General features: G+C 43.2%; 3 protein-coding genes across 5 annotated transcripts; 1 reads left to right on the top strand and 2 right to left on the bottom strand.

The window, feature by feature from the left end:
• Positions 1–5,518: 5,518 nt before the first annotated feature.
• On the bottom strand, positions 5,519–29,702 carry LOC144258271 (fibrinogen-like protein 1). Its single transcript, XM_077806717.1, has 8 exons — positions 29,639–29,702; positions 18,932–19,016; positions 14,943–15,153; positions 13,855–14,014; positions 10,698–10,795; positions 10,523–10,611; positions 6,291–6,481; positions 5,519–5,699 (listed from the first exon to the last, which is right to left on the bottom strand). The coding sequence occupies exons 1-8, from the start codon at positions 29,662–29,664 to the stop codon at positions 5,519–5,521; spliced, it is 1,041 nt and encodes a 346-aa protein (XP_077662843.1). The 5' UTR covers positions 29,665–29,702.
• A 7,076-nt stretch (positions 29,703–36,778) lies between these two features.
• On the top strand, positions 36,779–75,099 carry LOC144258262 (phosphatidylinositol 3,4,5-trisphosphate 3-phosphatase TPTE2-like). Of its 2 annotated transcripts, none has more exons than XM_077806696.1 (18): positions 36,779–36,836; positions 51,590–51,667; positions 53,155–53,202; positions 54,240–54,401; positions 55,368–55,487; positions 60,936–61,035; positions 63,047–63,110; positions 64,105–64,169; positions 64,841–64,901; positions 65,828–65,909; positions 66,005–66,093; positions 67,785–67,846; positions 69,083–69,163; positions 70,131–70,236; positions 71,131–71,228; positions 71,715–71,810; positions 72,444–72,514; positions 74,896–75,099. In XM_077806696.1, exons 1-18 carry the CDS (start codon positions 36,787–36,789, stop codon positions 74,996–74,998), a joined length of 1,536 nt encoding a protein of 511 aa, XP_077662822.1. In that variant the 5' UTR covers positions 36,779–36,786; the 3' UTR covers positions 74,999–75,099. The 2 variants fall into 2 exon arrangements, with proteins under 2 accessions (XP_077662822.1, XP_077662832.1); XM_077806706.1 differs by lacking the exon at positions 36,779–36,836 and adding an exon at positions 44,659–44,846.
• Positions 75,100–81,500: 6,401 nt separating this feature from the next.
• Positions 81,501–100,344, bottom strand: SLC25A15 (solute carrier family 25 member 15). Of its 2 annotated transcripts, none has more exons than XM_077806729.1 (7): positions 100,200–100,344; positions 97,795–97,923; positions 93,582–93,840; positions 87,605–87,742; positions 86,525–86,694; positions 84,707–84,865; positions 81,501–83,752 (listed from the first exon to the last, which is right to left on the bottom strand). In XM_077806729.1, exons 2-7 carry the CDS (start codon positions 97,847–97,849, stop codon positions 83,628–83,630), a joined length of 906 nt encoding a protein of 301 aa, XP_077662855.1. In that variant the 5' UTR covers positions 97,850–97,923; positions 100,200–100,344; the 3' UTR covers positions 81,501–83,627. The 2 variants fall into 2 exon arrangements, with proteins under 2 accessions (XP_077662855.1, XP_077662865.1); XM_077806739.1 differs by lacking the exon at positions 100,200–100,344 and adding an exon at positions 99,979–100,067.
• Positions 100,345–107,134: the final 6,790 nt, after the last annotated feature.

Genomic DNA, 107,134 nt, shown 5'->3' with positions numbered 1-107,134 from the left:
CTGTAATGCTCTTTCCCTTTAATAAATGTTGTCTTTTTATTTTTGCTTAAACAAGTTGACAGATACTACAGCAAGATACAAATAAATTAAGAACAAAACCTATGGAACAAAATGGCTATTTAATTAAGATATACTTTGCAAACAAAAGGAAAAAGGAAATTAACTTGTCCATGTCTGTTGATTCCTGGAGAACCTTCTCCATAGGTGTGTTTGTTTCACCAGAGGATATTAAACAAATGGGATTGGACACTGCTGCACTTGTTCAACACTTTTAGCGAAGTCACTGCACACACTGGAGATGCAAACAGTGGCAGGCAAGCCAGTTTGACTCAGGTTCTTTACTCCAGCCATTTATTGGAATAACAGACTCTTCAGACCTATAGAGAAAACAGGTGGAAGGAATACATTAATGGAGGAAACAAAGAAAATAAAAGAAGCCTCAGATGGGGGCTGAAAAGGGAGGGTTTGGGGTAGGGGAGTGAGACCTGACAATTTTAAACTACCCTGTCCTCATAGTACCAGGCTTCCCTTTCAGCAGCTCATCCCCTGGTAACCTGTAATCCACATTCCAGTGAAAAGCTAAATTTGGAAATGCTCAATATTCCAAATATAGGCTCAGATCCTGCAATTCACAATGTGCAGGCAGATCCCTACACCTTCATAGAGCCCCACTGACTTCAGTGGGGCCCTGCACAGGCACATGGGATTGTCCAGGCTTTGTGCATTGCAGAATCAGGACCACCATTTGTACACTAAAATATGAGTTATAAAGGGATTGTGTGGCAACAAATTGCTGAGGAAGTGTCAGCCAGGATCCGGAGAATGGGGGGCAGGAGGAGGGACAAGGGTCCAAAGAGTTCAGAGAGTCTTCTCTGAACTAGGGCTAGAGAGAGAGAGAATGAGAGAGTGAGAGAAAATGAACTCACAATCAGTATGTTCCGATTAGAAGGGAGAAATTATATTTATATCCTTCTCCAGCCTAGTTTGGCGGAGCCTTTTACTAGGAGCTACTTTTCAGCATGCAAGGAGACATAATGTTTTAAGGCATTGGTATTTTTTTTTAAAGAAAACAATTTGAAAGGATAGCGCAATAATGTCATCAGATGTGCATTAGTAGGGCAGTGGGTTGCCGAAGGCATGAGACGGACACACCCATGGCATGCACGGATAGCCTGCTAACGGACAGCCTGGTGTGGCTCATTGCTATAGTATAGTGAGTGAGTTGTTCAGGATTTAGTTGTAGGTGGTTAAACTTTCCCTGCTTACTCAAATAGCATCATTTGGCTGTGTTACCTCTGCCCAGCTGCTGCAGTGAGGGCAGGTCTGACTTATGTGAGGTGAGTCACTGTTTGCTCAGAGCCTGCTCCAGCATGCTGTGTTGGGAATGTTCGGCCCGTTTCAGGAGTGGGCTTTGGTGAGTCAATCTGTGTAGCAGAGCGTCAGGACCAGTTTTTATATTAACTAGCCCAGGGGCGGCGAGTTGTATCTCCACGTGGTGCCTTGGCACCAGCAATATTCACAGCCCAGGGGCCCAGCTCCACCAATATTTGGGGCCGGGTGTCCCCCACACGCGGCACCTCTGCCGGCCCCTGCTTGCTACCCCCACGCACCTACCCGGGCCCCGCAGCAGAACATCCCTGCCTCGGCCTCCTCCGAGCAGCTCCATGCTGCCTCCAGGTCCTAGTGCCCCCCCTCCCCACTTCATTGTCAGGGCAGACTGACTGACCCTGCCTTTCCACCTCAGACCCTTCCCTTTTCCGGCGGGACCCTCCACCAGCACAGGACCCCCATCTCTCACCCCCAGTGAGGCTACAGTGAGGCGCAGCAGGGGAGGAGGAGGCGCACGCAGCACCCCCTGGCCCCCACCACGGGGGAGGCAAGAGAGATTCCTGGACCTGAGAGGGGCCCTAGGAGCACATGCAGTGACAGTGGTGGGGGTGAGTGTGCTGCTCACGGGGCGGGAAAGGGGGGCTCCTCCCCCAGCGCTCGCTGCTGCTGGCAGGGAAAGGGCTGGGGGGAGTCCTCGTCTCTGGCCCCTGTCCCGGAGCAGCCTGCCTGCACCCCATACTCATCCCCAGCCCTGCCCCACCCCAGAGCCCACACCCCCAGCCAGAGCTTTCACCCCCCACACACATCCTCAACCCTCTACCCTAGCCCTGAGCCCCTCCAGCACCCCAAACACCTTATCCCCAGTCTCATTCAGAGCCCTCATCCCCCTGCACTCCAACCCTCTGTCCCAGCTCTGAGCCTCTCTAACACCCCAAACCCCCCAGTCCCAGAGCCCTCACCCCCCACACTCCTACTCTCACCCTGAGCCCCCCTCCCACACCCCAAACCCCTCATCTGCAGCCACACCCCACACCCCTGCACCTCCTCCCACTGCACCCACTCCCATCCCCAACCTCCCTCCCAGAACCTGCACCTTGCACCCCAATCCCCTGCCCCAGCCTAGGGCCTGCACCCCAGACCTCCCCCACCCAAACTCCCTCCCAGAGCCTTGGGCGGGGGGGCGGAGTTTGGGGGAGGCAGAGTTTGGGCAGGAGTGGGTTCTGGGCACCACCAAAAATTATACAAACCTGCCACCTTTGAACTAGCCACTGTAAACGGCCAGCCTAGATTTTTAAAACACACCCAATATTCGGGCCCAATCCAAAGCTCATTAACATTAATAATGAAAGGCTTTCTACAGACTTCACTGGGCTCGAGATCAGGCTTTTAGAGTGTTTACTGCTTCAGCTATTTACCAGTTGTGTGTCAATGTAAATCATTGTCCCTGCAGTGGTGCGATCTGTGGATTTTAGAACTTGCAGTGCTGAAATAGCTATTCGAAGGCCTGCATTTGGCTCATTGAGCCTCCCAAAGCAGGTGCTCCTGTGGCACCAGAGAAAATGCTGCAGGTCATGCAACAAAGCTCCACTGTGAACAGCAGTCTGACACCCTGTGGCAACAATTTGCATAACTTACCCTGGGAAGTGCCTGAATCCAGCTGTCTAGCTCAGAGCAAATAGGTACCTGGCCAGTGGGACTTTTCAACTTGTATTAAGAAAAATGTGTCTATACTGAGGGTATGGCTACACTGCAAAAAAAGACCCACAGCAGCGAGTTGCAGAGGCTAGGTCAACTGACTCAGACTTACCCTGCGGGGCTAAAAACTAGCAGTGTAGCTGTTCATGGTGGGTTGGGCTGGAGCCTTGGCTCTGAAACCCAGTAAGGGCGGGAGGGTGTCAGAGCTTGGGCTGCAGCCTGAGCGGGAAAGTCTACACTGTGATTTTTAGCCCTGCCGTGCAAGCCCTGCAAGCCCAAGTCAGTTGACCTGGGCTCTGAAATGTGCTGCCCTGGGTTTGTTTTTTTTATTGCTGTGTAGACATATTCTGAAACCCTTTCTGGGACTTGTACAAGATTTTGCAGGGCCCTCCACCAAGTACTACAGGCTTCCATCTAGCGCCCTCTCTCTCTGTGATCAGGTACATCTTCCCGCATCCCCTCCTGTGCAAGGTCATCTTCTAAAGCAAATATCTGGTTTATACTATTTGATTACATTATTTTAAACCCTTATTTAAATGTTCTAGTGTCAGAGAGTGGCTGTTGGGTGTTCTGTGACTTTCTGGGCCAGGATAGCACTGGCTTTTTGGCACTGAAATTGATTTTCAGCTTCTTGATGTGTGCAAGCACCTGCTGGTAGCTTTGTCCTGGAGCATGTCCCCAGCAGGATGTTGCCAAAGCAATAATGTTTATAAGAAGTGCCAGCATCAGCCTGAGTAGATTGGAAGCAATTGTTCCACCTTAACTAGTCTCCATGCCTATACATTGACCAAAGTTTCCTTATTGCTACTGGATTTTGTGCCAAGGGCTACACTGTTATAGGGTTGTACTATATGGTAAATCAGGGTTGGTAGGTGCCACCAGGTTAGCACTGATTTCTTCTGGTAACTTTTCATTTAATAAAATGCTCTAGATACATAATTATGGCCCCCGCGGTAAGGCTTACTGGTTGTGTAGTACAAATAAAGTGAGTTAGATGAAAGGAAGTTCTGGTGTTGGACTCCACTCCACTCCCTTTGGTGACAAGCATGACTCTCGTTCCAAAGACATAGGTGTAGTTCTCATTTCTCGTGGGCACGTGTTACCTCTTGGACTGAGGGCATCCATGCATTCTTCCTGGGCTGCAGCCCTTGAGGCTGTGTCTCACTGGTGCACTAGCACAGTGGGAGCAAAAGCGGACATCGGTCAGCATTTTAACTGACGTGTTGTCTACACTCAAAAGAGGTGTAATGGAGAGCAGGATTTGATCCTTGTGTCTCTAGGCAGATGAGCCATCAGGAAGCAGAGCATGTAAAATTTAACACTGAACATCCAGCTTCCCCAGTGTTGCTTGATTCAAGAAAATTAAGCTTGCCTTACAGGCCGTGAAAATGTGACTAGAACCAGTGATAAAAGTGTGAGTGAAATGTCTTGGAGCATCTTCTCTCGCAAACCATTTCTGATTTTCCAACCAAATCTTTGTCCATCTCCCAGTATTGTTTAAGAACAAAAACAATGTAAATTTCCATTCAAATGATTTTTAATTCACATGTGTACGAATATATAATACAAATTACAATGTGTATTTATGTAAAGGAAAAGTAAAATAAATTGAAAAGAACGACTAATTTAAAAGAGCATATTTATAATACACAAAGTGTAGACTCATTTTGCAGCATGGAGGTTAAAGGATTTATGTCAAGCCCAAGTCTTTTGTTACTAACAACTTAAGAGAATTAATTGTTGGCATTACATTTCTTGTTGTTATTCTATACTCATTCATTTGTGCTGTATACTTTTCTCATTTCACTTGGCTAATATAATGAAGTGGAAGTGAACAGTGAACTAGAAGAGAACTTTCTAGTTCTCATTCACTAGCAAAAAGTTGTCTGTTGCAGAACACTGACAAGAACATATAAATAAACAAATAGCAACTGAAATAAAGAATTCTCCAGAATATTGAACCTTCATATTAGGCTTTGCAAAGTACACTTCAAAACAAAATCTAAATCTGAGACCTAGATCTAGCTGACAGCTTTAAGGGCCAAATCCTTATTCCCCTGTTTGTTCTATTTCTGTGTTCTTACATTGCTTACCACATTCACTGACCATTGAAATCAAAGTGAGAAGAATTTGGCCATTATAAGGTACAAATGGCTAAGAGGAGTAAGGGCCTGATTTTGTAAGGTGCAGAGAGTTTCCTGTGAACTGCTCAGTACTCTCCTCTCCACTAAAGATAATTGGAAAACAAACTTGTGGCGTTTCCATTGGTTTTAGCAAGAATGAGAGACCCTTACATCCTCCATTAGACCATACGATAGGAGTATTCTAGTACTCTACCCTGGGGATGGATCCTCAACTAATATAAACTGATCAAATGCCAATTACTACAGTGCAACTGTGCTGATTTACACCAGCTGAGGGTTTGGCCCTTGATTTCTAAAATCCTTTCTATCCTGTACTCTCTCTGTCTCCAATGATGCGGATTCTAGCTGTCCTAGCTGCTTTCACCATGACCACTCCCTACGTCGACAAAAGATGGAAGCCTGATTTTCATGGCTGTGTATTTCAGGGAGTACCACAACCCACGCCATGTTGACCAAACCACTCCATTGTCATGGCGTCCTGTGTAGTTTCCTGTTTTATAATATTGTCCATTGAGATTTGCTGCGTGGCATCTTGTAGGGACAAAAGGGGGTGGAAAAAAGGAGACTCAGTTTAACGTGAGACGGCATTGCATCATTACAGCAAAATACAAAGTATTTTTATTGATACACAATTGAATTCAATGGATCTATGCCAGTTTACACCTGATGAGGACCTGGCTTATAAAGGCTTAATATGAAACAAAGGGCTTAGTCTTACAAACTGTCCACATGCAGAACTATTGACTTCAGTGTGCATTCCCTGCACAGAGGGCCTGTGAGACCAGACCCAGTAATTGCTAACATACCGGTAATACCCACCAATGAAATATAACATCAGTGAAATATAATTATGGCCAACTGTGATAGAAAGATCAAAAATTAATCACCCCAAACTAGAGAAATGCCCTTAACATACACTCTAACTGCCAAGCTAGAGCCTCAGGCCCTTGGTACACAGGACACTTCTCTTATGCTTTTATTCTGAAAGTCATCATGAAAGCTATTTAAACTTCTCTGTCTTGAATGGTAATGAAAAAACACTGTTGCTGCACACCCACCCACAGCCCTAGTCCCATGTGCGTCACTCTTTGTGTAATGGATACAGTCAACTTCTTCCCATACCTGTTAAACCACCAGCCACACTTGTTCTCTTGTGCACAGTTGCCTGCTAGGAATCTATCATGATCCTTGTCTGATGTGGAGAATGGCATTCCACTGAGAGATGCTGACCACTGCTCTTCAAAGTTACTCCCGCCAGACAGAGCATCACCAGCATTACCAGAATAGGTGCCAACCCATAACCTGTAATTGTCCTGCAAGAGTTAAATGTAAACATTTCTCTGTTATCAGCAGCCTTTTATTTCTTTTTGAAAGCTCATAATTGTTTTCTGCAATATACTGTGGGCCAAATTAATCCCTGGTATAATTCCACTGAAGTCAAAGATGATTTTGGCCTTATGCTTTTTGATATTAGCCCTGGGCCAAAACCCCATCTAATATACCAAATATACTGCCAAGTTGTTCTCCTGCTACTAAAGGCTACAAGTATTATTCTCTTTCAACACCCACATGATACAAATTGGCTGATCCTGGCAGGAATGCCTAGACATTAGAAGAGTGGCTCCAGGGGCAATGATTGTGAAATACCCCAGATTTCTCATCTTGGAAGATTTCAACATACACACTGACAAAGGTTGCAGATGCAAAAGTCTAAAAATTCATTTCCTCTCTTCCTTCCCTAGGACTTTCACAGATCATCTCTGGTCCAACCTCACAGCCAGTCACGCTCTGGACCTGATTTGCAGCCTAGATGTCAAGATAGAGGACATCACAACCCAGCCACTGTTTTGGACAACCCATCACCTCATTAGGGCAGTGGCCAGAGAACCTTCCAGCATCTAGGCAACAAGAAAGACCAGTGAGTCTGATTTGACCATAAAAAATCATGGACTCCAACAAATTGCAGAGTTTGCTGAAGGACAACAGCACCTCACGCACAGCATGAGGCGTCAAGGACCTGGTGAACCATTACCATTCTACACTGGCCTTGGCCACTGTTATGCTGGCTTCTATGCAGCACCTTCCTTCCCATTGCCCACACAGATCTCCTTAATTTTCTGATACCTTGCAGTGGTTGAAGAGGGGCAGAAACTTGAGTGCCAGTGATGGAAAACAAAGGCTGATTCAGACAGGATGAAATAACAAATTCCTCAAAGCCTGTACTAAGACATGTTGTGCTCCCCATCAGTACCCGGTCCAAGGAAGCTAATGATCCAACCAGCAGACCAAATTCGGTGATGAATCCTGATGACGTGCCACCCGAGGCATGTTGCGCATATGCTAAGAAGAAGAACAGGTCAAGAGAATCTTCCTATCAGTCTCTATTGAGTCTGCCAAATCCTGCCCCAAGGAGTCATCCAGGGTGATAAACCTCTTGGTCAGTCCTGAGTGCCTATAGCCTGCATCAAAACAGAGCACCAAGTATAGCAAAAATCTATCATCCTATTTCTCTGAAAAGATCATACACATTCAGGAAGGCTTCTTAAACAGTATGGATCTACTCTGCCTATACCACTAACCAACAGCCCTCCTGCATTCCCAGAGTTCAGTACATTCACTCCTGAAGAAGTTATGGACACCTAAAGTAGTCTTGACCCATGCCCCTTTTGGCTTGTGAAAGAAAATCATGAACAATTGGTGCCACTCCTGAACGAAATAGTCAATGTATCATTTAGAGAAAGAATCTTCTCTTCCTCCTTCAAACACACAATAGTCTAACCAACACTGAAGAAACTCACCCCAGATACTTCAGTCAAATGTGTCAAAGCTCCCATTCCTGAGCAAGCTCACAGAGAAGGGTTCAAAAAAGAATTAGATAATTTCATGGAGCATAGGTCCATCAATGACTATTAGCCAAGATGGTCAGAGGTGCTCAGAGTGTCCTAAACCACTGACTGACAGAAACTGGGACTGGAAGACAGGGGATTGATGCACTCAATAATTGCCATGTTCTGATCATTCCCTCTGAAGCATCTGTCACTGGCCACTGTCAGAAGATAGGATAGATGGACCACTGGTCTGATCCTGTATGGCCATTCTTATTCTCTTAAACTAGCAAAAGGCCAACTACAAGCTCATCTAACGGAAGCTAACATTCTACATCCAGCACAATCTGAATTCAGGCCAGGACCTGGAACCAAAACCGTCTTAGTGGCACAGATGGATAATCTCCTGCTGTCGATTGATAGAAGATATATCCATTCCCATCCTTCTGGACCTGTGCGCAGCATTCAACACATGAGATTCTGCTGACTTGCCTGCGAGAGGTGGCCGGGGTCCAGGGTAATGTGCTAAAATGGTTTGAGTCTTTCCTGAGAGGACACACCAAAGAGTAGTGATGGGAAACTGCACTTTATTGATTTGTGTTATGCTGATAGTATGCTCAACATTTTACTGCACCTCCATCACTAGACCACTCACTTGTAGAATCCCACAAGGATCAGTTCTCTCTCCAGTCGTATTCAACATCTATATGCAGTCATACGCTATGGACTCAAGTGCCAGCAATATGCATATGACACACAGCTCTATCTTTCACCACAAACGACCACACCACCAAGATGCCCCAGTGGTTGGATGAGATCAGCTCTTGGATGAAAAACAGTTGGCTGAAGCTGAACCCATGCAAGACAGAGGTGATGCTGGTGGGCAGAATAAAGCATTCTGAAGAGTTTTGAGCCTTGATGCAATCTCCACTGGTCGAAGATAGACACCCACAACTGTTCAATTCAGTCTATAGTCTAGGAGTTTAGCAAAATCCATTAATAATGCTTTCTACCATCTCCACTTGGGTAGAAACTCCATCCCGTCCTGGCAGATAAAGACCTGGCCTCAGTTGTTCATACCTTCACCACCTCTTGGCTGGATTACAGCAATGCAATATACTTGTTCATGAAGACTTCAGCATTTGGAAACTTCAATTAATTCAGAACACTGCAGTGCATCTCCTCGGCACACCAACTACCAAGATCATAGCAAACCTGTCCTCCATTCTCTACCCTGGCTGCTAACAGGAGTTCAAATTAAGTTGAAGGTCTTGATCCTTATGTTCAAAGTGCTCCAAGGTGTGGGCCCAGTATACTTAAAAGATCATATAATGCTCCAGGACAAAAACTGTAGTCTGCAGCTATGCTCCTTTGGCACAACAGAACTCTCAATAATAAGAGTAAATCTTGTCTGTGTGGGAGACAGAGCCTTCTCCATGGGCCAGTCCAAGACTGTGGAATGAACTCCCCTAGGAACTATGGAGCATCACAAACTCACCACCATTCATTCCAACTGCCAGGCACATCTCTTTGATCTTGCCTTCTCTAACATAACGCACAAAACCAGGTATATTTATGTAAAAAAATAAACAGAACCCAAAAATACTCAACAACCACATCCCACTAAAACAAATCACTCCACTGAACATGCTTCTCCCTCTAGGGAGAGGATGGGAAAACAAACAACCCATGATATATGTGTGGCCACGTCGCTTAATGTACCACTGGAAAGTGCTCAGATACTACAGTGATGAACACAGTAGATCCGGAACGAGACTGATAATAGATGTGTAATAATTGTAGGTTCTCTCTTTCATAACATTTGCTTTTTTCACTGATTGAAATGGAGTTGTCCAAAACTTTCATAACAAAACTTGAAATGTGGACAGGTTCTCCAGAATGTCTAGTGAGACTGGCAAAACTTTTGGTGAACTTGGGCCAAGTTACAAGCAAACCTATATCAAACTCCAACAAAACTGAACCAAATTTGGAGTGAACGTTGGCCTATTTCAGGTTTTCAGATGTGAACCATGTGAAATGTTATGTTTTCATATTGTGACCCCAAACCAGACAAAACTTGGCAGTTTTGGTTGAATTTTGCTTTGAGTTTCTGCAATCATTCAAATCTGAAGCCCAAACAAAACTCACAGGGTACAAACCTATATGAAATTAATCTTAAAGAAAGATGCACAGTTGAGATGAATCAATGCCCCACATCTGAATACCTCCAAGCTTTGGAAAATTTCAGCTTCTGATCTGCTATCAAGCTTCTCTGCCATCCCTTCTCTCTATAATGGGCCAAACCAAAATACCGAATCTAACTGCAACTGAACTTTTCAAAAGTTCTCATTTAGGCTCTTTGTGGCTTGGTCCTGTCTCTAGTTGATATGGATCCCGGTGAACAAAATGGATGAGTTTTTCAGAACTTTATTATTAAGATCTCAGCAGGACTCAAGCAGAAGTACTAAAAGTCAAAGAGAACCCTCTCCCTGCAATAACAAACAAATCACTACTGTCTTCATTTCTTACCTGCTCATTCTTGATCTGGAAGTTTTCATAGATTGCATATCGTCTTTCTCCTTGCCAGTCCATCAGGTCAATTTTTAGTGAGTTTTTCTCTGGATTATAATGCAGTATCTTGTTAGATTAGTACTTCATACAATGCAACTAGTAAGAAATTGTGCAGATGAAATAATACCCTTACCTCTAACCAGCAGATCATAAATGTGGTCATTGCCCAGCCAGTATTCATCATTCTTGCCCTGGAACTGTCCAAATCCTTGTTTGTAATCAGCCCATTTCCTGAAGCGAGATTGCTGAAATTACGGAGTTTGTATCTGACAATCTCAGTCGCCCTATTATTGTGAAATCTCTTGACAAGTAAATCTTTGGCTTTATCTAAAGAAACATTTTTTCTACGTATCCTATTCAAAGCATAAGAGACGACAGATTTATAGCAGCTCATTACAAATAAATACTAAACAATGTTGACTGCTTTACATATTACTCTCTCTCACTCGCTCGCAGTGGGTTCAATCCTGCTAACACTGCCAGGTGTAGTACTTGCAGAATCAGGACAAACGGTACTGGACAAATGGAATGTAGTAGATATCCTAGATTAGTCTTTTAGTAAAGCAGCTGACACTGAGCCTCGCAAAATCTTAATTAAGTAATTAATTCAAATTGTCTCCTTACAAGTTACAAGAATTCTGCCTTGCACTCTCAAGCACCCTGCAAACTCAGGGCTACTATGTAATATAATAATGAATTGAAAACTGGCAAAAAGCTGCAAACAAAAGGTAGTGATGTCTCAAGTTATGAATCAATCACATTTATTATGGCAGTGCCTCAGGGCCAATCAAAATTGGGTCCCCATTGTGCTAGGCACCATACAAAGAAAGTAGTAGACAGGCCCTTCCCTGAAGAGTTTATAATCTAAATAGACAAGACAGACACAGGGTAGGGGAAGAAGTAGAACACACAAATGGGGTGATCAGTGTGAAGGTGGCAAATGGCATGTTAATCCCACTTTTGGCGGAGGGGTGAGTGGGCTGAGTTAGGAGTGGATCACCTAAGTGGAAAGAAAAAGGGCAGGGGAGAAGAGGGTAAGAGAGGCAGGTGAGGAGACTGAGGGGGAAGGGGGAATGTTGGAGCCAACAGCCAATCAGCACAGGGCAGAGAAAGTTGGCGTACATTCCAGTTTTGAATGGAGTGTCCAAAGGTCCCAGCTTTGGCTGCTTCTGGTCCCACCAGCGAGAGTCTCTGGCCACTTGACAAGGAGGAGGGGAAGCACTGCCTGGACCCTAGTACCCCAAGGTGTGTATATGTGGGGGTGTATCCCTGCACAGTTCTTGCTCTGGAGGGGGAACTGGCTGGGGGGGAAAGGTGGCCGTGTCTGGGCCTCATTTTACCCCCCTCCCCCAAAGTGCATTCTCTGCTTTGGTGGAGGTATGGGTGGAATACATTGGCCTGTTTTGTATCCATATCCGATTTCAAACCCATATGTAATTTTCTGTCCACTGTCACCCCTATATGTCTTGCAGCATCACTGCTTGCCTGTCCTGTCCCTCCCTTCAAATATATGTGTTTTAATTACTTTTCATCAGATTATGTAGACTGCATTTTTTCAAGATGAATCTCTTTCTGTGACTTTCTGCCCCTGTTTTTTCTCCCTCTAGACTCCTCTGTGTTGTTTCTATATCCCCATTCGTATTCAAAGATCTTTCCAATTTAGTATTCCTTGCAGATTTCATTAATATACTGTTAAGTAGAGCTGGGCAATTTTTTTTCAGACAATAATTTATTCTCTGAAAAATGCAGTTTTTGGGTCGAATTTGGTGAATAATTTCAGCAGAATAAAAATGGAGGGGAAAAAATTCTGAAAAAGTCAAAGTTTCATTTCTACATTATCAATGTGAAACATTCTGACTTTTCATTTTGAAATGACATTTAATTGAAATTTAACTAGATTTATCTTAAAAGGGGATGGGTAAAAAAAATCCCAAACCTAAACAAAATATTTTGTTTTAGGACAAAATAACCATTCATTCATGCCCCTCTCTCCTCCCCCCCGAAAATTAGTTTTTCGTTTGTCAAGAAAAAAACAAAGAATTGTGATTTGGGTCAACCCGGAATGAAAATATTTTCAGATATTTTGGTTCAGGCATTGAACCAAAACCTCAGTTACCCCTCTAGCTCTAGTGTTTATTTCCTCTTCCACATCATGAATGAGGACGTTAAAGAAGACTGATCAAAACACCAATCAATGGACCAGTTTGCCAGGTTGAAAGTGGCAGGAGGAAGCTTTTTGGGTAGAAATCTCCATGTAAAAGCCACCTTCCCATGGCTTTAAGCCAAGACAATCTGGACCAGTCTTATTTTGCATCTTCATTAACATTCTGGAAGAGGGAGTAAATTGTACACTGTAATAGTTTTCATGATATGAGAGAGGATATATCATTTAGTTGGTTGATAGCAGATGGTGGCAGAATCAAAATCATTACCAGATAATGAAATGTCTCCTATCATAATAACCAAAAAGACTTAAACAGACAAAGACCAACCAATGAAAAAGTATCACAAGTTCATTCTAACTTCATTCTAAACTATTAAAAAGGGCCCGATCCTGCCAGCCCTTACTCCCATGAGTTGTCCTTATTTGTGCAAATAGTTCTAATCAGTAAGGACTAGAACTGAACGAATTTTTTTCAACAAATTGTTTTTCTATTGAAAAGTGAAATTTTTGGTCCCTGAAACTATTAATTGAATTTGGGTTGAATTCGACAAATAGATTTGGTTGAAAACACCTTTTTTTAATGAGTTGAAATGTTCTGTTTTAACTTTTAGAGTCCAAACAGCATTTTGATTTCAAATTTGGCCAATTTCAAAAACAAAATATAACACAATAAAAAGGGTGAAGTACACCGGAAACAGCAGAATCAAAACAAAAACTAGGAAAAAAATTCACGTGGAGACAGCCCCAATGTTTCGATTGACTCAAAACAAATTGAAAAATTGGAAAACATTAATTCTGAGTTGAGTTGAAATGTTTATCAATTCAAAATCATATTTTTTGTGTTCTTCAATTGGATGAAAAAATTTGAAAAATTTTTTTTTTTGGTTTGAATTGAACCAGAATTTTTTTTTCCAGATTTTTCGGTTCAGCCCCGGAACAGAAAAACTCATTGTTCCCTCATCTCTACGAATGACTAAACACATGAGTGCACATTTGTACGACTGTAGCCTAAAATAGCAGCCTTTGATAGTAAGGTGCCATCAGAGATTGGATGGAATTTAAAAATCACAGCAATCCTTAAAGGAATAGTTTAAATCCCCACTGAAATATTAACCACAGCACATACCTGTCAAAATTTTCTTTGCCATTACTGCGTCGCTGTATTACAGTCCATCCCCCTCCATCAGACATGTCACAGTACACCAGGAAAGGTTCTCGGTCTGCTCTGGGCCTGATTCGGTAGTATCCATTTTCAATTTTTCTGCTGTTAAACACTGCAGAGCAATCTGAGCAGAATAGTATTGCTTCATAAAACAGTGCTCATGGAAGAGCAAATAACTGACTGTACTCAAGAGAAAACATCCATAGAAGTTTGTCTTAGGACAATGATTTCTGGCTCTTCTGTATGGTCCCACCCTGGCTGAGCTGGAGGTTGTATTTGTAAAACAATGTTTAAATATGGTTCTAGCAAAAATTGTAACACAGTTTGGCCAGCCAGGATGCATCTAGATGAGCAAATTCGGGACCCATCTTTTGCAACCCCACCAATGGTAACAGCAGTAGAAGCTGTAGTGCAGAAAGGACTCAGAAGAATTTACCACCGTCATCTCAACCTAAGACAGCATTAACTTAGATTCTTCCCACTGAAGACCCTGAAATCAGGCCACTGATTTAAGAATTGAAATCAGGATTTCAGACTCTAATTTAAGGCCCCCTAGTTTTGAAAATTTTAGTGTAGGGTGAAAAGATTTGATGTTGTGACAATTGCAAAGCAATATCATTCTGTCATAGCGTGCTTCTGCACTATTGAACTGTTGCACAACAGGAACCATGCCCATGGACCATTGTGCCAGGTGCTGTACAAAAACATAGTGAAAGACAGTCCTTGCCCCAAAGAGCTAAGTGGATGAGATGGGACGAGTGTAGGTGAGGAAGAGAGGTGCAGGGAAATAAAGTGACTTGCCTGAGATGACGCACTAGGTCAGTGGCCTTGGGCCATGGATCTACCCTTAACCCTCCTATGCATATAATAAATAGTACATATTCTAGATTAAGCATTTTTAAAGATATAAACTTCCTGTGTTGATTTTGTTAAGGTAATTGGATAAGATATAAATATGCCTATCTGTTTATAAATGGAATGTTGCAGCAAGAAATAAATATTTTGATATGCTGAAGTGACAGTGTCTATTATATCCTTCTGCAACATCCTACCTTGATCGTAGACTATCAAGTTTCCACTAGTTGTGGGTAAAAGTATTTCAGGCTGTATGCTCCTCCTGCCTGAGAAGAACTTGCTCTTTGCTCCATGATAGTTGTTCCCTAAGATGTCCTTCAGCTGTAATTCACACAACTGAAGCAAGTCTTGGAGCAGTTTTAGCCTCTGTTGTAATTTAGTGTTGTCTAACAGGCAGATGTCCTTATCCTAAGGGGGAAAAAAGAGGTATGATGTAATTAAAGTGGTAACAACAGGGAGAACGTCTGTAGCTCTTAATGATCCAAACACATACATCTATGTTGAGGAGGCAAGGGGATTCAAATTTAAAACATCTAACTGGGTAAAGAGAGCTATTATTTTTTGTCTCTAAATCATTACAGCACAGTCTACAGATGGTCTACAGTCTACAGCACAGTCTGGCAGATGAATTGAGGCCAATGGGAAGAGTTTTTTGTGCTGATTTTGGCAAAGAGATTCTAGCAGTGCAGCATTAACTTTTTAACTGGCCCATCAGAAAGTGACTTTGGACGACTTGTGCTCAACTCTGCTATCTTTTGATGAAATCAGTGGACTTATTTGCAGAGGAAGGTACTGAGTGGCAAAATCTGGATCTTACAAAGGTCCTGTAAGGATGCAGAATTCTCAGATCTCTTATTGTAAAAGTGAAAGATAAAGGGAAAGAGTCCACTCACAGTTACTCCAGTGTAAATCTGCAGTTGCGCCATTGAAATCAGTAGTTCCACAGATATCAGTGGAGTTACTCCAGATTTACACTGGCATCCCCGAAAGCAGAAACTCACTAGGAAAAACATTTTTGGTCAGAATCAAACCAGAAGCTCATATTGCTATATTCCTTAAGAAGAAGTCTTAGCCAACTAAAGTGGCAACGGAGTCTTATTACCTGGATTGGTATAGCCTGAAGTTCGTGTGGAGTAGTGGGCTTGAATGACTTGAAAAATACCAAGTGAAACTGAGTCTAGTTTTGTTTCAAAGCTATGCCAAGTCTTTAGATTTCACCTGAAACAATACATTGATTTAGGTGGGCTAAAAACTTGACACAGACTCATGTCACAGAAACCACCAGAGAAACCTGTTGATATTGTTGATGACAGAACTACCTTCCTACCACTACCAAAAATGGTTGCTTCAAGTCAGGGCTGAGGCAGAGTGGGGAAGTTTATCCTACCCACTGGGTGCACAAACAGAGGGTTTAAGCCTCCAGTGACATGAATACCCTCTAAGTTCTTGATGTGCCTTCTAGATATCACAAAAGTTTATGAAAAAAACAAATGGTCTAAAGAAGGTAGATCTGGAGCTTCTGCTTTCTTTGTCCCATAACACAAGAACAAGGGGACCTTCAATGAAATTAAAAGATGACGAATTCAGAACTGATAAAAGGAAATTCTTTTTCTCCTGTAATTAGATTACAGAACTCACTGCCACAGGAAGTCATTGGGCCCAAGAATTTAACAAGATTCAAAAAGGGACTGGACATTGATATGAGTGTTAAGACTATTCAGTGTTAGTGCTAACAACATTATGGAAGGGATATTAAACCTCACGCTTCAGGGCGTAAACCAATCTCTAACAATTTGAGATCAGGATAAGACCTAGTGTGTGTGTGGGCGGGCAGATCACCCCACATCTGCCTGCTGCAGGGTTCTTACACTTTCCTCTGAAGCATCTGCACTGGTTACTATCTGAGACAGGGTCCTGATCCAGTCTGGCTATTCCTGTTTCCTGTGTAAATTCTCACTCCTGCCACTGGAGGAGCCAGTGGCCAGTCAAGAGGGAATAACCGACAGTTGCTGGCCAACTGTCCTTTCAGAGAATTCCAGGCATGTGAATTTGGACTATGGGCTGGACGACAGAGTAATATGCACCCCCTGTTGACGTTGCCTTGAGTAAGAGACAGCAAATTGTTCCGGGACCGTCTGTGAGGTGACATTTACTATTTTGTAAGGAAAATTTACTGTACACAAAGGTCAAATGTAGAGGCTGGCTACACTCAGGTCCTTTCTTGTTTTCCTTATTATTCACATTGCAGTTGCACCCACCAGGGGAGAGGTGCCATCCAAACACAGAAGCAGGCAAAGGGCCTGGCCCAAACCGTGAACAGTCTAGGAAGATAAAGGACACAAGCAGTTTTTAATTTGCCAGCTAATAGTTTATTTGTGCCAGTCTTAAGTATGTAATGCAGGCGGCGTCATGTGTTTAGTGCTAGTCTAGGACAGCCTTTCTGTGGTTTATTGAAAGCAGGTTGTGAATACTTAAGGTTCCCATGCCACATTTGGAAGGAAAGCCCTTGGGTTATTTCCACAATACAGTCATTCCTTACTGTGGTCTGTAGGAACGTAACTTGCCGCTTACACTTACCCAGAGACTGCCTGGGCTACCTGTAACTATGTTTCCTCCTGCTGCCTTTTTACCCCCACTGGGGAAAAAAAAGAAGTAATCAGTTTGTTCCAGTTGGTTTTCTGTTTCTTCCCTGACCACAGAGCTGTTGTTTATTCTTCAAAAGGCTATTTTCACAGTATCCTCAGGAACATCAAGTCAACTTAGTTTATGAAAACAAGCTGTGGTTACTTGTGACTATTCCAACAGGCCTCCGTTCCAAAACAGGGATTTAAGGATGAGTTAGAGCCAATAGAGTACACATGGAAAGGCAGCATGACAGAGACACAATGTGTTACTTATTTAGATTTTTCTCTCATATTATCATAAAAATGGCAATTTTGACAGTTATTATTTTAAATGCATTTGTTTTCCCTATGTGTGTAAAGACTACTCAAGCGAGTAAGGGCATGCAGGACTAGGCCTGATGTTTTTCTGGAGCTACGATTCATACCACCTTCCAGGATCAATTCTGATAGCTTTAGTCAGGTTGAATAGTATTTGTCTCCAGACGCAGGGCCATTGAGACTGCCCATGTAATGCAATATCATTCTGCCCGAGTAAGGGATTCTGAATCTGACCCTAAATGTTATGGAAAGTTAGAGGAGCCTTTCTTGAGCTAAGAAAACACATTTAAAATATTAATGGCCAAACATTCGTATAATAACAAACTAGGTGAGAAAGTACATTCTATGTAAATAACATGCATTCGTCTTTATTGTGGAAAAATCAAAGTCAATGGGAGTTATGGCAACTCATAGGACTGAGCACTTTGTTAGCGGAAATGCTCTGGTATCAGATAATGCTTCCCATTCAAAGCACCTTCCATCTCAAAGCAGTTTCCAAAGAGTTAGCTTCACTCGCCCTCTATCTGTGAGGTAAGGGGATATTGTTATCCCAATTTTACACTCCGTGAAATTGAGCCACAAAGAGGTGAAGTGATTTGCCTGAGGTCACACGGAGAATACAGGCATAAAGAAAATGCAGATCTGGCAATGCTTTTCTGTAACCTTATGGCCATCCTTCCTCTCCAGCTACCTTTATGGAATTTGAATGCTTGGCACTCTGAGAAAAACACTACAAATACATCACTAAATGGGAGTTGCAGGTGCTTTGCACCTCTCACGACTGGGCCCCAAAAGAGCTATTTGTGGATCTCATCTACAAAACTATTCCTCCCTCTGCTTTCAAATACATCCTGAAGACCATCTTCCACTAATGATGCCTGCAAGAAACTAACTGACTGATTTCTGGCACAGTTGTGGGCATAGTCTATAAATCTTACAATATAATGTCCCCGCACACACCAACCGACCACAATGAAACCCAACCCCCTATATTATGTAAACACTCTATTATCCGAATGCAGCCAATTCTCACCTGACTGTTTTGCCTGCATGCTGTAATACCTCCTCCTCCACTCCTATATCCCTCTGTCTGATTTAGCTTTTTAGGGAGTGAGTTATTTAGGAGAGAGGCCATGTCTTTTTTTGTGTATTTGCCATACCTAGCACACTGTGGATGCTCCTGGAAACAATCAGTAGTAATCAGCTAACAGGGATGATACAAACTACAGTCAAGTGATACGTACCGAAAGTCGAGGTGCAGGTGAACACAAGTTCACAAGCAGAAGTAGCAACAGCAACCAGGATCTCATTGTATTCATTTCATGTAGCCTGGGGAGAATAATGAATTTACTGTACTACGTGCTTTTTTAACTCCACCAAAAACACAACCACAATTAAGTCCTCATATAAGTGTGACAGGACTTATTAAAGAAGGTATATGAAATGACATGGAGTACAAAATGAAAAGAAGATGCATCTTAGAAAGAGTTGGGACTCACTGGTACAGACGCAGTGCCATGGGGAGACCTAAGTTTGGGTTCCAAGCTCAGTACTTCCCTGATGGGATGAGTGACATGCTAGCAAGCCCCTCTGGCTCCCACAGACAGGCACATGCACCATTTACAGTACACGTCATTTTACTGGTAACAACTCTTTATAGAGTTCCTTACAAACTAGTTGGCTGAAATCTTGTAGTCAGGCAAAACTTTCATTAACTTCACTGGGTTTTGTTGGAGTAAAGATGGCAAGATTTGGCCTTATATTCCGTATACACTTCACCCACCACTGAAATGCAGTTCAGCTCTGAGGTGGGGGACAGCAGTCAGACAAGCAACTGGTGCACCTTCCTGCCAAAGGGTTCAGGGAGGGATACATTTGGGCAGGGCCCCAGGGTGAAGCCTCAGCTCTGACAAATTGTGCCAAGGCTGTTCAGTTACCGCACTGAGCAGACAAGACAGTGCGGTAACTAAAGTCTCATCTGAAATAAATGAGATTAAAGTCAAGCACATGGAAATGAACATGAGTCAAATGGCAAAACTGTCCACAATGTTTTGCATCACAACATTTTGTATAAATAAAAAAGCAAATATGCAAAAACAACAAAGAACCCAACCCCTCCCCCAACATCTTAAACCCCATAGTTTTCCACAACTGTGGAAATTTAAATTGATAAAAATTGGGGGGGTGGGGTGGAATGCTTAACACCCATAATTTTGCACAATTGTGAAAAGTTAAATAAATAAAATAAATGCTTAAAAATAAACATCAATATTATTCATTGAAATTATAAAAACATAACAATAAAATTCTGCCAAACCTAAAAATATATCCAATGAAGTGAGCTGTAGCTCACGAAAGCTTATGCTCAAATACATTTGTTAGTCTCTAAGGTGCCACAAGTCCTCCTTTTCTTTTTGTGGATACAGACTAACACGGCTGCTACTCTGAAACTTGCATTAAACAGTTGCTCAAATCCTAATAATTTTGCTTGATTGTTACCTAATGTTAATCCTACTTGTTCTGAGTATGAGGAGACTAAAATCATGTTTATATCAGTGATGTTCCTTAAAAAGGAAAGGTTCCATTTCCATGCATCATTATTCACATTATTTAACTATGAAATGCAATAAAGAATGATTTGTTTAAGCATTTAAATGAATCACTGAAGCTAACTTTCCCCATGGGTGTTCCCCTACAACAGCGTTTCCCAAACTTGTGTTCCGTGGAACACTGGTGTTCTACACGATGTGAATAGGTGTTCCGCGAAAGAATCTAGAATTTAATTTTAACTCTTGCACTTGATTTTTGTACTACTTTATATGCGCTTTCCAGTTAGAAATTGTTAGTTCAAGTTATTTTAAATTTGTATTTTTGCTTTGTTTTATAAAATAAAATATATTTGAGCATAAATAACGCAATTTTTTATTTGAAAACCAAACAACTACAAAATAATATTACTGAGTGTTCCGTAATAGGCTAAAAAGTGTTCCGTGGCCAAAAAAGTTTGGAAAACACTGCCCTACAAATTTAATACAGCCATGTTAATTACAATAAATTCCATAAGATAGTATGAAGACAGACTTTTGGACTCAGTGTTTATTTGCATTGTTGTTTAATTTGGTTTATGTCTAAAAAAATAGAAAACAGAAATTCGAATGCCAAAGGACAGGAAATCTGAACTGGAGAGTAGAAAATGAGGATATTAAGCAAGACTCTATTACACTGAAGCCTCAGAAGGGTTGTGGTTGTGTAACTAACCTCAAAATGGGAAGATCGGGTTTCTAGTTAACAAAAACAAGAAGGTTTGTGATGAATGGAGCAAAAAATAATAGAGACAGGCCACTCCCTCTGCATTATGGCCAAATGATTAATATTTATTTTCAGGAGAATAGGAGGAATTCTCCATTTTACAAGGCAATTGTTTGGTCACTCGAGAGGATAGCTAATGAGGCCAAATGACAAGTCATTCAGTCTCTGCATAGCCCCCATATTATTACTGAAAAAAATTCTGTTACAAAAGTGCAATAATACCATATTATTAATAAAAATAGCGTTCCCCTTTCTCCTCTAACAGATCAGCACTCTGTACCCATTTCTCAGCCACAAATATTATTTATTATCAAATTAATGCTTTTCCTTCCGCTTTGGAGGTAGCCCTGTTTTAATAGCCAGTTTTTTAAACTTTGAAATTAAATGAACGAAACTTCTTCTCCTCCTCTCTTTTCGCGTTCGGGGTTCTACCCTGCAGAGTGCTTCACTTCCTTCCCCAGCCCTCACTGACTTCAAAAAGCCTAGCTCTTCAAAGGTATTTAGACTCCTAACTTCCATTGAAATCAGTGGAAGTTAAGTGCCTAAATACCTTTGTGAATCTGGCCAAAGAGGCTAAGCTAATGGTTCCCAGATGTTGAATTATTAGCATTCCTGACTTTTCATCTGTTAACAATCTCTCTTTTTAGTTAGATCTAGTCAGCCAATACTTACAATTGCTGTTCTCGCCTATCGCTTGTTGATGTCAATGGGGCTGCCTGGGTGTAACCGAGAGCACAATCTTAAGAGTCACACATGACCCAACTCCTTTTAAAAACATACACACAAATAAAGGCCACCATCTTGCAGGTACGTAAGCACATGCTTAACTTTACATGTGTGAATAGGGCCTTTGGAGCCAATGAAACTATTCCTGTGTATAAAGTTCAGTATGTGCATAAGTGCTTGCAGGATCAGGGTTTAATATCCTATCCCTTCCTGAAGGACACTCCAAACCCTTCACAGAACCCAAAAGTCTCTGATCTTTGTACTTTCTCCCCTTCTCTACTCCCCTGTCTGCACAGGGCTCCCACCTCTGCTAGCCTGACAATTGGCTTGAGACCCACAATCAGATGCTCCCACAGAGGATCTTAGTGTGCTTCCACCAGACTCTTGGTTTGGTCTCTAAAGTAGGTTTTTAAAAGCTGCCATTTATTAGCCCTGGGACAAATCGTGACCTCCTTGTTGACTTTTAACCCCCTCCTTATTGAGGCAAAACTCATGGGGAAGTGTGAGACTAGTCTAGACTGGGTAGATAAGTCATGTTTGAAAACATGTTAACTCTTCCCTATGCAGGAGTCTAGGGTTGATCATGACCAGCTAATAGGCTTTTAAACATGACCTGCTCTGTCTACACTAGGTTCCAAGGCTCAGAATCTCAAAGGGGTTTATGAATCTCTCTCTCATTGAAATCAGTGGGAGTTAAGCACCTAAGTACCATCTGGGCCCAAGTCATGTTTATAATCATATTAGTTAAAAGATATTTGTTTAGACATTTTCAGACATGACTTATTTTCCCAGTTTAGACAAAACCATAGGGATAGCAGTGTAGGATAGGGACCTAGGGATAGGACCTGGTGTGGAGATCATGTGAAGCAGATGTACCAGAAGAGTGTGTCTGTGTACAGCTCCATTTGGCTTCTACTTAAAAATAATTGAGTCATCTTAAGCAAATATGAACATTGCGTTTTCTCTAATGATACCTTCTCACAGATGTTGAAATCCCTTGACAGCACGTTAGCAAAAGCATTTTCTTTTCCAGGAATATGTATGGCAGATACATGAACTGCAATATTAATTCCCATTCAGCTTTTTAGAACGAGGTCAGATTCACTCTTTGTAAAATGTTCGGCCCTACAGTCATATTGTCTGCAAATATTAACTGTTTTACACATTGCCCCCATTTTTACATCACTTCCAGGGGGACTCAGAATAACCAGGTGTTCCTACCTCTGCCACTCATGTTCTGGGTGACCATGGATAAGTCACTTCACCTCTCTAGGCCTCAGTTTCACCCTCTGTGAAATGGGGATAATGATATTGCCCTCTTTAGTAAAGTGCTTTGTGATCTACACCTGAAAAGTGCTGCGTAAAGCACTGCACACTTTTTTTTGGAGGTATGTATTATTATTGGTACTTGTAAATATATGCACAGTATCTTGCATGCTTGATTTGTTGCTAGTAAACTGGATTTTCATGAACTGCATGTGACTGGTTCCCCCTGCAGGGTGCCCCCTGGAAGTGAGGTACAGCTGAGCCCTCTGTCTCACTCTGGTTCCCTCTTGCACTGTGATGTTGTGACAAGCTGCGAAGCCCTCCAGGCTTACACTGACATCAACATCCACTGGCAGGGACCACACCCAGCTGTGTTCATGAATGCTCTGGCCAGCCACTCATGAGACCATAATAGAGAAGCTACAGCCAAAATACTCCCAGCTCCCAGGGCTGGCTCTAGGCCCCAGCAAAACAAGCAGGTGCTTGGAGCGGCACATTTCTAGGGGCAGCATTCGGGCGCTGGCCATACCGCCCCTAGAAATGTGCCCCAGCCGCCCCAGCTCGCCTCTGCTCTGCCTCTGCCTGCTCCCCTGAGCGTGCTACCGCCACTCCGCTTCTCCCCCCTCCCTCCCAGGCTTGCCGCACACAAAACAGCTGTTAAGCCAGGGAGGGAGGGAGGAGAAGCCACACAGTGGCGCCCTTGGGGGAGGTGGTGGTGGTGGAGCAGAGGCGAGCTGGGGTGGGGAGCAGTTCCTCTACCCCCCTCCGTTACTTCCTGCGCTCCCCCGACCCCCTTGCTCACCTCCGCTCCGTCTGCTCCCCTGAACGCGCTGCCTCTCCCTCGCCTGAGAGGGAGGGGGGAGAAGTGGAGCAGTGATGAGCTAGGGCGGGGAGCCGCAGGAAGCAGTGCAGAGGTGGGGGGGGAATGCAGCACGCCCGGGGGAGGAGGTGGGGCCGGGGATTTGGGGAAGGGGCAGAGTTGGGGCGGCCAAAATTTTTTTTGCTTGGGGCGGCAAAAATCCTAGAGACAGGCCTGCCAGCTCCCCAGCCTAAGACCCCAGAGCTGTACCACCCTGCCCTGGTCAAAACCCAAACAGTATGAATTTATTACCCAGTCCGCCACTTCTACAAAGGAAAGTGGACGAGCACCAACTCTTGCTCATGAGCGTAGATTTATCCCCTTTGCACTGCATGCAATACACAGTGTTTTAGGTAAAATATTAAATAGATTTATTAGCTACAGAAGGATAGCTTTTAAGTGATTATAAGTGATAGCAAACAGATCAAAGTAGATTACTGAAAGAAATAAAACAAAACGCAAACTAAGCCTATAATATTAGATAGGATGAATCATGGTCTCTCACCCTGACTGATCATACAAGCAGTCCACCAAGTTTCCATGCACAGGCTAGAAATCCCTTTAGCCTGGGACCAGCACTTCATTTCCCCCCCAGTTCAGTCCTTTTCCTCTAGTGTGTCATTGTAGAGAGAGTGAGGTCCCCTCATGATGTCATTTCTCCCTTTTATATCTTCTTCTTCCAACTTGCTGGAAAGTTCTTTTGCTGTGACCTGGGTCAAGCAGCCTCCATTGTGTAGTGCTATCTCTGAGTGGTTTCTATTGTACACTGTTCCTGGGGTAATCCTTATGCTTGTGTGCATTTCCTCAACAAGCCATTAACATTGTTTGGCCTTTCTATTGTTGTACCTGAACGGCGGCTTGTGATTGTTCTCAACCTCACAACATGTTTCAGTAGCACATACACAGCCAAACCTCATAGCTTCACCTACAATGGTAGCACATACAATGCAACGAGATATTAATATCTAGCTGATCAAGATTTTTACAGTGATACCTCACAAGCTACACTTCCTACAAAACATATCCTAATTACGTGACAGTAATGAATAAGGGGGTGCCAGGGGGTCACACTGCAATTAGGACCGATTCACTTCAAATGGTCCCTGAATTTGCAGAGGAGTATATAGCCAAGGCTTCACAAAGCACTTTGAGGCATATACTGGAGAACCTCATTTGAGGCTTCAGAGGAATTAGCTTCAGCAGCAAGTCCTGCTGAACCCATTTTTAATTCTGCCCTTGATTTAAAAAAAAAATGATAAAAATCAGGTAAAATTGGAAACTGTGATTTTAAGCATTAAAAACCAAAATGTATGCATTAGAGGCCCACAGTTTGCTAAAAAGGAATAGCCAGAATAATTTAGGCACAAAGGAAAAGCAGTGGTAGCAGAAAGGTGCTAGGTTACAATATTTCAATAATGTTCAAAAGAGTAAACTCAGGTCACTCTGACAGTTTAGGAACTGTGTATGTAGCATATGGGACTCTAATGGGTTGTTGTCACAAATTTAATTACGGTGTAAGTATCTCAGGGCAAGGATCATGGACCTGGTTCAGATCTCACTTACATCAGGGAAAATCAGGAGTAGCTGCATTGAAATAATAGATTCATAGCTTATAAGGGACCATTGTGTTCATATAGTCTAACCTCCAGGCCATAGGACTTGGAACTAGAGCATATATTTTAGAAAAACATCCAATCTTGATTTAAAAATTCCCAGTGATGTAGAATCCACCAAAACCCTTGGTAAGTTGTTCCTATGGTTAACGACCTTCACTGTTAAAAATGTACACCTTATTTAGAGTCTGAATTTGCCTACCTTCAACTTCCAGCAATTGGGTTGTATTATACCTTTGTGTCTACATTGAAGAGTTCCCAATTATCAAATTTCTGCTCCCTATTTACCACTCCCCCCAACTTTGTATCATCTGCAAACTTGATCAGTGCTGATTTTATGTTTTACTCCAGGCCACTGATAAAAAATGTTAAACAGTGTAGGGCTAAGAACTGATCCCTGTGGGACCCCACTGGAAACACACCTGCTTGATGATGATTTGCTACTTACAGTTTCATTTTGAGATCTATCCAGTGATGTAACAAGGCCATAGAGGGCCTTGGTGCAAGAATAGGTTAAGGGCCCCTTTCTAATCCCAGAACCTAAAATTTTGCTTATGTCCAACATGCTAGCTCCAACCTACCCTCCCCCCGCAATATTCCCCATTCCCTCATAAACCCCACAACTCACCCCACCAGCCTCAAAATCCCCCACTTACCCCAACTGCTTACCCCCACAGTCCCCCCAACACTCCCTACTCACCCCATAGCCCACCAACAACTTGCTCCCAGCCCCTCACCCACTGACCTCCAGACCTTCCTGGCCACTCACTGGAGCCCCCTGGCTAACTGCTCCACTCCCATCCCCAGCTAGGATGGCTCTGCCTGATCCTCACTGCTCAGAGGCTCCGCTCGCTCCCATCGCCCATCCTGTGTGCACAAGGAGTGGGCCAAATTCAAGTGGAGAATGGTATTGCAACCTGGCACATGGGGTTATAGCACTGCTCAGGTTTGGCTCAGCCCCCCTCCATCTGGCAGAGAGGTGGGAGGGCCAAATAGGAGTGAGTCGCACTGAATGAGTGGTATCACAGCAGGTAAAGAGTACCCCCACAGTCCTGTGGGCCATGGCACAACGGTGCCACTTGCACCATTAGAGCTAAACACTGCACTTATCCGTTAGCCAGCTTCTAATCTATTTATTGCGTGCCAGCCTTGCTAGTTTCTTAGTTGTGTGGTACCAAGACAAATGCCTTACAGATGTCTAAATATATCACATCAACATATTGCCTTTATCAACCAAACTTGTAATCTCAGGAAAAAAAGATACTGAATTAGTTTGACAAAATCTGTTTTCCACAAATCCATGTTGATTAGCATTAATTATATTAATTTAATTATTTAATAATAAAGTTATTGTATCAACTATTCCACTATTCTGCTTGAGATCAACATCAGGATGACATGCCTATAATTACCCAGGTCATCCCATTTACCCTTTTTATATATTGGCACATTAGCTTTCTTCCAGTCCTGTGGAACTTCCCCACTGTTTCAAAACATTGAAAATTAACAATAATGATACAGTGAGGTCCTTGGCCAGTTTTTTTAAAACTCTCAGATACAAATTATCCTGACCTGATGATTTTAAAATGTAGACTATTCATAGCTGTTTTTTAACAGTCACCTGAGTTACTGTTGGAATCATGTGTGTAAATCTGGGGAACAGGGAGCATTGTCCCCCCAAACTGCAAGCCTCAGGTAGGCTGCTCCCCCCCCGCCCCCCAATTCCATTGGGCTGATTGAAACTGCCTTCCCAAATATAGAAGTGAAACTACACCTATGGAAAGTGTTTTATCATCATCATCTAATATGAATACACCATCCCACTTTTTCCCAAGTACAGAACAGAAATATTTCTTGAATGTTTCTGCCTTTTCTGCATGATCATTTCTGTCTAGTAATATACCACTGTCAATTCACACTGCTGAAAACAGCTTTGAGATCAGAACTACACTCATGTCTTTTTAAATGTCTGTAAAACAGTACTGCCAACCTCAGGATGAATTGGACTTCCAAAAATTATAAGATCAGCATAAAAATCTCATTTAGAACCCTCAAAGTTAAGCATTTATGGTTCTATTTATTTGCCTTCTACGTTCTGACACTTTAGGATACGCTTGGGTCATGGTTTCAAGCCTTCCTCCACAAACGTGAAGATTAGATACGTACTTTTATTTAAAAAATGAAAGCTAAGATTCTAATATAATCACTTGCCTTCAGGAGCTGAGGCTTGTCAAGGCTCCTTCCCCACTCTGAACTCTAGGGTACAGATATGGGGACCTGCGTGAAAAAACCCCTAAGCTTATTTTTACCAGCTTAGGTTAAAACTTCCCCAAGGTACAAACTATTTTATCTTTTGTCCCTGGACTTTATTGCTGCCACCACCAAGCGTTGAACAAATATAACAGGGAAAAAGCCCACTTGGAAATGTCTTTCCCCAAAAATCTCCCCAAGCCCTACACCCCCTTTCCTGGGGAAGGCTTGATTAAAAATCCTCACCAATTTGCATAGGTGAATACAGACCCAAACCCTTGGATCTTAAGAACAATGAAAAAGCAATCAGGTTCTTAGAAGAATAATTTTAATTGAAGAAAAAGTAAAAGAATCACCTCTGTAAAATCAGGGTGGTAAATACCTTACAGGGTAATCAGATTTAAAACATAGAGAATCCCTCTAGGCGAAACCTTAAGTCACAAAAAGACACAAAAACAGGAATATACATTTCATCCAGCACAACTTATTTTATCAGCCATTTAAACAAAACAGAATCTAACACATATCTAACTAGATTGCTTATTAACCCTTTACAGGAGTTCTGATCTGCATTCCTGCTCTGGTCCCGGAAAAAGAAAAAAAAAAAAAACAGACTGAGAGAGAGAATCCTTTGTTCCCCCCCTCAGCTTTGAAAGTATCTTGTCTCCTCATTGGTCATTTTGGTCAGGTGCCAGCGACGTTGTCTCAGCTTCTTAACCCTTTACAGGTGAAAGGGTTTTTCCTCTGGCCAGGAGGGATTTAAAGGTGTTTACCCTTCCCTTTATTTTTATGACAGGGCTTTAAGAAAATACACCAAGTCTCTTGAGTCTCATGATAAACCATGAGAGCTGGCAACACTGGTAAAGCATAGACAGTGCTGTACAGTTAATAATAATAAAAGTACTAGTAATTAGAATTAGGCCCAAGGCACAAAAGTCAGCCCTGGATACATATTTTGAACAATGAAAGGTCAGAGGTGTTCTGATCTCAGATTTTGGTTCAAGTCCACTTCTATTATGTAAGAAGCATATCTGGTTGGTTTACGGCTCCTTTATGCCTGCAGAACTGGTGTAAAAGACAACAGAGAATCAGATCCACAGGCCTTTCAAGTTGTTCCCTCACCCTTGCTACTTGTATATTCTGAGCACAATGATTCGTGGGAAAAGTCAGCATCTCAATTGAACCATGCATCGCAAAATATCACATTCCTACTTTGTTACACAAGGAATACAGAACGGGAAATCAAGCTACTGCATTTACACACTCTCCTCTAAATAGTTTCATTCTGATCCTGAATATATTCCACACACATAATCCCCTGCTGAAATGAATCCATATTGTGTGTCCCACAAGGACTGCAGGATTCATTTCAGGAAAAAAAACCCTAGCACATGTAAAAGCGTTTATCATCAAAAGGGTAAATGTAAAAGCTCATCCTCATCTTCTCATCCTCATCTTGCTAGTTTCCAAAAATGTCTAGCTGTTTCTTAAACACATTTACTTATTTATTTAATTCATTTGTTTTATTGACCTTACATAAGTTACAATTTACTACTTATTGATCTTAATTGTGGCTTATTCCATACGTTCATTACACTTAGCCTGGATGTGGTCTGTTTTCCTCCCCAATGCAGTCTCATAGGTACCTCTCTGCTTTAACTCTTGGCTGCAGTAATCCTAATCCAGTGTAGCAAACCAAATGAAACCCAACAGAACCACGGTTTTGTTGTTTGGTTAGTACTGGAATTTATTAAAAGTTTAAGGAATTTATGTTATCTGGTATAAATATAGTAACTATAATGCAGAGAGCCAGCTTTCATTGGAAGATCATTTACTAGGACTAAGCAAAAGGAAAACTGACTGAGAAAGGGGGAAAAACACATTTTAAAAGATACCATTATGGGTTATAGGTGTAAAATATACCTTACCTTCCATTTGTTTCAGTTTCATGCATAAAAGTGCTCCAAATTCTGAGTATTCATCAAAGGGGTTTTGTTTCGTTTTTAGAAAACAATGATTCCTGCCATTTCATCACTGAGAAATTTACAACTAAACAAACAAACTCAAACACTGTGACCACCTCTTGGACAAGACCTACTAAAGAACACTTGGAGCTCCCTCTGCTGGGCCATGCAGCTGCAGTGAACACTGCTTTGGGAGTTGTGCTGAAATCATGATGTTGAGACACAAAAGGAAGGCTATTTTTTAATGACAAATCATTGCAAAAGTTACAGTTGTGGAAAAAACCCACACAGTGTTGCTAATTTCAGCTCTCTTTGTAATAAAGACATTTTCAAATGACAGTTGGGTGCCAAACTCCTTCTTTGAAAATCTCCCTCTAAAAACAAGGCAGAAGTTGCCCAGTGGAAAAGGGCTGAATCAGTAGAGAAAACATTTCAAGTGTCAGAGGCCCAGATCCCTAAATACCTTTGGGGATCTGAGCCAGATACCCTTACAGTCTGTGGAAAACAAGAACAAAATCTACAAAAATATAATCAAGGGTGTTCTTATAGTGAAAGGTACCAACTAAAATAAGCAGTGACAAATTAACAAGGCTAATCACCCAGGCCCATCTGATTAAAAATGCTAAGGCTTTGTCTACACAGATATATTTTTCAGTATAATCTAAGATGTGAATTTAAACCAGAATAGTTATACCTGTATAAGATCCATGTGAACAGTCCTATTCTGGTATAAGATTGCCCTTTTTTTGTTTGTTTATTTTATGTCACTTGGGAAGGGATTTAAGATAAACTGAAAAAAGGCAATCCTATACTGGAGCAAGAGTGTCCACATGGGAGTTTTACCAGTATAACTGGTAAAGCTTTCCCATATAGATAAGACCTTAAGATCATCAAAAAAGTAGTTGTTTTTCTTAACTAGGAGGTAAATATTGAACTACTCAAATTAGAATATTGTTAATTAAGCTTAATCTTAAATGGTGATATTGTGCTTGGTACTGTTGAGGCACAAAATAACCCAAAACACCTTACCTCAGAGTTTACAATCAAAGGCCCAACGCCTGCAAAGATGTATGTGTGTGCTTAACCTTACACACTATGTGTTATATATTGTGAGCAGTCAGTCCCATGTACACACTGCGAGTCATTGCATTGGCTTCAGTGGGATGACTCACACTCACAGTACAGAAAGTTAAGGGTATGTCTACACTTAAAACATTATAGCGGCACAACAGCACACTGTAGCTCTTCAGTGTGTAGACACTCGCTATAGCAACAGGTGGGGTTCCTCCATCCCTATAGTTAGTCCCCCTCACCAAGCGGCGGTAAGGTCAATGGATGAATTCCATTGTGTGGATTTTTCACACCCCTGATATAGCTGTGTCAATGCCACCCCTAAGTATCTGCATAAGGCTTTTCAGGATCGAGGCCTATATAGACAAACACCACAAACTGGACAGAAAGTGCACTGGGATGGCCAAAGAGCAGATATATACAGCGCATAGATTTACAGAAACAAATTAGAGAGAGAATGACAGCATTTTTACAGATGTGTATTAGCAGTGAAGGGCTTACATAATGATAGCTTGTAATAATGCATCCAAAGCGATTCAAAATCATCTTAGATGGCAAGGTGACAGGAACCATAAAAGAAGATAGGTCCTTGGCACGTGGACCCTTATTTTGCACAGTTATGCATGTGGATGGACCCCTGTGTGCCCACAAGCCCCATTGACTTCAATAGGGCTTCACGCAGGTGGAGGGGTTTGCCTGCATGCATCACATTACAGGACTGGGGCCTTATAGAGCACTTCACATTTTCAAACTGCTGTGCCATATTAATTAACGAATCCTATAATAAGCCAATAGTTTAGAAGAAGGCCGCAACCTGAATGTGATAGGTATGAATTTATCGCAATCATTATTGACTTAGGACAAGATCCTGGAAGTACCCATGTGCTTAGTTTTCCTGACATGTTCACCCTCATTAAAGCCAGTGGCAGCTGGATCAGGTCCTTAAGCAATAGTGATTTCCAGGCTGGGCATTTGCTGGCCCTTACTGTCCAACTGGAGTAGCTGAGGGGTGAAAACTGCTAGCCCTTTACCTAGGCCCTCATGCTGCAAAGATTTATGCATGTACACAGTTTTATCCAGGTGACTATAATCCCTCCAAAGGAGCCTTTACATTGAAAAGACTTCGAAGGGCTAGTTGTGTAAATAAGGTTTCATGAGTGTTTGCGGGAGCAGGGTCCTGCTAGAGCCTGGAGTTGTTGTTATAAATGAACTGTGACACAATTAAGATGGAAAGGGACACAGCACTCATTGGCACTGTACTAAGCACGCTGAGATCCAAGCATGACGAATGCGATGCAGGAACTACTCATTGTTCTGCTAAAAGAAAAGGAGGACTTGTGGCACCTTAGAGACTAACCAATTTATTTGAGCATAAGCTTTGGTGAGCTACAGCTCACTTCATCGGATGCATACTGTGGAAAGTATAGAAGATCTTTTATACACGCAAAGCATGAAAAAATACCTCCCCCCACCCCACTCTCCTGCTGGCAATAGCTTATCTAAAGAGATCACTCTCCTTACAATGTGTATGATAATCAAGTTGGGCCATTTCCAGCACAAATGCAGGTTTTCTCATCCAGTATGCATCCGATGAGGTGAGCTGTAGCTCACGAATGCTTATGCTCAACTAAACTGGTTAGTCTCTAAGGTGCCAGAGGTCCTCCTTTTCTTTTTGCGAATACAGACTAACACGGCTGTTCCTCTGAAACCAGTCTTTCTTCTGCTCTGAGGGGTGAGGGACCTGCCTGTTGCCACGCGGCCATGGCGCTCCCCTCAAGGAGACTTCTGTGCTGCCCCAGTGGCCGCTCAGCTCCTGCCTGGGCTTGCAACCGGCCAGCAGTTCGCCGACCTCCCCTGAGCCGCCGGCAGGGCGTGAGCAGCAATGATGGGGATCAGGTGTGGAGCTGGAGCGGGTGGCTTTGCCCCCCCGCAGCACAAGGATCAATCAGCGCCGCCTGCTCCCCGCGGTAATGCCATAAAGCCGCGAGGGCGAAGCTGCTGCTGCTGAGCTGCACTAAAGGGACAGAGCTGGAGCGACAGCCGGGAGGGACTTTTTTTTTCTTTCTTCTGTTGGGGAAAGCGTAGGAAGTTTAAACACAAACCCACCCTGCTGAGTCTGCAAAGCGCGGAGAGGGCCAGGGAGGGGAGCCTGTGCCTGAGCTAAACTTTGAGCCAGTCACAAGACTTCCCAGCTCTCTGGCCGCGGGAAAGGGGGGGTCGGGTTCCTCGCCTGAGTCGCCCCGGGAGCCAGCCGCACAGAGCCCCGCCTGCAGAGGACCGGTAAGGGGGACACGTGCGGGAGAGGGGCTTCCCCAGAGCCAGAGTCCCTGGCCCCCAGCGGCCTTGGGGGGAGGTGAGACGCCGTCTGATGGGGAAAGTCAAAGCGATTTCCTCTTGGGTTGTTCCTGACCCAGCCTGCCGCTGCGGGAGTTAATGATCTGCAGCCGCTGCAGATGTGCCTGCCGCGGGATCTGCTTGTGTGGCGAAAGCCGCATTCCTCCCCTTGCTACGTGCATCACTTCCTCCGTTCTCTGCTCTCGTGGCTTGTCTAGTGTCCCAGGCACACAGCTGTGGCCTTACAGACACAAACTGCTGCCTGCCTGCTCTGGGGGTGCAGGATGTCGATGAGCTGTGCAGGACAGCCCTGGGGCTCCTTTCATTCCCGCTGGGGATGGAGTAGGCCCCTGGCATAGTGAGAATTTGGGGAATATGCTGATTGATTTAAAATCTCCTTTGACATCTTTCTTCCCTCGTTCTTGACCGGGAGGAATGGAGAACTAACCCCTAAATCTCTTCCAGAGCGCTTGTCTTACCTGCGCTTCTGTTGATGCATCGCCCAAGCATTAAACTCTCCTGGTTAGGCCAGCTTCTGTGAGGTAACACACACTGCTCACGTCAATGAATCGCTGATGTGCTGGACTCTGGGCTTCCAGTAACCAAATCCAAATGCCATTTGCAAGTGAGGGAAGAGACCGCTAGGCTCTCTCACGTGGACAGGACATTTCCCTTGCATTAGTATGTCAGACACAAGGCACAGCATTGTTAGCCCACACAAATGTCATGATCTTTCATTGCAGTCTAGGAAAGAGACTACATTGCATCGGGGGAGGGATAGCTCAGTGGTTTGAGCATTGGCCTGCTTGGGGCAAAATTTGGGGATTGGCCCTGCTTTGAGCAGGGGGTTGGACTAGATGACCTCCTGAGGTCCCTTCCAACCCTGATATTCTGTGAAGGGAGGGTTGAGAGGAGACATGCACTTGCTTAAGAAGCTAAACAGAGCTGTAGTTCAAGCAGACTAAAACCATCCCACCAACGTTGCCTGGTGCTGCTTAAACTTTCTAAAATGGACTCTTCCATCTATACCGAAATCTCACCGACCTTGATTTGCTTTACACCCCTTTTGCACTGGGCACCTCTGACTGCCCAATAGTTTGCTCAGTCAAGCGGGGGAAAGTGCTCCAGTTGTGTTGAAGTAGCTATTAATCTTCCTATGCCCTCATTAACGCCTGGATCTGTCTCCTTTTCTCTTTCTTCCAAGGCCAGCTTGCCTGTCCCCATCCATTCTCATTTGCCAAAGTTGTGCTGTGTGGTCTGAAGTAGTGACAAAGGGTGCAATCCAGGAAGGGGCTTAGGAGCCTGTCCCATTTTTAGGCCCCACTGTGATCCACAAAACTTCTGCTTATGTAGGTGCCTATATTTTTACCTCTCGCTAGGTGCACTGCAGTCTCTCTTTAGGCACCTGTCTCCTGCCTGATCATGCCTGAGCGATCTGCAAACTGGAGAAGGCAGATGTACAGCCACCTAGGTTGTGTCTGGGGCCTGATCTAGTAGGTGTGCTCAGAGGCCACCTACCAGATCAGACCCCTCAGAAAAGTTCATACAAAACAGCTGGTGGTGGGAAGGAAGAGGAGGCAGAGGAGAAGAACCTTCTTTTTTAACTTTTGACATAGGATACTCCCCTAGGCTATGGGAGATTCTGATGTGGGGCTCTCGCTATCTGTCCTACTGAAGGTGTTCCACTGTAATTAAATAATTAATATTTCATTATTCAATTAGGCCAGTGAAAGTGAGTGACTGTGTCCCAGAGGTTGAGGCAGTGACCTGAAAGGTGGCAGGTGCCTGGTCTAATCTCTTCCCCCTCAGGAGGAGAGGGGACTTAAGCGGGGATCTCCCAAATCGTGGGTGAGTCCCCCTCTGCACTAGGCTCAAGGTTATAAGGGAGGCCTCCCACTGCTGTTGCTGTTTCAGGCTCCGCATGCATATCTTCCCCTGGTGCCTGTCTCTGTGAGAGGCGTGTGACTTAACGCATTGGCTAGCTTAGGTGGCTCCCTACCTAGCATGCTGGTTTTGTGGATCACAGTCTCTGGTACCAATCTCTCCCCATTTGTTGTATAGGAATTTAAGTGCCTAACTCAGGCTTTATGGATTAGTGTTGTTCTTGTGATTGGTGGCTTTTTTTTTTTCTTTTCCCCCTAGGCACCTAAAAGCTAGGGGCCATGATGCTCAGCATCACAATGGCTAAGTCCCTTTGTGGATCTGAGCCAAAGTCCTCACAGTGGTCGACTTTGAAACTACATCTCCATTCCCTTGAAATACAAATGCTCAATTTAATATTGCTTTAAACATGCTCTGAAGTAGCTCCACGCTTCATAGATATTAACATCATTAATGGGAAACATGGTCTCTAGTTTTCTTAGGTTGTACTTGGGCAGTAGTCCATGATGGATTTAAGGAGTGAACCAGAAATTCTAATATAAATTGGGTGCTTTTGGAATATATTTGACCTTTATTTTTAGGATTTCTGGGTCACTTTGAGATGAGAAACACTTAAATCTGTACTAGCTTTTTCCATGCACTATATCTGGGACAGTCAACCTGTGGCTCTGGAGCCACATGCGGCTCTTCAGAAGTTAACATGCGGCTCCTTGTAGAGGCACCAACTCTGGGGCTGGAGCGACAGGCACCAACTTTCCAGTGTGCTGGGGGGTGCTCACTGCTCAACCCCTGGCTCTGCCACAGGCCCTGCCCCCACTCCACCCCTTCCTGCCCCCTCCCCTGAGCCTGCCATGTCCTCACTCCTTGCCCAGAGCCTCCTGAACGCCACAAAACAGCTGATCAGGAGGTGCGGGAGGGAGAGGAACGATTGGCAGGGCTGCTGGTGGGGTGGGAGAAGCTGGAAGCGGGTGGTGGGAGCTGCTGGGGGGCTGCTTGGCAATGTATATTGGTAAATTCTGGCTCCTTCTCAGGCTCAGGTTGGCCACCCCTGCACTATATGGTTTAAAGGAAAAGATGGATAAAACATCTGCCATTTGGGGTAGATATAAGCCCGATGGAATGCTTTAAAATTACTTAACTTTGGTATACAGCAGAACCTCAGTTACAAACATCAGAATTATGAACTGATTAGCTAACCACATCTCATTTGGAACATGAAGTACAGTACACAATCAGGCAGCACAGACAACAAAAAGCAAGCACAGTACTGTGTTAAAAAAATCTTTAAAGTTTAGATTTAAAGTGACAAGGCAAGGAAACTTTCTGTGCTTGTTTCACTTAAATTAAGATGGCTAAAAGCAGCATTTTTCTTCTGCATAGTAAAGTTTCGAAGCTGTATTAAGTCAATGTTCACTTGTGAACTTTTAAAAGAAAAACCATAATGTTTTGTTCAGGGTTATGAACAACCTCCATTCCCGAGGTCCTCGTAACGCTGAGGTTCTACTGTATTAGACCCCGGTTCAGCAAGGTACTTGTGCGTGTGGGTAACTCTAAGCACATCAGGGGAGGTACTCATGCTTAGTTAGGCAGGCGCTGAGTACTTTCTGAATTAGGGGTGTAAACCTATGTAAATTCAGGAATGAAGTAGGAGCTTTTTCTGAATGTTTAGATTAATTAACCTTGTATGTGAAACTCCTCTAATGGATAGTAGTGCATATCTATTGTACTACTTCAAATGTCTTAATCTAAAACATTTTGAAGAAATAACCTGTTTTCCTTTTACTAGATGCATTCTCTTTAAGAGCAACAGAACTAGAAAGAGCAAAATGACAACTGTGAGATATGAACAGGGGTCGGAACTGCCAGAAGCTGATGGGTGAGTAGTCCACCAGAAACGTAACCAGTAGTAATTACAGAACTTAATAACAGTATATAACCTCTTGTCTCTCCATTTTAGGGTTTTCTTAATGCTCATCAATATGGTATGTAAGCACTTCCAAGTGGAAATAAGTTTGTATTTGAAATCTCTGAATTTAAGGGGAGGCTGCTGCAGTTATATGTACAGTATATAATTTTACTATACAAAGTGTGTGTTTTCATGAGGAGTAGAGTGGAAAGTTTAGGGAAAACATACTTAAAATTGCCAATTTACATAACACATAGAACCATAGAACTGGAAGGGACCTCAAGAGGTCATCTAGTCCAGTCTCCTGCACTCGTGGCAGGACTAAGTATTATAAGAAGTATAGAAGTACATAAAGATTTAAGAATCAGAACTGAAAGGTATTCATATGAGTATAAGAAGAGATTCTGTTGGGAAGGATATAGTATAGCAAGATCCCCATGCCTGCCACAGACTAATTCCATCTTAGGTGGCTTTCTTGCATTTGTCTAGCTACTGAACTAAAAAACTACGGAGAAATTAAGTCTATTAGATGTGAAAAGACTAAACTCTCATCCAGTAACACTGATGCCATTTACTAAAGCTATGATAGCAGTTGATCTGGAATTTCTACTTTACTGCATAGTCAATTAGGACGGGCAGCCAGCTTAACTCTGAACTTCCATGCTTCACTACATTGGAGATGGTCTTGCTCTTTACCCTTCCATTCCCAAAGATGTTCCTGTCCCTGATGGAGTTTAAACAAAACTGTAAAGGGAGCTTTTCAGAAGCAGCCAGTTCTCCTTCAACTTTTAAGAGTTGCTCTGTAGGCTAAAACAAGGCCCATTGTGGGACCAGTGGAAAGGTTGCTTCCACTACACTTGTAAATACATGGGAAGACTCTATGCTCTCTTGCATACCTGTGGCCCTATAGCCCTGATTTTAGCAAAGCATTAAACCTTGGAGGGGATCCACAAAAAGACTTGGGTGTTGCAACTTCTAGGTACCTAGAAAATCACAAGAACAGCACTGCAATCCACAAAGCTGAGTTAGGCACCTAGGCTCTCTATACAATGTGGTAGAGATGATCCACAACAGCCAGCATGCTAGGCATGGAGCTTCCTAAGCTAGCCAATGGGGAAATGCGGCTGAAGGGTGTGTGAAGCCTTGCCTTTCTTGAGATAGATACCTATCTCTGCTTAGGTTTCAGAGTGGTAGCTGTGTTCGTCTGTATCAGCAAAAACAACAAGGAGTCCTTGTGGCACCTTAGAGACTAACACCATTTATTTGGGCATAAGCTTTCGTTGGCTAAAACCCACTTCATCAGATGCATCTGATGAAATGGGTTATATCCCACAAAAGCTTATGCCCAAATAAATGGTGTTAGTCTCTAAGGTGCCACAAGGACTCCTCGTTCCATCTCTGCTTAGTGATGGATGAATGGGAACCAGCCACCTGAAGAGCATTTCTTTTGGGAATGAGTTAGGTGCTTGCCTGGCTCCGCACAGAACAGTGGATTTGGAGCAGGGAGGAGGTGGTGCAGATGCCACTCTCCATTATAATGTTTAGCCCAGTGGTTAGGGCACCCACCTGGGATGTGGGAGACCCTGGTTCGGTCCCACCTCTCTGCCAGAAAGGGAGAGGACTTGCATGGTGTTTCCCACCTCTCAGGACTGTGCTCTAACCACTAATCAGTCTCTCCTGTTGAAGGGGTTCCAGTGTGTGGAAATAGTCACTGGGCAAGAGGGTGTGGCAATGACTCCACAATCCAGTGGTTGGGGCATCTGTCTGGTATGTAGGAGACCCTGGGTCCAGGCCCCCTACTCAGTCACTTTAATTATTTATCCATTATTGAAGAGCTTCAACAGGAGAGATGCAAGAGCTCCACATCAGAATATCCCATGGTTCAGAGGTTAGAGCACTTTGACCCTTTTGGGGTTACCCAGAGGAGCCTTGTCTGTGCCCTCGGTGGGGGGAAGGGGGGAGAAACTTGCTCAACGCTACCAGCAACACCAATGCCCCACTCTGGGCTCTGCAAGGCCTGCTGTTTCCATCTACAAGCTAGCAACTTGCATGCCCCAGCACTTAAGCTCCGTCTGTGAGCCCTTTGGGGCCTAGCCAAGAGACCCTAAAGCTAAAAATCCAGTCCCTGGAAAAATCATGGAGCAGGTCCTCAAGGAATCAATTCTGAAGCACTTGGAGAGGAAAGTAATAAGGAGCAGTCAGCATGGATTCATCAAGGGCAAGTCATGCCTGACTAATCTAATTGCCTTCTATGACGGGATAACTGGCTCTGTGGATGAGGGGAAAGCGGTGGACATGTTGTTCCTTGACTTTAGCAAAGCTTTTGACGGTCTCCCACAGTATTCTTGCCAGCAAGTTAAAGAAGTATGGGCTGGATGAATTGACTATAAGGTGGATAGAAAGTTGGCTAGATTGTCAGGCTCAACGGGTAGTGATCAATGGCTCCATGTCCAGTTGGCAACTGGTATCAAGTGGAGTGCCCCAAGGCTCGGTCCTGGGGCCGGTTTTGTTCAATATCTTCATAAATGATCTGGAGGATGGTGTGGATTGCACTCTCTGCAAGTTTGCAGATGACCCTAAACTGGGAGAGGTAGATACGCTGGAGGGTAGGAATAGGATTGGGCCAAAAGAAATCTGAAGTTCAACAAGGACAAGTGTAGAGTCCTGCACTTAGGACGGAAGAATCCCATGCACCGCTACAGACTAGGGACCAAATGGCTAGGCAGCAGTTCTGCAGAAAAGGACCTAGGGGTTACAGTGGTCGAGAAGCTAGATATGAGTCAACAGTGGGCCCTTGTTGCCAAGAAGGCTAATGGCATTTTGGGATGTATAAGTAGGGGCATTGCCGGCAGATCGAGGGATGTGATCGTTCCCCTCTATTTGACATTGGTGAGGTCTCCTCTGGAGTACTGTGTCCAGTTTTGGGCCCCACACTACAAGAAGGATGTGGAAAAATTGGAGAGAGTCCAGCGGAGGGCAACAAAAATGATTAGGGGACTGGAACACATGACTTATGAGGAGAGGCTGAGGGAACTGGGATTGTTTAGTCTGTGGAAGAGAAGAATGAGGGGGGATTTGATAGCTGCTTTCAACTACCTGAAAGGGGGTTCCAAAGAGGATGGATCTAGACTCACCTCCGTGGTAGCAGATGACAGAACAAGGAGTAATGGTCTTAGGTTGCAGTGGGGGAGGTTTAGGTTGGATATTAGGAAAAACTTTTTCACTAGGAGGGTGGTGAAACACTGGAATACGTTACCTAGGGAGGTGGTGGAATCTCCTTCCTTAGATATTTTTAAGGTCAGGCTTGACAAAGCCCTGGCTGGGATGATTTAGTTGGGGATTGGACTAGATGACCTCCTGAGGTCCCTTCCAACCCTGATATTCTATGATTCTAAATCTATGGCAATAGTTAACTCCCAGTGTTCTGCTTTGGCTCCAGGGACAGATCCCTCCAACCTGTCTCTACATCCCACTCAAGTGCCCAGTCCCTCAACTTCTGGACCCTCACAATGCACACAGATTGGCTGCCTCTGTGGAAGCAGTGCCCCTCGTTCACTAGCTTCACCTCCGTTCAATGCTGTCCTTAGCACGCAGCACTTAGATGTGTTTTATAATAAAACTAAATAGAAGTTTATTTGACAAAGCTTAAGATAAAAGATTCAAATAGAAGCAAGTGTAAGGACTGGAAACATATGGTTACAGATAAGGCAAATATGAAATGCACTCTAGAGCCTATACTAACCAATTAATAAGGTATTTCTCACCCAGCGTCAATCCATACAGCACTTCTCCAGTCGAGAGAGCTGGGATACATCTTCATGTGTAGGGTGACCAGACATCCCGATATTAAGTTTTTTTTGTCTTATATAAGCAACTATATTTCCTCCCTACATCCCCTTTTCTCCTCCTCCCCCCCCCCCATATGCCCTTTTCTCCAATTTTGCAGTTCCAGACTGTTTCATTTAATAACCAGGGTGTTTTGTTACCTTCAGTTCACCCCAATGGTTCCCTCCTTCAGGGTCTTTCTCTTGCCTTCTTTTGTGCTGTGTGAAGGCCAACGCCCGCACCTTGTCTAGACATCCGACAATAACCATGACAACCTGTGTTAATAGCTTTTGGCAGAGACCCCATGTAGCCTCCCTCTCACTTCGTTGAAATATTGCGAAGATGGCGATCACAGGGGAAACATACCAGTCTAGGCAAGTCCCTGAGCACACCTACCAGATTGGGCCCCGCACATGAGTTGGGTAGGTAAATGCCTGTATTCTCTGGTTTGGTTTGTAAGTTGCTCTGTGGTTTAGGCAGGAGGTAGGCACCTGGACGCCTGGAGTGAGGCAGCTGGGCACATGCTCAGAGGCAGAAACACAGGTTCCTGAGGGACTTTTACTGCAAAACTTTAGGTGCTGAGCAAGTTTATGCATCTATAGGGTTCAGCAGGAGTTTTGTGGATCCAAAACTGGGATTTAGGTGCCTACATCTGGAGCTTAGGCACCTAAGTGCCTTTGTGGACCTTGAGCTATGCATATGCTTAAGTAGGGTGATCAGGTGTCCAGTTTTGGACCAGGACACCTGGTGGAAAAGAAATTCTGACAGCTCCAGTCCGCACCGCTAACCAGGCTTTGAATGTCCAGTTTGCAGCACCACAGCAGGGCTGGCAGGCTCACTGCTAGTGCCATGCAGCTCCTGAATCCAGAAGCAGCTGGTATGTTCAGCTCCTAGCTTTAGGGGCTGCTGGGGGGTGGAGGGGGTCTGTGTGCTGCCCTGCCTGTGGGCGCAGCTCCCATTGGCTGGGTCAGGGCAGGGGAGGAACTAGTGCTGTGAGAGCTCAGCAGGCAGCTGTTGAGGGCTTGTGTGGCCTGCACCTCTCCTGCTGCTGCCCAGTCCTCTTCTCCTTGTGCTTCTCGTGTGGCTGGGCTTGAGCTGTGGCATGTGTCCTACTGCGAACCGTGGGCTGTTGCCCTATTGCTGGCACCCAGGAGTTGGAGGTATGTGTATCCCCATCTCAGATTGCTGGGAACGGGGCTGCACCCGCATCATTGCATCCCTCCATGTCCCAATCACCCTGCACCCCATCCTTGCATCCCTCCCCATCCCATCTTGCCCCCCACATCTACTCATCCCAGCCCTGTACTCCTTACAGCACTCTCCCACCCTTCCTCTTCTCCTCCCAGAGCTGCTACCCCCACCCCCTGTACCCCATTCACCTCCATACACTGCTGCACTTCCATTATGTCCCTATACACCCCTGTGTCCCCTACATCTCATGCACTTGTAGCCTTCTGCATCCCCATCTGCCTCACATACCTCCTAACCCCCACCCTGCTCTTGTCCTTGGCCTTTTTCCCTCCCCATCCTCTCTCCTCCACCCCATCCCCCATCTGTCCCCTCCAGCCCATCCAGGAAGGGAGGATTTAGGCAGCCCCTGGAAAAATGTATGAAAGCCTCTGCATAGGCAAGTGTGCGTGTGTGCATTGTATGTGTGTAAGAGACTGTGCCTTTGTGTAGGAAGGTGGGTGTATTGCTGCATGGTGTATACCTTTGTGTGAATAAAATTTGCAGCCTAACTCTGACTTGTATTCCTTTTGCTGGCTTGCATGCACACAAATTGAGGACATGAAATGTATGTATTCATTTCATAAGCCTTTAAAAGAAAAGGGAACTGGGAGCTGCGGGGGGCCGTGCTTGCGGACGGTCAACATAAACAAAATGCCTCGCAGCCTGCCAGTGGATTACCCTGATGGGCTGCATGATAAAGGTTGCCAGCCCCTGTTCTACAGATTATTTTTATAGGTATCTGGATGGGTGTGCATTTCTGCAGTTGTGCTCTGGATTTGAATTTGGGCTTTGGGAGTGGGCCTTTAATGGACCCATTGCAGCTGTGATAATGTAATGGTGTGTGGAATTAGGACCACACAATAACTTCAGTGAGCAAAAACCACGGAGCTGATTAAGAAAAATGGGAAGAGGGAAGGGAAAGAATCATGAAAACCTTTGTGAATTTTTTAAAAAATTTTTAAAATTACCCTTGACTATTTTGCTGCCAGCTCTAGCGTCCTATAACCAATAAAACCTGAACATAGCAGAATACATCTGTCAAAGCAATAAATATGCCTGCTTGGGCCTTGCAGTGAAAATGAGCGTGTGAGAGAGGGTGGGGGAGAGTAAGCAACGGGGGGGGGGCCTTGGGGAAAGGGTGGGGCAAGGGTGTTCAGTTTTCTGGGGTTAGAAAGTTGGCAACTATGCTTAATCAACTTGATTTGGGACCTACCTAAATAAGGCATGTAGCAAGATTAATGGCCTACCAGAGGTATCTTGTCACAGTATTAGACGATATTTTTTAAAACTTTGTCCATCCTTTGCTGTGATATTTAAGCATATGGCATATATGTAAATGTATAGGCACAAGACATGCATCGCACTTTCCACAATGGGGTACAAACAGCCCCTATACCAACTTTAAATGAACAGCACAAATGCTCATAAATGGAAAACTCTAAACAATTTTAAACCCCCGCAAATAAAACTAAATTACCTATTCCTGACTGGATACTAAATTGTATGATAGCCAAAGACATTTTTGACTGTAGTTGAATGTGTTCTGATTGTCAGCTCTTTCATGTCTATTTTACTACCATTTTATTAATAGGAAAATGGCAGTAACTTAAACAGTATTGCTAACCCCTTAGATCTTAGTCCATCCTGTGCTTTGCTCCACATTGGGCTACCCACATTTGCCATCCTTGCCTATCAACTGCTTGTCTCTCCAAATCTTCCCATTTCATACTGAGGTGCTAGGAGTCCAGAAATCATGACCCTGAAGAAGAGCTCGGTGTAAGCTCAAAAGCTCTCTATCACCAACAGAAGTTGGTGAGAAAATATCTTTTATTGGACCCACCTTGTCTCTTAAATCAAACTTTTAAATAAATTGGAGGGTTTTTTGCCTTTGTCTTTTGATCACTGAGGTTCACATCTTCAGTCTTCACAACTGTGAGGGGTACAAAGTACTTAAAATAAATGCTGAGGCTGTTTAATGACATGATGCAGGAACTGGGGCTTTGAGAACGGTGCCAGAAACAGCTAGACTTGTAATAAAATCATAGGCGTTGGAAAAACTGCTTAAACAAAACAGATACTTGGATCTGGGTCTAGCCAGAAAGGATTAAGTCAGTTTAAGGTAGTGCACTAACTCCAATGAATTAACAACAAACAATCCAAAAATACGTTTGCCGCAACACATTGTGTGTTTATACACTACAAACGTAAACTTGATTGGTGGCTGGTTTTTTAAAATGCTGCATTCCAGGCAATGCTGCTGCAAAGCACCCTGGTCTGACAACTTACTATACAAAGATGTAGAGTTAAGCGGAGATTGAAAATTGCATGGCTGTATTATACAATGGCAAAACTGGGTTCTGCATAAAGTTATGCATTTCTTAACCTTTGAAATTCCTGACTTGAGCCTTAAATGTTAAGGCTATTCTGTCTTTGTCTGTTTTATTAAAGTTTCTGTTCAGAAGGAAGTAATAAAATGGACCATTCAGAAAAGATCTTTAGGGAGGTTAAAAAGTGCTACTCTAGCACTAGTTTGATTAGTGTTCTTCCTGTCTTTCCCTTTCCTGTTTGGTATCCTGTTCTGCACAGAAACGTTCCTGTGCTACAATTTTTCTGATCAAGCGCTCATGCACTCTCCACAGTTCCTTCCTGTAACAAGAACTAGGCATTTTGACTGGACGAAATAGTTCTGCATCTAGGCAATGCCAGTGCTTTCTGAGCATGTACTCTGTACTAAAATGGTTCTAAACTGGTTCCTGGATTGCTTGCAAATGCATATTCTCCAGTAAGCTAAAAACATTAATTTGAATTCACTTTATGGAGTCTGTTTGGAATGCTCCTTCTGAAGATTAATAGTGGCTTCCCTTTTCTGTGAGGCATTAATAATCAAGTGTTAGAAGTAAAATGAGCAGCTGCAACAATGTATAGGTGAGTTATCACTTAATATCTCCATAACACTAATTACTATGTAAAGTGTTAAAATAGTGATGCATTAGAAAACTGTGTGGATGTTGTAGTGCCCTTTCTGGAACTGGCTGAAAACGTTATCAATTTTTTTGGTGAAATTTCACAACCATTTATTTTCTTACCAGGTCTGGCCATCCCTTTAATATGCTTAGTTCCAAAATTACTTGTAGACACTTACTATTGTCTAAACACAAAATATGTGGCTGAAATTTTAGTAAATGATCTGATCTTAATTCTCATTTCTTCTAAACACTCTTGATTCTAAGCTTTTCAGAGCAGCCTGTTCCTTAGGCATTGGGGCAGCAATTAAATGTGTAGTCTTTGCAGTAAATTACTACTTCAACTCTTGTCCTAGTAGCTGCCCCTCTTGTGGGGCCTGGGAGTGCACTCTGATGTGAATCCCTTTTTAAAAGAAATAAAATTGTGCCAAATAGTGTCTCTTACCTGCATTTCAGGTAAGAAATTGCAGAGACCTAGTATAAATAAACATAAAACAGATCTATGCATGTAGTGGTTCTTATCCCCTCTCCAGCTCCGCTTGTGGGGACCACTGAAGGGGGGGACAGGGTCGATCAAGATAAAGCAACCTAAAGTAAGAATAAGCCATCTGCTTTCCACTCCGCCTAACTCCTGTTTTGGGCCTTTTGGAACAACTCTGTGATTAGTAGGCAAGTGAACCAAAGCGTGAGCTGGCATTATTGGGCAGCATATCCTTTTCTTAGCGGTGGGCTGTGAAGGAAAAGTACCAGGATAAAATAACTTGAATTCAACAAACTAACTCCCCAGATTCTTTTGTAGTCAATGGAGTGATTGATTTACAAGGCCCTTAGTCCCTGACATGTACTGATATACAAGAACTTATTTTGCTAACTTTGAGTGGTTTCATGGCTGCTGGACACTTGAAATCTTTACTGCAAACAATGCTGACCCAGTAAAATGGTAATGGCTACGTTATTGTATCTTATACACAAGTGGTTCCTTCAGTATTGCAGATGCTTTTTCCTTTGCCAATGGAAATATCTATCTTCACCCTTCTTCTCACAATGGTTCTCTTGGGGTGGCATCCCCAAAGGCACTTAAGTGTCATGACACTCAGTATTGCAATGCCTACGTTTTAGGCACCTAGAAAATCACAAGAACAACATTGTGATCCACAAAGCTTGAGTTAGCCACCTAAGCTCCTGTATGCAGCACTGCAGGGGAGAGAGAGGCACCTGAGAATGCAGTCCACAAAGCCAGCATGCTGGATGGGGAGCCACCTAAGCTATCCAGTGGGAGATGAGACAGGCCAACTCATGGAAAATTATCAGGAGAGACAGTTACTAAGTAAAATTAAGCCTCACTCATGACCTTGCAATAGAACTCTCAAGCATCAGGACTTTTTCCCTAGCCATGGTGTTTGAGAGCTCTATCCTGAGATCATGAGTGAGGCTTAATTTTACATAGTACTCACTGTCCGTCCGGTGTCAGGCTGACAGCCAGAGCCCTAAGAGCAGCCGAGGTGAGGCTGGGAGGGCTGTACTCTGGCCTGGACGCTGCTGGGGGGCTGAAGTGAGGATGGGGAGGGTTGATGGGGTGGAGGGGCTGTATTGATGGTGGATTCTGAGCAGATGGGGTGAATGCTGGGAGGGTAAACTGAGTGCAGTAGGGGAATATAGGGCTGGGGGACTGAACTGGCAGGGGCTGAATTGAGGGGGATCTGGGTGAGAGCTCCTGCAGCAGGGGCCAAAATCACCTTATCCAATACATGTTGGAGAGTGGGTACCACTAATTGTCACATGCCCACACCCTGGGGATGGGCTGAGGAAGTTAAAAAATCAAAAGACTGATCTAAAAAAGATTAGTGGTTGTTTTTTTTTAGATCTCCTGATTCTGGGGAGGGGTCTGACTCATGACATTTGATCTCATGGTGGTACTGTGACAGGTTGTGTCCTAAGTCCTGCCCCTCTCACACAGGGGCCTCCCTGCAGCTCAGACTTGTCTCTGCTTGTGATTCACAAACCCAGGGTACATAGGTGTTGGGATACCTAAGCTGTGTGTAGGCAGTGTATTCAGAGACCACCTAATGGATCTGGCGCCTCAGGTGAATTCATGTAAAACGGCCAGGCTGGGGCAGAGTGGGGAAGGGAAGGAGGAATCAGCCCTTTTAACCTGTAGTGCAGTGGTTAGGGCACTCACCAGAATCTGGGAGACCCTAGTTCAAGTCCCAGCCCCCTAAGGAGAGGGAGGGATTGGAACAGGGACCAGCCACCTCTCAGGTGAGTGCCCTACCTAATAAGCTATAGACTGTTCTGATGTGGGTCTCAATCTCTCCTGTTGAAGCTGTTCTACTTTAAATATTAATTGGGCCACAAAAGCTAGAATTACTCTGACTTAGTGGTTACGGCACTCACCTGCAAGGTGGCAGATCCTGTTCTGATCCCTTCTCCCCTTCAGGTGGCAGGAGGACAGCTTGAACTGGGGGACTCCCACCCGAGTACCTTATCTCCTAGGCTTCTCATCTCACCCCCAGGTGTTTTGTGTGAAGTTTCCTGAGGGGACTGATCCAGCAGGCAGCCTCTGAGCACAGCTACTGAATTGGGCTCCGCATGCAAACAGTCAAACACCTATTTTCTCTAGTTCATTATTTGCCCTTTGGCATCCAGGCGCCTAGCAGGAGGCAGCAGTTCAGCCACCCAGCAGCAGGAACAGATGCCTAGGGAACTTCTACTGTAAAAAATTTAGGCACTAATTGAATTTAGGTGCCTAAGGATTGCAATGACACCTGGACAAATGGACTTAGGTGCCTAACTATGTTCATGGATTGTACCCTAGAATTCTCTGTCATCCTTAAGTAACTCCATACACTCTCTTGAGGCTTAGCATCATGGTCACCATTTTCTGCTGATGTCGGGAAATCTTCTTAGTACTGCTCCTTTTAGGGTACTTCTCAGTGAACGTATGAACGTGTACCTCTACAGGTTGAGTAGATTGCTTCTGTAATACTCCTGGGCTGAGGATCTAACCTGCTTTGTGCACATAAAATAAAAAGCAACTCAAATTGTACATAAGGGCCAACCTTAAACTGGCAGGAACTTGGAAATTCAGGGTTAAGGCTTTGCCTGCCTGAGTCTCACTGGTTTAACATCAGTTCTTAAATTGGTTTGGTTATATTAAACCAGTAAGTTTCTCCTGCAAACATGGCCAGAGTCTATGCTATGCATGTGACTTGTAGAGGTATGTAGGCTTGTCCTATTAATATGTAGGCACAGCTGAATGAGTTTGGATGGAGTAATTTCCTGCACTCTTTAGCTGAAGCTGCTTTTACAGTAGTTGACCTAATATAATAGTGCAAGATTCCTCAGATATCAAAACAGAAGCAGTAGACCTCACTTCTAGGGTTCAGAAGTTAGCTTGGTCTGCACAGCCATTTAGTACTTGTTCCCTGTGATACATATATGCTAGGGCAGGGGTCAGCAACTTATGGCACGCGTGCCAAAGATGGCATGCGAGCTGATTTTAATGGCACGCTGCTGCCTGCTGGGTCCCAGCCCTGCTCAGCCCACTGCCGAACCCAGGCCAGGATCCCGGCAGGCAGCAGCGTGCCATTAAAAATCGTTCCTGCCCTCGCCCACTCTTCACCCTGCCCCTGCGGCAGCAGTGGGGAGAGAAGAAGCTTGGTCCTGCCTGCTGCCGCTGCAGGGCAGGCAAGCTTCCCCCTCCCATGCCTCTTCCCCCAGCATGCTGGGTTCCTGCCCCTCCTCCTCTCCCTCCCTGCCGCTGATGGCCCTTGAGCAGGAGGGGGAGAAGCAGAGGGGCAGCATGCTCTCTGCTCTGGGGAGGAGGCGGAGAAGAGGTGGGCAAGGGCAGGTGGAATCAGGGCATATTCCCTCCAGCCCCCTGCCGTGAGCTGCTCAGGGCAGGAAGCTGGGAGCATGCCCACAACCCCAGCCCTCTGCCCTGTCTCTGGCACCCCCCTCACACCATCCCCAGCCTTGATGCCAGCACCCCCACACGTACCCAGCCCCCCTGCCTTGACTCCTGCACCTCCACACATACCTCACCCCCACCCTGAGCACCAAATGGGAACTCCTGCACCCCCCCCACATTCCTACCTGCACCCCTCACACCAAATGGGAGCTGCTCAGGTAAGTACTTGTCAAGGTTCCTTCCCCACTCTGAACGCTAGGGTACAGATGTGGGGACCTGCATGAAAACCTCTTAAGCTTATCTTTACCAGCTTAGGTCAAAAACTCCCCCAAGGTACAAAATATTCCACCCTTTTTCCTTGAATTGGCCGCTACCACCACCAAACAAATACTGGTTACTGGGGAAGAGCTGTTTGGAAACGTCTTTCCCCCCAAAATACTTCCCAAAACCTTGTACCCCACTTCCTGGACAGGGTTTGGTAAAAAGCCTCACCAATTTGCCTAGGTGACTATAGACCCAAACCCTTGGATCTGAGAACAATGAAAAAGCATTCAGTTTTCTTACAAGAAGACTTTTAATAGAAATAGAAGTAAAGAAATCCCCTCTGTAAAATCAGGATGGTAGATACTTTACAGGGTAACTAAATTCAAAACATAGAAAATCCCTCTAGGCATAACCTTAAGTTACAAAAAGATACACAGACAGAAATAGTTATTCTATTCAGCACAATTCTTTTCTCAGCCATTTAAAGAAATCCTAATCTAACACATACCTAGCTAGATTACTTACTAAAAGTTCTAAGACTCCATTCCTGGTCTATCCCTGGCAAAGACCAGCATATAGACAGACATACAGACCCTTTGTTTCTCTCTCTCCTCCCAGCTTTTGAAAGTATCTTGTCTCCTCATTGGTCATTTTGGTCAGGTGCCAGCGAGGTTACCTTTAGTTTCTTAACGCTTTACAGGTGAGAGGAGTTTTCCTCTGGCCAGGAGGGATTTTAAAGGGGTTTACCCTTCCCTTTATATTTATGATAGTACTCCACACCCAAACCTCGTGCCCCAACCCTGAGCCCCCTCCCTCATTCTAGCTCCTGGCCACACCCTACACCCCAGCCCCCAGCCTGCTCCTTCACCCCCAGCACTGTGCTCCATGCATTCCCACTCGTAGCTAAGTGCAGACAGAGAGGAAGAGAATGGGCTAGAACCAGGGAGAAGGTAGGTACCCACTCTATGTGGGCAGGGCCAGGATCCCAGACCGGCAGCGGGCTGAGCAGAGCCAGCAGCTGGGACCCTGGCTGGCAGGAGCCAGTGGACAGAACCCCAGACCAGCAGCGGGCTGAGCCGCTCAGCCCACTGCTGGTCTGGGGTCCCGGCCACCGGCCCCACTCAGCCTGCTGCTGGTCTGAGGTTCTGGCTGCTAGCCCCTTGCCAGCCGGGGTCCCGGGCACAGGCCCTGCTCAGCCTGCTGCCGGCCTAGGTGAACGGAACCCCAGGCTGGCAGCGGACTGAGCGGGCCAGGGTGTAAGATCAGCATATTAATTTAATTTTTTTAAATGAAGCTTCTTAAACATTTTGAAAACCTTGTTTACTTTACATACAACAATAGTTTAGTTATATAATAATAGACTTATAGAGAGAGACTGTCTAAAAATGTTAACATGTATTACTGGCACGCAAAACCTTAAATTAAAGTGAATAAATGAAGACTCAGCGCACACTTCTGAAAGGTTGCTGACTCCTGTTCTAGGGAATAGATTTTGAAAGCTGCTCACTTGAAATACTAGCAAGTGATCACCATCTAGCAGTATTATCTCAGTCTTTAGTGACCTTCCCTGAGACTCTGTATCATCAAACTAGATTAAAATAAAATTGAAGTATGCAGTGGGGAGGAGGGAGACTATTTTGATCTCTTAATGCATGTTTTATAGGATCCTTCACTATTTTTCAATTCTGAAATAGTGAAGGATCCTATGGAACAACTCTGCCTCTAATGTTGTCTTAGCCACATGTGCTAAACTGCTAACTTAGCCTAGTAAAGTCCCTTTGGCTGAAGTGATGCTCAGTGAAGAGGTAAGATCTCACCAAATGCCAATGCCAGCCCCTCTCATTTTGTCTTTTGCTGTGAGCAGCACTCAAGCAGGTGTAGTCCTAATATCCTTGTTTGGGGGGAAAAGTGTGTGTGAGGTGCTGGCTGGTTCCAGCACACAAGACTGACTGCCACACTTAAGACTACCCTTAAAAAAAAGACCATTTTAAAAACCATTTTAAAGACCACCCTGGCCTACAGATCCCAGGAGATTTCCCCTTTGCCTTTCTCAGTTGTTCCTGCTTCAGGACTTATGGCAGGATTCTTTTGTGCTCTGAGCACTACTTTTCAGGGCTGCCTTTCCCAGGAAATCTCCTGCTTCTGGAGCATTGCCCCTTCCTTACTGAGTTTTGCGCACACTCTAACCCAGTGATTCTTAAACTTTTGTATTGGTGACCTCTTACACTCAAACTTGCTGTGTGAAACCCCCTCCTAAACACATTTTTAAAATATATTTTACGCTATTATAAATGCTGGCAGCAAAGCAGGGCTTGGGGTAGAGGCTGACAGCTCATAGACCCCCTCTCCTCCCCGTAATAACCTCATAACCCCCTGAGGGGTCACAACCTCCAGTTTAAGAACCCCTGCTCTAGCCCCTGGTGGTGTCCCAGCTCTTACTTGACCTGAGTGGAGCATCCCTTTTAGTGCACAGGAGCTGAACGTGCAGGGCAGCCATCTATGACCTAGTCTGATTTGTCATTTTTTGGCAGCTTTCAAAAGACAGGGGAGCCAAGCATAAAGATTGATGATGGCTGCATTGAGGATAATGAACCAGACACTTGCTCCCGGTAAGTTAAAGTTGTTCTAATCTTTGCTGGGCAAAATAAACTGTCTAGTGCAGTTTCCCAAGCCAAAATTGAGAAGGAAGCATGGCTTGCTGAAATGTCAAAAAGGAGCTCAGTAGGTCATTGCTTAGTAAGGAAACCTAATGTCATAGATTCAGAAGACTTTGCTATGTATTTGCTTTTAATCTTATTTGTTTTTATAAAGCATGTAGCTTGTCTGGCTCAGAGTCCACTTGATAGAGAGAAATCAAAAATATTCCTTCTGGCAAGCTAATTGGTCTGAAATACATAAAGTACAAATACCTACTGACAAACCATGTCTGAGATTTACAATATTATCAATGACTCTAGAGTTTCAAAAATGTGCGTTGCGAACATAAAATACTCTGATCTGGACAGATTCTGCATTCAGTCTTGGAGAATGTACAGTAGAAAGAACAAAGCAAAGCTTATTCAGCTAGGAGCTTTGTCCAATGTGGCAATTCAGAAAAGTGAAAAATCTATTAAGTATGACAGTGGATCCTGAATTCATTTAAACTCCTTGATCACTTTAATGGCTTTTAATAGCAGAAGTATGCATTGCAAGTCTGATGCTTCCAATGTAACTCCATTCATAACACCAGAGTAATGCAACAGAATCGGGACCTTACAGTTGTAGTGAGTTATGGGGGAAGGAAAACTAAAATTTGCTTACTAATTTTTCCACTTTTAGTCAAAGATTAAAAATTACTTGTACCATTTAAATACATGAACTTTTGTTTGGAGAGGAACAAGTTGAGCTGACTGCAATGTTGATATCTTTGTACAATGGCACTAAAGGTAGAAGGCCCTTCTTTCAGGCTGAGGTTTGGCTAGATTCAAATATCAGTTGCTGTCACTTTGGCTCAATGTGTACATGGGATGGCCTTAGTAGCATCTTCAGCTCAATTACAATTTACTATCTGTAATAACTTTACAATCTGCAATTAAAGGCTTCTGACAATTTTTGTACCAACTGTTAATCTCAATCACTAGTGTGTGTGTATACATCTTTCAAAACCTAGCATGAAAGGAAAGTGTATAGAACATTCAAGCAAAATAGAAGGGGATAAAGCTGCATTTCTGAGTGTGTTCACACACTTAGGTTTTATGGTCCAAGAGGTGTCATCCTCTTTGACACCTTTGTTACTTGTCACCAGTTGACAGAAAGATTACATAAAAACAAGGAGTCTGGTGGCGCCTTAAAGACTAACAGATGTGTTTTGGGCATAAGCTTTTGTGCATTTAAAAAAAAACCACTTCAGATGCAAAGATTACATGTTTATCTAGGACTCTATGCTATCATATTTTCATACCCATTCTCCAAGTGAATCTGTAAGTATCTCTTAAAATTCAGCAAAGGTGCAGGCAAGTTTGCAATAACAAATCTTAAATGTAATTTTTAATCAATGCTTAAGTCTACCATTGCATCTGGTAGTCACTGACTTTAGACTCTATTCCTCTTTTAACAGTACTATTAAGAAAAAGATTTCTCCATTTGTGATGTCATTTGGATTCAGGTATGTGTGGATATATACATAACCTGTATGCAGCCACGGGTTTTGATAGGAGATATAAATAAAGTAGAAAGTTTAGTTAAATATGTTCTAGTCAGTTTGCTACAAAGTAGTAACTTCCAAACTATCTTTTTTTGGTTTTGTTCCTTTGAAAAGCATTTGGCTCTACAGAATACATTGAGGAGCTTTTATAAAGCAAACTCCCTTTGCATTGTGAAGGGAAATCTAATGCACAGCAACTTCAGATCTCTTTAGGATTTATAGGGACAATTCTAGGTATTGTAGATGACTGAAATGTAAGCAAAATATAACGTTCTATTGCTTTGTTGTTGGTATGGTGCAGAGGCTCCTAATTCATCACCTGGACTAGAGGTGGTCCTTGGAGAGCTAGCTGGTCACATGGTAGTGGCTCTGCTTGTTTCTAACAGCTAAACTGTATTGATATAGCAAAAATATACTATGTTAGAGCAACTGCTGTAGTTACTACAAGGACATTACTCGGCCTGATTGGGAGGGAAGGTGGTGCATGCTGTGACAGTTTAAGCAGTCTTTACAGAATACATGTTTAAAGCTGGCATGTTGACAGAATATGAAGCAGCTTTGAGGTTGCTGGACACAAACTTGTGTTTCTCTTAGCTCTTAGCCTAACACCACCCGCTAGTATGGTCCCACAGGTTATCCTTGCATCCTGGCATGGGTTAAATTGCCACAGCATGGTTGGCCATGCTCCCTTGGCAGCTACAGTGTGAATGAAGGCTTGTGCAGCCTTCAGAGGGTGCTGCATTTCCCAACAGGCTTAGCAAATATGTCTCCCTCTCTTTTTGAGGAAAAGTAGTTACTAAAACATATATCTGGGGAACATAAAGAATTCAGAACAGGCATAAAATAAGGGAATACTAGACTTCTTTACAAAAGTGGCTTTCATTTTGAAAATTGTGAGCAACTGACTGCGCACATCAAGCAATGAGAAGTGTAATACTTTCGTACTTTCCCTCTTGAGAGATGCCTTCTTTGTTTTTTTGTTTTTTTTTGTTTCGTAGAGTATTTGGTGTTGTACTCATCTTTGTGGACATTGCTCTTGTGATTGTGGACCTAGCTATTAGTGACAAGGAAAAGAGCATAAGAGAGACCCTGGAAGGCGTTTCCTTGGCAATAGCGCTCTTCTTTCTCGTGGATGTTCTCCTGCGAGTGTTTGTTGAGGGGTAAGGTTAATGCCCAAGGGCCTGAAAATTCAGCAAGACATCTTTGTATAGGGACACCTTAAAAATGTACACTGACTTCTAAAGAATCTGCACAGTGGATACGTGGTGGCTGATTCTGAATTCACTTACGCTGGGGTAACCACCAGTGCAGTTACTCCTGACTCACCAGTGTGAGGCCAGAATCAGTCCTGTGAAGTTCCCAGTGCTGGTCCCTAACACTGGCAAGTCATTCATTATCTGCAGTGACTAGCACTCTTATTCATTGGTTTGTTCAGGTAACTGGGAAGCACGGTTCATGAATACTCTTAGCATGACTTGAAGCTCTCTGGGGCTGGGACTGTCTTTGTTCCGTTTGAACAGTTAATAGCACAGTGGAGCATAGCACAACGACTAGGGCTTCTAGGTGCTACTGCAGTAAAATAATTGCAGTCTGTGTAGAGAGCAAAATGCGGTAGTACCAGAGTTCTTATATAGGCCCATTAATTCTAAAGGCATTACTCTGGTACTCCTCTGCACGAGGATAACGGAAGATAGTCCTAAATGGTCAGAAATAGTACAAATACAAACTGCGCTGGCTGTCCAGAAGAGATTTAAAGCATTGCAATTGTAGCATACCGAGTGGTACAGCAGCATGGTATGTGGGCTGGCTAGTTTTGGTAGGCTTCATAGGAAGAGTGTTTAAGTGGGGATTTGAATGAAGAGGGTAGGAGGGAATTCTTTTCAATTTTCCTTTTAAACTGGTATATGTGACTTGGTGTTAAGTGGAGTCAGCGGTTTGTAAAGGATTGATTAAAAAAAAACCTGTTTTACTCCTATTGAAGTAACAAACAGGCTATTGAGGACCAATTCATCCATGAGCAATGTTTTGTAGCAATATGGAATATACACTCTAATACACTTCTCATAGTACTTTTAGATATTCCTCCCCCCTAATTTTGTCTCTGCTTCCCTTCTTTTGTATTTCAGCTTCAACAATTATTTCAAGTCCAAACTGAATGTTTTAGATGCGGTGATTGTCGTGGGCACCCTGTTGATTAATATGGTGTATTCTTTCTCCGACTTCAGTGGTGCAGACAAAATCCCAAGGTAAGAAGTGTGTGATCTAATTGCTTAGAAATGTTATCTCTTATTATCATCTCTTTATAAATCCTTCTAAAACTTGCTAGTGTCTGGCACGTCTGGTTTTTGAAGGGAGTATAGGGAAGAACCCCGAACACCTGAATGTTTGTTTATAAAATGTTATACCCAAATTACCCACCTAAGCTGTGTCTGTCTACACTGCTGTACACACACATGCTAGCAGTGGCATGTGGAGTAGTATGTACTCCACATGCCACTGTAAATGAAAGTAGTGTGTGTTAAAAATGATTTCTCTCTGGTGTTATGCAACACCTGTGATTTCCAAAGCACTCTGGCTCCCAGCAAAGAAAGCTTTACGGGGTCCACTCACAGAGTTTTCCAACACTGCAAAAAACCTGTTAGAGATGAGGTAGAGTGCCGTGTATACCTGAACCCTCAGGATATATACCCTATGATGGTGCACTCTATATGCTTTTATGAAAATATGCTAATGAGTGTGAATGTAATGTATCTGGAAAATGCTTCATGCAAAAGGTCTCTTGTAAGGAATCATTACAAAGCTTATAATTTACGGAGTGTGTTCATCCTATTTGTATAAATGTATCCGAAACTAGAAATATGAAATATAACTCTGAGGTCCTATTGTAATTTATGCAAAGTGTGAGCCATTAATGGTGGCTTGGATTCTTGATGGTTCCCATTAACCAGGACACTTGGTTGTAAATGGTTCTGTTTACTTGTAAGTCTTCCTGTATAAGTGTGTGCTGGCAAGGTGGGTAATGAACTCTTACAGTGACAGGTGATCATGTAGTCTGAACTGGAATCCATCTTTAACCTGGTGCTTTTCCATTGAGAAGGAGGGGTGGGAACCCAGAGAGGGACAAAGGATTCCTGCCCTGTGCAGAAGATATATAAGGGGGTGGAACAGAACAAAGGGGGCTGCAGTCATGAGAAATCCCCTAGCTACCACCTGAGCTGGAGCAAGGACTGTACCAGGGGAAAGGATTGGGCCCAGACTAGGGAGGTGTCTAGTAGGTGAAAGAAGCTTATTGAAACATCTGAGAGTGAGATTTTATCTGTATTCAGCTCCTCACTGTATTAGGCTTACATTTGCATGTGGGTTTTTTGGCTTGGTAATTTGTTCTGTCTGTCATTACTTAGAATCACTTAAATCCTACTTTTTGTATTTAAAAGCACTTTTTACTTACTCTGAGTTAATTAATAATACCTTGGGGCAGCAAACAGCTGTGCATATCTCTATCCATGTTAGAGAGGGCAAACAATTTGAGTTTACCCTATATAAGCTTTATACAGTGTAAAACAGATTTTATTTGGGGTTTAGACCCCTTTGGGAGCTGCGTGTCTGAGTGCTGGAGACAGGAACACTTCTTAAGCTTTTTTTTTCCCCACTTAAGCCTGCAGCTTGTGATGGTTTAGACTTGGATCTGTGTTTGCAGCAGGCAAGTGTCTGGCTCAAACAAGGCAAGATACTGAAGTCCCAAGCTGACAGGGAAAACTGGCTCAGAGGTAGTCTAGGCACATCAGGTGGCATTCCCAAAGGAGTTTCTGTGACCCAACCCATCACACCCTTATGGCTCTCTACACCAGTGGTCTCCAAAGTGGGGTTCACACACCCCAGGGGGTATGCAAGACCCTCCCTGGGGGTGCACAGCAGGAGTGCCACTGAAGGCTCTCCCTGCTCCATCTTCGGCAGCAGCTCGGCTCTCCTTGCTCTGTCTTCGGCGGCAGCTCTTCTTCATTTTTGCTTCCCTAGAGCTGGCCCTGGGGGTACGCGATCCAAAAAGTTTGGAGACCACTGCTCTACACAACCAAGCAGTGCCTTCCAGGTCTACATTGCCATTTTTTTTTTTTTTTTGAAATGCTCAGTAGTGGTGAAAGGCTCTGGTAGTGGCAAGGCAGTGGAGCCTTTCACCATGGCTTGTGGCTACACATACAGTGCTGTACTTGACACACTGTAAGTGTAGACATAGCCTTACTCGGCAAAACTTGTCTTAAAAGTAAACAGAAATCAGAGCTAGTAGTAAACAAGAAACCTTACTTACAACTGATCAGTTTACAACTGATTGGAGGAAGGATTAACTCCTGCTTCTTTAAAAACTAAAGCAAGTTAAAAGTGTTAGAATAATGTGTGTGATATCATACTTGGCAGATTTGAAAACTTCAGCATCAAAAAAGGAGCACTTCCAGCTACAGCTGGCAAGGGATTTTTGTTGAACAATTGTCAAACTAACAATTTGTAGAAATCAAATTTGTGGGAAAGGGGTCTGTTTCAATGAACCATTTGTTGAGAAGGTTTCTCAAGTTCAGTGGGAAAGGGGAAGAAAATGATTGTTACTCTCCTGTTGGAGCTGTTCTACTTTGTATACAATAAATACTCACTTGGCCAGAGAAATTGACTTGGTAGCCTGGTAATTTAAGGATTTGCCTCTGATGTGGGAAATTCAGGTTCGAGTCTTGTTCACCTCAGGCAGAGCAGGGACTTGAACATGGATCCCACACATCTCAGATGAGTGCCCTAACTATTGGGCTATTGGCTAGCGTAGGCTCTGTAGTGTAGACATAGCCTATGTGAAGTTTTTTCCCTGTCCCCTGGGGGCTATACCAGCATAGTTATGCCAACATGGGCTCTGTGCTGTAGACAACCCAAGACCAGGATCTTGGGTTGTAGACCCCTATGTACTAACAGTGATTACTTCAGCAGGCCCAACATAAGTTCATTATCTGCAGTTCTGACCTTCGGGAGCTGTGACCAGTGGTATATACAGAATGACCATGCAGCCTTTTCTAAAACCAGGTATTGTTTTAACAGTAGGAACACTGCATAGTGTAAGAATAAGGATTTTAAAACTATCTATAAGCTCTAGGGAGACAGCTACTATTTCTCTCCCCCAACCCAACATGTTAGCCAGGTAGGCCCATCTTCAGTCTCTTTGCAGAACCTTTCTGTCAACCTGTTTTTCCCATCAGTCCTGGACAACTGACCCTCCCACTTCCAGAAAGACTCTTTACCTAAAACTTACACTACATATAGCTATGTCAGTTAGCTATAGCTGTGTTGGTCCCAGGATCTGAGCAAGACAAGGTGGGTGAGGTAATATCTTTTATTGGACCACCTTCTGGTGGTGAGAGCTCTGGTGTTGAGAGCTCTGTGTGGCTCAAAAGCTTCTCTCGCTACCAGAAGGTGGTCCAATAAAAGATATTACCTCACCCACCTTGTCTTGCTCAGATCCTAGGACCAACACAGCTATAGCTCTCACCAACAGAAGATGGTCCAATAAAAGATATTACCTCACCCACCTTGTGTCTCTGACATATCTGTCAGTTAAGAGTATGGGTTTGTTTGTTTTTGTGTTTTTTTTTAAATGGACATAACTGTCAACATAAGCTATATCTACACTAGGGCTTATAGTGGCATAAAGACCTTTTGCTGGTATAGTTTGTCTCTTGGGGAAATAGTAGTATAAGCTATTCCAGCAAAAGCAGTTGTATACTGATATAAACTGCATCTGCACTAGAGGGTTTGCTGACATAGCTATCCCAGCAAAACTTTTCTCCTGTAGACAAGGCCTCAGGATGTCCTTCTGATTTTTAGGCTCCCATCCCTGGCCAAAAAGTCTTATGACTATGCTGGAGCCAAGGGAGGTAGACTCTTCCAGTTGATAGTCCTTCTCTTAATTACCCTGCAATGTTCTGTCTCCTTTCCCACTCCTCCAGGTGCCTTATCTCTAGTCACTGTTTTATTTTCTGCTTGTTTTTCCTAACAGCGCCTCTTGACTTAACTGCACATGGTCAAATAGAGAACATCCCTTACCGTAACTGGACAATCATAAATTAATACAGAGCAGTCCCATGTCCTTCACACAACTGAGTACTTTGGTTATGCTCTAGGTAATCTCATCCCGTATAGGACAAGGCATTTTCTGGGATGGCGTTTCGGGTATGTCTACCCAGCACTCGGGAGGTGTGAGTGCAGCACATGTGGGCATACCTGAGTTAGCCTTGACTGAACTCGCTCACTAAAAATGGCAGTGTAGCCCATGCCACTGCCTGTGCTAAGGGTCTGGCTACAATCCTGTCTGGGACCCCAGGTACATACCCAGGCAGCTAGCCTATGCTACCTTGGCTACACTGCTGTTTTTAGCAAGCTAGCTCAAGGAAGGCTAGCTTGGGTACAGCTACATGGGCTAGAATGATTGGAGAATAGGCATACCTTAAGGCAGGGGTTCCCAAAACTTGGTTCGCAGCTTGTTCAGGGTAAGCTCCTGGCAGCCCATGAGACACTTAGTTTACCTGAGCGTCCGCAGGTACGACCGCTCGCAGCTCCCACTGGCCGTGGTTCGCCGTTCCTGGCCAATGGGAGCTGCGGGAAGAGGTGGCCTGGCCCACACCACTTCCCCACAACTCCCAGTGGCTGGGAACAGCAAACCGTGGCCAGTGGGAGCTGCGAGCGGTCATACCTGCGGACACTCAGGTAAACGAAGTGTCTCATGGGCTGCCAGGAGCTTACCCTGAACAAGCTGCGAACCAAGTTTTGGGAAGCCTTCTAAACAGTAATATGCTTCCCTAAACCACTAAAGTCAGCAGAAAATTCTCTTTCCACTTCAAAACTTTTAACTTCTAAGAATGTCCATTATCATCTCTCTAACTGAAATGGATGAGTGATTATGTTTGGGACTCTAGAACTGCTCAGTTTTCCTGAACCTCTTGCATAAAACGCTACACATCCATGGAGTAAGGAGCCAAAGGTGCACATTTGATGATCTTGATGTCTTCTCAATACCAAGAGCCATTAACATACTCAAATGAGTACAGTGACCTTGTATACCATGGATCTAAACTGGGAAACTGGAAGATCCGCAGTGTTATGGCTTGGCTAATATTGTGGAGCTCTTACTATCGCTAAGGGGGATAGGTAGGGTGAGACTATACTTGCTGGCATCACTATGCACAGCGGTGAAGCAATGAAAACTCTTTATCTCTGTAGGTGAATTCCTGGCTGCTTTCATTGTAAGGCCAGTTAGAAAACTTGCAGTTAAACAGTTTGCCATCAGAAAAATGCAATTTTGTTGTAACCACATGATTTTGCAACATTTTGTACTTCGACATAATTTCACAGGGTGGGGGCACAGAAAAGCATTTTGACTATTTAAAAATCCTGTTTTGACACTTTCTGGAATAGAAAATTCCAACTTTTTGTTTGAATTAAAAAACGACTCTAAATGGAAGGTTGAAATCAAAATAAAATACCTTGAAGTTATGAAATCAAAATGTGTTGACCCAAAACAATTTTAACTTTGTTTTTTCAAAAACAGTTATGTTGGCTTTTTATCCTCATTTGGAACAAAACAAATTTCAATCTTTCTGGCAAAACATAATTTACATCTTCTGCCCAGCTCTATTCCATTGCAAAGCTAACTTTTTCCTCTTTGCTAGAATGGTTATCATCCTTCGAGCTTTGAGAATTATCATTCTGATAAGAATATTTCGCCTGGCCTCGCAAAAGAAACAACTAGAAAAGGTGACCAGGAGGATGGTAAGTTAGCTTCATAACTGTTTGTCTGAATGTGCTATTATGGTTTTCAAACTCTCCTCATATTCTTAAAGCAATAACAGACTTCTTCAGCAGAGAAGGGTAGTAATAAGAACTTTCATTTTTGTTCCCATCTCCGCCTGCTTCCCTCCCCTCCATTTATTTCTGTCTTATTCTGCACTCTGGTTTCCCTCCCCTCATACCTAACACTGCACAGTTCTCATTCTAAAACAGTCAGAATTGCAGGCCAGCAGACTAGTAACAGGATTCTGCCTCATCCACTAAAGCAATTTGTCCTAGTGATAGGAGCAGGTATTGAATTACAGCATTAGGTAGTTGAGAACCATTTTTGCACTCCGGCAGTGTTTCCACTCTCAATATAGGGTCACACCTTCAAAACACCATTGTCCCACTACAGCAGTGTGGTGGCACTGATGTGATGCCATGACCTACCTGATGCAAATAGCCAATTCTGTCTTGACTTTTTTATATTGAACACACTTGCATGGCAGGGCAGAGAGAAGAAAATCTGCTGTATCCCATGAATATAGGAATGAGTGGTTACAATTAAAATCAGAGGCAAAAGCTTTTATTATAGTGCATCTTCTGCAGGTATAAACAGAATAGAAACTGTACCTTAAGTTTTAGCTTCCTGGTAGCATCTGATATTAAAACTCCATTTCAAAATGTTTAGACATAGCTTTGAATAAAAAGTATTCCTTTTCTTCTCTTCTCCCCTCCCACAGGACTCTTAATGTAGTGTCAATTTTAACCCAACTTCCATGTGCATTTTTCAGGGAACAAAATCAATACTCCATCAGCATCTTGCTTGTCAAATGTAGACTGAGAAATTTCCAAGATATTTAGATAGCTAGAGTTTACCCTGAGGCATCAAAACTTTTTCTGGAAAAAAAAATCTCCAAGACTTTTTTGTGTGTGTGAGAGAGATGCTGTCCCTTACAGCTCAACTTCACTTTAACATCTTAAGTGAGGTATTGCATCCTACTAGGAGTTCAAAGGATTCCCTGGCATCCTTTCATAAAATAAGAGTAACCCTTGTGATCTGCCTAGTGCTTCTCCCTCTAAGGCCTCACTTGCACATGGGAGTGTAGCCCTGATTAAGCAATTGGTGAAGATGCAACAAAGCTGATCTTCATCCCCCCTGTTCCCCCCCTCCCAGTAGAGAATTGAATCATAGGTTAAATGCTACTTTTTTTAACAAATCAGTAATATGATGCAGCATACAACAGTGTGATCCATGTAGACAGTCTCATCGTGCATTGTCCCACTAACTAGAATAAGGCCTTGATAAGGTCAGCAGCCCCAGTACAGCTATTGGCTACTGATTACTGGATTGAAATAATTCCTGAGCACAAAGCCTGACTAAAATGCAGTTTCTTTTCTGAATTTGTGTGAATGCTGCCGCTGAGTTATTAATGTGAGCCACTTGCTAGTCTTAAGCTTGATCTACACTTAAAACTTATACTAGTGTAGTTATGTTGATCAGGGGCTGGGGGTGGGGGGACACCCTTGTGACATAGATATGCTGACAAGGCCCCCAGTGTAGACACAACTATGCCAACAGAAATGTGTGTTTGGTGGCATAGCTAATGGCCTTTGGGGGGGGGGTGTTCCTACACCAGCAGAAACAAGGAGGCTGATGGCACCTTAAAGACTAACAGATTTATTTGGGCATAAGCTTTCATAGGCTAGAACCCACTTCATCAGATGCACCAGCAGAAAAACTCCTCCTGTTGATGTATGCTGCTTCTACAAGAGGGAGTTATGCTGGCTATGTCAACACAAGTTCTACAGTGTGTACGTGGCCTAACTATGTACACTTCCACCTGGAGTGGATAGGGAAAGATTGAGGCTCTGCCACTCGTGCTTTGTTACAAGGAGAAACAGTAACCATCTGGACTACTTCACTATTCACCCTTCTAGACACTCCCTAATCTTTATGGTTCCCTTGACTCTCCTTTCTAACTCCTTCATTTGTCTTTTTGACTGACAGGTCTCGGAAAACAAAAGGCGCTATACAAAAGATGGCTTTGACCTGGACCTTACCTATGTTACTGGTTTGTACAATTTAGGGAACTATTGGTTACTCCAAAGTTAGAGCTGGCTGAAATTTTTCAGCTGAGACTTTTCACCAAAATGCATATTTGGGTCAACACAGTTCATAAGTTTGTCTGTTGGCAAATGTTTTGGTTGAAAGGAAGAAAATGGAAATTTCAGGTCTTATGGGTAAAGGCACAACAGATTTGGGTGCTGGTCTTACAAAAAGACTGAAGAGGAGGTTGTTGTGTTGCCCCTCCCTTACACCTATTGTATAGTTAGTTAGGGTGCTCTCCTGGGATGTGGGAGACCTGCTGTGGAGCAAGGACTTGAACCTGGGTCACCCACATCCGAGGAAAGTGCCCTGACCACAAGCCGTAGTCGTCACCCTGCCCCCACCACAGTTCTTGTGAATCTATCCCTTAACTTGTTGCTTTCGTTTTAAAAATGCCCAAACCATTCTGTTTCAGCTCAAACAATTCTTTCCAATTTCTTTGATTTGCTGAAATGTCCTCACTTGGTTGACTTGAACCAAAATTAAAAAAAAATTTTTTTTTTTCAATAACTTATTTGCAGACATTCTATAAGTGCCGGTTTGGGGGTGAGGGGAAGGTGCAAAACTAATCCATTGTCTTAAGCAGGTCTTGTGTAGAGAATAGTGATTGATAACTAGGATTTCCTCTAGGTGGAATATCCATTATTGCAGGGCTGTTAATTTGATAAATATCCTATAATAAATACAGACAGTACACTGGCAGAAAATGTACTTCTTTGTAATTAAAAATTCAAATTTTTAAAATCTGGGCTACTGCTGGTGATACAGGCCACACCACAAACAAGTAGTCATACTGTGTAACTAATTCATAACATTAATGGTACTTCCACTCTCAAAGCCACGCTTTTTTTTTGGATAGCTTTTTGTCTTTTAATAGTGCATAGTAGTTCTTTCAGATTCATCCTCCACTGCCTATTTCCAATTCTTGTGGACTTAACATATACATTTTTCCTCCATAGATCGTATTATTGCAATGTCATTTCCATCATCTGGGAAGCAGTCTTTCTATAGGAATCCTATAAAGGTAAAATATCTCCTAAAATCCCTCCTGCACATGACTTCAAAACTTAACAGCACTGAATTTGTGTTCCACTTCCAATCCCTTTTCACTAGGTTGAATATGGATCAGATTGGGAATGACTAAACTAGCCTCTGATGGTCTCCAGGAAACCAACTTGTAGTCTGAGGCCAGTACTTAGTGGGCTTCTGTCCTGAATCACGAGCATAAAAATTAAGGGTGCAGTCTGCCCATCTTGTCCTTGGGGGTTGTACTCTAGCTGCATGATTTGCTACATAAGTGTCTTGAGGTTACCCTAATTTTCTATTATCCATTTAAAGCCTTCCTGAGAAGGTCACTCTTTGCTATCCAGGCTATGTTAAATGGTGATTTATAGAAGAGGCCGTTTTCTCTCTCAAATACAGAATAAGACTAAATGATCACTTAAACTTTACTGAATTAATCATTTTAGGAACTATGTATAAAAACTGGTGGTAGACTGGCTTAGTAGCTAGATGAGAACCTGAACTACTCATTTCTTCTTGTCTCATGGTCTATTGTGAATATAGCCAGCTTCTCTGGTAAGGCGGTATACTGTTTAAGTGGCAGTGGAAATGAAGACTAACTAGTGTGTGTATCGTTTAAAAAAAAGCAGATGTTTGGAGTTAAATATCTATTTCTTATCTTATTTCCTTAAGGAAGTTGCAAGATTCTTGGATACAAAACATAAAGACCACTATACAATCTATAACCTTTGCAGTAAGTATATGTAGCTCCTGGCATGCTGGAGGTTGGGTGGTTCCCACAAAGTGCTTCATAGATGTCACTGAAGCTGATTGGTGTAATAGCCTTCTTCAGGCTAAATGAAGGAACAATGAAATGCTCCTTCATTTAGTGATAGCCAAAGCAGTGGAAAACATCCCACTATAGACTGACAAAGTGGCAGCTGGGGATTAACTGCTGCAGCTATGTATCTGAGGGCTTGTCTCAGTTTACAGCACTAAGTCAGAAGCAGCCAAAAAGCATGAAACTAGGAGACAGTATCAAAAAGCATGGGTAGGGTGGCTGTGAGAGCATTTTTGGGTAGAGTGCTGGCTAGAAGGGCATGCTTGGACTTGTGAGAAGCAACTGCCTCCCATTGTTGGATCCTCCTGTGTTCAGGGAAACAGGACTTTGTACATTCTTTGCAGACAAACAGGATTGCATCAAAAAAAAAATGGAAATTGGCTAGCCACTTGGCCAGAGGGGGGTTACGGACAATCAGATCATGAGAACCAACATCAGTTCAGCCAACCAGTTAGAATAGAGAAGATCAAGCTAAAAGGGTCATGACTTTGAAAACTGGCCTCTCGCTTTTTACCACCACAAATCACTGTTGCAACTGATAGCAGTTGGTGGGAGTCCTTTGGGCTCTCCATGAACTGAGGGTGCAAAATTGCAGATGCAAAATAGGAAGCTGGCCTTCGAAGTTAGGCCTGATCCAGATCTACTTAAATTGAATTGTGAATCTATTCATTCAGTAGCACTGTCCAAAAAAGACTCCAGTAGATAGTCTCAGCTGCTATTCCACCATCTTTAAAACACAGGCAGAGAAAATAGCTTGACTTTAAATAACTAAAATTGTAGAAGTAACTTACCAGAACTCTAAACTAGTTTTAATCTGGAGTGTTTGATTTTTTTTGTAGGTGAAAAAGGTTATGACCCTGTGTACTTCCATTACAGGGTGGAGAGAGTCTTTATTGATGACCACAATGTCCCCAGCCTAGAGTAAGTCATATGCTAGTGTTTCTGCAGCCCAACAACAATACTAGGCATAAAACAAGCTCTGACTACGCTGAAATTCATATGCTGCTTTTATCTAGGGACATGCTGAAATTTACTGCCAATGTGCGTGCGTGGATGAAACAGGATGAAAAGAACATCATAGCAATTCACTGTAAAGGAGGCAAGGGTAAGAGAACAAGTACTGTAGCAAAGAAGGGATTGGAAAACATAGGAGTATCCTAATTAAAATGGTGTGAAGCTTAAAGTTTAAAACACATTCATTTCTTTCTTGCCTAAATTTCCAATGCAAGTATTTGATCATGGGATAGCTTAGATTTCCATCCAGTCAAATAACAGGCATGTTAATAACTACTCTGCACTTCATATACCTTTCATCAGAGACTCTCAAAAACCCTTTACAAAGGATAATTTTCAAAAACACCTAATGTTGGATTGAGATTGATTTACTCAACAGATGGGTCTAACAAATATTTATTAAGGCAAAACACTCAGCGAGTGATTACCTACAAGTGGAAAGCTCATTAGGACAATCTCATCTGTCACCTCTAGTGCTGGACAATACAGCTTCAACCTGCCTTTGTAACACAAACTTATAAATAACAAAGTTATCCTATACCTGTGTTAGTCTCCCACTTCCATGTTACCTCTCCTCCCCAATCAGTAGTTCAAACCAGTCTCTCCCCCCCCCCAAGCTTTAGGGTTACTCTTTTCACAGATCTGATTCTGCAATTCCTTAAGCATAAGAAGTTCTGCTTATGCTGTTAAATGTTAGGCCAGGCTCTTAAAATCCACAGCAGGCTTCTGTGAGACCTAAATATGCCTTTGCTCCCAGTCAGGGATGCGGGAACAATTTGTATAGTGGGGGTGCTGAGAGCTATTGAACCAAACTGTAAACCCTGTATGTAATGGAATCCACTTCAAGCCAGGAGATGTGGCAGCACCCCTAGTTCCAGCACATAAGTCCTATTTTCAGAAGTGACCTAAGCAGTTAAGGCACTTTGAAAACTTTATCGTATGGCTCACAACACTAAGACCATCAATTTTCTTCAGAAGGGAAGAGTGGCGCAGAGAGGCTTGCTGCAGTCTAGAGTCACTGGGTATAGAACCCAGATCTTCCCCCTGTACCAGTTCCCAGTCTGCTGCTAGCCACATGCTTCCTATATCCAATTGTTTGCTTTAATAAGTTTGCATATTGAAGGTTTACTGGCATCTTGTATTTGAATTTCTCTTGTACAACTTTAGGATAAAACTTGTTCAAAAGCATGTGCCTAAAATTAGGCATCTAAGAGGATAAACTTGTCAAAATAACTGAGCACCTAACAGCTCTCATTGAAATCAGTGAGCTGCGGGGTGTTTGGCCCTCGGAAAATCAGACATCTGCTTTTGAAAATGCTGGCTTCAATATTTTGACCTGTGTGCCTTCATGTGGCAGTTCTCCCCTTGTCAGGACATCCCTGTAGAGAAGTAACCCTCAGTAACACTGTAGAATGGCTGGTAGCGTGATCCTGGGGTTTTGAGGTATATTTGGCATCTCAAATTAAACAGAGGTCTGAAAAGTACTGGCCATCTTGCTGTAGTTCATAGTAAAGCTGCAGAGAGGAATTACTGGGGGACAGTCTTAAAGGAGGAATTAGCAGAACTAGGAAAATAAAAATCTGTAGAAACTGCTTTGCAAAAGCACATCTTATTTTAACTCCGTGTTGAATCCTGTCTAAGATTGTACTCTAGTTTCTACTCTATATATGTATGTGGCTTTTGTCGAGAGTTTAAATTTAAATCTTACATGTTGACTGTCATGTATGTCCCAAAATACTGTGATATACCAGTAGTGTTTGTTTTTTCTCCTTTCTAATACAGGCAGGACTGGAACAATGGTTTGCACTTGGCTCATTGACAGTGACCAGTTTGAGAGTGCAAAGGTATGAGGGAAAAATCGATATTAGCAGTTCCTTAAATTTGCTCTTATGTTAGGCTCTGGAAAGATGAGTCCTCTTCTGACCATATGTATTGATTAGGGAGAGGCCCTTTACAAAACACATGCCTCATTCTCCATGGAGAGTGTAAGCCACTTTTAAAAGGCGTTGCCAAATGTGGTGATGGTTCATATGGTTAAATGTTCATAATTTGAGGGAATGGAAAATGGCAGTGAGGAAGAATGGGAAGAGACTGACTGGATTATGTTGAGATGATACCAGCCATGGAAGCATTTGATTGGGCTGTCAAAATGACTTTTTTTTTAAAAAAAAAAAAATCTCCACTTTAAAACCATTGATAACTAGGAATTTAAGCTTAATATCTTACTCTAAAGCAAGGCCTGCTCAAAGTTTGGGTCATTTTAAGATTTGATACTATTTATCCCTATTATCATGCACCTGTGTGGAGGGTGGAAGCGCACCCCCCTTTATAACTTGCCATTCTTGAAGATGAGACTTGCCACTTAGAGGTATAGTTCATAATTAAAAGCAGGTCATCTGCTGCTGTAATGCAGCATAGCTGGATTTGTGGCCCTAGTGCATGGATGGCAAAAAAATTCCATGTGTATGAATCACCTGCATCTGTATGAGGATCATCAAAATTGATGTACTGGGATAAGCTTCTCTTGTACAAGGTAGTTTTACAGACTTCTCTCCAATATTAGTTTGAATGTCTGCAAATTGTGGGGGTTTTTTGTTGTTGTCTTTCTCTTCCCCCCCCCCCCCCTTCAAAAACTGTGTGCTGATTGAGCTTGGTCCCTGGAACCCATCTGTGGTATTTTTCTGGAGTGTGAGATTTTTATTTGAGGGTGATTGAGACAGATTGGGAGTAAAAAGGAGGGTTTTTAACAAGGTCTGGGTTCTCTAAATTTCTGATGTTTGCTTTAGTAAAACCACTTAAATACTGTCATTTTCTGACTAGCAAATTCTTGTCCACCTTGAAATGTTCTGTCACAATAGGGATTGACTAGTCCTTGTGTTTCTAGTACCACCTCACTCTAGCTTCCAAAGCAGCTGTTCTCCAACATTGGTTTGGACTCTTTCAAGCCTTTTACCACTGTTCACATCTGATACTTTTGGGTTTTAGTCTTCAGTTATAACTGTATAATAGCACAAACTTCATTGTGAGCCAGCTGCAAAATTTGTCCTGTTGCTTCATTTGAAACTGACTCTTATATGTAGGAGAGCTTGGACTATTTTGGGGAGAGGCGAACTGATAAAAGTACAAGTTCCAAATTTCAAGGAGTTGAAACACCATCCCAGGTAAGAGCCTAAATAAAGTGAGAGGATTGTGGAGGGTGAGTTAGATCAAAAAGCACATTAAACAATTACACAGTGGATTTTTAAATGTAATGGATGGAAGAACCAGAATTGAAGTACTTTCCACAGTTCAGTTGAGAACTTCCAAACTTCTGTGCCGTATGTCTGGGTAATGTGCTTTTTAGGAACTTAATGACTTCCCTCTACTAGTTGGGAAGTTCCCCAAAGAAGAGGGCCTTCTCCTGTAGCTCTAACAAATGTGCTTGGCGGGGGTGGGGGGAGGAGAAAAGAGGCACAGAGACTTAAATAGAAGTTCAATACCTAGCACTTAATGTTAACCATGTGTTGAACAAATGATGCTCAGAACTAGAGCTAGCTGGAAAACAGAAATCACTTTTTCTGCAAAAAAATTTGTTTCTAATTTTTTGTGCTCAACAGGACAAAGTCAAAACAGCATTTTAAAAAAAAAAGTGGGAAGGGATTTAAGGGAAAAATACCATTTTGGAAGAATGGAAATGAAAGGTTTTTTTACCTTCCAGCTTCCCACCTGGAAGTAAGGCCCTTATCAATTTCATTCACTTTTTGCCTGACTCAAAGTAAATGAAGTTGACAAGGGCCTTCTAGAAGGCCAGACAGTAAACTGCTGTTTCAAACTCAGATTTCTGAGAAGAGGGCACTGTCCATCAGAAGACTGCTGACCAACTACTCAACACACACACTTAAGGCTTTTGTTGGACAAGTGTTAATACTATTTTACAGATGGGAGTGGGGGAAACTGGCACAGATTGTTACTTCTCCAAGGCCATGCAGAGCAAACTATGGCAAAAATGGGATTGAAATTGTGGAAATTTCTGTCTGTTAGCTTACTTTGCCACTTCTCCCTTATCGGTCACTGAAAGCAACAGGGTCTGTCTGTGCCAGATGTGGCAAGGACCATATTTAACATAGGCCGCTTTATTTTGCATTGCAGAGTAGGTATGTTGGGTATTATGAAATCCTGAAGAACAAGTATAACTTGAAACTCCCACCGGAGAGACAACTCAAAATAAAGAACATCAAAATCTACTCTATTAATGGTAAGAATTAATACAAATTATATAGACACTTCAGTATTTCTTCTTTTTTTTTTTTTTTCTGCCCTGGTTTTGGCATATTTTCCAGGTCACTTTTATTTCAATTCTGTATTCCTACATCTATATATTGAGTGCACTACAGACACCTTACTGGGGTCAGAATTACTAGAATAAGTGTGTGGTTAAAAAAAAAAACCTTGAGTGGTGAGATGTGCCTTGCTGTTTCATGAAGCCAGATAAAACGTAATGAAATTCTATATAAATGTAAACTCAAGTTCTTTGTAACTCAGTTGCAAGCAAAATGAACACCTTCTGTGACCATGCCCTTTTAAAATGGATTCTTTCTGCCTGGCTGTTTGTTTTCAGTGATGGTTTATTCCCTCCAACTGGCATTAGAACGGGGAGGGGGACTGTGAGATGCATGCATTTAGGGACTAGAATTCTTCAGCCGATAAGTGACCATGATATATCTGGCATGGATCAAATGCTTTCAAGTGTGCTTCTGAGTCTGATATCTGAACAGCCTTTGCAGAGAAGCCAAGAACTGAAGTTCAGGTGCTCACCCCTGAGGAACCTTATACTGCTGTTGCTTCATGTGTATTCTGTGGCTAGAGGAATTGATTTCCAGGGTGGTTTGTTCAACAAATTCCTATAGATACTTTTCAAAGCATGATTCTCTTATGCCTACTAAGGAAGACTTATTTTGGTTGCCTTTTTTCTACTGTCTTCCAGAAAGTTCCACATAAAAACTACTTTAACACTGAAGACAGCGAATTTATTATCGTTATAGGACAGTTCATGGGGTTGATTGTATCCTGTTCCATTTAACTACTTATTGTTCCAGCTCTATAATTTAAAGATCAAAGCCTAGCATAATACAACTTTGATTCCTTCTAGGAGTTGGAAAAGGCAATGGAAGTGATCTTAAAGTACAGATAATTATGAAAAGGAAAGTTGTATTCCATTGTGTTTGTGCCACTCAAGAAAACTGTAGGGTAAGGACTCTAATGGAGGTGTCTGACTAAAATGTCTTCACAATACTGAACTTGAGCACACTTTACTAAATCCATTACATATGTTGGTTTTCGTGGGAAAATATTGGATGTAAGAAATTTCTCTCACTTTCTGATAAGGAAATTTACCAATACTAGCAATAGAACACTCAGTTTTATTTCCTGCACATCTTTGTGTGACTTGGAGCTCACAAGTTTTTCACAGGACAAAAGGAATGTGGATTTCCCAGGAAACTAATGGGATGATTAGATCAGTTTGTAAAACTGAGTTCCTTGGCAACAGGAGGGCAACAGTCAATCATTTTTCCTTATCTTCACTGTAGAGCCTTTAACCATAAGTAATTGGGTATTGTCATATGAGCCACTGTAACTTAGTAGTGGAACACTGTTAATTGGCACTGCTAGATTTGTGTGCATTTTATTTTCAGTTTGAAAACAGTTACTCCAAACAGTTCTGTTTTTCTTCAGTTATTTTTTGATGCTGAAAATGACTTTGCAGTAATTGGCTTGGAAGACTGTCCTGTAATAAGCGGTGATGTGAAAGTCAGATTTGAATCACAAACTGTAAGTATAGTGGAATAAAAACTGCATATTTCTGGTACACTTCCAACTTTGAGATGTAAGATATGTATGTATCTGTTGGTATTGTAAATGGCATCCATGTGAAAACTCCCTGTGTAGGACAAGTCTCGCCTTGATTCAAAAGTATTTCTTCTGATGAAGGTAGACCCTTCATAGCAAGTAATCGCAAATGTGCGAGTACAAGTGTTCAGCACTTATGTGACTGCTTCTCCCTCCATGACCTTGTGCTGTGACACATCTAGTAACTTCAGACTATGTACTGTAGCTCCTAAGTCTACTCTCAAGACCAGGAGGCACACGGGCAATTCCTGCTCTTGTTGTAACTTGCTTTGGCGATCTCATTTGTTGCTTTCTTCTTCACAGTGTAATGAAGGCAACACACAGACCTGCATCCTCTTTCATTGACCTGACTGTAAAATTCCAGCTAAAGTTAATTATGTGAGACTGTTTTGATGTGGGTGATCCGCAACAGCCCCTCATCAAGTTTTCAGGGTTGTGTGTTTGTCTGTTCTGCCAAGGAACAAGCATAGTTTAGTACAGCACAGATTGATTCTTAAACTTTGTTTTAAAAGCAAATATATAAAATATCCTAAACACAATTTTGCTTATCTTTAGGATCTTCCAAAAGGCTATGACGACTGCCCATTCTTCTTCTGGTTCAACACCTCTTTTATAGAAAATAACAGGTAAGATGTAATACACCAGGGCAATCAGAGTGGCAAGTCCATAATGCTACTATTTTCAGTGTGTGAACAAATCTTAATAGATTTATGGAGAATCTTAAACATCCAGAAGAATAAAACGTCTACTTCAAAACCTTCAAGAAGAGGTCCCCAAACTGTGGGGTGTGCCCCCCCAGCGGTGTGTGGAGGAACATCCAGCGGGGGGAGGAGAATGTGGCAGGGCCTGGGCCAGCCCGCACAGAAGGCAAGGAAGGCGCATCCCCCAGCCCTGCTCTGGTCCTGTCCCCGGCTCCGTGCCAGCCCCTAGCCTCAGCTGTGGCTCCATTCCCAGCCCAGGGGCAAGGCTGGGAGTGGAGCCACACCTGGTCACAGGCCTGGCTGTTGGCCCCACTGCCAGCCTTGGTCCCTGGCCACGGCCCAGCTCCCTTACCCTTAGCTGCACCCCCCCCGCCCCCAAATCTGAGCTGTGACCCTGCTCCCAGCCCCCAGGGGCCCACAGATGGGTAAGGGGGGGGTGCGACCTTCAAAAGTTTGGGGACCGCTGCCTTGGAGTTTAACCCTTTGATAGGTAATAACAGTGCAATAAGTTGGAAACATGCAGTGTTTTGGCCTTAAGCCATGATTTGGGAACAAACTCTCAGCATTTTGTTGGCGTAAAGCAAGGTGTACTAGACAGATCCAAAGAGATCCTTACCTTAAATAGCATTGTCTAAGTCTTATGCAAATCCAGGAAACTGATCTTTGTAGCATTCCACATGACTAAGTATTGAAGCTGAATGTTTAGTTTAAAATAAACTAACTCCTTTTGTGTGCTGCTTTCCTTAATTATCTCAAATGTGATAGTGGGAACCTTGTCTTCATACTTGTATAGCATCAGTATTTGGGTGCTTTCCACACAAATATTGGAGCCTTAGCATGCTCTTGGCAAATGCTTCTAACTTAAGCAAGGTCTCTAGTGAGCACTACCAGAGGCTTAAGGTAACTTACAATTTGCCACCATGGTGGCAAACTTGGGAGTGAAGGCTGTGGGGAAAACTGTCTTGTCACCATTCCCTGCATGTGGAAGCTGGTGGTCATCTGGGCCGTATATACACTAGTGATTCTTAAACCTGACAGATATGATTTAAACAATAGCTGCACTAAGGCTTATTACCCTCAATAGGCAATAATTACTGTTAACAGATTTTAGAAATATTTAATAATGGTGCTCTTCCTTTTGTGAAGTGAGGTGAACTGAAATGTCCTTTCCTTACCATTACACAACCTAAATATTTCATGGACAATGGCAGGGTAAGGGTAAATCTGTTCTTTGTATTGTCTCTACATTAGACACCATAAAACCCACTGAGGAGTTGGTATGCTCCTCCAGTTATGTCTTGAGCTACCTGAACTACTTGAGATGATTTAGACACCTACCAGAACACCTTTCTCTTGGCTGGGGGAAGACACACATGTCCCTCTGGCACTCTGGTGTGAAATGCTTGTGTGTGCTTAAATCTTCGTGCTGTCACTAATCAGGGATTTCTGGCCGTAAAGATTGCACTTGCACTGCAGTGTAATGTCTACTGTCCAGCTAAACAAATGCTTGTTTGGCACTCTTCAGTAAAATGTCTAATAAAACACAACAGTGGGAAGGAAGCCTAAGATGCGTCCTTGAGGGATTATCAGCCATGAAGAGAGTTGATATAAGGATAGGTGATCCTGGTTAAAAGGATATTTTTAAACCCTTTCATGGCTCGATTAAATGAAAAGCTAAAAATGATCATGGCTGCAGAAACAGAGCTGAAAACTTAATTTGGATTTACCACCACAGGGGTGAGGTAAGAGAAGCACTCATGCTCTTTCAAATGAGGTTCAAATCCTCAAATATCTAAGTCACTGTCCCATAGAGCTCTTCCAAATTTGGGATAAATCACGTATCTGCAGCTGCTTTTTTTTCTTGTGACATTGGAGGAGTTAAATTTTATTGTATTAATTTTTTAGTGATCACCAAAAAGCAAAATGATACTTGGGCAAAAATTTTGACCCTGAACTTGCAACTGATACCCATTTATTCCCAAATATGGCTGGTGCTTGTCATAAAGCACCAGCCATAAAGCTAATAGTCACCTTGCTAATAGGATTGTTTGTATAGTTCATTTTATGGCTGAACTTGGTTTTCTCTCACCTGTCTTAACCATGGAATGTTTGTCTAAATGGTGTAATGCATTTGATTAGCCAACTCTTTAGTGTGTGGAAGTAAACCAAAAATATTCAAAACTTGAAACAAATTCTTAGCTCTCATGTTTTTCACTTCCTTTTCAAGGCTACTTTCATGCCACACATAAGAGGGCAGCATGTTTGAACTGTAGAATAACTAAACAGATGACCATTCTATTTTCCAGGCTTTACCTTCCTAGAAATGAGTTGGATAATCCCCATAAATCAAAAATGTGGAAAATCTACAGGGAGAAGTTTGCTGTGGAGTTGAACTTTGTAGAACCATAATGAGAATTGATGTTCTTTCCCTCAAAGAATCATGGTTGGTCTTCACCAATATAGTGGTATTTTCTGAGTCTCCTTCATGTAATTCTTGGTGTATTTGTATGGAGATACAGTATCTCAAAATTAAATGTTGAAACAAGGAAAAATACCTCTTGTATGCACTGTCGTGTATAGTTTCTTAGAGTGGCATTCTCTGAAGAATTTAATGTGTTCAACACATTTGTACTATGCATAATGCCAAAACTGAATTTCTTGATCTGAGCACATTCCAATGCTCAATTTTTTTACAGTATCCACATTTATGAATTAAAAACAAAATCCAGAGTTCAAACTCTACACTACCCTAAGCATGCATACTGCTTTACAATCAGTCTTACACAAAATTAGATATAAAATATCAGTGTTATCCTGATAGCTGAGGAACCCTGCAAAAACATGAGACTGTTATCCCCTACAAATGTCTGGAAAACAGCCTTTGTAATAAAGGAAAACCCAAAGCTGTTGAACTGATCTCTGCAGGGTTTTAACTAAACACATGACAAAATAAACAAGGGCCCTCACAGCTTAAGGGGGCGAGGGTGACATTGGATCTCAAATACATTCTTTCCCACCAAATGAGCTAGCAACTAGTGCACTATGTGCTGATAGAAAAACTAAATCTGAATTTTCTCAGGCCAACTCAATACCCAGAGCAAGGTGGTCTATCTGGCACAGGCCCCAAGGAGCTGGTAGGGCAAAGACAGGCTAGATATGTCAACTCTGGCTGTGCTGGCCAGATGTAACTAGAGACCAAGCTCTTACAAACACCTCACTTCTCCTCTCTGACAGGGAGGTATGTCCTACTGTCTTGGACAGTAACTTACATGTTTCTGATGGTGTTGGGTTTTGGAGTTTGAAGTGTTCAAAAAGCTTCCATCCTTTTCAAGTTTGAGACACTCCCTGCTTTCATTTTTAGCTAATTCTTTAACTAAACACATTCTCAGAAGCAGCTCTTGAACAGGAGAATGTGCCTTTACAAAGCTTGCTACATCAATCCTCACTTCATTTGAGTGTCAGCTTTATGCTCTCTGAGCTCATGAAAACCAGTCTTAAGCATCACAAGCCTTTACACTGATTGTATCTAGGGTTAGGGTTAGTGCCATGGCAATATGGGCCTTGTAGGTGAAGCTTTTTTTTTTAAACGTGCCATTGGAGCTGAAATCTGAGGAAAGCTTTTGATAGCATCCTCAGTTTGAGATTCAAAGTGCCTATAGGTACTAACAGTGTGGTGCAAATATCCCTTTTGATGGGAAAACTGAAGCAGAGCTTGAGTAAGCTGTCAAAGGCTACTGCTGTCAGTCAGGATTAGAACCTGACAGGGTCTGCTGTAGGGTGGGTGACCATGGTCAAGGGGGCACCATGTGGCAGCACAGAGGTGCATATGATGCTGGTATAGAGTCAAAACTGCTCCTGGCTGGCAGGGAAGCACCCAGATTTTTCCCTGCTTCCTCCCACTGCAGGAACATGGGACACCACCACCCCAACAATTCTCTGTATTCTGGGGGGTGGAACAAAGAGCAACAGCAAGGGCTCTGTAACCAGATCACTTTCCCCACCTGGGCTGTGCTATGAAACAAGCACTAGGAGCTACTGCCCTGCCCTTATTCAACCCAGGTGGGGAAAGTGACCTGGCTGCAGAGAGCACTGATGTTGCTCCTTGCTCCCCCATTCAAGGGGGATAGGGAGGATCAGTTCCAGGGGGAAGGAGTGAGCAGCAGTGCCAGCCATTCTGCATCCAGGTCAGTTTCCCCATGGGGGTGTAGGAGGGCATGAAGGGGTTAGGGACAAAAGGGTACAGTGCTGGAGTTAGGGGTGAAGGTGGAACCTGGGGAGCCCAAAGGGGCCTGGGGCAATGGGAGGGGCAGCACCAAAATACAAGTTCATCCAGGGCACCTTTCCTTAAGGCTAGCCCTGGACCCTAATCTTGTGCTTGCTTGTGGTGTGCTTTCCACCAGTGATGCTTTAAAGTATAGGGGCTGGTGGAGGTGAAGGACACAATCATGTAAAGAAATGACCACTAAGCAATTGTGAGAGAAAAAGTTACACAAACAGCCCTTTCTTGCATTTTTCTAAGTGGAAGTAAGGCTATGGAAGCCTCATATTTCCTGGACATCAGTTAATCTGGCTTTTAAATTTCAGTATATGGTACAGAAATGGAAGTTTAAGAGACTTAATGTTAGTGCTGATCCTTTTGCATGGCAGAAGTCTTTGATACTATGACTCAAGCAGCAGGGCTGGACACAGCTACAGAAGTTTTAGAAAGACAGGTGTGAAGGTAGACTCAGCAAGGGCCACTTCTCTCAGCCTAACCACTGAAGTGCCCAGGGGAAGATGAGATGTGAACTATTTGGTAAGTGTTGAAAGACAAGGTTTATGGAAAGCCTACAGCAGCTGAATTCCTACAAATTCAAGGCAGGAGCCTTCACTGGGATATTTAGTGTGAGAACACTAGACATTACAGCAATCTAGGGGATAAATCTGCTTTCATAATAGTAAAACTCTAGAACTAATATAGTTCAGATTCTTAGTAGTCTGACACTTACTAGCCAGCTAAATGGATTATCTTCTATTCTGACTTGTGATCACAGTTTATGCTAAACTTGGTCCTTTCTATATGTAGGAGTAAAAGGAATCATTTGTGTTCTCCAGTACTTTCCTGTACCCTTGAGTAATAACTCATGACAGTGCAATTAACTTCAAAAAACTTTATTCCAATTTATAATTCCCAAAAGTCACATTCAGCCACTGATTGGACCTTGTAGGCAATGAGGTAGCTGTAGCTTCTACATGTTAAATGGTGACAGGTTCTTTTTTTTGAGAAAGGGAAATATCAAACACTTTCAGAAGTTAGCTGCAGACACCCAAATATAAAACCTTAAGCCTTAATATAGAAAATGTAGTACTAGGTCTAGTTATTGGGAGCTACATCTGTACTAAGGATGTAGGTCTGTTAACTCCACTGTTCCCCTTGAAGGGTAGTTCACTTTTGAACAGTGATTACAGTAGCTTAATACTTGCTGTCATAACTGCAGAACCCCTAGTGTGACTGGAAAGTGAGTTGAGCTCTATTTATTTGAGGAAGGGTATAGCCCTTTTTCCTGTACAAGTACACTGAAGGCTCACAGAGGGGTGAGTAGACAAGTTAGCCTGCAGAATCTCCTCAGTGGTGCAGGAGCCAAACCCACCTGACTTCTAATCTCAACTGACTTTCCCACACTGGCCATTGCAGTAAGCCATCTTTACTTACAAAGCAAACTTGACCTGGCAGTCAGATGCACACAGTGTTCAGTGATGCCATTTCTAGTACTTAAAGTTGAGGATTAAATGAGCTCTCTCAAATCAGGCTGCAGTGATGGGTGCTACAGGAAGCTATGTAGTATAATGGCTATTTAAATTACTTGACTTAATTTGCTACAGTTAAGGCTGCAGCTTGTCTAGAGGCCAGATAAGCCACACTTAGGGTAGGCAACTACTGTTTTGACCAAAACAGTAGATCCAATTTTTTCAATTGGAAAAGCAGATTTTAATACTTACTGAAGATGGAAGTAGCAAGTAGAATTGTCAAACACTACCACCAACTGGAAGACACACTTAAGTACCCCGCATCCATGCCTGAGACCCAAAATGTGCAAACAATTGTCAGTGTTAAAGGCGCTTTTAAAAGGAATGTGTGAAGCGGGGGAGAAAGGAGGGAAGAGCAGCAGTCTCCTCTTGGCTTGCACTACTGACAGTCTTTTTCACTTTACCAAAGCTTCAGAATCTGGTTTCATTCACAGCTCAAAATGCCTTGTAGAATGCCCAATGGATTCTGAATCTTTCCTGCCCAGAAGAGACCAATTTTTTTGTAACAGGTTCTTCTCCTGAAAACATTAACATTAAATAGAACTAAAACACCTGTTGGCCACTTTGAAAGTAAAACTGCCTGATATATAACTAAAATTTAACCTAGCTGCAGTATATTTTACTAATCTCAGCTCTTAATATTTTAAAACCTACTTTAACTCAAACTGCCTGACTATTTTGACAAACTTGTAATTCACTTTTAAAGTGAAATCAACCTTGTCCCTAGTGCTAGGGGCACAAGGACTACTTGTAATAAGGGGACAACTAACTTCCAGGTATAAAGGACTCTTTCCTTACCAGCCAGTGTACATACTCTCATATCATGTTCACCCAAATTAGACTAAGCATGAGCACTGCACCAATGTTTAAGGTTTTTCTGCCTTATTAGTTTAACTGAATTGTAGAAGAGCTGGGAAAATTTACAAGTCTTTTCCTCTACTTAAATTTATCCTAGAAAACATTTTTCTCAATTATTAACTAGAAACCCACAACACAGTTAGATTAAAGGATCTGTCACTTAAGTTTTTAATTTGAGCTGTAAGCATTAGACACAGGGCTCTGAGTATATTTTAGTTTCACTGACTGCATAAATAATTTAATTGGGGCTCCAGTATGAGCATTTGTAAATTAAATCCAACATTTTATTTCCATGAACAGTTGGCAACACTACTGCTAGAATATTCAGGAAGATGAAGACCAAAGGAATTATGACTAAATACAGGTACAGAGTTGAAACAGCTGCAGTATTCATACTGCTAGATGGAAGTGGTAGTACATAGTTCACACACTGATTTTGTATTAGTCCAACTGAAAACATGCTTTGAAATAGCTTAGTGTCAACTTCAGTAACTTGACTGTAGTAAAAAGTCTTTGAAAATCCTGCTTCTGCTACACCTATGGCTTGATTTACATCAACTATTGCAAATACAGCTGAAGTTATTTTTAAAAAGGGCAATACTACACCATACAGGACAATTATTACTGACTGAATTAAATCTTATTTTCACTCTTCCCACCTGCTATACAATTAACCTAGATGCTACCAACCCAGCTTTCAGCACCTGACTTTCAGTACTATTACTGTTTTTCAAATGAAAATGTACAAGATTTGACAATTACCTTGTAACTTGCATACCATATTTATGGTTTGACATTATTCCAATATACACTATGCAAGAGCTTAACAAAAGTGACTCCAACTAGCACTGAACTATCTTACATTACAGCAGAGCAGAACAGTATTAAAAAACAAAAAAAGGCAGCTTCAGTTTACTTCCCATGGTGCTCTTTCCTGTGAGGGTGCAAAGGGAAGACTTGGCCAGAATGTGACTGGGGCCAGAGAAGAGGAAGGAATGCCTTGCACTGGTAAACAAACACTCATCCCCTCCCCTAAGAAGCAGCACTATCACCAAGATAGGCTACAGCAGGCTATGGGTTGGGGCTGAGAGGTTTGAGGTGGAGGAGGGCCCTCCGGGCTTGGCTCAAGGGGTTTGGAGAGTGGGAGGGGAATCAGGGCAGGGGCGAGGGGAGACTCTCAGGGGGTGTAGGCTCCGAGCGGCACTTACCTCAAGCAGCTCCCCTGCAGCTCTTATTGGAGTGCATAGAAGCTGGAGCAGGGCCATGCCACAGCTACCAGGAGCCACATGGTATGGCCCCCTCCAACCCAGCACCCCATCTGGAGCGGGGCCAAGCTGCGTGGTGTGACCCCCCCGACCCAGAGCAGGGCCGAGCTGCATAGTCCAGCCCCCCCAACCCAGCACCCCGGCTGGAGTGGGGCCAAGCTGCTGGTGCGGCCCCCCAACGCAGCGCCTCAGGCAGAGCTCCAGAGCAGGGCCGAGCCACATGGTGCAGCTCGCAGGCCCAGCTTAAAATGGTTTGTGGGCTGGATCTGGCCCACGGGCCATAGTTTGCCCACCCCTGGGCTATAGCTACCCTCATTCTAGCCAAAATGTGAGTGTCCATGAGCATTTGTAAAAGGCTCCAATGACAAGGTGGCGAAAGCATTCCCCTTTGGTAAACACAAAAGCTGACTGGCAGCTATTTTAAGGCCATAGCCTCAAAGAACCTCAGACTTCCACAATGGTAGCAAATATTTAAGGGTATCTACATCCTTTCCTAACCCACTGCTTCTGGCCCCAAATCTTGTTCCTTTTGGATTATGATGGCTGAAGTATTACCATTCCTCCAACCATCATTGAGATCAAAGTATGGAGCAGGCTCCAGACTGGTACGTGTCCTCCACTGAGGCGCCCGGGGGTGGGGGTGGGGGCAGGGGAAGACAGCTCAGGGCGCTGCCCTCGCCTGTAGGTACCACCCCCCACAGATCCTATTGGCTGGGAACCGCAGCCAATGGGAGCTTCAAGGGTGGTACCCACAGGCAAGAGCAATGCATGGCAGGGCCACCTGCCCCCCCACCAAGAGCCACTGCCAGACATGCTGGCCCCTTCTGGCAGTGGCACAGGGCCAGGGCAGGCAGGGAGCCTGCCTTAGCCCTGCTGCGCGCCACTGCCACCCTGGAGCCACTTGAGGTAAGTGGAGCCGGAGACCAAACCCCTCCTGAACCCCCAACTCCCTGCCCTGAAACCCTTCCTGCACCCTAACCCCCTGCCTTGAGCCCCTTCCTGCACACCACACCCTCTCCCACACCCCACATTCCTTCCCGCACCCCAGCCCCAGCCCTACATTCATGGCCCTGCATACAATTTCCCCACCCAGATGTGGCCCTCAGGCCAAAAAGTTTGCCCACCCCTGTCCCAAACTATATCCTCCCACGGTTTTGGTCCTCTTCCTACTAGTTTCTACACCCTGACGGTCAAGGGTGGGATTTTTTTTTGGTGTTTTTTAAATCCATCTACCAATTAAAATTTATGCTGGCCTTCTACTCTTTTCTGGCTTCCTGCTTTTTCAACACAGGGATGGGACCACTGAAGGCAGCCTTTAACCTAGATTATTTTGTAAGATGACCAAGAAAGGGGCCAATGGGTAGAGATTGCACTGACTATTCTTGGTCATTGCACAATACCTGAACTTTCTTCTTACTTGGTTCAAGCAATATGAGTAGTAGCAACAATTGGTATTGAGGTGACAGGGTACAACCCAGGCCCCACGGACATATGGAAGGGATCGAGGGGTAGGTGGTATTACTGTAGGCATTTGGATCTCTGGACATTCCCTTGCCTAAGATGAGTAGTAGTAAACTAGACACCACCCTGCTGGCAACCTGTTGGGCCTACATACTGTGATGTGTATATTAGACCAGTGGCTCTCAACCTTTCCAGACTACTGTGCCCCTTGCAGGAGTCTGATTTGTCTTGTGTACCGCAAGTTTCACCTCACTTAAAACTACTTGCTTACAAAATCAGACATAAAAATACAAAAATGTCAGTGTCACTCTATTACTGAAAAATTGCTGACTTTCTCCTTTTTACCACATAATATAAAAAAACCAATTGTAATATAAATATTGCACTTCCATTTCAGTGTATAGTATATAGAGTAGTATAAACAAGTCATTGTATGAGATTTTAGTTTGTACTGACTTCACTAGTGCTTTTTATGTAGCCTGTTGTAAAACTAGGCAAATATCTAAATGAGCTGATTACCCCTGGGGATACGCAGAGGTCTTCCAGGGCGTACATGTACCCCTGGTTGAGAACCACTGTATTAGACATCTACAAGTAGACCCTTTCCTAAAAGCGTCAAAGATGGTAGCTAGTACTGGACATACCCTGCTTGCAAACCTACAGAAGGAGGCTACCTAGAGACATCAGTTAAAACAGAAAAGGAAGGGGGGTGGTAAAGAGAGAAATGAGGTATTAGGCTTGCAAGACCCATTCTGCTCCAGTTACTTTAAATGTTTTCACATTACTGGTGAAACTACTGAAGGCAGAGTTAATGAATTTGTACAATTTTAACACTACTAAAATAGTGTAAGTATTAGCCATGCATTGCTTAAACGAAACACTTCAGGAAACTAAACCTCCCTCTTCTACCTTTCCTTGTGTATTAAACTACTTGAAGAAACAGTAGTCTAACAGTCTCATACAAAGAGGTGAAATGGCTGTAAAATGTAAGCAGCTTACTGTTTCCATTGAATACTCTTACTAAGGGCTCACCTACACATGAAAGTGAATCCAGAATAACGTACGGTGTGAATTTGGAGCAGACTAACTATTCCTGATAGGCTGTCTAAAGTGGATTAAAATAATTTGGAATGAGATTTATTCCAGAATAAGAGTATCCACAGATGAAACTATTCAAGAGTAACTCCCTGAGTAGACAAGCCCTAAAATTGATAATGAAAAGAGTAGCACTACTTTTACTAATGCACCAGTGCCGTGTGGCCTTGAATCAGTTGTGTTTGCTAACAATGAAAAAGGGAAATTCAGGCTTCTTGTACCATGGATGTTACAGAACTAGATTTTTAAAATTTGAGATTAACTCTCTTAACTGAAAGATCACTGCCCTTTACACTGAGTACCGCTTCCATCAGGGCAACATAATTATATCTCTTGAGCAGCACAATAGGTGGAAAGAACATTAACATGTCTCCATCCTCCCTTAAAAAAAAAACAAAAAACCTGTAAACACAAATACAAGGTCTACAAAATCCACTTACTTTAAAAAGATTTTTTAAAATCCTAAATTGGCTGAGTTTCTCAAATCATGATGTCACCCTATTGGTTTTGTATCCATTCAAGCCCTACAGTTCTTTTTAAAAAGGTTAACCTAAACCTGCTGCTGGAAGATTTCAGTACGTGTCAACCTGTTCCATCATCATCTTGCGGCTGTACTCATAGGCAAGGAATAGTGCACCATTGGCTGGGAATGCACGAATTAAAGTAGGCTTTAGTCCAGAATACAAAGCAAATACTCCTGCAAAATGAAACATGAACAGATTAGAAATATGCATGTTAAACTCTTAAAAGACTGATCAGCAATAGTTCTAATGCTCTACTCTCTAGAAGTCATGCAGAGGAACTTAAAACAATTATGTTAATTAGAAGAATCAGGAAGCAGAGAGTAGAACTCATTGAGACAGGAAGTTGTTGAGGCCAACAACTCAAGATTCAAGAAGAGACTGGACATCTATATGGATAAATATCCAGAGTCATCTTAATAACATTTTGGAAGGGATATTAAACCTTGGGCTTCAGACCATCTAACTATTAGCGATTCGGAAAAGACGCAATATGGGGGGCAGCTAGCTCCACATCTTCCTGCTTCAGGGTTCTCATACTTTCCTCTGAAGCATCTGGTGCTATCCACTTTCAGATACACCATCCTGGACCTGATGGACCTTGGATCTGATCCAGTATGGCAATTTCTACTTTCCTAGTCAACTGAGCATCTTTTATAGATGTACAAATTACCGTTTCTTATAAATTCTTCAAAAATAGATAGATTCACCACAAATTTGATCTATTTCTAGTACCTGCTTGGAGTTTCAATGTTTAAATGACAAGTTAGCCATTGCAGGACAGTAGGGTGCATTTACTCATCTGTCTTTAACAGGTAAGATACTACAGTAAGTACTAAGTGATTGCCCTCTAAAGTACAACTGAGTGTAGTAGATGCATTAAGTCTGAATCTGTGAAACTAGTTATGTTAGCATAAAGATTTTTTTAGTAGCATCATTTCCCTGGTCTCTAAAGGTGGTGATGGGAGAATTTCACAAGAATAGTAATTTGTGGTCTACAGAAAAGGGAATAGTGTAATTAATTCCCCTTAACTTCTTAACAAACTAGGTTTCAGAATAGATTTTTCATACTGGAGTGAAAAGTTTTCACAGATGAGCCTGCAGGTTCAGTTTGTATTGGATATGCTTACCTTCATTTCGCAAAATATTTGCAAATGTTCCCATGAAGCCCGCCTGTTTTCCGGACATGGAAAGAACCTGAATTCTAGATTTGACACAGTCCACAGGATAAACAGCAATCCACAAGCAGATGCCTCCAAAACCACCACTCACCATCAAAGGAATAGGGCCTAAAAACATGAAATAAGCTTTTATACACTGTGCAAACTACCCCCCAAATCTGATGGTTCTATTTTAGAATAATGTGAAATTATTTTAGAACAAATGTGAAAACAAGGAATGCACAGAGTTTATGAAGAAGTGGCCATCTTTCTGTGTGATAAGCGTGCACTGTATCATAGGTATAAGATTAAACAAAGTGGTTGTGGATTTCTAAAGAGTCCAGCCTCCTAATGCCACAAGCATATTTAGAATAAGAGTTTCAAAGTTTTACTATGTAGACAAACCTTCAACACAAAGTCTAGTTTAGGAAAGCACGTTTCTTTAAAAGATTTTGTAACATAGGGAGAGATATACCATTATGCTCTCTCAATTCCTTCTAAATTTACATATTCTTAGTTCAGAAGTGCAACTCGCCTGCCAGGCCTTTAAGTTCACCCTGGAATGTATGGTTCAGGCCATGACAAGAAAGAAAAAAAAGGGGGGGGGTGTCAGAATTTAATTAATACTTAAGACAGAATATCTCACTCCTGCTGCCATTACTGGATTGGCTCTGCAGCGCTAGCACAAGTAAAAAGGTTGTAAAAACTTCTTGAGTAAAGCCAGCAGTTATGACTCTGAACATACACAGGGGAGTGTCTATTGAGTGAGACCGCAGTGTTACAAACTCAGTCAATTTTCAAAATGCAACCACATTTTGCTCTTATGATCAGATTTTATGCAAATTCTGTAACAATAGTGGCCAAAAAAAGCAAGAACCTTTAACTACTAAAAAACAAACTATTAAAAGCAAAAAGCAAGTCCCTTCAAATGCTGGTATCTTGCATTTTAATAGCCAGATAGACCCAATGGTTTCCTATCTTCAATATCCCTCTTTGAAAGTGCATATGAAGTTAGAACATAAAAACAGCCATACTGGGTCAGACCAAAGGTCCATCTAGCCCAGTATCCTGTCTTCTGACAGTGGCCAATGCCAGGTGCTTCAGAGGGAATGAACAGGCAATCATCAAGTGATCCATCCCCTGTCGCCCATTACCAGCTTCTGGCAAACAGAGGCTGACACTTCAGAGGATGGAAGGAGCATTGTCCAAAATAAGGAATGCAAGAATTCCAAGAGATTGTGTTCATACTGGAATGATACAGAAAATTACATTTCACATTCTGCAGTACTAACATCTGAATCCTAAACAACCAGATAGCCCTTACGTACTATAAATAGGACTGACAAAACAGCCTATTAATGAGGTTGCCCGACATTTCCCATGATAAGACTCTGTTTTCAGTTGCTTATAATTTGCCAAACTATGAACAACTTTGCTGCAATAAACAGTTTGGTGGTGCACCGTGTAGTGTTGAACATTAAACAGTTTTTGCACAATTATCCTCTCCTGATCAGGTAACTCATACATCAGCTAAATAAGTGTACAAAAAGAAGATGATGCATGTCAAATCGGAAAATGGTTGGTCTGAGCAGTTCTTTACAGTCAAACAGGAATAGTGTTGGTTTTGCTCCCACATCGCTATTCTACAGGGCCACATTTTTTTGGTGCAGAGATACAGTAAGTGCATAAGGTATAATTAGCATTGCCGGAGAGATTTTGAGAGGAGCAGTATGCTACTTTCTGTAGTGAGAGACTACCTTTCCCACATACCCACAAGCTGGCACATACCTAGCTGATCTTTTGGTCTCTCCGCTGCAAAAAATGTCCGACTCAGTTCATAGCCTCCAAAGAAGAAGAAATAACCTGGGACTTCCCGAAGTAAAGTGCTTGACAGACCATGGTAGAACCCAAGTGGGCCATCCTTTTGAATAACACTTTTCATTACTGACCAAACTGTACTGATAGAGGAGTTGAAACAATTAACAATACGAAGCACTTAACACATATTGATCTGCAACATCCTATGACTAAATACCTTAAACACTACCCCCATTTTACAGATGGGGAAATAGAGGCCAAATAATGAATCAATTGCAAGGCAAGAATTAGAATTGAGGAATTCCTGGCTCTAATCATTTGGTTTTGCCACAGACCTGAGACAGGAGCAGGGGTAGCAATTAAGGGTATGTCTTCGCTACAGGGTTAACCCAGGTGATTGGCACCCAGAAGTGAGCACCTGGGTTAGTTTAGCTCAAGTGTGAGCAGCCACACTACAAAGCCCTACTCTGGTTACAGCATCCTCAGTGGAGCTGCACTCCGTGTGGGGCTAGTACCTCTGGAGGCATATCCCATGGTTCTTTGTGCTGCAGTAAACTGAACTGCTCTGATTCTTTCCAGTGAATTGTGGGAGAACGTGTCTGTCCTTCTGAGTGCCACACAAGGAACTGTGGGAATGCAGTGGAGGACTACTGCCACTCAAGTGACTTAGCACATATCGTCACTGCAAAGTGAGCAGGTTACTAGCCTGAGTGAAAGCCTCGCTTGGCTTTTAGCCTACAGCCACAGATGAACCAGCTAACCCAGGTTGAAAGCACCACTAAACTCAGGTCAGAGGGCTGTTTCTGTGGACGGGGAGAGAAGGAGGTAGGGGAGTTAAGGGAAACACTTTAGTAACAGCCTGAGTTAACTCTGCAGTGAAGACATACCCTAAGTTAGCATTCCCCAGGAATGTATTCTGACAATCAGTAGCACACCCTTTGTGCAATTAATAGCACAGTACAAGCTAGACCTTAAGTGTGCTAGGATGGACTTTTAGAATAGGTATAACATCAACGGATTTCAGTGGTATTGAGCAAATTACATACTTACTTGTGTCCTTGTGCTATCTTTCCAGATAACTGCATTTCATGCATGGTCTGCAACCGACACTTCACCAGCTCTGTGGGACATAGGACCAGGGCAGCAAATGCAGAAGCAAAAGAGCCTGAAGCTGCATTCTGCAGATCACTGCAACAAAGAAACTACAATTGATACTTGAGCACTGCTCTACAGTCACAAGATGGGTGCTCTTGCAGTAGGCTATTTCCTAAAAGCTTTATCAAATAAAGAAAAACTGAACAAGAGTGCAAAAAAGAAAAAGCAATCATTTAAAAGAGGTGACCAACTTAACACCTAGCTCTAGCCATCTTCATATACAACTCAAATAAGTTCTTCTCCTTCAACAGCTATATAAATGTCAGTATATTATAATCTTTCCCATTTCTCTGATGAAAAAGCACAACCAATTCGATTAATCAAATAAGACCTGAAGTGAATTTCATTCAGACCACACCACACAATCCATTGTCTACAGCCAAGCTCTACAATACAACCGCATTTGCTTCAACCCCTCAGACAGAGACAAACACCTACAAGATCTCTATCAAGCATTCTTACAACTACAGTACCCACCTGCTGAAGTGAAGAAACAGACTGACAGAGCCAGAAGAGTACCCAGAAGTCATCTACTACAGGACAGGCCCAACAAAGAAAATAACAGAACGCAATCACCTTCAGCCCCCAACTAAAACCTCTCCAATGCATTATCAAGGATCTACAAACTATCCTGAAGGATGACCCATCACTCTCACAGATCTTGGGAGACAGGCCAGTCCTTGCTTACAGACAGCCCCCCAACCTGAAGCAAATACTCACCAGCAACCACACACCAGAACCACTAACCCAGGAACCTATCCTTGCAACAAAGCCCGTTGCCAATGGTGTCCACATATCTATTCTGGGGACATCATCATAGGGCCTAATCACACCAGCCACACTATCAGAGGCTCGTTCACCTGCACATCTACCAATGTGATATATGCCATCATGTACCAGCAATGCCCCTCTGCCATGTATAGAATAATAGAATATCAGGGTTGGAAGGGACCTCAGGAGGTCATCTAGTCCAACCCCCTGCTCAATGCAGGACCAATCCCCAATTTTTGCCACAGATCTTTAAATGGCCCCCTCAAGGATTGAACTCACAACCCTGGGTTTAGCAGACCAATTGTCTAGTCCTCCCCCCCATTACATGTACATTGGTCAAACTGGACAGTCTCTACGTAAAAGAATAAATGGACACAAATCAGACGTCAAGAATTAAAACATCCAAACAGTTGGAGAACACTTCAATCTCTTTGGTCACTCGATTACAGACCTAAAAGTTGCAATTCTTCAACAAAAATACTTCAAAAACCAGACTCCAATGAGAGACTGCTGAATTGGAATTAATTTGCAAACTGGATACAATTAACTTAGGCTTGAATAGAGACTGGGAGTGGATGGGGCATTACACAAAGTAAAACTATTTCCCCATGTTTATTACCCCCCCTCACCCCCCACTGTTCCTCAGACGTTCTTGTCAACTGCTAGAAATGGCCCACCTTGATTATCACTACAAAAGGTTCCCCCCCCCACACACTCTTCTGCTGGTAATAGCTCACCTTACCTGATCAATCTTGTTACAGTGTGTATGGTAACACCCATTGTTTCATGTTCTCTGTGCATATAAATCTCCCCACTGTATTGTCCACTGCATGCCTCCGATGAAGTGAGCTTTAGCTCACGAAAGCTTATGCTCAAATAAATTGGTTAGTCTCTAAGGTGCCACAAGTCCTCCTTTTCTTTTTGCGAATATAGACTAACATGGCTGCTACTCTGAAACCTGACATTCAAGACTGTATGGCTTCACTAACCCATGGTATCACAAGGCCACAGCTTCTTTACCAGTTTTTTTGCCAGTGCCTCTATAAAGATAGCTGGCACCATACCAACATGTCCCTGTGATCAACAAAGGATCATGCACTCAGAGAACAGCTCCTACTCTAACAATTGTAGCGCATGCAGTGGAGTGGACCTGTGCAACACACCTCAAAGAACAGTAGTCACGGAAAGGTTAGTAACTGTTTTGTTTTTGTTTGTTTGTTTAAAATTAGGTCACTACAGAGCCTCAGACTTTGGTGTCTTCAAGTGGGAGTTCTGTGGTGAAGCAAAATGAGTAGGATGATCTCAAAAAAGAAAAGGAGTACTTGTGGCACCTTAGAGACTAACAAATTTATTTGAGCATAAGCTTTTGTGAGCTACAGCTCACTTCATCAGCTGTAGCTCACGAAAGCTTATGCTCAAATAAATTTGTTAGTCTCTAAGGTGCCACAAGTCCTCCTTTTCTTTTTGCGAATACAGACTAACACGGCTGCTACTCTGAAACCTGTCAGGATGATCTAAGATACTCTTCCCTCCTTCCAGAGTTTGGATGAGTGACATGGCAGAGAAATTAGGTACAATGTAGACCATGGCTGAGCTGCTCTGCCGAGCCTCTAATGGGGTGCAGTACAGAACTCACGGACAGGGTGTGGACATGGGGGATAGACTTATGATGGCTTTCAGCCACCTTTGTGTCCCCCCAATCTTGGGATGCTCCCAGAACTGGAGAATCCCCTGGAGTAACACAATCCCAGATTCCCAGCCCTCTGTAATTTACAGCAGCCTCCACAGACTGTCTGTCCCCAACATGCCCCCACAGCAAGGCTTGCAATGGGGTCCTCTGAAGGCAATCTTACAACTGTCTTCCACACTGCCTTCAGTGGGAGAAATCCTCCTGTCATTGCAACCTTTGGTTCTGGGGCCCTTTTACGCTGCTCTGGTCCTTTTACTGGGTGTGAAGGTCCTGGAGTAGGGGTTTACCATCTCCCATTTTTTGTGTATTACTGCAAGGATTTTATTTTGATCTTTAAAAATAGCAAAAGCCTCACACATTCTTTAGAAATCTGAAAGTTCCATGTTTTCCCTGCCACCCAATCCATCTGTCTCATGATGACAAATTGTACGTTTGAAGCTATTTAAAAGGCTGGAACCTCTGTTTGGTATATCTAAGATCTTCACAAATACTTTTAAACACTGTGAAAGCCAGAGTCTTCATAATTTAGCTCATCTATGGCTTTTATTAGACACTCCATGAGCCTGTTGACCGAATGCAACCCGAGTGTTGGTTACTCAGTACCCTAACCAGGAATGGAAAAACATTTGATCCTAGGAAAGTGGTTGGGGGGGGGGGGGGGGAGAGAGAGAGTATAAATTTGACTATATTAATGTTCTAAACTAGTGTACCTTAAATTATGTAGTAAGTGCCAGAGTGCTGCCTAAGCAGAATGTTTTCGGTTTTCTAAATATGCATTGATGCAGTTTTTTCTGAATCTATGAAAGAGCAGAAGTGCCTTACTGGGAAATTAAATGGACCACGAGATTTTTAAATATACTGAGGAGTCTTACTTCCATTTAATTTTGGCATCTGTTTAAGAAACTAGGCTTCACTTAGGGTGAATACTGAGCATTTTTAACACGCTACAAAAAAAGTCTTTAAAACCAACAATGCTAGATTCAAGTGTATTTAAGTAGTATTCATCATTTTTCATTTACTGTTAAGCTGAGAGTATATGGCGGAGTTGAGAATTATTTAAGGAAGCAAGTTCACTGCCAAAGTTGAGCCAAAACTCTGTTTTTTGTTTAAATTCAGTTAAATGGAGATTTTTTTGGCTTTGGAGTACAGTGACTTAATCCCTAGCATCTTGATTAGGATACCACAGTCAGTCTATAGAATGAGAGGCTTACAATTTTATCAAGGAATTTTAAAGTTTTAGCTTTCCTTGTGCATGTGTTGTGCCCCTGGTACCTCTGCATTATAAGAGTCTCTAATTATGTGCTATTTTTGCCCCAGAGGTTTCCTGCCTCATTCAATGCACAGGATCAACCTGTTCTGAAGATGACTCAGGGCTGTCAAGTGAAGGAGGCTGTTTGATGTAGGACCCTACTTCATTTGTTGCAGAAGTAGGAAGGTGTGTGGTTAATGAGCCAGGAGACTGCAAGAAGAGACTTGATTGTCTCATCGTTAAGGGAGTTCTACAGAATGCATCCGCTGAAGTGAGCTGTAGCTCACAAAAGTTTATGCTCAAATAAATTTGTTAGTCTCTAAGGTGCCACAAGTCCTCCTTTTGTTTTTGCGGATACAGACTAACACAGCTGCTACTCTGAAACCTACAGAACTCTGGAGAACTGGTTTCGATCCTTGGCTTTGTCACAGAGTTTGTGTGTGTGATGCTGCGTAAGTCTCTCAAGTGGCCACTAGTTGTGTTCTCCTCATTTTCCGGGTACCTGACCTGAGACCCTGGGGTCTCATTTCCACAAGTGCTGAGCATTCACAGCTGCACAGAGGTCAAGGGGAGCTGAGCTCTGGATATTATAATGCTAGGTACTTTGAGGAAACAATCACATCCTAGATGATTCAAATTGGGCCCCCAAAACTAGCAGATACTTTTGAACATACTGCTGTGCCTCAGCTCCCCACCAGTGACATGAGGATACTACTACCCTCTTGCAACACTGAGGTGTTGTGAAGATTAATTAAAAATAGTATGCGAGTGCTTCAATAACACTTTGGGGAGAGGATAATAGAAATGTTTGTGATAACCTTCTGTCTTTAGAACAGAGTTTGAGTAGCATGCAATAATTAAGGCAATAAATAAACTAAAGATCTTCTATACTTTCCACATATGCATCTGATGAAGTGAGCTGTAGCTCACGAAAGCTTATGCTCAGATAAACTGGTTAGTCTCTAAGGTGCCACAAGTACCCCTTTTCATTCTGTATTTAGTACAACACCCCAGGGAATAAAAGCAGATTGTTTGTTGTTGGAGGCACTTGGCTTTGGTATCACTATGTGCTCTAGTCACCTGTTCCATTACATATTCATCTGCTCTCCAATTAACCCATAATTTCTTCATAGTTAGTGTTTTCTCTTTAGTTATTTCAAAATCCATTCTGACTAGTTATATACTAAACAGACTATCACCTAAAGCAAACTGACCTGGTGTTCAGAGGAGATGAGATATGGGGTAAGACTAGAATATTTAAACATTGTGATCACCTCTAAAATACTTTAGCCTTTAGTGATGTAGTGTAAATTTCCTCCACCTTCTCATTCTGGTAATTATAAGTATATACAGATGGAATGCAGCTAATAAAATTGGTCTTTAAACAGCCTGAAGCTAAGCACATTCTCATATCCTTAAACCAAAGTTTGATCCACAAGTGTCTGGGTTCATTTCCTAAAACCTGACAGGAAAGAAAGGTACCATTTACCCACACACAACACTGATTTTTCACGTTTTACTTTCAATAACTTGTAAATATTAGAGGGGACACCTAGTTTGCAGAATCACAACCAAGAGCTTCCCCCTTTTTGAGGGCAAATTAGTGAAGCCGGAACACAGTTATAACAAGTAAGTGAATGTTATTTGGCATCATCATTGCTCTGGAGGGAACGATAGTTGGGACAGTGCTGAGTCACCGCATAAACCACCTGAGCCATCACTGATATCCATCCATGGAGCAGTGCAGACAATGAAGATGCAGCCTCTCTTAATGATGCACGAGTTACAGCCACCAATGCTCCAGTAGTTTCATACCCTCTCCTTCACAAATACTACAGCATGGGATTTAAGAAAGATGCTTACAGAATTCTCTTCTCCTTCCCAAAACAAATCATGGTGTTTGGAAGAACCAACACATTTCACATCTGGATTTTTTGGCAATGGGCACACCCCATACAGACCAGCCATCTGTTCTTATGAAAAATGTACCATAATTGCCGAGACAAGGTCTTGTGTAATAAAGTTAGCACTTGCACAGTGACAAAATGGCACCCCGGATAAGGGCAAAGAGACTGCACTTCATTTTAAAATACAGCACATTAGTATTTACTCTTGACTGCTAGTTGTACAATATTCTGGAGATTACAATTTCTGTTACTAACCTCAGTTTTGCTTTCCTGTCTAATCCAACAATGCCCCTCACAATCTGCTGGCAAAACCCATAGCACATGAATAGGACTGAGTTTTCTGCTATGTTGGCTACAAGTGCCGGGGTGGTCCCTTTGTAGAAGCCTCGCAATCCAACTTGTTTATATGTCTTCACAATACATTCAATGAGTCCTTTATACATGCTGGGAAATGTCTGCATCTTCACCTTAGCGGTATCAAAGGGCTGGCCAGTTAGCACACATGCAGTCCCACCTGAGGAAATAAGAATATCAATATTCAACAACCCCTTACTGATCATGTGAAAAAAAACTCAACATAATGAAGAAAAAACAAACAAGCAATATGGAGAAAGGGACAAATTCACCACTGGCATAATTAGGCCTACCTCAATCAACTTTGGTGACACCAATGACGACACTGGCTCTTGCAACATTTTTAAGTTACAGAAGTACCAAATGAAAAAGATCAATGCTTGATTTACAACAGTTAGACATTCGTTCATAACACAAGGCAATCAATTCATACATTGACTAGATGGTGAAATAAGAGTTATCAGTGGAATTAACATTCTCTGTATATTAGGCCGTCACCTCATCAGATGAAGGATGAGTAGATTTGAATGAATGATGTGAAAAGATTATGCAAGAAACTAAAGAAGCTGAATGTGTGAATCTAGGGTGACCAGATGTCCCAATTTTATAGGGACAGTCACGATTTTGGGGGCTTTTTCTTATATAGGCTCCTATTACACCCTACCCCATCCCAATTTTTTACACTTGCTATCTGGTCACCCTATGTGAATCAAGCACCTTTAGTTGTTTCTGAAGCAGGGAGAAGGTACATTTTGTTTTGAAGGGGTGATTCTCATTAGTACCCACACTCTGAGTGGAGCCAGTTTGTATTAAACTGCTGCTGCTCTTGTGTCATGGGTGAGCCAGAGGAACTCCAATCTGAGCTCCCACACTGTTTCATTTTCCTCCCAGATCAGGTGATTGCAGGCTACACAGCTAACCAGGCTTGGAAGCAGGATATGACACTTCCTGTACTCACTAGGGGAGGGATTAACTAAGGACAGCAAAAGCTGGCAGGGGCAGATGTCGCTCCCTGTTGAGAGAGCTGGGGCAGGTGCCTGTGATGGGCTCTGCTGAAGCCCCCGTGAGGCAGTCTAGGGTGAGGGTGGGGAAAGAGCAGCCAAGAGTCTGGAGAGAAACTGGGGGTGGCTCCTCACTGAAAGAGAGCCAGGAATGTTGTCTGGAAGTAGGTTGGCTGATGACTGCTGGAAGAGGCCAGGGAGAAGGCTTCTTTGGAGAGAAGTGAAAGTAGGAAATGGCATTGGGAATCTGAAGCTGAGGAACTGTGAGTTGAGGGTGGATGGCTGATACAGGGTCCCAGGCCAGAGCCCAGAGTTGGAGGTGGTGTAGGAACTCCTGTGACCAAGGGGCAATGAATTTGTGAGCCCTCAGATAAGGGGCAGAGGTCTAAGTTAATTCCCTCTTGACCAAGGGCTGAAAGACTTTAGGAAACCCTTGCCAACTAATGGCAACTAGGAAAACCCTACTTACCAACAGGGAAGACTTAGATGCCGAGGCCATGGATAGCTCGGGCACTGGTATAAGGGAAGAAGTCCTATTCAACCAAGGAGAAGGACTTGTGTGTCACACCCCTCCTACACAGGACTGTAGCCTACTGAAGGTAAAAGTACTTGTTTACTTTCGTTTAGAATGTATTTACCCCAGAAGAGGACGACTTGTTTTGGCCAGAGGGCCAAGTTACTCCAGCAGCCAGGCAAGACATCTCCAGAGAGAAATCTGAAGCATGGCCACACACTTAACAAGGGACTGGCTAATTGGATCCCTACAACATCTTCTGTTAATTGGTTTGCTAGCCTAGGATGCTGTAAAGTCAGCTTCTGTTGAATGGCAAAGATCCAGCTGCAGCACAGCAGTAGGAACCAACATAAAACAAGAGCAAGGCACACATAGTGAGCTTGCAGCAAGAGACAGAAAACAAAGGAGACCTTTAAAAATGCTAGAAGATGAGGATAGAAAGGAAGATTAACAACAGCCTATTAAAACAAAGGAGGAGGATTTTACAGCTAATCGAGTAAGCAAAGCAAGAACAATCTCTTTATAAAGGATTTCAGGTATCAAAGTGATAGAGACGTTTAAAGGCTTTCGCTTCTTCATGCTGTTTGAAGTTAATATTTGAGTTGCAACCAAAAGAGGAAATAGAGCAAAGAACTATAATCTACCTTTAAACCTGTTTACTGACAGAAAATAGGCAGATTTCCCTGAATAGTGGATGTAATGGGGGTGGGGAGGGGAGATGGGGGGGAGAAATGCCACCAGCTTTGGCACATCTCTTTAAATGAAAACTAGGTTTCCTAGCCCTCATGAGAGCCAAGATGACACTGTATTGGCTTTCACTGACAAAGTTATCTTTGTGAGGATTGACTGCTGTGATACTGACTAGAGGTTAGTTTTTGCTGCTGCTATTTCAACCCTGTGAGCATCGGTGAAGCGGACCAAAAAACCAAAAAAACAACAAAAAAAACAGTGATTTCACTGTACTATTGTTTGGGACAGCAGCAGATCTTGCTTGTGAATCACTACAATAAGGACCCAAAAGCAAAGTAGAAGAAATAGCAGAAATAGGCTGCTCTGGGATGGTGATGAGGTAACAGGGGAAATAAATAGAAGGCTCCCTCTCCTTTCCATCAGCCAAAATGGGCCTTTGTGTGGAAATCTTCAAGTCTGTCACATACTGAATAGCCACAGGCCAATATAAAACAAGTATACCTGGGCAGAGTCAAGGGACAGCAGCCTGGTAGAAACTCTGGCAACCTTCTTATAGGTGTTACCCCTGGATAATGGTAGCTGCACCCTCTTTTCCCTCCACATGCCATCATATTTCACACTGACCTCTGGATTTAGAGCTTGGATCATAGGTGTCTTGTAACATTTGAGTCATGGCTAATATTCTTGGATCCATAGCAAAATACAGGGAACATTGCTAGAACACTAACTCTGTGTATATCTGCACAGCAACTTGACACCCACGGTTGGCCCATGTCAGCCGACTTGGACTGTGGGGCTGTTTCATTACTATATAAACTTCTGGGCTCAGGCTGGAGGTCAAGGCTAGGTAGGGGTTTTTCTTTGCTGTGTAGACATACCCTGAATTAGCTGCATTAGAATATGCAAGAGATGTGATTAGATGGCTAATGTGTTGAATTTGTTAGTAGTAGAGCACCAGCAGCAGTGTTAGGCACTGTACATAGATGTGTATTTTCCATGCTCTTTGTAGAACTCAACTTAAAGTTAATTTATTTCTCCTGATGTTTCATCCTTACCAACCATATTTTAGGCGATATGAGAAATTGGTATTTTCATTTGTAGCTAAGTGGAGGAACAACTTAAGTGAACTGCTGACCTTATGTTACATTATTCTGAATACCATAATGTTTCCTCATCTTCCAAAGAGGCTTTCTGAATGTTGGTTAAAGAGATAACCCTTCAGATAGCTTTCTGCCCCTTTCAATTAGGGAGAGTTTTTAGGACTGAAGCATTATCTCGACTACTTTGCTTGCACATGGTGTTTGCCTTCATTGCAAAACTTTACTTGTGACTGACATTCTGAAACTCATGTGAGCATGAAAATACACATTAGATGTACTCAAACCTACTCTTAGAAAATCATTAGTCTAAAAGAGGTTACATATTTACTTGTTGGCATTGGTTTCAGTGGAGTTATATTAATCTATCAGATGTTTGCAACACTGGGCTAGGTCAGTTAGTTCCCTCCTTCATCTCAACATCTTACTTCAAATGTGGAAGATGTGCCTCTTGTAAAGATTTTCAATTATTAACAGTGCCAATATGACAAATCATCATTTAGCAATCAGATTACTGTCTTTACACTTGTGAGGAGACTTACTTTAAGAGCACAAGCTTTTTTGCATCAGAGTCTCAGAAACTTTGAAAACAGAAAAAAGGAGTACTTGTGGCACCTTAGAGACGAACAAATTTATTTGAGCATCCAATGAAGTGAGCTGTAGCTCAATAAATTTGCTCAAATAAATTTGTTATGCTCAAATAAATTTGTTCGTCTCTAAGGTGCCACAAGTACTCCTTTTCTTTTTGCGAATACAAATTAACACGGCTGCTACTCTGAAACCTTTGAAAACAGAGTTTTCTCCAGTATTACCTGCTGCACCTGCTGTGAGGTCAATGGCAGCTTGAATGGCGGGATTTGTCCTCATGTTTCACACTTCCTTATTGCTTACTATGGAATACGAAATCTCCAATGACAGGTAAGATGTCGTGATATGTATACCTAAGGTGGAAAAGGAAAAAACGTTAAAACTATTGTTAACCTGCATATTTCAGCTAAACTACTTTCTACAGACCACCCATTATGCCCATATATCCACTTCTATTTATCTTCTCTTAAATCAAGAGTTCTATGGCAGAGAAAAGATGGTCCAATGGTTAGAGCCCTAGACTTGTACTTGGAAACCCAGGTTCAATTCCCTGCTCTACCAAAGATTTCCTGTGTGACCCTGGGCACATTACCTAGTCCCTCTGTGCCTCACTTCCCCATTTTACAAATGGGAAGAATAGTACCTTTCTACTTCAGAGGGATGCATTAAGATAGCTGCACTAAAGATCATGAGGAACTAAGGTACTAGAGTGGAAGCCATATAAATACCTAAGACAGATATCAGTATCACAAAGGATGACAGGAATATGTAGGAAATATCTGGAAAGGGGTTTGGTTGCCTTGTATTCCCAATATAAGTCTTTTTAATGGAAGCCCCAGGTTCAATTTACAGAATGCCGCCCAGTGTGGATTTTATTTGGTTTTGTCTCTCAGGAAGGTGGTTGGCATAATAAATACCCTACAAGGGCAATGTTTTCAAATAAAGCACCACTCATTAAAATAAATCCGCAGATCAGTGCAAAGGCTATTTCATGAGGGGAAAGGTTTTGTTTTGGGCAACAGAACCAAGTTAGAAAACTAATATTAAAGACTTAAACTAGTTTGAAATTCAAAGATCTACATGCATGGGTAGATAATGCCAGCCATATATTCAGCATGGTACTTTTTAAAAATGAGATAAGGCGAGTGAGCAGTTGTACTAGCAGAGTATCCCCTTTCTTGCATTAATTTTTAATTTTTTCAAGTAAAGGGGAAATCCACAGAAGAATTAAAACACTCCTAATATGTATTGTATAAATATTTCATCCAAAGTGTTTTGGGGATAACTGATAAAGAAATGAGAGGGAAAGCAACTCACAGTATGCAGGGAAGGATACATTCTGACAAGGAAGTTGTAAGAACAGTTGTACTGCATCCTTTCTAAAGTTCTGTGATGGACAGACATGGGTTTATAAGAAACATTTTGAAAGGTCTGTTCCTACATGCCTGTTTATCACTTTGACAGCAGAAAAATTTTGTGCCAAATTGTTATTTACACTTATGAAAGTGCTGACTCTTTCCATTCTAGAAAGGTCTGGCTTGTACTAGACTGAATATAATGGGATAAAAAAAGTCAGCCATTACTAGTACATACTGTATTTCTGAATTATATTTAAAGATTTGAAAGGTATTATTCCCAATAGCATAGTTAACTAGCTACTGTTATTTCAAGATAAAAAGGCTCCAAAATTGTTATACTTAATTATCCTGAAATTAATATCATTACTGTCCTCAAAGCACTTTGTGATTTAGCCCCTTTGATCTCAGAGAAGAGCAAAAGAAAAAAAAAATCAAAGAGACTAAAGAGTCTGTGAAGGAAGGGAATCACTATGAAGTAGTGAGTCTCTCATTGCAGTGGAACTTGCATTATTGCTACACTGCACTAAATGCAAAGGAAACCATACCAAGCCACAAACGGAATATATGCTCATTTCTATTCCATCCTGCCGATGAGATTTATCACACACTGGGAAAGTGAAGGCAAAACAAGGAAGAATTTTTCAAAGAAAGTACTCTGACCAACACAAATATCCAGCCACAGCACTAGATTTAAGATTACATAATTAAATCTAAGCCATCATTTATTGCACGGGTAGTCAATAGGCAGACTGCAGGCCAAATCCAAACTGCCAGATGCTTTTGAGCAGACCCTGAAATCTTTTTATTTTTTTAAATTTCTTTGGATTCTGGACCTTCACTATACCTTGACTGAGAAATTTGGACTGTGACAAAAAATAATTGACCACCATTTATAATCCTGTAGATTTCTCTGAATTTACAGTAATAAATAAGTGACTAAAAGTCAAATGATTGTTAAAATAGCAATCACTCATTCATACTACAAATCCAAAGAAATCCAGGAGTCAGGTAAGAGATTTTCAGGAAATTTACATTTAACAATTCTGTTACCTAAAACAGTGTCTTCCAGCCAAGGACCTCAAAGGACTCTCCAAATACTGAATGATTAAGCCACAAGACCCTCCTGCAAAATAAGGACTAATGCCCCACTTCAGAGACCAGAAAGACAGGGCATGACTTTTGACTTGCTTAAGGACACAGCAGGCCAATGACCAAAGTAGAATTTGAATACAAGGGCCATAAAAGTGCCATTTCTTGGCTGGGGCTCTTACCCTTCACCCTAATAAGAATGGACTTGTTTTTTCATTGTCCAAACGCAAGCTTTGAGAAGAGTAGAAGCATAAGCCTGAGGCTGTCCTACTGTTTCAATTTAGGTAGGAGAAGTTTGTATCCATGTCTCTGCAAGCTCTTTCCTGCACTACCTGTTAATTAAAAAAAAAATTAAAGTCATGCACATTACATGAATAGAACAGAGGAAGGAAACTTCCTTCAGAGCTTGTGATCTAAGGGAAGGTGGGAGTGTGTTAGGCTATGTCTGCGTTGAAAATGCTACCCCAGATCAGCTGTGCCACTGTAGAACTTCAGGATTGACACTTAGTGAGGGGAGAGGTTCTCCCAACAGCCTTGTTAATCCACCTCCCCAAAAGGCAGTAGCTAAATCAACAGAAGAATTCTTCCATCAACCTAGCACTGCCTACCTGCAGACTTAGGTCAGCTTACTTTTTTTTTTTAAAACAAGCTTTTACTAGTTATGGGCACATCTCTATCTTCCATGAATATTCTAGCCAGTACACATTTCTAAGCAAATGTTGTAGAATATACACTGAAAGCAAACTGGGCATTTGTAATCACCACTATTTACATCAGAAGCACAATGCTAAGGGACACTCTCAAATTAAAAAGAAGAGGAGGACTTGTGGCACCTTAGAGACTAACCAATTTATTTGAGCGTAAGCTTTCGTGAGCTACAGCTCACTTCATTGGATGCTGTAGCTCACGAAAGCTCATGCTCAAATAAATCGGTTAGTCTCTAAGGTGCCACAAGTCCTCCTCTTCTTTTTGCGAATACAGACTAACACGGCTGCTACTCTGAAAACCCTCAGACTTCGACACTCAGACACCCCCAATGTCTAATACACACAACGATCTGCTTGTAAGCGCCAGACCAGGCACTGCCGGCAGAAGCCAGGCCGCTGGGAACAAGGAAGGGCTTTGAGAAGCCAGCCGGTTTGCCGACAGGTCACAAACAGAAAGGGCCAAACGTGTCCAGGCAGTCAGCGGCCGGCTCTAACGGGGTTGAGCGGTGGCAAGTCCATTGAATGAACTTCACGGGCACAGCTCACTGCCCCAGAGGCGATGGCCCGCACTGGAAACAACAGCGCCTCGGAGCGAGCGCCGCAGCGAGGACTCCCCGCGCCTCTCGCGCCGCGTGACGGGCAGCTGCTCGAGCGGCTCCGCGCCGCAGCCGCACCGGCGGATCGCGCAGGCTGGAGCCGCTCTGGCTCCAGCCCGCCCCTGCGGGCCCCAGCAGCGGCACCTGGGGAGTGGGGGTTGGTGGTGGTTCCGGAGGCCCCGCGGCAGACACGTGCGCAAAGGAGGAGCCGGCTGCCGGCTGCCAGCGCCTCCCCCGGCCGGCTCGGCTCGGCTCCCCAGCCCCCTCCACTCACCCAACGCCCGAGACCCGCCGCGCCGCCTGCCCCCGCCGCCAATATATAGCCGGGCCGCGGGAGGCGGGGCCCAGCCCGGCTCGGAGCGCCCCGCCCCCAGACCAGGGAAGCGGAACTAGTCAGAGCCCCCCCGCAGGGACCCTGCCGAGCGGCCGCGGCAGCGCCCCCTTGCGCCCCCCTCCCCCCCCCGGCGGCGCGGCCTGGGAGGGAGAAAGCGGAGGCGCGGAGTGTGCGTGAGAGAGAGACGGGGTGACTCCCGGGGGTGGGGGACGGTTGTCGGGGGGACGGGAGGGGGTTGTCCGGGGACGGGTGGGGGTTGAGGAGAGCAGGGGGCTGTGGGGGGATGGGTGGGGGTTGAGGAGAGCAGGGGTTTTCCGGGGGACGGGTGGGGGTTGAGGAGAGCAGGGGGCTGTGGGGGGCTCGTGGTGGTTGAGGAGACCGGGGGCTTTCGGGGGGATGGGTGGGAGTTAGGGAGAGTGGGGGGCTGTAGGGGGACGGGTGGTGGTTGAGGAGACCGGGGGTTTTCGGGGGGACGGGTGGGGGTTAGGGAGAGTGGGGGGCTGTAGGGGGACGGGTGGGGGTTGAGGAGACCAGGGGTTTTTGGGGGGACGGGTGAGGACTAGGGAGAGTGGGGGGCTGTGGGGGAACAGGTGGGGGTTGAGGAGAGCAGGGGTTTTTGGGGGGACGGGTGGGGGTTGGGGCAGCGGGGGGCTGTCTGGGAGCGGGTGGGGGTTGGGGTGAGTGGGGGGCTGTCAGGAGGATGTGTAGGGTGTTGCTGGGAGAGCAGGGGCTGTTGGGGGGACGGGTGGCATTGGAGAGAGCAGGGAGCTATCAGGGCAGGTGGGTGGGGTGTTACGGGGAGAGCAGGGGCTGTCAGAGGGTCGGGTGTGGTGTTGCAGAGAGTGGGGGCTGTTGGGGAGGAGAGTGGGGTATAGCAGAGGGAGTGGAGGATTGTTGCAGGGGACAGGTTAGGCCTTGGGGAGAGCGAGGGTTGGGTGGGGCATTGTAGGGGGAGTGGGAGGTGTTGGGGGAATGGATGTAGCACTGGTGGGGAATAGAGACTTTTCCGGAGATAGATGGGGCATTGGAGTGAGCGGTGGGTTATTGGGATGGATGGGGAACATGGGGCTGTTGGGGGATGGTAGGGGATTTCTGGGGGGATAGTGGGGGAGCAGTGGGATGGAGGCCAGGTGGATATGTGATGGGGAAAGTGGGATGAATGTATCATGAGGGTTGAGAGCATTGCAGGGAAGCAATGGGGAGGTATAGTGGGGGGAATGGAGTGTGTGTGATGGATATAGGAGGAAAGAGAGTGGGCTAGTGGGATCTTTCTTTGCTTGTTAAAAGGGCAAAGGCCTTGCTATAGCCAGCTCACTTTTATGAGCACTCAAGTGTCATGGAAATAATGGGAGAATATCAAAGGTGCCATCACGAACAGACAGGATCCCCAGAGCCAAAAGTCAGTGGACTCTGCATGGGGGCAAGGGTCTGCCTGCATTGATCCAACAGCAGGACTGGAACAACGGTCTTTTTCTCAGAGCAGTGACTGGTGACAAAGGTAGACCAAATAAGCAGTCTGAACATCGCAGCAGCCAGCATCTCCCTGCTGCCATATCGCAAGAAGCCGCACCTGTTTTACCTAATCTGAAAAATGTTCCCTGCACTCTGCACAGAGTCCACTTTCTTGCTAAGGAATCTTTAATTATGGGCAATAAACAAAAATTCACAGCCTGTGACCTGTCCCTGACTTATATTTTATGCCCCTGACTAAAATCTTGGGAGGTCTAGGGCAGAGGGCGGCCGGGGAGTGCTGCGGGTGCTCTGAGGGGATGTGTTGGTGCGCGGCCTGGGACCCCTGCTGGTGCTGTGGGGGGGTGGGGGTGGCGGGGCACAGCCTGGGACCCCTGCCATCAGTGAAATGTGGTTTTACTTCATGGAGGCATTTAGTCTGAAAATTACATACCCTTTGATTATAAATTACAATATGTACTTACAAGTGGATCAAAACAGAACTTTAATGGCCTGATCCTTCAATTATACCTATAGGGAGACCCTTTGAAGTCAGTGGGGCTCTGTGCAGAGAGCCACCTGTGCAGATCCAGTTGCAAGATGGAGTTTAAAATCATAAGAACGGTCATACTGGGTCAGACCAAAGGTCCATCTAGCCCAGTATCCTGTCTTCCAACAGTGGCCAATGCCATGTACCCCATGAGCGGCGGGCCAGAGCGCTGACAGCGCAGCGCACTGAGGCTGGGGGGGAGGGGCCTAGGACTAGCCCCCCTGGTCGGGAGCTCAGGGGCCAGGTAGGACGGTCCCGTGGGCCGGATGTGGCCACAGGCCATAGTTTGCCCACCTCTGATCTATAACCTACCCTGCACCAACTCTTGACATCACTATGAGATATCACACTCAGATGTCACTCCCAGTAGACTGTGCAAAAATTCATAATGTGATTATCTTTCTTTTTAATTAAAAGTGAAATAATTAACAAGATTGATGTCTATGCTGACATCATTAGGCTTCAGAACGAACACCTCACGTTGGTATCCACAGAAAGATGGAAGAGCAGCAGCTGCACTGGTTTGAACTTCAAAATACATCATGAGCCATTGTACCTAAACAGGCTAATGCTCCTGGGAGATGCCACGTGCCTGCAGCCCTCCTAAGCTGTCCAGGTGTGTGCTTGCATTCAGGCATGCACACGCACTTCCACATGTGGTGGCTTAAGGCCATAGTCCTGTCCAAAAAGTAAAACTGACCAATGCTAATTTCGTTGCCCAAGTTGAGTGAAGTGTAATAAATTAGCATCATAAATGCCAGAAAGAGAAGTAGACATTTATTTGTCCTTCAGTGTTAATCTATTGTATGCCTTTGATAACATAGTTATGGATGATTTTAAATATGATTGTTACCTTAACATTCCTTTAAAATAATGTGAGTATTCCTCTAAATATCAAAACTAATAATGAAAAACAGAACAGAATATAAACAATTCCATTAAACACTTTGTTAATTATGAAGTGATTTTTAGTCCTTAAACTGAGAATATTTTGCTGAGACAATGTTAAAGTTTAGGTCCAATGAGCTAATTATTGTTCCAAAGTAGGAGTTATTATTCAGTCAGAAACTATTTTGGATTGTTTCCCTCTGAGTTGCTGTAGGGTGGTGGTGCTGTTAGAAAAATTCGTTGATTGAAAATTATCTAGCCTCTGCTGCTAATGAAGCTTGTGACTTAGAATTAAACTACAGGCTGTCTGCAGTCACCGTGTGTCTTGTGTCAAATGTTAACACCATGCCTTGATTACTGCAGGATATACATTATATGTTAATGCACAGAGGTCACATTCCCTGTGTAGCCCGTAAGGTGTGCTCTGCAGATGCTTGGACCATGTACAAAAGATTTAGAAATCAAATATACTGTCCTTGAAACAGAATAGTAAATTGTTTGCTGTTAGTTAATGTATTTGTGTAGTGCAATACTGTAACGTCAGTGCTGCCACTGTGCAGCTAATGACATTATTTGCATTCTCCTCTCTGAGATGCAAAAAAAAATGCATATTAAAGGTGACCTGGAAACTTTAAAAACCATGGAGCTTATGCCCTTTTTTTGTTTTTTTTATAATGTATGAATGCCTGAAAGGTTTAGACAATTAAAAAGGAGTGGGACTGTATTTTTTTTAAACCTGAAAAATATCAACTCTGTCTTCAGTGGAAGTCTCCCTGGAAGGGTCCAGAGAAGTGGAGGGAAAGCCTTAGCCCTTAATCGAAAATGATAAATCATTAACAAAGACAGCTTTTTTCCAACAATTATGAATAAAAATATGCTTCCCCTCTCAGTCAGTTTTCACTTCTTTGGTACCTATGATGTAAACCTGGTAGGTCTTTAGTTGTCCACAGAGTCTTCCAGGAAAAACAGGGTAGTCAGCCTGTGAATGGGTGAACAGTCTCTGCATGCCCCTCTTGGACACTGGAGCTATGCCCCATCTTAATTTCCCCAAGTGGAACAACAATAGATTTCAGACTTACCTGTCCTGAGGCAAGGAGAAGCTGACACACATTAACAAAAATACCATCTCCTTTTAGTCAGTCTTCAGTTCAGGAATCCTTACAACAAGGAGCTCTCTCTCTCTCTGCTCCATTTTCTGTTCCTGTTTATATGGCCCAGACGTTATGTTGGATCACGTTAAAGAAGTTCTGTATTAAAATCACAAATGAGTTTGATTCTCCTTAGTTTAAATTCCAGGGTATTACTAATTAAGAGGTTTGAGAGTAACAGCCGTGTTAGTCTGTATTCACAAAAAGAAAAGGAGTACTTGTGGCACCTTAGAGACTAACCAATTTATTTGAGCATAAGCTTTTGTGAGCTACAGCATCCGATGAAGTGAGCTGTAGCTCACAAAAGCTTATGCTGAAATAAATTGGTTAGTCTCTAAGGTGCCACAAGTACTCCTTTTCTTTTTACTAATTAAGAGGTCTCTTGGTCTCTTATTTTTACTGTTTCTCTCCCTCTCAGTGTGAAACTTGCAAGCTGCTAATTGTGTTAGTACATCCTAAGACAGAGTCTGTTCTCAAAGCAATACTTTGTAACAACAACTACTCACAACAAGAGAGACTCAGAGCAATACTCTGTAATAACAGAAACAGCACCCCGCCCTTTTGTTGTATTTATCTCGCTTTGTTAACAATTGTGATTAAAATAGAGATAGAGGATGTATGTGGATGGATGCTTGGTGTGGATAATAACTGAATGATCAGGGAGGTGCCAGTCTAAGAATCCAGTGTCCATTGGCAGAAGAAGGCATCAAGTGGAAACAACCAGAGGACCCCCGGAGGGCAGACTGGAATCCACCCAACAGCCTCAAGGATGGGAGAACCAAAGAACAAGATAACATCTGGCAACACGGAGCCGTCAGGAATGTGCCATCTGCTGATTGATTCAGCAACAGCATGATGAAGCAATTCCCATAGATTGGCATAGGAAGAAATTCCTATAAAAATGGACTCTAAAAGCTGAGAACGTTGGGGTTTGATTCTGCTAACCAACTTCCAGAAGCATCAGATGAGTATCTGACAAGGCCCTGCTCCCTCCTCATGTCCAGGCCACCTGGCCAGTGGCTTGGCATGAGCAACTCTAAGGCTGGTAACTGTGATAACAGCCTAGCAGAACCTGCGTGTGTGTGTGTGTATGAATGAATGTGTGAATAAATATGAAATTGAATGGAATGTTATAGCTATAACTAACTGCTTACTATGATTCTTTCTGTATTCACAATAAATGTGGCATTTTGCCTTTTCCCCTTTAATAAGATCCTGCTGATTTTTATTTTATTGGTATAACACAGACTCCTGGTAGGGCCGGGCCTCCTCGATTTTCCTCAGGCTGCAGGCTTTAGACTCCATCCAGCCTGTCCCTTAAAAGGGTAATATCTTAGAATCATAGAACCACAGGGTTAGAAGAGACCACACAGGTCATCTAGTCTAACCCCCTAATGCAGGATTTGTTGTGTCTAAACCATCCAAGACAGATGGCTATTCAGCCT

The sequence above is a fragment of the Eretmochelys imbricata genome, chromosome 1, assembly GCF_965152235.1.
Source record: "Eretmochelys imbricata isolate rEreImb1 chromosome 1, rEreImb1.hap1, whole genome shotgun sequence".
In the NCBI taxonomy this organism is placed as follows: Eukaryota; Metazoa; Chordata; order Testudines; family Cheloniidae; genus Eretmochelys; species Eretmochelys imbricata.
The sequence above is the reverse complement of the archived record's forward strand: the minus strand, read 5'-3'. Positions and strand labels throughout refer to the sequence as shown.

Bases quoted from the DNA above. Each gene is read 5' to 3' on its own strand.
- LOC144258262 (XM_077806696.1), top strand. From the start codon at position 36,787: ATGACAACTGTGAGATATGAACAGGGGTCGGAACTGCCAGAAGCTGAT. The intron at 54,402-55,367 runs GTAAGGTTAATG...TTTGTATTTCAG, and splicing joins CTGCGAGTGTTTGTTGAGGG to CTTCAACAATTATTTCAAGT. The intron at 55,488-60,935 runs GTAAGAAGTGTG...CCTCTTTGCTAG, and splicing joins GGTGCAGACAAAATCCCAAG to AATGGTTATCATCCTTCGAG.
- LOC144258271 (XM_077806717.1), bottom strand. From the start codon at position 29,664: ATGCATGAAACTGAAACAAATGGAAG. The intron at 10,796-13,854 runs GTATGTGCTGTG...ATCTCGCTTCAG, and splicing joins GGCAAAGAAAATTTTGACAG to GAAATGGGCTGATTACAAAC. The intron at 6,482-10,522 runs GTAAGAAATGAA...TAACTCTTGCAG, and splicing joins TCCAGATCAAGAATGAGCAG to GACAATTACAGGTTATGGGT.
- SLC25A15 (XM_077806729.1), bottom strand. From the start codon at position 97,849: ATGAGGACAAATCCCGCCATTCAAGCTGCCATTGACCTCACAGCAGGT. The intron at 87,743-93,581 runs GTTAGTAACAGA...TCTTTGTTGCAG, and splicing joins GACAGGAAAGCAAAACTGAG to TGATCTGCAGAATGCAGCTT. The intron at 83,753-84,706 runs GTAAGCATATCC...TTCATTTTGCAG, and splicing joins AAATATTTTGCGAAATGAAG to GAGTATTTGCTTTGTATTCT.